We start from the raw sequence: 144179 nt of genomic DNA on the forward strand, positions 1-144179 counted from the left end.
AACTGCAGCTGGCGAACACGCTTGGTGTATAGGCGTCGCAGGGCAACATATTACAAAATGCTTTATTATGACAAAACGCACGATTATTTTAGTGTTCTGAGTGTTTTGGTGGATAAACTAGCTTTGTTTCAGAGGACTTATGCGTTGTAGGGTTCGAACGTATAAGGGCTGCAGGTCCGCACATGATGGTGGCGAGAATGCTTAATTCTCATTTTGGGTGTGGGATTGATGTGGTTGGGGTCCCTAATCCGCGACTTCATTGGCTCTCGCTGCTGCCTGTGCTCTGTCGAGGAATTGCTCCTGGTCCCTGAGGTTTGAGGCTCCAAACGGCAAACGCGCCCTTTCACCACCAGGGTAGAAACTGCTGACTCAAAACTAGTGTGTGGTGCATGAATTTGTTAATGTTGCAGACATTATGTTTCCGATGTTCCATTCTATCCTTATTTTCTTTTTTGATCATCCTCCTGTACAGAAAGTCAAAATGCTTGTAATGCCATGTTAGTCTGTCAGTAACCAGTCTCTTTTGATGTTACTTCCCATTGACTTGTCCTAAAACGACTTCTTGACGAAACTTTGTTATGAAATTTTTGTTTTATGTATATTGTTAAAGAGGGCCGGGGCTCTTGAAGGAAGGAAGGAAGGAAGGAAGGAAGGAAGGAAGGAAGGAAGGAAGGAAGGAAGGAAGGAAGGAAGGAAGGAAGGAAGGAAGGAAGGAAGGAAGGAAGGAAGGAAGGAAGGAAGGAAGGAAGGAAGGAAGGAAGGAAGGAAGGAAGGAAGGAAGGAAGGAAGGAAGGAAGGAAGGAAGGAAGGAAGGAATAACACAGCTGCCGCCAGGACTTACCCACAGGATCGAAAGTCCTTTACAGCGTAAGCTGTATCTCTCACGGTTTATGAGGGGTCTCCTGAGACCAACTTAAGTGAGGCCACTCAAGCCTGTCAGGCGCGAGAGGGAAGTGCTAGCCTCTCAGTGGCTTTTGAAGCCTGCAGCGCAAGCTGTTTATTGCTTCGGCTACGCCAGTGGTCCACCTCTCGGGGTGTTCGTACCGCAATCGGTCTGGGTAATACCGCCTTGCATGCCGACGAAATCGCGACCGGGTGCGAGTGGCTTGAGGGGTCGCGAAGCGTCTCGGTGCGCGCCTTCTTGGACGCCGTCTCCTGGCCCTTGTGGTCGAGGTCGGACAGTGGGGTAGAGCCGCTTGCGAAGAGGCGCCGCAGTCATTGGCGGTGCGGTTTTTTGGACCAGCTGTTGTGGTCCGGAGAAGGGTGGCAGTCGGTAGCACTGGGGGCCTGTGGCTTTGAATCCGTAGACTGAGCCCGCAGGCCTTGCGGCCTTGGCAAGCCATGCCAAGCTGCGGCCGCTTGCGGCTTTGCAGAGTGCGCTGTGAACGCTGCATGCCGAAAACCGACGCCGAAAACGGCTTGCGGGAAAATGAGCAATGCCGCCCCCTGCGTTCACTGCCTGGCTGCGGACAACCATGAGACGGCTGTACCGAGGTCTTCTACCACTCCAGATTTCTCTGCCGCAAATGACAATAAGTTCTTGCCGATTAATGGGCTAAGACTCTCAGCTTAGCGCTTCCTATTTCTTCTTACTGTTTACTTGAGCTCCGAAATGAAACGCTGCATATGCACACTCGTAAACGGCGACGTCATCCGGAAACTGTCCCTGAAGCGTCTCTCGTCCTCCACGGTTGCCTCGCGGCGTTGTTCGGCGTTCCCGAAGCAGTGACACGGCGCGGGACGCCGAAGCGACCATAATATGGGCGAGCGAAATCACGACCGGAGCCGCGCTCATTCGTTCCGCACGCCGCCGCATGCAGGGCGGAAAGGAAGGGAAAGTGTGCCACGGTCCTGGCATTCCCGCTCTTTTGCCCCTCCGCACTTTCGCCGACCGCGACGAGAAGGCGGGCGCGGATCCTCAGCGGGCGCGAATCCTCCTCTCCCTGGACGCAGAGAGGCTTAAGAGAGAGAGAGAGAGCTTGGCAGCCTTCCACGCAGCGCCGACGCCGCCACGTCGCTAAAAGTGACGGCAGTAGTTCCCCCCCCCCCCCCCCCCGCACACACACACACACACACACCCGCCACCCCCTTGTGCGTCCAAGCTGCCGCGGTTGTCGTAATCGACCTTGGCAAGACAGGCGAAGGGAGGCGAGGTCTGCGAATCGCCGTTGGTCCCGCCGCCGTCTGCACACCGTGCGTATGTACGCGCAGAACAACATGCCGATCGCGCGAATTCTGCGTATACCGCACACGTGTCTGATCGGCAGTTGGAGGACCGTGTACGCGAAACTGAGGACGCACGACAGGCGGTGGAATGTGCACTGCCAGACGGGCATTTCGAAAGAGGGAATTTCGGCGTCGTTGGGCTTGAAGAGTTCGATATCAGACTCGAGTGAACCAATCCTCTCTGTGTGTGGTACATGGGGAATGAAGAAGTTCGACTTGACACCGCTACAGCTTTTCAAGGTCGCCAGCATGCGCGGAAAAACCAGTAGTCGTGCAAGACAACAATGTCCTAATGAGCAATATCACAAACTACAGCTGATGATATATAGACTTTGCATTTCCTTAATTCTTTTTTCCTTTCTTTCTGGTCCTTATCTTCTTGTGTATATGTTCAATTATTCATATTTGAAATATCAGCGCCTACAAGCCCAAAATACGCATGAAATAGCGCGCAGCATCAGCGCCAATAATAGAACATATGCGCTCGTGCAGTGTGCTCTTCCTTCCGGGTTTACTCTTGTACGCTCTGATTTTTTCAGATATGAATCTTTACCAAAATGATTAAGTCGCAGTCCTTCTTCATGTAGTTCAATTATCGGACAGAACCACGCTTAAAATTTAAGTACAGAGGCAAAGCGGCTGAGAACGTTTCAAAAGCCTCTAGTAACACGAAAAACGCAGTATGCGACATCCCAAGCGTGCCCCTAAGGCACTGCATGGGAGATGGCATAACCAGGCATGCATATTTGGACTCCGGAACTGCATCCAAGTGACCTTTCCGATGCGACCATGAGACACATAGGTCATGTGCATCACAGAAGAGAAGAGACACAACACCACATTCGAGGAAGGAACATTTATCGGCTGGCAGTTTTTTTACCACATTTTCTTCATTTTGCTCGCTTCTTCCAATCGCTGTATGAAAGTCTATCTGGTAGTGAGGAAACTTAAATATCTGAAATCTGCATACTAAAGGACCAGGAACAAGGAATAAAAACAAAAAAGCAAGTAACTAAGACCGGTGCAATCATTTCTCTTTTATTATTTCCTCTTTGCGAGGCGCGATGAGGAAAATAAGTGACAGCTGTACCTTCCTACTGAAAACGTAGGGCCCAGACGCAACAAGGAAGCGGAGCGTCAGTGCGGTGGCGTCACGGAGCCGCTGTGTCAACGTGCGTTAGAGGGAACGTCACGAGCTTAGCCGCCCCAGTTTTAGCTCCGCGAAAAAATATGACGTAGCCCAATCGTCACGTTCTGTGTGGTGCGTAGAACTGCGTCGCTGTGTACAAGATTCCCGCTGGGATAGTACTCGTGTTCGATGCTCGTGCTTAAAGAAGTATAGACACCTAATTTTGGTGGCATGTTTTCTTCTCTACAACGATGCGGAAGACACTACTATGCATGACTCACCGTTTCTTATTCGCCTGCGACCGCTAAATCATTTATAATAGTAGTCGTCCGACTTGCATTATCGGTTACGGTTTCAACAGCCGAACGATGGCTGTGACGTCAAAGTGTGGTTTTATCTCACGTGAGGCATGGAAAAACGTCGATATAATAGCTGCCTCATCGTCTTAATTCACTAAAGTGCTGAAGCCAGCCTTCCTCCAGAGCCAGAATAACAACGAATGTAGAAGCACCGATAACACTGCAGTTTCTTCATGCTTCGCGTGACCTATAAAAACACTTTGACGCCACAGTCCTCGTTCGGCTGTTGAGACCGAAACCAAAAGAGCACGAGAAATAAATTCGATTATAAGTTATTTAGCGGTATTAGGACAATACCAGGTGCTAATTCATGTATAACACTGCATTACGCACCATTGCAAACAAGGAAACACGTAACTAAAGGTTAGATGTTTATACTCCTTTAAGCGAAAAAGCTTTTGGATGATGTGCCGGTCGGTCTGGAGTGGCTTCTGAGAGCCAGGTTTCCCTTCCCGAGTTCTTCATGTACACCACCTGCCATCTGCCACGTTTAGCTGGCGGAGGCTTCACACAGACGAACCTCCCCTACTGACGTCACTTCCGTTCTGGTGATGTCACGCCCCTTCAGACAATGGGATTTCACAGCTCTAATGACGTCATTGATGATGTCACTGCCTGCATACGACCCCTGTTGCCCTCGAGAGTGACGATGCTGGTCGCCAGGTTTTCGCTCCAGCGTCTACATTATCGCATAAAAGAAATGCCGCTTCGGAAGAATGTTGTGGAAGATCAGCCGCTTTAATCGTCTCTTCGACAAGCACAGAGCTGCCGGTCGGTCCACTTGAGGGGACTGCGGCTACTCCTGTCCACTATTGAGGGAGTCAACAGACAGTTTTAGCTGGGCGTTCGCAAAACCTTCCCGTATGCTACGACCGCACGTTACGGCGCATTGTCGCCCATCCTGGCAACGAGTTTTAGTTGAACGTGGCAAGCGCTGCGCCCGAGAAGCGTTGCACACAGTTGCGCCATCTAGTTACAGAAAGTCAAAGCGCCTCATCAGTGTGCCGAGGTAACCTTTTCTGCATTAATAGCGCCAATAATGAGCGCATTCAAAGCCTGGCTATTTAAAATACAAAAATTCAATTAAATTATTTGAAATGAAAACGCCGAGACAAAGTGTCGTTGCTATGACGACACTATACGCCGTAAATAGTTAGGCTTAATAGCGAGACAATCGCAAACTGGCACCCAAAAAAAAATTACATTCTCACTTTCATCATTTCTCAGAAGAGAAAATGCGCCGAATTAAAGCGAATGCTGCAATTTAGAGAGAGCTATCGCGTCATATAATGTAGATCCGACGTATGACTGCGGCCTATTGTGCTCCAATTAAGGGCGACAGTGTAAGGCCAGCGACGATCCGCTCGGGTCAGCAACACTCGTCCACGGCGCTGGCTACTTCACTAGGGCTTACAGCGCGCTGTATATCTACTAGTTTTTTCGAACTGTGAGCATGATGGAAAATTGAAGAGGACACGAAGCGTCGCCTTAAGAGTATAACCCGATAGCCTAATGAGTTAATTCTCGCATATACGGAAGGTCATTCTCTAGATGACATTCATAAATCCCTGGGAATTTTCATACCACTCCTGGAGCAGTGGTGCAGTGGTTAAGCGATGCGCCACCACCCTCCGATGGAAGGGGCTCCCAGCGATGGTCCTTGTGCGGCCCAGGTTGCTCTGTCCGAGCGACCAGTCATTAATGTAAATGCCACCTGCCATGGCAGGCAGCTTGCTCACTCTCCGGCAGGCATGTTTGGATGACGCCGCAAGGTCACGTGACCTAGGTTGCCCACCTGCCTTCTAGGTTGCTCTCTGAGCACCAACTGCCAGAGTTATGCTCGTGATTTTTCGATCACAACGTCGACACCGGATTTTCCGGGTAACGGCGCCTTTAACACTGTCGCGGTGTAAAGCAGTGGGACATCAGTGGAGTGCAACCGCCTCCTCGACGGGAACACAGCTGCCGTTCGTTCATCTTGACGGGACTGCGCCCTGCTTGCGCCCCATTATGGGGAGACAATGTAGAACCAAGGACGACGCGCTTAAGCCCCCACCGCTGCAGAAGCGAAGATGGCATGCCGTCATCCATCCCACCAGCTGTAGAGAATGTGTTTTGACGGGAACCCTGAGGATGTTCCCATAAGCAACACCCAACGTACCGAAAACACCCGCAAGAATCCGCACCTACCGCCTCATCTGAAGCGAGCGCAATGCCTCGAGACAGTCGGCCACCATCCTGGATCTTCTTCGATTCTGATTAAAAATCAGGAACCCAGACCCTACAAGTAACATACCGAGAAATTGTGGACAAAGCATTTTTCAAGCGGGTATACTTTATGAATGCAATTTTTTCATATATTGTATGATTTCACAATAGTAATCAATACATCCGCAGATCTCTTTTCCGCAGGCTTGCATTTTTTCATATTAACGTATTTGTTCCCTTCAAAAACGATCCCCATTGGTTTTCTTAATGCAGTCTTAACTGCTCGATGCGAGCGATGGAAAAAACTCAAAAAAGAAATATTTTGCTACGCATCGGAAGGGACCATTGCCTTCAATATTTTCATAACACTATACCTTAGAATGCTAAATTTTTAAAATCCAGTCCAAGAATCCTTGACTTCGTTAGACGAAGATCGGCAAATAAAGAAGTACTATACAGTAATTTGGATACACTCTGAGCTGACTGTATATAGATCCTAACAAATACATGCTTTTTTCTAGGTACGCGCTGCCTCGGTTGTTATTACGGTAGTCTAGAAGCCTCCTGAAAGTACACAGGAAGTCATGAAGTTTTATTTGCGCTCTTTTTGTTGTTGTGTCGACTTTCATTATTGCACGGCCTGTAGCTTGCAAGGCTGAGAAAATGTTGGAAAGTGGAGACGCAGTATATGCAGGGGTCCCTAAACACTCTTTATCGCGTACAGCAGTAGTTCTAAATAATCTAGGGGAGAGGGGTGGAAGGCTGCTATAATCCTAAGCACTCTTCTCTGTTCTCTTCATCTTGCGTGGACAATTGGTCGCACATTATCGGAGGTTGCAGTCTAGTACTGGATTACACAGAAACAACTGAATGGTTTTTAACCTCGATATTAATGTTGTGAACATTTACATATGATAAAATTATAAATTATTGTTTTCTGACGAAAGAAAACGGCTCAGCAACTCTCTCGCGTGGACACCTCAACCACACCGCGGAAGAAGGAAGGAAGGTGGGGATGAAAGAAGAAAGAGTGAAAGAGGGTGCCGTAGCCGATAGCTCCGGAATCATTTCTGGGGATGCTTAACGTGCACTGGCACAGCACACGGGCGCCGTTTACGTTTCGCCTCCATCGAAACGCGACCGCCGGTTTCGAACCCGGGTACTCCGGCTCAGTGGCCGAGCGCGCTAACCACTGGGCCACCGCGCCGGGTGCATATGCTAACCAAAGGTGCAGCCTAACATTCAGTGCTACGCACCGTGCGCCGGGCGGCAATTGCCTGCGGGAGCTGAACGCGCAATGATCGCGTTTGAGAGGAGCACCAATGGAGCACGCGGGTGCAGAAAGAGGCAGGCATGCGCAGTATCGAAGATACAGGTGTCCTCGACACAATCTTTCGATGCATTTTGTGTATCGGTACCAGGTATCGCTTGCCAAAGAATGAAAGTATCGGAGTATCGGTATCGAAAAAAAGACATTTCAGTGTAGTGTGTAATTTAACGATACTCGATACTAAAAAAAAGTAATAAAGCAGTGTGCCGCATATTTTGAGGCGGCTGTGAGCCAGAATTTGAGCTGGCGGCGCTCGCTCAGCCGGTAGAGCCCCGAAAAAGGTGAAGAATTTAGGAGACCATGTCAATGCAGTTGGCCCGGTAAGTCGTCTTTCTTGATATATATTCGTTGTTTGGTAGACAAATGAAATACATGTCGCACTTCTGCAACCTCGGTGACAGAAGGGATATAGAGACAGGCTCATCGTTACGGTAGACAAGTCACCCCTTAAAGGATATTTCAAGTTGCGGTAGTTGCTAGTTGCTAGGGTAATGGACCTTAATGTTAGCAAGTGCAAATTCATGCGTGTGTCTCGAGTGACTACTAACTTGCCCTCTTATCACCTTAACGGACTCTGTACACTCTTATAAATACCTCGGTGTTCACATTATTAATGACCTTACCTGGACTGTTCATGTCACACATGTCGTTAACAACGCCAACAAAACACTTGGATACCTTCGTCGTAACTTTGCTAAAGCACCGTCATCGCTGAAGCTTTTGCTGTACAGAACACTAGTTTTACCTAAACTCGAATACGCAGCATCGATATGGAATCCTTATCACCAGAACTTAACGCACTCACTTGAGATGGTACAAAATACAGCTGCTCGATTCATTCTCTCTAAGTACAACAGAACTGTAAGCATAACCAGCATGAAATCTAGTTACGGTCTGCCATCCCTTGCGTCCCGTCGTCGAGCACTTCGTCTTCGCCTTTTTCATAAACTTTTTCACCATTCTTACCTGCGCGAAGAACTTATTTCACTCCCACAGTACGTGTCATCACGCATGGATCACGCCCACAAGGTTGGAATACCATTCTGCAGAACGAAAACCTACTTTCATTCCTTTTTACCCCGGTCATCCGACGAGTGGAATCACCTTCCCGCACCACTGGCACTAATCGATGATCATCGTTTATTTCAAGATGCATTAGCTAACACTGTATAACTAGCAACCTTCTGTAATATTGTGCTCATATTTCTATGTTTTGTTTCATTCTATAACCACTCCCCTCTATAATGCCGTATGGCCCTGAGGTAATTTCAAATAAATAAATAAATAAATAAATAAATAAAAAAATAAATAAATAAATAAATAAATAAATAAATAAATAAATAAATAAATAAATAAATAAATAAATAAATAAATAAATAAATAAATAAATTGAAGACTTTCCCTTTAATGCTGAGGAGCTAACAGAACGTTTGCTGTTAACTTTGTCCGCCCGCGGCGGCTGCGTTTTTATGGAGGAAAAACGCTAAGGCGCCCGTGTGCTGTGCGATGTCAGTGCACTTTAAAGATCCCCAGGTGGTCGAAATTATTCCGGAGCCCTCCACTACGGACCTATTTGTTCCTCTCTTCTTTCACTCGCTCCTTTATCCCTTCCCTTACGGCGCGGTTCAGGTGTCCAACGATATATGAGACAGATACTGCGCCATTTCCTTTCCACCAAAAACCAATTATTATTATTAAACTTTGTAAGCACGATAAATGGTTTATGGTTTATGGGGGTCTAGCGTCCCAAAGCGACTCAGGCTATTGGGACGACGTAGAGAAGGGCTAAAGAAATTTCGATCACCTGAGGCTCTGTAAAAACGTGTACTTACATCGCGCAGCACACGGGCCTCTATAATTTCGCCTCCATCGAAATGTGACCGCAGCGGACGGTATCGAACCCACGTCTTTCGGGTCAGCAGCCGAGCGCCGTAACCACTGAGCCACCGCGGCGGCTGTAAGCACGATAAAGGTCATGTACTCTTCCACACGCTAGTCAATGTGGTCATCAGCATGGGCAGCGTCAAATGCATCAGCTGACGCATTCCTTTCATTTAGAGGAACAAAGATACAACAAGCCGCAGTTGTGTCCTTTAAGTCACTTCAGTCTTTTTACTGCACCTCCAGGCTCCTCGATCGAGTCGATGTGACTATGCTTCACTTTTTTACATTGATAAAAATTGAAGGACATTTAAGATCTGCCTGAAGTATATGACGCGACAGCGTGATGGGTCCCTTCAGCGGCCCGGGGTTCTCTTTTCATATCACTTCGCAGACAGGGACACATTTGTTTATTTTGTTTATTTATGTGTTTATTTTATCATTTTTGAATTTTATTCATCACAATGCCTGTCATTAAACAAGTCGAACGAAAGTTTAAAGTTGGAGCGGACACTTATCCTCCGCCCTTAGGGTATAACGCGACAGCGTTAGTGGTTCCCTATATGAGGAATTGGTCATTCTCATAGATCCCTGCGAGTCCTCATCCCATTCATGGTGCAATGGTGCAGCGGTTAAACGATGCTCCACTGCCCTGCGATGGCAGGTGCCGCCACCGCGGCGCTTGTGCGACCCAGGTTGCCCTTGCCGAGCATCCTCTCACGACCAATCACTAATTTAACTGTCACCTGACATGGTGGTCAGTTTGCTCACGATCCGCTGGATAGGTTGTAATAGCGCAACGAGGTCATGTGACCTACATGTGGCCCACCTATATTGCTTTCCCGGTGGTTTTTCGGTCACAACGCCGATGACGACACCGGATCTTCTACTGAACGGGAGCCTTAATGCTATTGCGTTAAAAATCCATGATGTGATGGATGAAGTGCAGAGACTGCAATGGTGAAATTGTATTGCTGTTTCACAACTGAAAACGTTTGGAATGTTCAATGCCAGCTAAGAGGGCCGTATTTTTATAAATGACCACCTGGCCTGCATTGCTTTTTGTTCCGATGTTTTTGAAGGCAATAAAGAAAAAAAAAGTCATTCAATGGTCGAGGGGTGGCGCGCCCTGCTCATTACTCAAGGGACAGCGGTTCGAGTCCCATTTCGACCGTTTTTCTTTTCAGCACTATTGATTTTCTTTCTTCAGAGGGACTACGTAATGTAGGTGTTAGGACGACACTACTCTGCAAAGCATTGAGAAATGCTGTAGCGCACGTCATAATTGTACTGCGGAAACATTGTGGGGCGTTCAAATTACCCGCGCGAGGTCACGTGGTTGTGTCGTCAGGACCATCTCGACGAATTCTGATTTTCTTGACACGCCAGCACCAACTACGGTGGTGTATCCGCTGAACTGGACCCTTATAACGCTGTCGCGTTAAGTGCAACCATCATAAAATACAACGGCAACGTGCTCGTGTGCTCCTGTGTACAGACGCTCTTTCGTTCGCTTCGCTTAAAGCGCGGCTGCATCGCGAGGCTATTTCGGGCCGACGGTTTGAGAAAATGCTGCTACTTACTACCACCAAGTAAAAAATCGCCTAAACAATAGAGATTAGCAAGTTATGATGTGCCTAATATATGCTTTTAGCCCTTTTATTCTTCATTGTTTTCCTTCTAGCCTTTAACGCAGAACGTTCAACTTGAAACATCTGGTAAACATAGTGGCGTGTAAATAACTGTTCGGCTTCCCCAAGCGCATGCAGCTTGCATCTTTTAGTACGGGGGAAAAGCGTAGACAAACGGTTAATGTAGCTGTAACGAACGAAGAGCATAAGAAAGAGTCAGAAAGAGTATGTAGTCAACTGCTCACAGACCGGTTCGCATGAAGGTGACAAAATAGAATTAAAAAAAAAGAATTTTGCTAGACTACTAGCTTATACGGAAGTGATCACTTCAACGTCAGCATGGTCTCATTCCAATGCTAATGTTTTAACGAAACCAGGTTCGCCGAAAGTATAGCTTAAAGCAATTGGAGGAAACCGTGCGGCTGGATTCATTTCAACCCTTTCAAAAAATAGAGTGCGCTATAGCAACAACACTAGAAATTGCAGAAAGCACGGAGAAATTTCTTACCTTTGTAAATCATATTACAAGCTTTATTAGTATTAAATATTTCAGCGGTGCATCGAAGTAGCGACGATACAGTATCGAGTATCTGTATCGGAAATCAAATTTAGTTGGATATCTTAAATCGGCATTGGAAACAAACATATTGAGGGCATCGTGTATCGGTATCGAAGATAATTTTGTTTTTCGTTTTTAAAGTATCGTGCCCAGCCTTGAAAAGGTGACTGACCTGATTCATCAGTGCGGCAGCTCTGAGTTCGTAACGTTACGAATGCTATATTAAGTGAACGTTAGCGCGTGCTGCACCATCATGCTTGTCACCTGTAATATAATGAACTACTGCTCGGGAAAAAAAATTTCTTCGCACGCAGTTTGTTCTGCCTTTCTCTCCATCCATACAGGTGCCAGCTAATTCGGAACAGGTATCGGAAAAGCAATAAATGCGAAATAGTTAACTCTCTCTGGTCATTGCTGAAATAGCAGGAACGAGAGAACGCAGTGAGACGGCCGATTCTTTCTTGGCGCCCACGGAAGCAATTTGCAGCGGCGAAGTAACAATAAGGAAAACCCGCCCGGCGAGGCAGATATCACGGACGGACCCCCATAGCGTCATGAAAAGCCCATTTACATCATAGGATCACGCATGTGGTCGCCCAGCGGCAAATAACGTTGAAGTGGCGAGTCGGAGGGCCCCTCATCCACAGCCTATAGCGTATGCGGGACGGAAGGTGTACAACCCCACGAGTAGGGCTCCTCGCCGGTGAAAATGAAGAGGGAAGTTTCCGGGCAGTACGCGGATCAACACCGACCACGGGTGACGCGGCTTGCGCGAGGCAAAACCCCGAGGCCTACGTCTCAGCAGCGATTTCCCAGAGTGCGCGTGAACCGTATCAGGAATTAAAGGTACGCGATTATGTATATGTATGCCATATTTGCGTGTGGAGCCCTGCATGCTGCTGCTGCTGTTGGTGACAGGAAGAATGAAATGGAAAGTGCACGGGCCTGCCTACTGGCTCAAGCCGAGCCACAATCGCTGCCACGTGCCGAAAGTAGGAGAGTTAAAAAGATAGCAGGAGCAAATATGTAAAGAGAAGACGCGCGCTAGTATGCCCAGGGCCGATCCCGGAGCCAGTGCAGTACCGGACCGACCCGTGCCGGAGTGCTTCAAGCACTCCGCACGCGCAGAGGCAGTGTCGTACGTGTGGAGCGAGAAGCTTACACTCATGCTTTCCGCTGTACACCCACTGTATGTGCATGTTCCTCGCCACAGAACCGAGCAGCAGGACATAATTAAAATAGGCCATCAAGTTGTTCAAAGACATTTTATTTGAATCTACCCCGATTTGATATCGGTTAGTTTACCTGTTGCATGCACTGAGTTCTCACCATGTAGCAGCTGATAGATAGATAGATAAAGAGGAGGAGGGAAAGGCAGGGATGTTAACCAGAAAGGGGTTCCGGTTGGCTACCGTGCACTAGGGAAGAGGGATTAGGGGACTAAAAGGAGGAAGCTGCAGTTCCGTGTAGAATTGGGCGCAACAGCTAGGAAGGAAAACATTTTTGTTTTGTTTGTTTTTTTCCCAACCGAACCGCTCCTTTCTGCATTCCTTGTCTTCTTATCGCCAAGCGGCAATCAACATGTAAATTTGCTTCCATAGAAGACCGACTAACAGCTGTATTACAGCACCGGCGTTCGCTAAGTGTGGCACCCTTTCAACACCGTCTTCGTTCCATCCATGCTGTGCCTATAGTGTAGCTTTTGACGAAAGAAGCCCTAGACGCTAAAGAGAACTGGCACGTTTCCTTTCAATACGTACTCCTGTACAGGACACTCGTAAATGGATGAGCCAGCCATTCGACTATTGCGGTCAAGCTAAGAAAAAAAAAAGGAACACCTCAACGTCCATCCCTTCGCGCTGAGCTCAAGGGCAGTAGACCGGAACACAGGAGAAGACAAGCGGGGCCACACATGGGCGCAGGAAGGAGGCTGAGGGAGGAAATCTAGCGCAAGACCATTTTTGCGCCGCGCGTGGAAGTTCACAATCGACAATTTACCTCGAGAAAGTGACACACTCGCACAGAGCAGCGCCATACATCGGCCTGGCTCTGGCAGGCTCACAGACAGACAGCTCGGCGGGCACGCATAGTAGATGCTCATTCGCCGATTCTTCCCAAGGTTCGGCAGGGGGAGGAGGAGAGCGCACATCCATAGACGAACGCCGAACAGTGCGCTGCCGCGAAAAGGGCGCCGAGGCCGTTCCTTCGGCGGCGGAGAAAGCCTTGACACACAAGCCAGGCTCGGACCGCAAACACGGAGCATTACGTCGCGCCGCCTCTCGGAAGCCGCAGAGGGAACCGTGGCGAGCGTGACATTGCCCGTGCTCCAATGCGCAATGAACCTTGAGTCACTTCGAGCGTCGTCTCTTTTGTGTAATGCCTCGCTGGCCTCGCGGCGCGGCGCGCTTTTTCCGAGACTATATACGCCGACTATCTCCCTTGCACGAGAACGGTCTCACCTATTCACGCCGCTTTCGGTGGTGGCGGTGGCAAAACACAAGGCGCCGACCCTGACCCAAACACGTTTATAGAAAGGGGATTGGCCAATCGCTGCAACAGCTCAAGCAGGGCCTTTCGCTGCTGCAGGTGAGCCGCGGAGACTGTCGATCTGCGAACGCCGATTCTCGCAAGTCCTCGCGGGGTGCGGAAGACAAGGCGATGACGTCACCCGTAAAGCTGATGGTAGTGCGAAGAGTCGGCACTGTCTCCTGCGACATGGGAGTGAGGACAGTCTTTGGAAGTTCCGTTTGGGAACAGGCTGCGGTGGCGAGCCATGAACTGCGTCTCCAAATCACACTTCCCCTCCCATATCCTGCTCTATATCTTTTCCCTCTGACTGCATCTTCTGTGCACCACGGCTCCGATGAGTTGTCGGTGCAAGGTTAACGTTGACCGGTGCATAATTTCAAGCTGCATAAACGCAGCTAACATTCGGTCGCTCCGCTGCTCGTGGTTTCAGAATCACAGAGGGTAATATAAGTTTAATGACGCGTGAAGGGAGCGAGGACAACGCCATTGTAGGCGGGGCGAAGCAAATCGGGCTGCTAGGCCGAAGGCGAGGAAGCACCGTGAGGTGAAGATGGTGAAAACTGATGACAATGAGAGGGAGACGAATGCGAGTAATCACGGTTATAAAGTGGAAAGAAAAGGAAAATAAGAGAGCGTGTTCGGTTATTTAAATGCACCCTAATAGCGTAGCTAGCATCCCTTACTAAGATTTATTTAGAGAGAATATAGACTGTCAATAGACTTTTGTAGATAAAGTCTTTAGACTGTCTATGGACAAATGCTAGAGAATCATCTATAGGCAATACAAATCCTATAGAAAGGCTATTGACAATCTATGGATTTATGGCCGTACACTTTTAGTAGACTTTTATCTATAGACAGTCTATAGATTATGAATAGACAAAAAGGAATATCTATATGAAGGCAATAGAGTCTATAAGAAGTCTATAGACTATACATAGACCATTTTTATAAGGGATTACACTATAGGCTGACTTTGCTGGGACCGGCCCAGCTGTGTGAAAGCGCCGTTCTTAAAACTGGTGGCCCCTTTGATTTATGAATGCCTCCGCGATGCATCCACAGACTTGGGGATGCTGTACGTTGAACGTGATCACTGTCAGGATGCTGGTACAGACTTTGAAGATCTGAAGCAGACACCACAGCTTGTGCAGTGTTCATGCAACGAGAGAAAACTGGTTGGACCTTTTATAAATTTATTAATGACTTACGCCTAATCAACGTCAGTCTTTGAAACTTTAGGAAAGGTTGCAAACGAACTAAAGAATTTTAACAAAGTGTTTTAAACCCATCAAAACATAATAGGAGTAAGCCGCCAAGTTACATATACTATATGCGCCGCGTTGTACAGGGCTGTGGTAGCGCCCCAAAGTCTTATCCAGCGGTTGGTTTCCATTATCAAAGCGTCACGCTCATATTTCAGTACTGGAGCATTGCGTTTCTGCTACGAGATCTTGACAATTGAAATTACCGCTTCTCACAACTCAGGGGCGAAATGAGATGTTCAGACAGCCTTCGGTAAGTCAAGCGGGAGTTTGGAAATGGAAGGCAACATGTAGGTTTTACGGCTTGCTTCATGTATGACATCAGTGCGGCAGTTGCGACAGCGTCGATGAACAAAATCAAGGTACAACTTCCTATGTGCAGTTTAATAATGTAGCGAGAACTTTATCTGCGCTCCTGCTAATAATTGAGCAGGGAGTTGGGTGCTCCGTGCAATAAAGTTCATAGTGGAAAACCACGATGCCGTGAGGGCAAAGAAATTTATAGCCCAACCAAAGTTGCTATGAAATGCATGTGAACTAATCCAAGCAAGCGACAGAAGAATATCCCAGGTACCCTATAGCTAAATGCAACCAAGCTTTGAAAAAATACATACTATACTTGCCTGGTGAAACCAACTGAGATCTGTTGAGAGTCGCCTAGCCTAGTCTGCATTATTTGTTCGTTCTCGAAAATGTATTAATTAGTTATTTTTTATTAGCTAGCTTTTAAAATGTTTTCTTCAGGAACAATGTGTCATTACAACTGTTGCAGATCGTCCTAAAAAATAGCTTAAAAATCTGAAAAAAAAAACTTTCTGCAGAAGCATGCCCCCAGTCCAACACACACACACACAAAAACGTCCACGTGTCAACGGTACCGTTATAACGTTCCGAGACATGTCTCAGAGAACAAAATCCGCTTTTTTTCTGCAGTGCTCTCCCCGATTAGACTTTGTGTTCGCACCAGGGCAGCGATGTGAGCCAGCAGCTGGTCACGTGATAGCTTTTTTTTGAAGGCCAGCAAAGCTACGTAATTCGTACCTTAACAAAAACAGAGCTGTTATAGCTGTTTTTTGAGACGATCTACAACTTCTGTGTAGCTTGCGTGGGCCATTGCGATCTCGTCACGGTATCGACCAAATTCGTCTTACACAGAAAGAGTGTCGCATAAAATTTGAAGGCGGAACTTCCCATCGACTTTTTCCCCTATTTTCGTACCAGTGCAGCAAGCCTATGTTAAAGATTCAAAATTAATTTATTTGCAAGCAGTATCAGGTAAGAAGTCCGAGGTGTAGAGTATCCGAGCAGAATAAAGAACGAACAAAGGAAGAACAAAGTAAAATAAACTAACAACGAAGAGCGCGGAACACTTTAACGAGTTGGTCCTCTCAGCCATCGAAGCGAAAATCAAGTGCTGTATAGTATTCAGTCTCCCTCATCTAAAATATTTTTGTTTTCCTGCTCTATTTCCAGTTGTCTTGTTCGCGTTTCATTTTCTGCTGATATCACACTGATTTTTCGCATACTCGCAGGGCTCGCAATTTTTCCATTGCTGTGCAAGACCATTAGGGTGTAACTTTCAGATCCCACGTTTGTTAACAAGAGCTGAAATAAACCCAACGCTCAAAGTCGAGAAAATACTTTCGATGCCACACATTAGGCTATTTTTTTTCCCGATAGCGATCCACGCAACTCGGCAGCTTGAGCTTAAATTTTATTCCAAGCAAGGCGGTCGTGGATATCGCTTACCGACCAGAAAACACTGCGTCTGTACTAAGGCAAGAGCAGCAAAGGTAACATTACCGCTGCTTCGTTTATGGCGAGACATAAACTTCCTCATTATGGCAGTAGCAGTCAGCATTTCAAAACTGACTTTAGATGCGGCCCTTCTGGCAAATAATAGTTCTGGAGAAAATTCTGAATTCTGGTGCTCGAATGGGGTAGATACGAGACCTGGCGCACTGTGTATTCGTAAAGACTAAAAAAAAAAAAAAGCAATAGGTATATACCTACTGTGAGTGTATGTGTGTGTGCCTCCTTGTTCTTGTCCTGCGTCCGTTTCGCTGGTTCCAGCATTGCGTATATACCTAAGAAAGCGAAATACTAAACAGGCACACCTTGCCAGATTACTCTCTGAGAAAACCCATCTTCCGTGTAAATTTCTCAAGGAGCATGCGAGAAAATGAATTGGCTCAACGAAGTCGAATTCAACTGTTCTTTTTTTATTCTCAAGCTATTTCGATTAATTGCCTAATTGGCTCTGGCAAGGAATCTTCGAATTTCGACGAATTTACATTTTGTTTTTCGGTTCACGAATATATATATATTTGGTGACACGAGTAATTAATGAATTCCTGAAATATGATGGCACTTCCCTGCCTTCCTTCAAACGTTGCTGAATGGTTTGTCGCGTGCGTCGTCTTCCAGGAGCGTAGCCATATGATTTTATTATTTATTTATTTATTTATTTATTTATTTATTTATTTATTTATTTATTTATTTATTTATTTATTTATTTATTTATTGCATTACCCACAGCACCTGTTTGGCATTGCCCTAGGGGGAATCGCAGGAAGCAGAGATGCGATGCGTCTGATTCCTTGTATAGTATTTCACGAATTGGTACTGGTGAGCGGGAAACTGAGCGGAAAAGCTTGCCGCTTATGTATATGGAACAGTCCGCATTTCAATTATAAGGGCTTTTGCTCAATGTTCCACTTCCACTCCGCATTCCATCTTCTTGTCCCCCTCGCTCCGTTGCCAAGAGTTTTACTATAAACTGGTGCACATAGGGCATGATATGCTGTACTTAACTGGTGGCAACAGATCACACACAAAAAAAGAAACTTTAAAAAGAACAGAAAGGTTGCCAGAACGTTAGTCGAAGTCCGCAAAGGGCAACTAAAGTGTATAAAGAGCCGTCGTGTCAAGCCGGGCAAATCTAAGTACAAACGCGCCATTCACCCAGCAGCAGAATGGGGAGGGCTACTAACGACCCGCGAAAGCAAGACAAATAAAAAAAAAAGAACGATCCAGATCCGTCTCGGAACCCCTTTCCGTCATCAGCGCAGCATGCATGGGCTCAGTTCATAAGCCAGAGAGTAATCCCTAATTATTCTAACAAATGCTGACAGTGTTAAGTTCCTTTATTAACCCTGTCAACTTTCCTTAACAAATCGCGGTCGCATATGTTTCACGACTGCTTTTTTTTATTTCGCTTTTTACTTATTTGGGCCTTCATCGGCACAGCTGAAGGAGGAAATGTGATCGTGGGGTAAGAAAAAATGCGCGCAATGCTGAGAATAATAGCGTGACCCAAATTTCTGCAATAATGTTTTTCTTTTACGCCTTGCTACTCGTAATAAGCAAAAATAGTTTAAAATTACGAAACCAATTTAGAATTATTTTCATTATTAGGGAGAATAATTTAACGAGAAAATGCTTTGTCCGTTGCCCAACTGGCGTCCTTGCCTCTTTGCGGTTTAAATATGATTATAAGTAAACATTACCAGTGAGCCTAAGAGGTGATTTTTTTTTTTTTAATTTGCACCATTCAGTTTGGCTTTAAGTGAGATCAAGCAGAAAAAAAGAGAACCGAACCAGACATCCCGAGCAATAACTGAAGAGCTTTTGAAATTGCATTATCGAACTTTCTTAGTTTGAAAGTTCACAAGTGTGTCAGGCAGAGAAAATTCTTGTAAGCGCTAAATTTTGGCGCGAAAAGCACAATAGCAAGTTTAGCCCAAGTAGTAGGGAATTAGGTCACAAACAATTACTGACTTTTATGCAGTAAGATTTTTGCCCCAAGCTTCAACATGATGAAGGAAGATGAACACAAGAATTATGAATCTTCATTTCATATCTACATGCGAACGGAACTTGCTCTATTATTTCCCGAATTTTGAATTTCGAATGCTTATTAGCATTTGTAGCCTGACCCCAGATCACACAGCTTAGAGGCCGATGCATAGGAGAAGAGCCTGCCACGCACGTTGCCTGAAGCGAACAAAGCTGGCTCTTTCGTCTCACCGATGGTGTCCGCGATACAACACCGTCGTCAACTGCGAGATTCGGCAGGCCTGCGACAGCGGAGCGAAGCCCGTCAACCCGCAACGCCTTCAGCGATACGCGACCGCGTGAACGTGACAGGGCATGATTGAAGAGAGCGCGTCAGCGCTCAGCATGACGCCTTCGCCCGAGGAGATCCCGCACTGACCCGCGTGACGCTCCCGAAATCCGCCGCCTCACCTGAGGGGAGCCGACAGGGCCCGGCGCGCGGCGGCGAAAGAAGCCCCGTGATGGATACTGCACTCTGGCTGTGGGCACCGATTTGTCAGCCGTCATTAAGCGCTCGCGAACAAACCCATCGGGCGGCGGCCGCCAGCGTCCGCGTCGCGAAGAGCGCGCGCGCGCGCGCGAGCGCATCACCAGCGGCGGGCGCACGCAGGCGCGCGCGCGTCCGAAGGGGAGACGCGGAGCGCCCGCGCGCGCCGGTGGGCGGGGCCGCGGCCCGGAGGCGGGGCGCCATTGGTCGCCTGCCCCCCACGTGACGCAACCGGCGTGGGGGACCCTATTCCGTTATCAATCGCGCGAAATGCGTGCTCGGCGTGGCCTCGGGAAACGCGCGCGCGGCGTCCAAGGGAGCAGCGCGGCGCTGCCGGCAGTCGACGTCGAGTGAAGCGGTAAAGCGGGCTTTGCGCAGCATGCCGTGAGCGGTGCGCCGCGAGTTTTTCGGGGGCCGCCCGCCGCCGCCATGGAAGAGGAGACGGGCTTCATCAACAGCCAGCCGTCCATGGCGGAGTTCATGACAGCCCTTCCGCACGTCAACGAAAGCTTCCACAACGGGCGCGCACCCACCGCCGTGCCGCCGCCTCCGCCGGCCATGTGCCAGAGCCCGCTGGGCGGCTCGCCCGGCGGCACCAAGATGCCGCTCGGCGTCCCGGAGTACCCCTGGATGAAGGAGAAGAAGACGACGCGCAAGCAGCACCAAGGTGAGAGCCGCCGCCAGCCACGTGCGCGACGCGTAAACAAAGCGCTCGCCGCCATCCATCAGGGCGCCGCCGTGCCTCGAGGCGCCATCAATCATCGAGCCGCGATCGGCGGCCGCGGCGCGCGCCAGGCGGGCTCTCATCCGCGGTCGCTCATCACTGCCGACCTGGGGCCCTGATTCACGTCTGAATCGCGCCGGTCGGCTGCGCCGTTCTCACGCTGCCGGAAGCCGCGCGCGAGATCCGAGTGAGCGCAGGCCGCGTGCGCTGTCGTCACAAACGTGTCCACGTTTTCGCTGCTGGTTCGTTGTAGGGGGATCAGTTTGGCCTTCAATCGGCTCACCATGCCATTCGATCTCCCCGAATTGCGATGACTTGGACTTAAACAACATGACACCGAAGCACTGAACCGTCGCCCCGCGTGACAGTTGTGAAGGTAGGCTTTGCACATTTTCGGATTGATACGCCCAGGTGTGTGTTAATGGCACTGAGAAAACTAAAGCGCCGTGCTAGCAGTTGTAGCTGCCGCGCCGTAATCGCGACCGCCGGTTGCTATGCGTGCACGAGACCTTGGTACTGGTGTACGTCTTCGATATGTGCCAACAGCGGCACAGCCTCCCCGTATACTTTACCGTGAGCTGATGGTGACCCCCCCATCACTGAAAAGTTTCGCAATTCAACCACATCCGCAAAGAAAAGAAGGCTCGCGAAAATTACTATCACCTCCTCACTTCATATAGCCTCTTGACGGATTGCTTCGCTGGAACGCAGTGTTCATGTGCTGACGAGTACTTGTAAGATATAGCTTTAGTTGTTAGAGCCGAGTTATGCGGATCCACAATCTGAGCGTGGTGCATCCAGAAAGCCTAACATCATTGAAATCGAACCACACTGGCACTGTATACACTATTATGCGAATAGGGCATTATCAACAGCGAATGGGCAGTGAGTTGAACAGCGTGCTTATTCAAGAATTCCGCAATATTCTGTTCGTTTATAAATTCGGCAGGGACAGAACTAGTTAGTAACAAACACAGCACTAAAATCCACTGCATGATTCTGGCTAACGCTGGTTGAACACTGCGGTGACAATGCTGCGGCTTTTCTACATAAACGCACTCAGGCATCTTTCTCTATCTTCCTACACAGTTTGTCCGGTTTCAAGCAGTTGCAGTGGATATGTGAAAAAGGGTCATTCATGTGTTGCAATGCCGGCCCTCACTGAATTAATTAGCCCAATTTTTCCTTTCCTGCATTTTGTTAATTTGTGGCAGCTACGGTAAATGCGTGTAATTTGGAGCAACTTTTACGAGCACGAAAATTGAAAGCAATGCGGCGCGAATTTCATCACCGGCTTTCTACCTGAGGCTCAAGTTAATGGGGGGAAAAAATCGTTCTGTATGGAGACATTACGTGATAATTTGATGTTTGTGTATAGATTCTTCAGTGTGGTATTCCCGTATCGTTATTCGATAAGTGTCCGAAATAACTACCCATGAATACCTAATGCATGTCCTGAACGCGTCGAATGCCCCCTGCATTTATTCGCTGCGGGATTTACTGCAGAGTATTGGAGTACTCTATCGATTATTCCCGCAAGGTTCTCAGCTTACATGCTTTTTAAGCGTACGAATACCTGGGAGCAGAGCAGCCCGCTGAAATGAACAACAGTAAAGTTCTGTTTGGTGATAATAATAATAATAATTGGTTTTGGGAGGAAGGAAATGGCGCAGTATCTGTCTCATATATCGTTGGACACCTGAACCGCGCCGTAAGGGAAGGGTAAAGGAAGGAGTGAAAGAAGAAAGGAAGAGAGAGGTGCCGTAGTGGAGGGCTCCGGAATAATTTCGACCACCTGGGGATCTTTAACGTGCACTGACATCGCACAGCACACGGGCGCCTTAGCGTTTTTCCTCCATAAAAACGCAGCCGCCGCGGTCGGGTTCGAACCCGGGAACTCCGGATCAGTAGTCGAGCGCCCTAACCACTGAATGAACCAAATACGTTTTACAGGCGAGTACTTCACTTGACCGACACAAGCACTAAATATGTACAAGGGTCTGAATAGTACGTGGGATGCCTAACATATCAAGGTACAAATACAGTCATGCGGGAAAATGTCGCACTTTTATGCCAAGAGAGCCGTAAGGTGAACGATTTAGCAAAGAGCCATTAGATCTTGGGCATGCATATTTAGTTGAGGATTGGTTGCAAATTGGTTTGAACTAATTTGTAAGCTAAATTTTGCCCTCATAAGTGTTACGTTTAAAAGCAGGGTTTGTTTAATTCCATCATATATATAACCTATCTGTATGCTTTCTTTACTGCCCTCATTGAAAGTCAGTTAACCTGCAACCGGTAGTTCGCATTCCTGGTTCCAGTTCTTCGCTTGCATAATTGAGAAACGGCGCGCGACACGCTACTTGATGCACGCCAAATCTGCATGAAACCTGCCCTTCAATTTATTTTTTGGGCACTGGAAAGCAAACCGCGCGAGACATAAGTGAGGTTGCTGTGAAAGGCGCTAATTGGAATTGTTTTGCTCAGGTTTTTTGTTGCACTCCGAGCAATTTTCCCCCAAGCTCATAAACGGTAGGTTGCGAACATGTGCTTGTTATAAAAAGAGATGCGCTGGGGTGACAGGCATTGACCGGCGTTTCGTTTGACTCTATAATATGATTATATTTATCAGTTAGACACCCCAGCTGTTACAACTGTTATAAAAAGCGGCTATGAAGTACCGCCATTTATTAACAATATAGAGCCCGAACTGTGGCAGCGCATGCGCTTCTTGTTTAAAACATGCGCTATAGATAAAGTCGAAACAATACATATCGAACGCAAAAACAACAGCAGCATACCGATAACAATTGGCGAAGCGATCAGTATCGCGGTGAATCTCCTCTCAAGAGAAGTAGAAAGTAACAAGCCGAGCACTGGAATCCACTGCATAATTCTTGCTAACGTGCACATGGATCAAAGCTGACCGATATCTGAGAACGAAGCCGTTTTCGTGGTTTTCTCCCTTCCTGCGTCATCAGCGTCGCATACATGAAACCTGCACCTCAGAGCTGCCTTAAACTAACTACACGTTAGCTGTTACCGTTCACTAAAATGGTCAAAAGGCCGCGGTACACTTTAGGCACTGTTTAGAAGCATGGCAAAATCACTTACTATACGTTGGCACGATGTGAGGAGCCAACGCAGAGTGTAGACCGAGTGTTGCACGTTGTTTTTGTTTGTTGTCTGTGCATGCAGTGACATATTAAGACACGATAAAATGCTAAGGATTGACAGAGACTTCCTTGCGACGCATTTAAACAATTGGTTAGGCACACCTCTGTAACCGGTTCGGGTGTTCTCGAGGAACATGATGCATACTCAATTCAGAGTGCTAAAGTGTCACTAGGGACATGCAACAGACTGCCCGTCGTCTTTTAGGAGCCAGAGTGGACGCCAAGAAAGAGTAAAAGTAATCAGGGTTAATTAGAAAATTTGCTACTGAGAAGGGCCGCGCCTGGTGCAAGGGGTAATTAGAGGTCAGCAGGAGAGGCTCCTTTCCTGCATTGTGCTTAACTCGGTTGGTGATGAGCTTGACGACGACGGTGACCAGCCGCTCGTGCTTTACAAGTGCGCAAGGAAACTTATAAGTTAAATATACGGAGTCGACAACCGAGTGATTGCGTTAGGCTTTGTTCCAAGAAGGTTGTCAGGCGCCACCTAGTTACGTCTCCAATACGTCATGGGCCTTAGTTTTGAGAGCGACGCGTCACTTATTAAACCCCTTATAGTATTATAAAATTCTTTGGCGCACAAATGTTAGCAGTTTAAACTTCAATTTGCGTTCGGCCTTTTTCCTGCAACCTTGGTCTAACCGCCCGTGCAAATCACTTTGTGTTTTACCTAGGACGTATCAGCAATCGGCACTGCCATTCGTTTTTACGGTTTCGAGATAAACTACACCCTAACTGCCCACTTGTCTGACAGTAATAAAATGTGAACGTGGGATGTTAGCGCATTAACTGTGCGCCGGTATTTTACGCGTTCCTCCTATACGCCCGCACAGGAATGTGGAGTTTTCGGGAAACGTTGTACAGTATTTTTTCTTCAGAACAGATTCACGTCTTTGATTCTTCGTTTGAGAGCAATGTACTTTGAGCTGTTATTTTCTTTACAGTTAAAAGTCATGCTATACATACATAGGTGATCTATATGCTTCTATGATGCAAGAGCTTGGCCGGTACCACAGAACATACAAGTACCTGGTTCCACTTAAGTCTTCCACCGGCGCTTCGAACAATTTCTTCCGACGAAATGCAATGAAGCCAATTTAAGCTGCGCGGCGTTACCATACTTTTCGCATCGGGGTGTTCTCTTTGCATTCAAGGGATCGGAAGCAAGGAAGCTTTCCTCCATGCACCTTTGTTAGACTCTCCCATCCCGCGTCGCACCAATATAGACGCCACCTTCCTGACACCGTTGGCCAGAAGACAACCGGATGCTTCGGGCCCTTTTGGATAACATAGGCTCCGCTCGATGACACGTGGCCACTTCGGCACGGGCGACGGGGTAGGTGCCTGGAGCAAGTTTGGAACTGAAGCCTCAACACAACGAGCATGGTTTTTCTGTGGGGTCACTTCGGCTGCGCTTCTGAAAGGAGGCGCACAAACCGGAAGAATGCCCTGCCCGGTCGGTCGCAGGATAGGAACTGGGCACTCGAGTGCTCTTTCGAAGAAAGCGCGTCGTGCGCTTACCGTGGACAGCTGAGTTTCTCTAAATTTAACCTGATCGGCGACAGTGGGCGCATTTACCGGCTCGCCACAGCGTCGACACAAGTGACGTGGCAATGTTCGTGAAGAAGTGGGGATAGGTGTATCAGCAACACACTTCGGGTGGTTTCACGTGATCTTGGTGTGCTGGGCTGTATTTAGGCACGTGCTCACTCCAATATTGAAGCTGCCGATGTCTGAGGTCCACAGGCACAACGTCCCACCCGGTCCCTCAAAAACTCTAGGCCCACCCTGCATGGCCCCTTCAACACCTTGCTCACGTGTGGGGTCGTTAAAAAGCAATCAACGTTGCTTGCGTGCTGTTTATTTTCATGCATAGTGCTCGTACAGTCAGGCCCGAATGAAACGCGGACACTCATAGTACCGTACTTTTCCATTTTGCCGCGAGATACTTCTTTGACAACGGGCTTATGAATATATACATCGGCAGACATTTTGCTCTTAAGCATGAATCAGGCTAGTTCTGCACTGCATCTGGAAATGCACACGAAATATATTTTGTTTTGATGACTGGCGCTGTTCGCGTTTCATTCCGGCCCGGCTACGTATAGCTTGCGACACTTGGAGATGTGACAGTAGCCTTCTTACTTCCCCTTTCGTTTTTTTATTATTTTGCCCAAGAAGGCGAACCACGTAGTACCGGATATCCTTGTCGCATACAGCTATGTAGGGCCACAGACTCAAAAGTATTTCTCGAGTCGGATGAGGAAACGAGCGTGTTTTCCCACTTTCAAAAGCAGGCACTCTGATCACCGCATGCATGGGCCTGAAAGCCAGATAAAGAAAAAAAAAGGTCAAATGCTATTTACACAAAAAGAAATAGAGAGCGAAGGCAGCAAGGCAACTGCACGAGGAAACTTCGTCTGTATACTTCGTCGACATTTAGATTTGGAACAAAAAGGCGAAGAACTCTCGTAGTTTACGAGTCGTCTTTCAATGACTGTACAAATTGTAATGAATTGAAGGAAGTATCCGTCTTTACCGTGTTCTTTTTTTTTTTTTGCAAAACTCGCTCCTAGTCATTCTTCTAGATATCCAGAAGTGTTTAATAATGGTGGCATAATACGAGGTTGAAGTTGGTTGCTTGTGCGGAATGCCTTGGTGCCATTGAGCGCAGAAACATAAAATGACGTTTCATATCGTTAGGTAAAGGTTTTAAAAGTGGCTACCGCGAGAGAGGAAAAATGAATGTTCGCACGCACGCACCGGGCACAATTAAGGCATATGCTTCGAAATGGGCAGCCCGTATTCGTGCGCAGTTTCATTAGGGGTGGCTCCAGATCCTTGTTTTTAACGTACCTCTTCCCCTCTTTTGTTGTCTACATTGTTTTTCCTAGGAATGAAGGAGAATACACGGGTTTTAAGTGTGTAAGCAAGACTTTTGTTTAACGTAAATAGCAAAAATAATTACGGACACACTTAGCGCGAGACACGCCACCTCTGCTGCCTAGTAAGCACGCTTCGAGTGCTAAGCTACTATTTCACGTCGGCTTACTGGGAAGACAGCGTAAAATTTAAGTTGCTTCGCCTATTGTTACATGCTAGTCTTCTTTGCGTAAAGCAGCTAGTGGCGCCATGAACTGCGCGGCAGCGTGTATGATCATGTCAAAGGCGAGACTGTCGACAACCGGCTTGAGTTAGTTTCTTCTATAAAACTAAGTTGTCTGCGTATCTTTCATAAGTACGATATGCCAATCAGTCGCAATTACAGCAGGGCAGCCATTGACTTTGACAAGCAACATGAAACTACGCGACTACAAAACTGCAGGCGACATTCACGAGCTTAAGTAGGTTGGTGGCAGATTGCAGATGACTACTATAGTTCGCTATATCGACTTTGGCGGGCTATACGCACCCACGTACGATTATAGCCGCAGTTGCAGGGGCAGGGGAAGTTTTGTTACTGTTGCGTTCAGCGCTTTTAAGCGTCGTGTGTTCTCGACATCTCATGAGCTGCTTGTCACACAGCACCCAAATCTTGAATCTTGTACATCTCATCTCTCCAATCACTGCAGGCGTGCCACGCGTAAAAAGAGGTTATACCTTGCCCTGATTTTGCGCGCTACGTGAGAAACGATATATCTGTGCTGTTAGCTACCTGCTATTTTACAGTACAGTTGAAACTCGTTATAACGAATTTGAAGCCGCCGATTAGTTTCGTGTTGACCGATCTTCCAAAGGGAGTCGTCATTTCTTTGTTATATCCATTACTTCGTTATAAACCGTTTTGTTATAACGAGGTTCGACGGTAGTTGTTATGGATAAAGAAAGACGAACTAATTACAGTCAAGATATGAAAGTTTAACATACCTAATGCATGCTGGCTGCGGCCCTCATTACGCAGACCTTCGCCAAGACGCCCCTTCGTGAGCCGGGTCGCGGAGTCTTGCACGTGCGTTAGACTCTCTAGTGGTTTTGGGTGCCCTATTCAGCGCAGGGCAGACGCGCCGACGCCTTCGTCAGTCTTGTTCCTCGTGCACGTGCTACGGCCGATGGTATTTTACATTCGAAAATAGACTTTTAGAACAGTGGAGACTTACTAGCATGGACGTATAACGGCTTACCGTGACGCTTTCTGCGCACGCGTTGTGGCTTGGGTGGAGCCAGGCGTGGCCACTGCGCATGCGCAGTTGGTGTCCGGGGAGCCGGTGTATGTCGGCGCAAAGCTGAAAGCCTCCATAATGACAGTGCACAAAGAACACAACCGTGCGTTTAGAGTGGAAGCAACGAATGGGTCTGAAACATTCAGAGGTTTCTCGCGTATTGAGCACATATACCAAGTGTTCCACCTAACATGGCTTGCAGTTTTCAAAAATTAGGCCTTTTGAGTTAGAAGAGCGCTTCTTACGATATAGCATTTTGAATGGTGGAGCGAATGAGGTTACAGCTAAGACGTGCTAACTATTGTTCGATGGTAAATTAATATTGCGTAGTTCACTTCTTAACTATTACTGTTAGTCATCTTATTTACTGAAAGGCATGTAGGCCACAATATTATACATACCAGCTTTTACAGTTTTGAAAACGCAGTTACGCTCGGCGTTGTGGCAAAACAAATTTTGCCTACATCGCCCCAAAATTGATGCGCTTTCGAAAAGCTTGCAGGCAAAGTAACCGCGGTACTCGTAACTCGTCGGAACAGCCAGAATTTGTTGGGCCACAGCGCAGAGGGCAACTGAGTTTTCGAAATTCTAAACTAAAAACTAATATGGGTATAGCTTAAGGCGGGCTACACGCCTCTCAGTAAACAAGGAGAAAAACAGCAATAGTTCAGGAGTGAGCTGTTCAATATTAGTTAACCAGCCTACTAGTTAGTACGTCCTAGCTCAAAAGGCCAATGTTTAAAAATTTCGGAACATCCTAGGTGAAACACCGTGTGTACTTTGTTCAATAAAAAAGCAAAACGCTGCATAACGCTCTAGATCCCCTTGTAATGAACGCCGTCTGAGGACGTGTGTATATTGGTTTTCGACGCTTAAAGAGTCTGCCATTTCCTTAGGAGCATGATTACACTGAATAGGTAGCTATCAGCTTCAATAAGCTCTTTTCCCTTTATGTCAACATCACTGATGCTGAGTTCGTGCAGCGCCATAAAAACTGTTGGTTTTCTATATTTGTTATCGGATAACTTATGTCAGCAAAAACATGTATGCTGACACCTGCTTCTGTGAAAGGTTATATTTAGCACAGGCATACAACGAATTTCATGTTAAACCGCGTGTTCTAAATCAGTTGCCGTTATATTATCCTGTAAGTTTAATCTAAGCTAAAAAATAAACAATGATACAAGTGTAAGAAAAAAACTGACGAGAGCATTGCATAGAAAGAGCCGATTTAAATCTACTCACTCATGGGGAAGCAGCAGCTGCACCGCGGAATCCATGCTGCTACCTGTACAGAGTATGCTTTCTGAACATACTAATTAGAAGCAAGTGTGCTAAGGCATATTGCTCAAGTAAACGCAAATGGCAAAGAACACTATCTGCGTGATTTGTTGCTTTCATTGTGAGAGTTTAACGATACAGGGTCGTGACTGGTCATGTCATGTGCACGTGTATGCGATGGCATCTACTATGGAAGTCTCTAATGCGATGGCGTTCGTTGCATAATTGTAGATACAAGTGCATAAATCAAGGACACTTCGAGTCTCCGCATTCAAGGTTTGAAGGCACACTTGTTAAAGGACTTATTTCAACTGATTAGCCGCGAGTGACCAGCGCTGCCCACCTGCGCAGCATTGAGCCCGCGCCTGCACCCTTGCTGTAGTATTGTTCTCTCAACTGCTTTAGACATTTGGTTCAAGGTTATAGCTCGTTCCTTGCTGCAGGTGAAAATGACATGCGTTTCCATTCACATTTTCTTACTGGTGTCCAGACTTCACGCTAGAGGAAGAAAGCATGTCCTCGTTCGCGCACTTGGCGTTTTAAGCTGCACCCGTAACTCGTCCGATCAGAGGCTGCAGTGTGTCCTGTCTCAGACGCGATAAAAGATTATTATCCGTAAAGAAAGGAACTCAGTGAGTTCACTTTTCTATGAATAATACAGGTTCCGATAGGTATATTAACAGGGTGGATGTACTCCTAAAAATCAGTTAAACAAAACGAGCATAATCATAAGCTTGTAATCACTTACGTGATTACATGATCATGGAAAATTTCAGAATGACAGCCAATGCAAAATAACTCGAGCACACATTAGGCTTGAAATTTAGTGAAATGTAAGATGGAGAAGAACAAGGGTGACGGTGTGGCACTTGATTACTATAGTTGGCGGACTTAGAAAGATTATCTAATCCTTCCCAACTTAATCTAGCTTCCCCTCAGGTCTTGGTGGCGTGTTCGAGAGAGGCTGACTCTGTGGACAGCAGGCGAACCTATACACACGCGCATATACGTACAACGGCCATGGCTGGTCAACTTGCTCGGTTTGGACGCAAGCGCGGAAATGTGACATTAAACGAGCAAACGAAATAAAATTTGCTTCATCAAACCTTTCACTTCGCAGTGTGCAGCCCACATAATGCATTAAAAAGAAACAAACGCACACACACATGCACACGCATGCGCACAAGCCTTTAGGTACAATCTCTTGTTTGCTTTTCCTGTGTGTGTGTGTGTGTGTGTGCTTAAGAAGCAGAGACGCCAGATTTTTTGTGTATTTTTGCTTTCGAATGATGCGTAAGGCATAATATGGATCACTGCATGAGATTCACCTACGTTCAGTAAATATTTTATAATTTAATTTCTCCTCCTATGCAGTTTCGATCTCGGTTTCAGAAGCCGACCGATGGTTGCGACGTCACAAGTAAATGTGAGATCACGTGAGGCACACAAAAGCTGCAACAGATGTCTGTTCACTCACTATCATTCCGACTTCCAGAGCAGTGTAGCGTGTGATCTGGAGTGAATTAAAACGACAAAGCAGCGAGAGTATTGAAACTTTTGCATGCCTCACTTGTGAAATCGCAACCATCATTCGGCTACTGAAACGGAAACTGCAGAAAACGGGACCTACAGAAAAGAAATCCAACTGTAAATTATTTTTTGAGCGCTGGCGAATTCCACGGGGTGATGCATGTTTACTAATGTCATGCGCATCATTCTAAAGCAGAAAACACAGCGAAAGATCTGGTATAGTATCTTATGGTATGGTATGGTATGTTATGGTATGGTATGGTATGGTATGGTATGGTATGGTATGGTATGGTATGGTATGGTATGGTATGGTGTTCAACGTCCCAAAGCGACATGACAGAGGCTTTGAGGGACGCCGTAGGGCAGCACTGATTGATTTAGACTAACTGAGGTTCTTTAACGTGCACTGAGACCGCACAGTATGTGGGCGCCTTGCGTTTCGTCTCCATGGATACTTGGCCGCCGCAGCCGGGATCGAACCCACGTCCTCGGGATTAGCAGCCGAGCGCCCTAATCCCTAAACCACCGCGGCGAGGACCTTTAAAGTGTATGCACCCATTTCGAAGTACAAAAAGTTGTAATTAGTGTTGCAGCTCCGTTCACATTTTCGTTTTAGACTTGTGTGTTTCAGTATCGCTTAAGCCACGTGAGATGTATAGCTAGAAACGAAAACTGTAGGCGCTAACATTACAACGTCATTGCCACCGAACCCTGGGGTTCCTGAAATCAAAACACACACCCGTGACCTACAATTTCACCAAGTAAATGATAGTTTTGGCAGCAATATGACATTAGGGTTTATGAAATTAACCACTAACGCGAATATCATGATATATAGAAGCCAGTTTCGTTCCTTGATCAATGTACTTGATAAATGTACTTTGCCTAATATCGCATGAAAAATAAGACAAAAAGTGTTTGTTAGTTTCACTCTGAGCTCGTGCAAATAATAAGAACCAAAGTGACATTTTAGTCACTTCTGTTTCTAGTCATGGGTCGACGAATTTTCTAATGTACGCGTATTCTTTCTAGAGGTTTAGGAGAAATGTATGGGGGGCAGGAGAAATCGCTAAAAAAGTGCTTCCCTTGAAACAATACGGCTCAAAATAATAGGGCAACTTCAAAGTTCTTTCACGGCGAGTCCTGTGTGACGCAATACTGAAGTGGAGTGTAGTGTGAAGAAACGGTCTAGCACGACCCCTGTCATCGTCGTCCAGTTGGGTCTCGTGTCTACACTCATCCATTCAAGAGATCCTTGTCATCCGTCAGCAAAACCCGAGGGGAAGTTGCGACGCCAAGCTCCAGTTACTCGCAGCAATGACGTTACGCCCGCTGACGCTGGCGGCCTTTGTAGGCGTAGCCTTCGATTCCAACAACAGCGAGCGAGCCGTGATGGATCTTGAGGACGAAGACACTCTTATCTGGCATTGTGCGCGCAACGCGGACATTGAATATCAGTCGTGGGCCGGAGGGAAGTAAAACAGCAAGCTTTCTTTTTGACGAATGGAGTCTCCTGTTACCGCTATGAAAGCTTAGCGCTTAACACTGGCAGCCCCTGCCGAGAGGTCGCTGCTCAAAAGTAGGGTGGCTTTTGTCAGAGCGGCTGTTGGCGCTGAGATAACGCAGCTATAGGAGCTGCGCGTTTCAGGCGTATATACGCAGAATCGCCTGTTGCCGGATATGCAGCCGCGTGCGCAGTCTTCACTTCAAACAAAAGGAGGCGACCAAGAAAACTCATATTTTCTAGCGCTTAGTGAACACAAGGAACAAGAACACAAATACACAGGACGTACGTCCTGTGTATTTGTGTTCTTGTTCCTTGTGTTCACTAAGCGCTAGAAAATATGAGTTCGAACAATATCCAATTAGCCCAAGTTTCTGCCTTACTAAAGACCAAGAAAAGCTGAACACGTCGTGTTGGATTCAAATTCTCTGTTTTGCTTTTTGATCTCTTATCATATCGCTGTCCTTGAGTATAGATTTTCTGTTCTTGGTGGTAGCTTGATAATTGACGTATAAATTGAAATTGCAAAATTGAGAACGAAACTTGACGTTGACAGTTTTTTTTTTTTAATTTCGAGTGCTGACTTGGGAAGCCAAAAAAATGGAATCATTGAACAAAGTGAATTAGTGTTTTGCAAGATTGTCGCGTTCATCACTGATAATGGTTGTTGGAGAGCGGGTCGAAACTATAGGTGCTCCTTTGGCAAGAAGTGCTTTAACTTTGCTGCTTACTTCAAAAACCGCACTGTGCATGCCCGCACACCAAATATTTCGATACGCATATAGAAGTAAGAAGACGCAACACTAGGCCACACTAACAGCTTGCTTTTTATCTCAGTATTCCAGAAGGCCTTGCGACCCTCATGTTCGTTGATAAGAGTATATTTTACGCCCTGTATTACTCGTTTTTTTCAGAAAAAAAAGCATTAGTTGCACTGCGCATACATGCTATGGCAGTGTCGGTTTATTAGTATCGACATTTTTCTCTTTTTGCTCAAATTATTCAAATTACATTTTGCGCAATACCCCCGTTTTGCCGCGGCAATCATACCAATCCCGCTAATTTCTGACGCGGATATTACAAACCCTTTATGCGCTTCTGCAGGAGGGCACTCCCGGGACCCGCCAAGGGTCTGGACGGAACCGAGGAGTGCCACCATAGACGGCTCCAAACCGGCTCCTTCTTAAATCCCGCCATACTAAAAACACGTGGATCCTACATTCACGGGCCGGTGCAAATCCTGCGGGCAGTATGATGAACTATATACCACATGATGTGGGCCTGCCAGTACAATACACATACAGCCGTTATAATTCAGCCAACTAGGGAGGGCTGGGAGGCGGCCCTGTCCAGCTCGGACCTGGTGGCCCAGTGGGCCCTGGTCCAGAGAGCACGTGCAGCGGCAGTGGCCAATGGCGTCTCGGAATAGGGACTACCTCCCAGCGCAACGACCATCCCCGCCTCCCTTTCCCAAATCAGTACAGTGCTATAATAATAATAATTGGTTTTTGGGGGGGAAAGGAAATGGCGCAGTATCTGTCTCATATATCGTTGGACACCTGAACCGCGTCGTAATGGAAGGAATAAAGGAGGGAGCTAGAGAAGAAAGGAAGAAGGAGGTGCCGTAGTGGATGGAGGGCTCCGGAATAATTTCGACCACCTGGGGATCTTTAACGTGCACTGACATCGCACAGCACACGGGCGCCTTAGCGTTTTTCCTCCATAAAAACGCTACAGTGCTATAACGAATGTTTTCTCCTTCTCCTTCATTTTGCGCCCGTTTCTTCTATTCATTATTTGTTAGTGAGAACAGCCCTAAACAATTTCGCAAACACAGGGAATCTTGGCCTTGTGCTACCTAGAAAACGGTCAGCTGAACGCGTGAAACAACCGCGGAAACGTTTTTCGCGCTTTATACGCAGTTGCCATAAGTTCTACCGGAAGATGTCTTAAGGTCACACTGTCGTTCGAAAACTGAACAACTGTCTTCCTCTCTCGCCGCAGGAAACATCCTAGCCTCGCGCACCATTGTTTCCAGAAACACTTTAGAGTCGGGCGCGTTTATTCGCCGCAGGCTCCGTCTTTAGCTGGGCGCAAATGTTTTATGAAGTACAGCGATATCACCTGGTGGTTACTGACCGTGTCTCTGTCAGAATGGAGAACGGAGCGCGTCCGCGCGCTGCTGCCTTGATATATACCTAAGCGGCGTGTCGCATGGAGACTCCTGGCGACCATGCAACTCACCACGCATCCTTGCAGCTCTTGAATGCATGTCTCAAATAGAATAAAAAACGAAAATAAACAGCTAAAATAAGAAACCACGACAACGCGCAGGAATTACCGTCCGTGGACTGGCCCCTTTAATTTTTGCATGGGTCCGCCGCCGGTGGCGCCACGTTGCAGATATTTATTTGACTTCAGCATCGGCACCAAGGGGCTCAAAACTAAACTATAATGCACAAGTTATGAAATTTGCACGGAGGATATTTAGCGAAACGAGGGAAATATAAACGCACATCACTAAACAAGGGGGTAACAGCAACAGGGGGGGGGGGGGGGGGGTCATTAAAGAACGACGCGCAATTAGTTGGCGTGTACTTTCACGAGAAATGGACTGCAGTCATACTCAACTAAAGCGATGACGGGACTGGTAGCTCCCTTTTTACTGCGATTGATCGATTGGAAAACAATGCTATTGGGGCTGAATCATTACTAAATGATATAACAATTATACAATGCTCAGAGGTGTAGCCAGAATTCAGTTTGCTATTGTTTGTCAGCAAACCGTCACTGCGCTGAAGATTGCGTGATGTCCGCCGCATTGCTTTGCAACCTTTACGCAATACAACTCTTATGTTGCCGAATTGAAGTTGCAATGCATAGCTAACTTCGGGTAATATTGTGCAGGAGGAATCTCAACGCCTAATTGTCTTAATGCCGATAATACAGGTATAAGCATGGAACGCTCAATGTTCATGCACGTGTGTGCGCATGTTCATGCACGTGTGTACAGGGCAGTCGGACGTTCCCGAGACAGGCATGGCCGAACTAACCAAGACGAAATTTTATCGGCTCAGATCGTTCATGAAACAGTTCAGATTACACCGCTTCGCGTCGATTGTCGAGTTCATTCGTAACGTACTTCCCTTTTTTAAATTTAGCGCTTCGCCCTTGCGGCAGTTTGAGCATGACTTTTCCGTTATTGCGGCACTTTTCGATCATTGTGTTCCAAAACGATGACGTGATTTCGCGGTTCGACTGCGGGACAGCATTCGTTAGCGCTCTCAGTGATCTCCTCTTTCTCTCTTTATATTTCTGGGCTTCTTTGAGACACACCCAAGACTCATCTGCTCACTAACTTGGCAACATTGCCTTCCAAGAAGAACTGCTTTCGTCCCCATATTCACGTTCGGACAATGTCTGCACTCGCGGTTCATTCAATTGCATGCCGCTTCTTAGGGCGTCTCCACTGATTGCGTTCACATATGTATAGGCAGTAATGAACGGAGTGTCTCAGTGCAACTGGCGGTTCCATGGTTCTATTCCTTGGTGTCCTTGGACCTTGGTGCCCGCGTGTATATGTGTATGAGGCAGACATAGATATTTGGGACAAAAAAAAATGAAGGGTGCCCCTGTGTATATCGGCCCTTACATTAGTAGTGTACCACGATGGGACGCTGAGGACATGATAAAGACGCATCTCATACTTAAGAGAGGTCCCCATCTCTTTATCTGTTACGTGAACACATCACTAATGCTTCAGTGCCACTAATTATAGCCTGCACCAACGGTATGATATTGCAAATTACGTTCGGCATCAGCATGTGGGTGCTGTTTCATTCGAATTTAATTAACGAGAAGCCGATCAAAACTACCTATGTCTCAAACTGCTTCCACGGAACTACATGAAGTAGCGCGCGTCGGCCAGCACTTTATTCCTAGGCATCCTTACAACTTGATGTATTACGATAGCTTTTCGTGTGGTTGATATTAGACCAAAAGCCATCAAAACGCCGTTCTGCTCGTGTATGCGCAATGGCAAGGTAACCGATCATATGTGAGTGCTGAAGTTGGATTAACAGGTACGTTGGCCGCTGTGCTTGAAAACTGGATTGATTAATTGGCGATGCCTGGTGGAAAAATCGAGCGGCGACGCATATACTCTGTGAATCACAGCGCGCTCAGATCCTCGTGCTTTGCTTTACGCACTGGATTTAACGCTGCGGCGCAGTATCTACAGCGGCCAGCCAAGGAGTGCGAGGTCTCTGGTTCGACACGCCGTCTTGGTCGCCTATCGACGGCCGTTAGTGTGAGGCCGGAGGTTGTACTGAGGCTGTGGTGCAATTTAAAGAACACCAGAGATTAGAAATTAATCCAGAGCCCTCGACTACTTTGCGACTCCGTCGGCTTTCGCCGCGAAAAAAATAGTCGTTAATATTTATTTTAATGCCGGTTGCTCTACTTCAGCTCTGAGGCACGGAGTGACCTTTGATATTAAGTGACTGCTGGCTTCTTTGTCAATTTTGTCCAAGCATTGCGACCGGCTCACAGGTGAAGCATAAAAATGGAAAAATCTCCCCTAACCTCCCTTTGTCTTTGAATTTAAAACTTTGTAACCGTTCTCTGTCGCTCTGAATGTCCCAACTTATTTCTGCAGGATAACGTGCGTGAAAAAAAAAAAAAGAAACAAGCATTGATGATGATTTCCTGCAAGTGGCACAAGGGTGTGTATTTTGTCCTGCACTATAGGTAATGTCTAAGAGCCATTTTTCCGTGCACTTTTTACAAACTTATGAGAAGCCGAACATCCTGTTAGGAAAAAGCTTGTACCAACTGGAAAGCCTGTGAGCGGCCGACTGCACTGGGGATCGAACCCCGCACGTCCCGCATACGAGGTGAATGCTCAACTATATTGTCTACCATCGTGGTAAAAAGTGGAAACATTAAATCATCAGAGATCTAACCTCTCTTCTATTTACTTGTAAGAAAAAGCTCGCAACGCGGGCAAACCTTATCTACAGCGTGTTTGCGGCTCCTTTCGTCCGCGCCGCACGGTAGTGCCATCTTTCTGTTGCTAGCGGAAGGCAGACTGAAAACTACAAGCGTTTTTCTTGACTTGAATGCGCTCATACTTTCCGAAATCCTTGAGCAACGTGCTTCGATTCTTCTTCCTCTTCTTCTGTTGTTGCCAGGAAAAATGAAAAGGAAAGTGCACAGGCCTGCCCACTGGCTCAAGCTGAGCCACAATCGCTACCACGAGCAGATAGTAAGAGAGTTTAAAGATATATGAATATGATAGAAAGATAGGATAGAAAAGACGCCCGCTATAATGCCCCAGGCGGATCCCGGTGGCAGTGCAATACCGGGCCAACCGGTGGCGGAAGTGAAGCAACCTTCAAGAACTCCGCCACATTTCCAAAAATATGTTGGGTTCAAATCGGACCCGGATCAGATATTCTATAACCGAAAACGGCCCGCGGGGCTTCGAACCCATGCTTCGATTCTCTCGCCATGGGCAGCTTGCTGTATGAAGACATAGTATTAGGCCCGTAGTATTAGGTATAGTATTACACACGATAGCTCCAAAATTGCTCGTGCACGCGTGAGCCCACTTGTCCTCTAGGAAATAAGCGCGTGCGTGGCGTCAGCTTATGTAGTGCACACGTATCGAGAACGCGCCCGAAAAGGAACAGCCCAGTTCCCGGCTCGCAAATCTATGCTCTTATATACCGTACACTCGATGATTCACCCTCCCAAGCGTTTCGTCTTCTTCCGACTTCGAACGCGCGCCTCCAGCACCGTGTTGTTTCAGTGCAGCGCGCGCCTGCACTGTTTCACCCCGCGACGATTGCTGTTATTACGGCATATGCGCGTGCGCCGCTCATTACAGGCGCACGCGCGGACAACAAACCTTTGTCTTGTCGACCGCTCGCCGCGCGCGCTGACTAAGAAAGAACAAAAAGTCGTGTTTGCCGACCACACCGCGAGCACACTGCCGCCGCCGTCCGAGGAGTTCCCGGATGCGCGTCTAGCCGGCCGGCCGACCGCGCAGATGGGTCGCGGCCGGGCCCAGGACGGCGGCGACGTCGTCCTTCTGGGCGTTCCCGAGCACCGGACTGTAAACTAATGCGCCCCGCTACGCAAACATGCGAACTATCGATTTCAAGGTAAAAGCCTCGCCTCTGCGGCGCCTCATATATGCGAAGTCCGGCCGAGACGCTGGTGCTGGCTCCGTACGCGTTTCCTTGTTTCGTTGTTCGCCTCACGCGCGCGTGTGTGTGCCTCATTCCTTTTAGTTGGCATTTTTCCTCAGAGCTAGAAAGGTTTTGTTTAAAGTATTTACTTGGCATTCCCTCCTTTCTCCGCCGACGGTGTCCTTCTGAGGGCGTAGTTTCCCGTCATTACGGCCTGGTGGCGGTTGCGGTTGCATAAGCACAAGAACGCGCGACGCCTTTGTTTGAGTTGCGATGGCGGCGCCGTTGTCGCAATCGTGAAAAAACCAGTCGTGCTGCTGCGTCCGCCGCCAACATGGATTGGAGGACCGTCGCCACGCTGCGCTGGAAGTCAGCGGAGTAGGGGCCCTCTGTTTTTCACTTGATCGAATGTGGCAGGGCGACTTGCGTCTTGCCGTGAGACAGATCAACTAATAACAGATGGTGCGAACACTTTTATAGGTTAATTGGTTTTAGTATGGGGTATTTTTAGTGCTTTACTGCATCATTTCGATCCGAATAATATTCGTCACTCAGGTAACATGTCAGTGTTAAGGGAAAGCCGGCAACAGTATTTCTGCCTACGCTCACTCATTCAATCAGCTCGCTCACTCCACTAACTCACACCACTCACTCTACTCACTCGTTCAATCCACTCACTCACTCCGCTTGTTCTACTCACTTATTCAGCGCGCTCGCTCACTCCACTTACTCCACTCACTCACTCCACTTACTTACTCTACTCTTTCATTCAAACCACACACTTACTCCACTTATTATACTCACTCATTCAATCCACTCGCTCACTCACTCCACTCACTCATTCATTCAATTTGCTCACTCACTCCGCTTATTATACTCATATTCAGTGCGCTCGCTCACTCCGCTTACTCCACTCGCTCGCTCCACTTACTCTACTCACTCATTCACTCCACTCACTCACTCACTCCACTTACTTACTCTACTCACACACTCCACTTATTCTACTCACTCGCTTCCTCACTCTACTCTCTCATTTTATCCACTTACTCACTCAACTTAATCACTCTGCTCCCTCATTCAATTAGCTCACACACTTCACTCACTCCACTGACTATACTCACTCATTCAATCCACTCGCTCCCCTCACTCACTCCCTTAGTCCCTTTGCTCACTCACTCGCTGCATTCACTCCACTTACTCCACTCACTCACCCCACGCATTGTACATAAGGGGCTCAGATCTGCCATTTGTGCACTATTCTTGCTATACGGCAATCGCGCCAAACACGCCGCCTGTCCTGCTAACGCATACACCGCGCTGTTCATTGGTTCTGAGCCGACGGAGGGATGTTGCGACGTCACTGCGCACGCTGCCTCCGCGTTGCCAGTCGTCGAAATGTCGTCACACGGGAGTTGACGACGTCGTCGAGTTTGCCGTTACTGACGTCTGTAGTGACGACAGCGGAAAGCCCGGAAGCCCCTTTCACTTGACCCTCTAGATTATCACGCACGACGTGGTGGTCGAATAAATGTATTATTACTAAACTTCCCTCATTCATCTATCCCCGTGAAAAAGAACCCTGGTTCCGATAGGAGGACCGCCACATAATAGTACACGATAAATGGTCAAATAATGGAGGCATAATGGTACACGGCAAAACGCCACCGTCGACCGAAAGTGCTCGGTAAAAAATGACAGAAATGAAGCACGCACTAATGCTATCCTACCTTGAACGTCGCCCAGAAACTCTATATGGCCGGGGTCAGGCTTTCTACTAGTTCGCTTTGCGTGCGGCTCTTGTCCGTGCTGGCTAAGTAAAAGAAGAAAACTTTAAAACAGCAGACGGACAATTCACACTTCCAAACTGGCAAGCGCGAAGTGTTTTCCGTGTTTTGAGTGCACCGCCGAAAACATGCATAATCAGAACGCTAATTTTTACTCTCCAATTTGCAAGGCAATTAACTGCGGGGGGTGTCAGTGACCGCCAGCCAGGTAGGAGCATAATCAAATATATGCGTTTTTTTCCTGTTTGTCCTCAACCTCCTGCTGGCTGTAATTTATTACCCGTCGTGTAATAAGTCGTGAGCACGCTTTTAAATTGTCTTACAGTGTAGGCTGCTCAAGCCGTTTGCAGGGCCGTCATATACATGAGGGAAGCCAGCACGTGGAGGGGAATATGTTCTCCGTTGCGAAGAAAATTGTTTAGATCTATTCGTGCTTTGCGAGTTACGAAGGGGTCAACATTTCTGTTTTCTTTTCATCAATCTTTTTCGCGGCTTCACTGATTCTCTGACTGAGAAGAACTTACGGTTTTCCAAAACTATGCAAATCGCTCGAAAGCACGTAATGGTATGACAACGCACGCAGGATGTACGTGTCCCGCACAACGTTAGCCAAGTGTTAAAGAAACTATATAAATAAGTTAATCTGCATTTGAAATTAGACTAAAATGATATATTTCCTATAGCTGTCTACAGCGAGAAAGAGTACTTTTTCGCTCCATATAGGTGAATTAACTAGGAATAATATCGTTTAAGCAAATACATGATCAGTTTTATTCATACCACTAAGTGACCACCGCACAAAACCCCTGATGGCACAGGTTCTTTTAATTTGGGCTTATTATCGACTTTATATATGAAATTGATTTAAGCGAAGTACGCGAAGTCCCTGGTGGTGAAGAAGATGACTCCACTAGCGTGCACTGATAGCGGCTGCTATTGCGAGAATAAAAGTGTGTTTCGTTTATATCGAGGGAAATACTTTCTTCAGTAGAGGTGCCCTTACTTCAACTGCGTCATTCGTGTCGTCTTTTGACACCTTAAAACTAAACTTTAGAAGCATTTTGGAGGAAATGAAGCAGGGAGTGGCAGATGAAAGGGGATAATCCCTTCCCTCTATGGTCAGGGATAGTCCCCTCTCCATTGTGGCGCGCTCTGCATTATTACGCTAGCAAGCTCATGGGAATCGCACGTCGCCATTGGGTGGAGGGGGGTCCTTTGACGGTGAAAAGCCGCTGCGTTCTTGAGTTGTATCCGACTATAGTATACTGTAATATTCCCTGTTTCATATATAACGGCTTTGCCCTTGGAGAGGCGCCGTAGTGGAAAGCTACGGATTAAGTTACACCATCTGGTGCATTTTTGATGCGCACCTAGATCGGAGTCCACCGAGCTATTTTCGCATTTAGACTCCGTCGAAATGTGGCTAAAGGGCATTAAAGCGTACAGAATAATTTTGAATTTTTCTCATGCTAAACCCGAAGCAGTGGTTATGAGGCACGTCTTCTGAGGCAACTTCGGGTTAATTTTGACAGGCTAAGGTTTTTTTTAACCCCAAAACGAAATAATGAGAGCACTGCGAACTAAATCTGAGTACACGAGAGATTTTGCGCTTGGCATCAAATTATGTGACGTCAAACAATCCTTGACTCTACACAAATGTAAAAATTCTGTTTACAGTACTAACCCAGCCGTACATCAGCACTTGCTCCTACGGGCACCTTGAAGAAGGACGCGTAACATCTGAGGGAAAGGGAGTATTATTTGTGAGATGCAGCGGGCGATGACGCGGGCGTGCAGTGTAATGAGGCAAAAAAAAAAAAAAACAGGAAGGAGCAACCAGCCTAAACTGTCAATTATTGTCGCGAGCGTGGAGTTTCTAAAACAGATACCTGTAACTTGCGCGCTCTTTCTGCAGATTTTCTCTTCTTTCGATTTGCGCTGTACCTTTCGCACTATCTCTGTGCTTTTCCTCCTCCTGTTTTTCAGCGACCAGACGTGCGAGGACAGTGCTGTCGGCGTTGCTCTCTTTCCTCGCGCGTCAGCAACGTTCGTCCTGCGTGGTGCCTATCGCAAAGGATGGCCGTACTAATGTAAATACTGCCACTCCGCTCGGCGCATGCATCCTTGCTACCCGACGGTGCCCACCCCTCCCGACACGAGCTAGCACATGCGCTGGCGGAGCGGCTCTCAGAGAGCGCCAGGCATCGGGGCGTCGCCAGAGCAGACCCGCATACGTCCGCCTACGCGGCCGCCAAGAACCCGTTCGTGGAAAAGGCGCAGAGGACGGCGACGGAGCGGCGCCGCTGCAGCCACCTTTTTCTCCTTCTTGCTGCGCTCTTCTTTCTTTTCCTTTATTTCCGCCCTGCGCCGCCACGCAGTCCTCCGTTCTGCAGGAGCGAAAGACAAAAATCGTACGCGAAGCGAAAGAAATGAAATCCGAATAGTAGAGGAAGCGGTGACGGCGGCTCGACTGCATGTCGCGAGATTCCGCGAGTTGCGCTGTGCTCACGAATGTCAGCAGTCCCAAGTGGCGAAGAAGCGTTGGCGCAAAGCATGCAAGCAACGCGATGTACTCGCTTGTAGCTCTAGCTTTTGAGGTTTCACGTGATTGGCGGACTGCGCACGACACCATTGTTGTGAATGCTTGAAAGTCAGATGGGGTGTCACCTTTACCTGCAGTATTCCACGAGCGCCTCAAAATAAGCCCTGTTGCAGGGCTTTTTGAATGAGCAAGGCTGCAGACATGCCTGCCGAAGGGCGCTAAGTGTAACCTGGTTTCTCGTGAAAATTAAAACAAGAAATAACGCCATGCTTCGCTTGACGATGGAAGTAATACGGAGAAATAAAGCTGGCTTGATTTTACCGTCACTCGTGCCATGGGAGATTCAGGAACCTTTGACGTATTCATTTAGGATTCCACATAGCGCTGCTTAACTGCCCCTTTACTGCTGCAGAACACAAACGCGAGACGGCGGCCCGGTTTGTCATTGCTTTTAACATGTTCATACAGAACGCTTCAGCTATCCAAATTTCCGGGAAATATGTGAAAGGGTCCCAAGAGAGCACCGCCACTTTAACGCTCCCTCCGACCGCTATCTCTCATGTATGCTGTGCGCATGCGCTGTAGTTCCCAGCAAACATCGCGCTAAAAATGACCTTTCTTATTGTCTGTATTGCAACTGAGAGTCTATATGCAATCGCTGGACGACAGTGTACCTTCGCAAAACGTATTTCGCTTGCGCACTGTATACTTGGAAACTGATCCCTCTCCGTTTCTAAACGCGACGGCAGTCCATAGAAAGTCTATCGATTCCCTATGGATATAGGACTTATAGACTGCCTGCGGTCTGTCCACTTATGGCCTTACAGCCGCTGAAGACTTCTGTGAACTGTATATCTGTCAGCAACTGTAGACAGTTCGTAGGCAATCTATCGGCTCACGCCTGTTATATCATCGGTAGAAACTTTCTATGCACAATCTAACAACAACTTTCTATACAGGCTGTCTTCACACAGTGCACTGAGCGCACTTTCTCCTACACGTTATCTTAGGCATGCCTCCTTCCAAACAGTTCATAAACCGTTTTTGCAAGGTATACTCGACTACTCCACGTAAACCTTCTATACCAGCGTATTAACGTGGTGTTTACAGCAGTATGACTGCACATGCTTGTGATCTGCCACAAACGTGGATCACAGCATTCCGACATGCATGTACTTTTGTTGTCATTATATGGTGCTGTGTTCATCATGGTATTCAGCCAGACGAAATTTTTTATTTGCGAAACCTCCTTCATTGACCTTCCAGACGTATAGCGTCGCAGTTTCACAGCATACTTGTCAAATACCGATTCACTTGTTGAGCGTGAACGTTAAAGCTGCACCACCGTCGTTGAATGGTATACCAGGTGCCGCAGGCCACCTTCTATCCTACCCCTATGCAACCTAAGCGTGAACGTATCAGAAATGCATGCATGCCAGTAGGCTAGTCTTCAAAGTTGTTTCCGTCGCTCCAATTAACATGTTATCATTCTAGTTTGACATTCTGGACGGAGACTCATGCCGCGCTTTCAATCAACGTTTACAAAATGAATGAATGAATGAATGAATGAATGAATGAATGAATGAATGAATGAATGAATGAATGAATGAATCGAGAAGGGAAAATAAGATAGTAAAATCAGGTTAGAAACCGGCCGATTGGTTTCCCTTCAGCGAGTCACAGAGACAGAGGCGAAAAGTGGCAGAGACAACAGCGTTGTTGACGTAACACTGCAGATTTGCGAGCTTTCGCACAAGATGGACTCAGCGACACTGAGATACACCTTCAAGGCATACACCGCCTTCAGCAATTGCACCGAGAAATATATTTCAGACAGACGAGCACAGGGTGATGGACGCTTGTTATGCGCGAAGTATATGCATGCAGTATTGTGAGTAGGCGCAATCCGGAAAGCACTTAATGCAGCGGAAACGGCCTCTAATGGCAGGCCTGAGAAAGCTTTTAAACAGCCATATATCGCTTCCTGCTAAGCCTTCAGCGCGTTTGTCAGCACGAGGTGTTCGCAGTCTCAAGTGCGTTTACGTACGGAGGATGTGTTTTCCTTAGCGCGACATCTGTGTCAGTTAGGTGTCGACGCTGTAACCTCTCTGCCCCGACGGTCTGCACCCGGATATTACTCCTCTCACTCCGTGGCTGTCCCCGTGCGTGTGTACACACCATAGCGTAACCGTCGCCCGGAGTAGCCGCGCCGCTCCGCGCCATGCCGTTGCGCGCACGGAAGCGGCCGCGGGGACGCCAAGATTGAAGTGGCGGCGCGGGTGAAGATTAATGAACCCGAGGGGGCCGACAGCCGTCCCCAAACACACGCATGTCTCCTCTTCTATCTCGTCATAGTGCATTAATCAGCTGGGCGCTCAGCGGGGGCACCTGATGCCCCCCCCCCCCCCCCCCCCGCCTCTGCCTCGCCTGCCTCTGTGCGTGTGTGTGTAGTGTGTGTGTGTGTGTACACTCGTATTTAGCGCGATGCCGGCCGTGTCAAGCGCCCGTCGCGCCCCCGACACCCGTTTGTACACGCACGGTGCAAATTCTGCGCGATAATGAAATTATCACTGCCCAACTCTGCGAAAAAGGAAAGAAAACTAGAAGGCCGGCAACCCTGAATATCTTTCGTATACGTATCTCGAGTGGGATAGCATCGCATGCTATTGCGAATTGATTGCGTAAAGTGTGGAGGAGGTTGAGCACCCTGTTTAGCGATGGGCTGACTTGCTGCGCAAGTGGCTGCAGGTTCAGATAATTACGCGTGACTAAAAGCGTATTCGAGAGATAACCGGCACCTTGACAGACAATTATAGAGGGACTGCTTCACGTCCTATATTCCGCGTGCTTCTTTGGTATTGGTATGTGGGCTTTAAGATCCTTAAAGCTGCTCGTAGGTTTCGAGAGAATAATTTCGATTACCTGCGGTTCTTTAAACTGCACTGACATCGCACAGCACACGGCAGCTTTTGAATTTCGCTCCATTGAAGCGCGGCCGTCGTGGCCGAGATTCGATCCCAAGTCTTTATGCTCATCAGCTCAAGATTGCGTAGTTTCTGCTGATGCTGAGCACTATACCAAATGCAAAGTTGTCAGAATTATGCATCTGTATTTTGCATTCGCCGTAGAAAACGAGCCACCTTGGCGTTTGAACGACGTTGAAAGAGAAATAGATGCAGACTTGAATGCTGTGTGTATTTTAGCTTACATAACGGAAAAAAGTTGCAGATGGGTGCCGGTTGCATATAGGTGCCTGTTGCAGATGGGCGAAACGTGCCGCGACACGCGCAAACGGAACAGTCGATTATTCTAAAAATCGACCTCGAAAGGTTTAGTAATTCACAAGTGCTATGCGGTCTTTAGTAACTCAAATTAAGCAGAACTCTCAACATATTCACTTTACTATGCTTGCGGCATACTCAGTTGAGCGCAGACATATATTTTACGAAACTGGCCGAATTTTACGGTGACAAATCAGCATCAAAAAGGTTTCTAGACTTCGGGGAGGTCAAGGTAGCGTGAAAAATTATAAACGCCACATCATCCTGTGGTCGAACATCAAGTAGTGCATGGAGGTCGCACTCCTATGCATGACGTCACGCTTAGAGGCAGCAACCGCCTTGTGCGGGAGCCATCGATGTGCAAGGCTAGCGAGCGTAAACCGGCTGCTTAGTTTTGCACACTAACATTACGAGAACAAAAGCGTCGATGATTAGTGTGCCGTTCTCGTCATGTTACTCTTCTTGTCTATTTTTGATCTCTTTACCTTACTTTCAAGTTCAATCACCTGTACAGGAAAATTGTTGGTCCAGTATTTAGGAGAATCCCCGCAAGGTGCAGTAGATTTGTAATAAGGGAATAATTACTCAATAGCATCCACGCCAACACAGCCATACGTCTACAGTGACAAGCAATACAGCTTTCAAAGAAATGTCGGAGTTAAAGAAAAATTTGCGGTCGTCAGGGGTTCGAACCCGGGACCACCGCCTGCCCGGGCGCGTTCGTCCTGGACTGGCGGTAGTCCCGGGCTCCAGACCAGGACGAATTTTTCTTCAGTTACGAGGTTTCTGCGAAAGCTGCTTTCCTTTCTAGCCATGTGGCTGCGCTTGGGTGGATGCTAGTGAGTAATATCCTTTATGACAGGAAAATTTTGTCACAACAACCTCGAGGCTCATTCTGATTGTTACGTCAATACCATGTAGGACACGCCCAGTCTCAAAACTACGTAAATGATTCGACTTTTGCTGCTTCATAATCGCATAGTTGGGCATGACGTCTTTTCGCTAAGATCGACCGACTCGCGCAAGCAGCACACGCGCGCGTTCGTTCCGACCGGCAGTTCTTAAGGTAAGGGGATAAAGGAAAAGTAACCTAAAGGCGGGCCCATTTCTTGGCACGCCGGCAACCAACCTCAAACCGTCCTCTTGCCAGCGAGCCTCCTTGAGCGCGCGCGACTGGTTTGACTTGAAATGGCAGAGAAACGCACGAGAGAAAGAGAGACAGAGGAAGATGCGGGGGCCGAGAGAAATGTAACCCAGCACACGCACACACACAACATGTCTTGCCGTTTCGTTTTGTGGTTTTGCTGCAGTTATTTCTTTATTTCAGTTGTTTTCGTGTTATTCGACCACGTTTCCAGCTCTTCGCGTCAAAAGTGCGGCGCGCCTCCGCCGCTTCGTCCACCCTCGCTAGCTAGGCTCGGGAGGGGGGCGTCATATTCTTTCTCCGCCCGCGTCCCCCCCTCCCCCCCTTGCCACAAGCCGTCGTCCGTGTAGTCGCCGTGCCGCTGCTCTCTCTCCCGCCGACCGACAGCCGACGTGGCTTCTGCTCGCAAGGCCGGGCTGCTGAGAGTCTCCCGTGTCCTCGGCATCGTGCGCCAGCTCTTTTCCCGAGACGCCGTCGGGCGGCTGGCTTTTCAGGGTGGAGGAACTGAGGTCTTCTTTCATTGGAGCAGAGACCGCGTGTCCGTCTCGGAACAGGAGGGGAGGCAAGGCAGGGCGTGGGCGACTGGAAGAGAGAAGAGAGTAAAACACAAGAAAGAAACTAGCTGCGCTAGTCGTTTAACGCAGACACAAGAGGGATAGACAGAGGCGCACGTTGGCGAGACAAAGGCATTGGATAAAAAAGAGAGAAAACCGGAAAAAAAAAGAAGCAAACCCGATGTATTATTGCGTCTACGGGTCCCAATGGAAGCTAACCTCAAGGAGAAAGCCTTAAGCCTTATTTCTCTGTTTGTAAATTTTTGGTCTGTTGCCTGTCGTTGCTGTTGTTGCCAGAGCCAAGCCGAAACGGTCTCGATGCTTGAGAAATAAAGATGGCTAGAGGGTGTGCGCTCAGATGTAGACGACCGTGCTCAAAACTGCGTGGCGAAGGTCTTGTCTTTTACCTTGCTTTTTTGTTTTCCAGTTAAAGCACACTCTCTTGTCGCCTCCGAAAACACACCATGTATCACTGCGCGCTTACATCACCGCAACTCCATAACTTTCTCGGGAACTATGCACAAACGTGCAGCAGTTTTTCTTTTTTTTTTTTGCTGCGAGCGAGAAAACAAAAGAAGGGGAAGAATGATGTGGTATGTGTTGCCTTGTACCAGAAAAAACAAAACAATTTAGTAGGCGTGCAAGTAAACTTTTCCTTTAATTTACGAAAAAACTAACACCCCGCATTCTTGAAATGTGTCAAACTAGCACGCGTTTTAGTTCCCTCTTGGACGTCAGTTTTGGCGGCTTCCTTTAGGATCAGGCTAATGCCGGATGGATAAGGAGATGTCCACAAAGTAGTTCCGTTGCACCTACATGATGCGCGTGAAGAAAAGTCTTACTGCGTAGCTACGTCGCCTGAGCACCAGAACGCGAAGAAGAAAGTGAAAAGCCGGCGAGAATCCTTCCTCGGCAGAAATAAGGCAAGGCGATCTGCGGCTATCGCAACCCAACGGCGGCCCATCGTGATACAAGAGGCTAGTTTCGCCTCGGCGCATCACGGATTCGTGCCGTAACAGCTGCTGGCAGCAGCAGCAACCACGTGGACGTGCCTGTTATGAAGACCTATCGTAGGAAGGCATCTATCTTTTCGCCCTTTCCCCCTCGGAACGTGAACGCCGCTCGGGCGAGGAGGAGGCGACAGACGATCTGGCACAGCGCAGCCGGGAAGAGACGCTTTTCCACGAAGGCCGACCCCCCGGTCCCCGTCCCGACATCCGATAGCGCTCGAGCAAGCCGACGCTCTGTAGACAAGTCTTTGGGACTCGCACTGCGGTGGATTCGGTTGCGCCTTGCCTCGAGCTCGTATCATGTGGTGGATATGTGGGCGCGTAGCTAGCGCTCCCGCCGTTCCCAGAAAGAGCGCGGTCTTGCCACCAAAGTCGCGAGCATGGGGGGTTACTACTATACGACAGAGTACTCTCAGCACCCGCGACGCCACAGGGTACTCGTTGTTTAACATATTCCGATGCGTGGAGACGTCGTGTTGGTTGCCGGGCTTGACGACCGCCACGAGTCCCGCGACGATTCCGATCCACTCAAGATGGCCGCATGCAGGAACGTTTCCTTTGAATACTGCAGGTCGGCACAGATTTCTCTCTCTGGAGCATCCGCGTTCTCCTGTGTGGTCGAGTTGCTCTTGGCGGCTTGCTTTGGAGACAGGATTCACGGAAGCGTGCTTTGCTTAAGCGTGCTTTTCGATTAGTAGAAACTGGGCTTTGGAATCTCATTGGCTGTCTTCGGCGGCAGCGGCGCTGGCCGACTAGCCATTCGCGGCGCGTGCTCCTATTTAACATACATTTAGTGAATCTTGGTCTCCAGTTATGCTTTGGCCGGTGGTGTCATGTAGTATACAGTGGGACGTCGTTATTTCTCAGTCTGATAAAAACGCAGCGAAGTTCTTTCTAGCGCCAAATTCGCTACACCGAAATAATTAATTCAACGAATGAAAATATGCGCACCAAAGCATGCCCCGAGCTAAGCGACACGCGTGCGGTGACAAACGTGCACATTACTTGCTATTCCTTGATTTATATAAGCAGCTAGCGTGTTCTCCGAAACTGTTAGCCTGAAAGAGCACAAAACTGCTGAATAATAAAGCACACCTCATAGAATCAACCAGTATTTGTGACGAATGTTGGCATGTTGAATCGGTATATTGTTGGCACGTTGGCATGTTGAATCGCTCGCGAATCTGCTACAGCGGTAGGAGATTCTCATCCGCTGCTGCGAAAACGATCGTGTTCGATATAACACAGTCCAAGCAATGAAAAGTGAAGAGTGATGTGAGCTTGCAGACGCGGGCGTTTGGCGTAGGTACTACGGCATTTGCAAAACACAGGAGTGTTATGAAATAGTGCTGAAAGCAATAAGGCTTGGAAAGGGGCTATAGTTTCTGCGTTTTAACATTAACGATACAAACAGACAGGGCGCATCGCGTTGTCGTTCCGTATTCATCTCATTCTTGCCCCGTCGATCACTAGTTCTGAAGTTAGCGCGCACTCCTGAAAATCAGTACTGCCAACACCATATAGCGCAATGCGCTTGCGATGCTTGTTCAACTGTTTTCAAACAGGGTTTCCCACGTGTACAGCCGCGGTCATAATATTGAGCGCAGAGCACGCTTCGGCGGGCAAACTATTCCCACGCCTTACCTATAGCCAAAAATTAGGTGACACTTTACGCCTGCGTTAGAAAGTGATGCTGGTGCGGCTCCATATAAACCCCTGAAACATTTATTTGTGTTCGATGCAACAAGTTAGGAAAGTTCAGACATTCGAGCGTATTCCATATTATTCTGGCTGCGCCTGTACGTTTACATTAATTGCATTTTTATGTTTGGAGTATCTCATTCTGTGCCTTAATTCACAGCCGCGTAGTGTGTTCAATACTGATCCATTCTTCGACTACTATACGTTACTGGACGCTTGTTACGTTACTCTATTCCCTTTTAGAAAGCATGAAATATTAGTGACAGGTCAATGTATGCGCGTTTTCTTTTTGGCGGGCTTAAATTTGGCGTTTTGTGCCGGGACTAGGATCTATTTTTCCCTATTGATGCTAACACGTGTGGAATCTTGCAGGCGCCCTTCACATCCTCATTTACCGCTCTTATACTGATGAGTCTTCATGCGTTCTCTCGTATAGAGCTTATTCACGTGACTTCAACTGCGCGGCGCGCCTATGCAGGCAACCAAGGCGCGTAGCAATAGCCGCGGTTATATGGCATAACATGGCAGCGACAGCAGCGACAGAGTCGCAGCGGCCGCTGCGATAAGGCACACTCTACATGGGAGGGCATCGAAGCTTTGGCGATGGTGGCACCGCCTTGTGTCGCAGCTGGGAATTAGGCCGCTGCGGCACGTCCCTTTCCGCTTCCGACGTCTGCGTTTTGCGGTTTCTAGGTGACTTCGAAGTCGACGGCCCTGCGCAACTCCTGCGAACTACGGCCGCTTTGTTCCGAAACGCCGCTACGGGCTTACAAGTGCTTCTATTTTCTGAGCCGTGATCGTGTAGTCCGGCAAATCCGATAATGACCCCCACCCCAAGGCGTGACCGAAGGCATCTTTGTCAATGCCCTTTGACACACCTATTATACACCTATTACACACCCCGCTTCACTTTGTGCAGTGATCTTTCGGGTCCGCGAGCACCCCACCTCAGTTGGAGCTTTTCGAAGGGCCAGATTAGCAAGGTGTGACCATAAAAATAAAAAAAAAGCATGAGAACCGGGGGGTGAGGGGGGGGGGGGGGGGGGGGGTTACAGAGTTTCCACGCGGGGGCCTCCTGCCGCCCTCCAAATCTGATGTGCTGAAGATAGGCTTTTCGTGTTAGATGAGCACTTTTTTTGACATAGCATTATCAGCGGTTTAACTCATCAAAATACAGCTAAGAGGCGCTAATTAGTAGGCTGGTTACTTAATAATAAATAGTTAACTTTTAGTGGTGAGGCTCTTTTTGTTATTCATTTAAAACGCCTCAAACTATATCGTGTCCTGTTAGTCTGCTCATTTACTGAAACGCGTGTAGCCCACCGTAAGTAATATACACATAATTTCTAGAATTTCGAGAACGCTGTTACCCTTGGCGCTGTGGGCCAATAAATATTGGTTATTTCTACGAGTTACGTACAGTGGAGGGGTTGCTTTGCCTGCAAGCTTTCCGAAAGCGCATGTATTTTTTTTTTTTTTTTGGGGGGGGGGATGTGGGCGAAATTTGTTTGGCCATGCCGGCTAGCTATCTAACTGCTTTTTCAAAATTCTAAAAACTGATACGGATATTACATACGGTGCGCTGAGGGCTTCACAACAAATATGGACACTAACAGTATGGTTTATGATTTTATTGGTGTTTAACGCCCAAAAGTGACTCAGGCTATGAGGGACGCCGTAGTGAAGGGCTCCGGAAATTTCGACCACCTGGGATTCTTTAACGAGCACTGACATCGCACAGTACACGGGCCTCTAGAATTTCGCCTCCATCGAAATTCGACCACAGCGGCCGGGATCGAAGCAGCGTCTTCCGGGTCAGCAGCCAAGCGCCATAACTACTTTGCCACCGCGGCGGTGGAGACTAACAGTAGTACTTAAAAAGTAAACTATTCAGACTTAGTTAACCAGTCTACTAGTTAGCACGTCTTAACTGTATTCTAGTGCACTACACCGCGGACAACGCTATGCCGAAAAGAGCGCTCTTCTAGCTCAAAAAAACGGTTTTAAATAATTGCAGAACATCTTAGGTGAAACATACAGTATATGCCCGCTTTCGCCTCGCCTTATTCTTACCTCTTTATTACAACAACAGCTTTCCTACTCTTCCCGACTTTATACTTGCTTGAGTAGCTAACACCTCTTCCACATGCGAATTGACCCTTGTTTACCTTTCCTATTATTTTATCTTCATGCATATTTTCTTTTGTCTGACTGCCGCTTATCACCAACTCTGTCACACATACGGGCAGCTCAAATATATTTTATAATTGCGTCATTTTGTTCACAAGTGCACAACGCGCAGCCAAGACGCATAACACGCGTCTTCTATATGCAGTGTGTCTCGGAGGTGAAGGCTGTCAGTCGAAACCTTTGAAGGCGAGACCAGCGGCCTTCGAGAAACTTGCGTTCACTGCGCCATCTAGATAACTAAAAGAATAAGAAAAAACCGAAGCAGCTCTTTGAGAACATTTTATTACTGTAAAAAAAAATTAAGGCTTTTCTTCTTTTTTTTTCAAGACAAGCGTTCATTTCACTCAAAATTTGGTAAGCCTAAGATTTCAATAGCAGAAGCGTGGGCCCGTTGTATAAGATGAAAATAATGTGCATCTACTGGCCAAAGAAGCTTTCAGCTTTATATCTTAGCTGGCTGCATTGAAACGACTAACTGGAAATAAATTGCCGAGATAAATGTGTGCGCAAGACTCTGGTTCAGCTCCCAAACTTCAACCCGGTGTTGAATGTTCAGTGGCTAGCTGTTCTACATGTGAGTAGACCATACAGCTTTGCTGCAGATCCTTTCACGTTCCGCTCATTTGGCGAAATGAGCCGTAATACAGGGATGACACTAGGGAAAAATACACGTCGTTCTCTATCGCACACATCTATAAACACGCCGCCTCCCTTCCCGTGACGCATATCCTACCAAGTCCGCTTCCGAAACATTCGCGACAAATACATAAACACACTCTGCGAGTCAACACCTCTCGGCCCCCTCCCTGCATTGTTTATTTTCGTTCGCTTCCGGAACTTTCATAACACTGCCAACTAAGTTGAGGAAGCCCAAGCCATGCGTGCGAAGCAGGTGACGAAAGGCGACGCGCGCATGGCGGTGGCGCGTACGTAGTACATGCGGCCAGATCACCGTAAATCTCCCGAGCTGACAGCACGGCCCGCTCAGAGGCGCCTGCGACCGTCCTCGGAGTCGCATTCTTGCCTTGGAGCCCAACAGCTGAAGAATGAAGCGGCCGGGTTATTTATATATGAGAGGCCAGAGATGGCTCGGGCGCGGCGGGAATGTTATCTGTGCCTTGCGACGCCGAGAAACGCAGATATAATCCATGTTTTCTTGCCTCCTGGCCATGTGAAGTGGCGAAGGCGACGAGGGATGTTTGTGGCGGCATGCCCTGGCCCGTCTTAGTTCGGAATGCGTTTGCAGTCAGCGTACACTGCCGAACGCTGCAGCTGTATTAGACTTCCCAGATTATGTATGCGCGATTTAAAAGCGCTCTGCGAACATGCTTGGGTTCGACTAGAAGAAAATAAGTCGAAAGAGCGCTTTGAAGACGGTTCAAAAGCATACACAGTGTATATATAGGTCTATAGAATGGCATGGCGAGTATCACGATACAGCATAATGATAAAAAGTTTTGTCATTCTTTACTTTCGTGTTCATCTAAAATTTTCTAACGCTCATCGTATGTCACCCGCATGTGAATGGTTTTACGGAGAAGTTTGATGAAAAAAATCGATTAGCCCCTCACTGCAAGATCAGTCACTGCAGTACAGGGTCTTCAGAACAGGGACATGAATGATTGTTTCCGATGCGCTGGATCGTTGTGATTAAATACATCGTCCAGCGTAGCCTACACTGGTAACAACGAAGTACGCAGACTCCGAGGCAAAGTTTCTTGCATAACTGGCAAATATATTCCGTCAGAGAGTAAGCCCTGGCGGGAACCCGGCGAACAGCTTCTTCGAGGAACAGGTGCTTAGCCTCACTTTCTTATGGATATAGCGGTCACATGCGGCGATCATACAGTCTGCCAAAATATTGTGGCTGCAGTAAATCGTGGCCTTTTTTTTTCTGTTTACACTCCTTGCATGCATCGAAGCCCCAGAATCGTATGCATAAACATTCAAAACATCTCAAGATCAATAAAAAAACTCACACGCGGCATTCCGATTCTCGAAATAAAACGCTGTATGCGACGTTGATGTGCAGGGACCTTCTTTTCTCATTTTTGCGACGATCTTTTTATACATTTCTAATTTCAGCTCTGATTAAGATGCATCGCGACTCAGGCATGGAGGCAGATTTTGTTACTGGTAGTTGGAAGTTTCCGGCTCAAAATGCTCTGCGCTAACCTTCAGCCCAGTGATGACGGGTTTTGTTAAAGGGGTCATGACACCATTTTTCAAACTCAAGCTGTTTATTGCTAGTAGTTCGCTATACACGTCTCGGAACAACTGGACAAAATGTGAGCTCACTTGGAGCAGCGAGTCATTTGTAATTGAATTTTTAAAAGTGCCCCTGAACAGTGTGGCAGTCAGGCACTACTGCTTGCTCGCGAATGAAAGTTTGAGGGGCTTTAGACTGAACGACTCAACTGTGCACAGTGAGCACAGGGGAGTGGACTGTTCGTTGTTCATTAGTTGTTCAAGATACGGGTGTGGAGGGGGCAAGTTGGAGAGGAGATGCTGAGGAGCCCCACACCCCACGCCAGGAGGACAAAGGCCTGTGTCCTTCCCTTTTCTGTCTAGCTTCTACCTGGTCTCGGCGACTTCACCACATTAGGAGCCTTGATTATATGAACCCGACAGCGGCGGGTCGAATCAGAGGAGCGAGTTGAGCAAGGTCAACCCAACTCGACGACTGTTTGTTTACATGAACTCGATACTAGCGAGTCAAATCTCGCGGCGCGCCCTGCGAGGCACGACTCTCCGATCCTAGTCGGCGGCGTTTACATGAACACAGTAACCGGTTTTCGACCCGCCAACTTGGCTCAACCCGGCCCTGTTGGGCTCACGTAAACGCCACTTCCAGGTGGAGGGGCTTAGAGCCGATAACTTTAAATTGCAATTTCTGGTCTAAGTGCGCGCCTAGAGCCCCACGTCTTCTTTAAATACTCATAATAACGTTGCGGTTAGTAGCTGCAGCGAAAAACCACGATTTGTTGGTAGACCATGTCATGACTCTAACTCTTCCACAAGAGTACATCTCCTAGTTATTTGGTCGCGAAAACGGAATCGAAGTCTTATCTATGAATCATACTAATCTAAAAAAATAACGAATAAAATGTGTCATGCTTCTTTTGGTGCGCACTACGTGTTGAAAGGCCCAGTATTCTTGGACATCACTTTTAAATGTGGGGCAACTGAGGAATATTGTAAGGTATATACGTCCTGAAAATATTGAAAGTTATGGTCCATTCTTCCGATGCCTAACAAGATCTTCATTTCGAGATTTGTCCATCGCTCGCATCGAGCAGGTAAGACTGCCGTATACAGGCAACCAGTGGGAACGTTTTTGAGTGCAGCAAAAACGTTAATAGCAAAAAAATGCAGGCCTGCCAGAAGGAAGATGTGCGGTTATATGGATCGTTATAGCGGAATCTTACGGTATGTGAAAAAATTGCGGCAATAAATAATTTCCTGCCGAAAAATGCGCTTGTCAAGAACTCCTGGATATACGCTAAATATTTAGCAACAGCTCCGAGCCGTACCGTGTAAAACCTTTTGGTTTTCGCGGTTCCTCAGGGGTTTCACTGCATGCATATGCCTAACTGCGAACTACGTGTCTTGGAAGACTAAAGCGAGGCTCTGCTAAATCATCAAACATGTCTGTCAGCATTCACGGCGTTGTGACGCGTCTTGCGCACAGAATGTTGTAGACGCGCCGCTGACGCAGGAAACGAAAGAATAAAGCAGACAGGTGGAAAAAGAAGAAACAAACGGGGGAGAGAGGGGGGAGGGGAGGAAGAAGAAAATAAAGCCAAGGCTGAGGGAAGAAAAACGAGCAGCGAAAGAGAAAAAAACGAGTTCCCGCGGGAGACTTGCCATGGGAACAAGACGCTTCTTGCAGTGCAAGCAGGTACACACCGAAGCCTGAAGCCTTCGCTCTGTTCTTGGCCAGCGGAGCGTCAGAGCAGGTAGACTAGACGCTCGCAAGCGAGGGGACAGCCACAAGAGCGGAAGGGGAGAGATGACAAAGAATACAGCTGTCAGGGTCTTGCTGATTCGCGTTGTATACGCGATGCACTGCCGCTGCTTTTGTAGTGCAAGGCCTTTGAGCCAGGTTGAAGAGGATTTAAATAAGCCCGTGCAAGCCTACCGAACTAACGGGACAGACGGCTTGCACTTGACGTCACTATAACGCATTTTTGCCGTATCTATATATTTAAGAAATCCTCGCTGGCCAGCATTGGATCAGCCAGTTCATTAAAGTTTTGCGGTTGTTGTTGCTCGTTTATTTTTCTTGTAGTTTGTACTTCTTCTCTTTTGCGCATTTTAAAGCGAAAGCTTTACTACGCCAGCCAGCGAGCCATTTCTGCTCGTCACGCACTTCAGCCGTATGCCGTGTGCCGTGGCCGACAAACGACCTTGAGCCGCTGTTGCCTAGCAACGCCGCAGCCGCGCTCCAACAGATGGCGCCGCTGCCGTCGCCGCTCGCTCCACCAGATGTGCTCCGCTGGGGTAGGAGAGGGGGTGTCGCCTCGCGGGGGGGGGGGGGGGGGGGGTATATATATGCGCTTCGCCTGAGTAATGTAGTCATGGGGAGCGCGAAAGAGACGCAACAACGACAGAACGAAGCGAGGAAGAGACAACGCGCTCAAGAGACGCCAGAACAAACACGCCGCACGACTCGAGAAGCGTTGTAACGAAGATGCGACTAGAAGAAGTCGTGCCATGTCCCGGAGTGACTCTTCAACTGCGGAAGAGACCAGTTTGAGTTCATCTCTCTTGATGCAGTGCGTCGTCTTCTGACGCGTCAGTCTTCTCCATAAGGTGTTTAACTACAGTTCACGGCTATGGACCGCCAGTCTTGGAGCTGAAGGTTGGTTGACCAGTGCCGCGCGGGCCCTTACCTGATCAACAGTTCATGGTGCTTCTGCTTCTGAGCGTTGGCTCAGCTGCCGCTGCCTGCGAATGCATTTTCCGTGCTTGCTGTCTGACAAGTTGAGTCGCCAGCAACAAATGCGCTCTGCTAACGGAGTAGGAATCCACCATCAATTTAGGGCTTGTCCGTCTACCTTAATTGCCGGAGTATAAACCTCAGTTATGATTAGGACTGCGCCCAAAGCAGCTGTGCACGGAATTCGACCGGGCCGAATATAGCCCTGCGCTCGCGCCTAGCCAGCAGATATCGCTGCCTCGCGAAAGTCGCCCCCCCCCCCCCCCCCCCCAACTCGTCTCCCTCGGGGCCCGGAATGCGCGAAAGGTGCCGGCACAAGGGACTCGCATTGTAAGCGAAGCACTGCGCCTACCTACCTGTGCGCTGTCGTGCGCATGACAGGCAACCGGAGAGGCCGCGGGTGGGAGTAAAAGGAAGAAAAAAAATAAACAAAAACAAAAGTAGCGGCAAACATAACACGAAGCGGTGGGATCACACGCACACCGGCGGATCTCTCAAAACAAACTTGGCACAGTGCGGGGCGGCTTCGCTCAGCGTTTATTCTGGGATGGGACGCGCAAGCGACGCGATGGGGGGCTAGCTGCCCCCTTACCCGCTGCCATTGCTTGGCGAAAACAATAACGGCCAGAAAAGTGACTTTGAGATGAAAACCATGCCACTGGCAACGCCGTGTTTATGCAGAAATCGGGTCTCGTATTTGTTTCGGACGTGAAAATGCGCTCTCGAGAGTCGACACGCGGCACTTTCAGATCTGGTTTCGTTCTCTATATACTATATACTCTTCACACCTGAGCAAAACCAAGGTTTGTCCGCGTTAATGAAGATATATTTCTAAGGCCTCGGTTTAACCAATCAGCCTCAGAAAAGAAAGAAATTCAGTCGCATGTCCAACAGGTCCTTCCGTGCATCATTCCTCCATGATTCGTGCAACTTGTCTCTGTGGCTACAGAAAAACACAACGACGTCGTTTGGCGCACGTTTAGTTTGATGCGTACGCAGGAGAATACATATTTTAGTCGAAATTAAAAATAATGTCATGGGAAGCGCGAGAAGCATTGAGGGGGTGGGGTGGGGGGAACTCTAACAGTTTTGAAATTACACGAAATACAGTGGTTGGAATGAAGGGAGCTTGTAAATGATGTGTGTGAATTTTTTCTGTATTCTGTCTGTAAAGGTAGCCGAAATCTTCTCTGCATCTTTCAGTTTTCATACATGTACGAGATGGTTTCACTTCAAACGCACTTGTGTCAGCTTGCTGCCTCAAACTCCGTTAGTCTGCCAATGTAAAGTTTTGCTTCGTTTGGTTTATGGGATTTAACGTCCCAAAACGAATCAGGCTATGAGAAACGCCGTAGTGGAGGGCTCCGGGTAATTTCGAACCCGGGATTTTTTAACGTGCACTGACATTCTGCAGTCAATGTAGAGTTTAGACGGATGAATGCGTGCAAAGAACATTCCCTTTTTAAAAGGTAACGGCAGACGCCATCTTGCTCAGCATTTTTGTCTCCAATTATTTCGACCCCTAAAAATTACTATCCTGAAGGCCACTTTTTTTTTTCTATGCAAATTCCTATGACTTTTGGTCAGTTTAAGTTTTTAATGCTTACCTTCTATCCTCAGTTCTCCGGGCCCTGTTTTTAGGAAACTGATCTTGCAACCGTTTTTTTTTTGTACTGATGTCTACCGCGGATGCACTCACGTGCATTGTAATACACCGCCTAATGGCCACGCTAAGAATTTTGGGCTAAGTAGGGGAGGATCACAAGGGGAAAATCAAGTTAAAGGAAGTTTAAATGTTGGGCCCGTCTGCCCAACTGCAACTTTACACCTGCTTTGCCTCAGGCTCTGCAAAGCAATGTGCACAGCAAATCAACAGGACTCACTTCATTATACGGACGTGTTAACAACCAATTCTTTCGATTAAGTTGAGCATAGCCAAATACTTTTGCAAGTTCGGATTTCCTTCACAAGATCGCAGAAGAATGCTATCTGATTGGAACGAGAACAGCTCGTCGTATACATATATATACTGTTGGTGGCCTTCGTCACGTGGTAGCAGAAGTAAAGCGAAGCCCGCTTCCTGCTGCTCCAGAAGAGGGATAACACGGGCTGGTTGGTGCATGTTGACGGCTGGTGCATGTTGGTTGTACGTACACGATGAGTGCTGCTGCTTGCTCGCCTATCAGTCAGCCCTGAAGAAAAGAGCGAGTTGGCCTCGAGACGTTGAGCTCGAAAATTATTGGCTGGTGTAAGCATTTCACAGCTCCTGAATACTGTCTGGTTCCGCCGAGTAGAGGGACCAGAATCTTTTGGACAGTTACTGTCCAAAAACACTCTTCGCCTTCGCCAGCCGTGACGTCAGGAGTCGAGGCCCGCGGGCGGAGCAGAATGAGATTTGCGGTCGTACATTTTTTTAATGCATGACATGGAGAATCAAGAATACATGCATGGGGGAAAAATTTTCCAAAGGCGGATCTATTTTTTCTTTCGCGAGACTTTCACCTTTTTCTATTTAGATTTGTTATTGTCATAAACAACTTTGCCATCTATCCTGTTCATAAAGCTTTTGAGCAGAATGCGGCAGGGAGATGGCTCCACAGCTTCTCATCTACTTGCAGGACTGTTGCGGTATCATGAAAAATGTGCAACAGGACACCACGAAGCCTACAGAATGTCGTCTTCGCCTTTTCTTCGCGGAGAGGAACTTCAGCTGTTCGCTCAGGAAATGGACGGCATGATTCTTGTCCCCTGACTGTGTTGTGCTTAGCTGACCTTGCAGAAAATGGTTGCTGTCTCAAATCTCGACATGCTGGATCCAAGTCTTGTCTCTGGCGTCTTTAGGTGGAGAAAGGTAATAAAAAAATACCTTTCACTTGTGCACCGTCTTTAACAACGTGCAACGCCAGCAGGTGGTGGATCAAGTCCCGACTGCGCCTCCCAGAATTACATGTGAGCCCGAAAGTGGGTCGCAGCGAAGCGAGGGGAGACTCGGGGCCTTGTGGGAGGAGCGGTGGACAACCGTAGAAGCAAGCACGTGTAAGCGCGTAGTGGCGTTTACGAACATCGGACGTAGTTCGCAGGAGCCACAGTGACACGTTTAGCATAGGGTGACGCTATCGGTTAGGGGCATAGCGGGGGGCCAGTCCGCAGGCGCAGGACAATAACGCCCCTCCCTCCGGTTACAGTCCTGCGTCTGGACTTCGAAAAGCCACCGAGAGACGCCGGAAGCGGAAGGGGACGAGCCGCTGCGGCAAGACGGCGCCGCCGTCACGAAGAGATGTTCGGCACGTGCAGTCCGGATCACTGGCATCTGAAACAGCACCCCTTGCTTTAAATTATACGGTCACACGCACACAGCATATCGCGTCTAAACTTCTTACGCCGAGAACCGCGCGACCAGAGAGGAACCATGCGGATTAAGAGACGCAAGCTAACTGATCAGATTTCGAAGCAGAAATGCAGTGCTAGCCGCGAAGCTGGTCCGTCGCCTAACTTGTCCCGCTCGTCGACCGCTGCCTTTCTCCTTCACCCCGGTCTGATTGCAATAGCCTTGTGCAAACTTACGCAGCTTCCTTTCTTCTGTCTTACTGCTCAGCCAGCCGCACCACAATCTATCAGCATGCCGCGAATTGCATTCAAAAACATGCAAGCGTGGCACACCGAATGCGGACGGTCCACCGCCTTTTGCCTATAGATCACTGCTGACGCCAGCGCCGCCGCATCTCCGTAGCGTCACGTCAGCGAGATCCCTGCATGCTATACAGCGGCCATGTTGACGAATCGCTTGGCAGCCGCACGCTTCAAGACGCGGATAAACTAAGGTGTTTCGTGCTGCGACTGACTTCTTCGCGCTTTTTGCGTGAAAGCTCCTTCGCTTCCGAACGCACAGTCCTATCACGATAACATCGGCCTCTCGCGAATTGAAGCAGCGAAGAACGCAGGCGTCAGCCTGTTTGCGGGCATTACACCGCAACATTATCAGCTACATTGCGGCCCGCTCGTGAAAGCTTGTCAGCTACCCAGTTCGAGGAAGACAAGTTCCTACTTCAGACGTGAGCGTAAAACTTATTTACTAATTTAAGCTCTTTGAGTTAAATGAACTAATCTCGAGGAGTGAAAGTAGCGCCAGTAAAAATGTTTATTGATTTTTAAATTTTTTTTTTCGCTGCTAAAGCACAGTTCACAGAAACGTTGATTTCTGCTGTCAGCTGCGGCGGCATGAAGAGCAGCCCACGGCTAGGGTGCCTCCGTACGGGACATCGAGGCACCCTATATGTATACGCACTGCTCGTTCCGTGTCCCCGCTGCGTCGGCCTTCGCATGCTGTTTCTTGGTCTTAGCTCGCCACGTTTCGCTGTGTACAGTACACTCACTGTACACTGGCGTCTTGCGAAATCTTCACGCCTGGCGCTGCATACCCTAGGAGAAGCGACGGGGTTTTGTCTCCTCGAGCTACTTGGGTGGTCACAATTTCAAAGCAAAGCGTTCAGGTTAATCACTGACGCTTTGCTCGTTTCGCCACTATCACATATTCTACTGTCGAAATTGCGAATTTGCCTGTTATGAAGTGCGCACCACATACTCGACGGCAGCGGTTCTGGCTGTCGAAGTTGGCGCGTTTAGTGAGAGCCACACGCAAGCTCCGTCGCTGTGTTCAGCACTCCTTCGTTCGATCGCACAGGGGGAAGTTTGTGTCCGTCGGGTGTTCCCTATCGCGGCTACTGCTGCGCTTGGACCGCCGAAATATCACGATTCGAAATGCATATTGCGGGAGCTGGTGGCTCACAAACATGACGGAGGAATATATCCCAGGATTCCCGTCACCGACGTCAGACTTTATGCACACTGTTTCATACATAGCAGGAGAAGGAGGACGAAGAAGAGGAAAGGAAGGGAGGTTAACCGGAAGAATAATCGGTTTGCTACATAGCAGGAAACGCTGCCAAAGCTAGGGCGCCTCTTCGCGCAGGCTATGTCCGCGCCCAAAAAACATTTCGTCGTGACAAATCGTCAGTGCTGTGGCTGCACCTCCTGGACTTCGTTTTATCTCGAGATACAATTTCGTTCTGCTGCTCATTGAGACTTCGAGAAGCAAGAATTACATGTGGCGATATGATACGTGGTTGGTAGGGCGAATCCCTCTTACTCAGTCCGCGCCCAAAAAGCTCTTCACCCTCGGTGAAGATTATACCCAGAGGGCCCGAACTCTAGTTGAGCGCCTCAATGCTTCGACCGTGATATTCAATGATACCACTTCGTTTTATACCGCTCTTTGTTTTCGCCCAAGCGCTCACCACAGTTTCGAAAAGAACGAATGATATACGTGGCGAGGCAACAAGGTTTCGCACTACTTCCACAGCCACTCAGCGTTGCCTGATATGTGCTAAACGGAGTATAGTTAATTAAAAAAATTGCGAATGCGTTCAAGAAAAGCTTTCGTCAAAGTTAAAGAAATATTGGCTGAAATCCCACCAACAGTTAACGCGCACGTGGTTGCTTTGCGCACTGCAAGAACCAAAATTAAAGCAGGCCATTCTTACTCTGGAATGCGGTATGGGAACGCGTAGTTCTCTCGTCGCCCTCTCGAGGTCTCGGAATGGCAGGCAGCCACGTGGTCTTCAGCTCTTGAGGAATTTAAAAACGGGCAAATTTGGGCCGATTTCGCAGTGGCCGCAACATCCAGGCACACAGCACGTTATACATGTTCGCGCTACTGCCTAAGCACGGCGACTGCACACACGTGTTCAGCACTTGTAGCACCGCGAAAAACAAGCACCTGTAGGGAACTGCTCCGCCGTGCCAGCAGCATTCTGTGAAAAGTCAGGACAGAGGTGGAAAGGTCGCGGCGTGGGTCTCTTGCGTGACGGGGGACTGACGTCAGCAGACGAGCACTGCAAATTCGTCGAGATGGCGCTGGCCTCGTCCCGTCGTCTTCAGGACTATGTATTCTGCTGCGAAATCACACTTGCGCTTCGGTCCTCCAGCCTTGAGAAAGCAGAAGCACGTGTCTCCTTCACGCTCCTTCCTAGCCTTGGTTGCGGAGTCACAGATACCTCACCATGAGTATAAAGGTTTCAAGCGTAGCGATGTACTAGCCTGACACCTCTTGCGCATGCGCAGTGCAGCCGCGGTGTTCGGTAAACTGGTATAGGCCTCGTGCGCTGGTATGAAAGCGCCGCCAAAGGTAAAATCTTGCACTTTCCTTCTGTTCCGCCGCGTGCGAATCGAAGGACGCGTTCAGACTGCAAAGGGCAACGCGCCTGTCCAGAACGCCCTAACTGCGCGCTCTGTCTGAGCCACTCTGCCCAACGACGCGCGCGACATCTAGCGATAATGTCTGGTTGGAGACAAGCCGGGTGGGAGCATGGGTGACCAAACTGATATCGTCGCCCGTCCTTTCGCGGCACGCTGCCTGCTTTCGTCTTTTGAACCGCTGCCTGCTCATCTCTGAGTTCACATGCTGCCTTGAGCAATGACTTGCACATTTCGGCGCTAACGGAAGGCCACAAAGCACTGGACGCAAACTTGAGGCGAGTGCTCGCAATAACCATGCAGTGCAGGAGTGGGAATCTGCGCGCTGAGATGTAGCTCGCCAGGAATTCCGCACACGAAAAAAAAAAGACAGAAAAAGAAGCCAAGCATCATGCGCATAGCCGGTTAGTTTTCGTTTCGCAGTCGGCAGCGCAGACGGCGCTTCTGAGGGTAAAAGGAGTCCAAGCCGCAACGGCCAGAATGCCGCTAAAAAGACGGGCAATTCTGTCAGTTTAATTGGCCGCACATGCTCACACACAGCTCGTCTCGAACCAGGCGTTATCGCTAGATGTCGCGAGCGTAGTCCAGGCAAGCGTTTTGTCCTGTGTAGTATTTTGAGTTATGAGACGATTTCAAACCGTAAATAAGTCTCATATAGAGGCAGCGATTCAGAGCTTGATCAAGGTATGGAAACCGTTGAGCGCGTCTACGGCATTTGAGGTTAGTAATTGCCAGCTCCGCTAGGCCTTCGGATATAATCAGAAATGCGGGGCCGAGACGAAGAGATATAGCTTGACTCGTTATTGCTTATTTTGCGTCTGCTATCACCTGCTAGCGCTCTTCGCTATTTTCTAGGCTAACAGGGCCTGCACACGCTATATGCAACGCAACGCTTGCAAGTCAAGGAAGCCGTTGACGACGGTCGATGTTTAGGAGCGGGCATTGTATAACGTACGCATATCAACGGTGGCGTGAAAAAGACGCTACAAAGTAAGAAGTTTCACGCACTTCGTACCTTCGTCTTTTCTTCATCGTTTGCTCATTGCGTCTTTAGCGCTGTTACATGCCAAAGTGATTGGTTTAGAGTGGTTGCCTACTTTGCACGCAGTAGCGATCTTGTCCAGCACGTTCTGTCTCATTATCTGAGGACTTCCATAGAAATTTATTAGATACCACTTTTGGAAGTTTCCGGCAATACTATTGGGCTGTTGTACAGAATGCGTAGAAGGCACCTTAGCACTCACGGCCGCACCGTCGTGCGCCATGGCAGACACTATTATATATATATATATATATATATATATATATATATATATATATATATATATATATATATATATATATATATATATATATATATATATATATATATATATATATATATATATATATATATATATATATATATATATATATATATATATATATATATATATATATATATATATATATATATATATATATATATATATATATATATATATATATATATATATATATATATATATATATATATATATACGGCGCGACGAGAACACACGCTTTTTGCGGCTGCTCCCGCAGAGGGCGCCGTCTGTACACTTGCAACACCAGCGCACTTCTGCCCATACCTATATACGCTAATACATCTACACAATGCTAAAGTATCTACTCTTTAATAGAATGGTGTTGCCGTCGGGTAAGCATTATAGCATTATAGCCACTGGTGAACGAAGCGCAATGTCATTTTCTTTTGCTATCTAGGCTTCTTACGGTTGAGGCATTAATAACTTCTTAACTTTTTGCGAGATGAAGCAGGCAGTTTGCACAAAGTACTTAGATATCTTTCAAAAACAAACATTTTCTCCTTCACTGACTGAGAACTTTCCTTTGAAGTACAGTGTACACGTCTTTCCAAAACTCCAATTTGAATTGCAGCTTAAGGAAACAACTCCATATAGGTTTTGGTCTTAAATATATGGGATTTAAAGTCCCAAGGCGACTTAGGCTATGAGGGACGCTGTAGTGGAGGACTGTGGCTAATTTCGACCATCTGGGGTTCATTCCCTTGCACTGACATCGCAGACTACACGGGCCTCTAGCGCTTCGCTGGATCGAACCCGCGTCTTCCTGGTCAGCAGCCGAGTCAGTAGCGCTTTTTCCTGCGTGCCTTTCTCGTGAATTCTACGTTGCCGAACTGTTTCCCACGAGGATGCAAGTTAAAAAGAAAACAGCAGTTGGCAACCACTGGTGTTTTGTTTTCGCAACAATGTGGTGTTGGCAACAACAACAGCTGGCTCCTACAGCCCGGTGTGCTGCTCTACTAATTAAATGCATCAGCAGTATAAAGGAAATCGAGATCATTTGAATGCTTGACTGCACTAATATTCGGGCGCTCATAGTTTTATGTTGTGATTAGTTTTTCGTTTAGGTAACAAGAAACGCGTCAAGAAGAATATTTGCCTGCCGCGGAGTGTGACGGTCACGTGAGCTTCACTGTTGACTCAAGTTGTGTTCTACTTCCATATTATGTTGTTCTCAAAAACTCCTGGCTTCATCCACTGGCCAATGTTAACATTATCCAGGTTGTCGTGTGTTACGTGGACAGCGAAGAGGGCGCTATCGTGGGACGGGCGAAGGGGGGGGGGGGGGGGTTTAACAGCGCTAGCTGTATTAACTTTGTTCTCATCTTCCGGGTGATCGGTGTGATCCCCTCCGCATGGCGTGCTCCCTCGATCCCGTGACCACTCCACGCACGCAGCCCGTCTTGCCTCCGCAAACGGCGACGTGGCACATCACTTGTGTTTCGCGAGGGGGCACGGATGCTGCGGAGGTCTATTCATAGTCTCTATGACTGTCTATTGAAAAACAAATTCTACGAAAAGTGTATGGCAATAAATCTATAGATTATCTGCACACTGTTGATAGGATTTGTGTTGTCTATTGGCTAGCCTATAGAACTTGTCTATTGGCAGTCAATGTACATCTATAAACAGTGTAAAGAAATTTTGGAAGGAGGGACGCCGCTCAAAGAACGCTCTGCGATACAAGATCCTCCATTTCGTGCTCAAACATTTCTCAGACCACATATACCACTCACTGTAACCCTCCCATAACATAAACACAATCGTCGAACCACTATGTGGGGCGCTATCATTGCGTCAATCATATCGTGAACCATTAAAACTTGTCATTTATCACAACCTAGGATAAGCCTGGCAATGTATTTAGTATTGTTTCGCTACATTCTGTTACTCTTCAGCGTCCTTTGGTTTTCGGGCTCTCCGTTGCTTTTCTTTTTTTTTCCTGTGGCTTCCGGCCTCCGTAGGTCGTCATATCCATCTCCGTGAACACGTTGTTTTTGTTGCCTCAAAAACGATGGCACATGGACTGACAACTGTCGCCTTCTCTCACTTCTTCTTCACCGCCCACTTGCGCTTTGCTGTAAAAAGTCGGAGCCCGCAGCAGATCGCCGCTACACACACCCAGTATATTTACTGTATAGATTGCGAGAAACGTGTCTAACTCACCGTCACCGCGTTGCGCGTGGTCTCAAATGACTACAAATTACTAGCATCAGCACAGGGGCGATAGCCCCGTGGTTAGTGCGTCCGATAACCAGCCTGGCCTAACAGGGGAGGCACTGGCTTCGATTGGTCTGGGAGGCGAGTGTCCTTAAGACTGTTTTCTTTTCGCCGCGTACTTGACCGTCCCGCAACCGTTTACTAAGTGCGCGAGATTGCACAAGTTACGTTTAAGGAGCATATCAGAGTACCTATAATGCATGGAGAAAAAGAAAAGAGTAGCAGAGTCTTAGCGTAGTTAAACCTAGTAGACGTGCGAAAGCATGTGTTTAGCCTAGTTGGCTCATGGTAGTGCTTTGCTGAGTCGTAGCATGTCTCGGCATGTCGTCGCCAGTTCGATAGTAGTATTAGTTGACGAAGACGACCTGCAGTGCACAGCGCGAGAGTGCTTCGCAGTTTAGCGCGAGGCATGATCGCCTGCGGCGTTAGCATATTGCTCTCGTGCACAGGCCAGCTTAGCTTATCGCGCCGCCGTGGGTTGTAAATCCAGTCGTGGTAATATTTATTCTGTTTGTTCAAGGTCAGGCTTCAGCGATGAAACGGCTTTTGCGGTTTTAGTCGTCAAGTAGAGCTTTCGCTCTAAAACGGATACTCTTGAGTGGCCTGCTTTCGGTAGGACTCACGTAATGCTATACTTTCACAGCGCCTCAGCTTATCACTAAAAAGCAATTTTTGCCAGATCCACGCCGAAATGCTATTGCATTAAGTGCAAATGAGTTTCAACCGGAGCAACTTCGGCACAACTTTCAAAGTAGCGAACATTTTGGGAAGCACTACAGAATGGATTCTGGGTCCAATTGTGTCATTAAATGGCAGCCCAGGTGTTATTTAAGAATATTACTATACTCAAGTATTGCAATATATGATGATGCCTGTAGGTACAGTGTGGCAATTTTTTTTTCGCTAAGAATAATAATGATGGCGTAATTGCCTAATAACGTTCAGGATCCTTCTTATAGCTCCGGAGAAATGCGGAGAAGCTCAGGGATGCCTTCGCTCGAATGCATGCTGTACGTTGTCGGATGACGGCAAACAACGCAAGACGGACTTTGCCATTGTTGGAGTTGGCTTTATTCCTTCAAATCAAGCGTTTTCGCGCTGGAAATGTTCCGCCGCCATACATAACGTTATTAGGCATCCCCACCCGGTCGTTGTGCCTTACGGAGAAGCCTAAAAGCTCCAACAGTGAGCGAATGTTTTCCAAACATCAAACTCGAGTTTGCATGAAAGGTATGGATAGAAGTACGCTTTTTTTTCCTAATTCAGGCGAACGAATTCAGCTGCATCATTTTTAACGATCATGGTTTGCTGTTTCACAGCTTTTCAATTACAAACAACGCAGTTTAAAAACAGAGCTATATATTCCTATACATCCGTAACCGTCGAAGACTGTTGCTATACTGGTGTCGATACAGAATACTTTTCTTGACCACAGATGTTCTTTTTTTCTGCATGCGTCTATCCGACAGTAAAGCCAATTTCTGTAGGCCGTGCTGAAAACACGGAGAAGAAAGGGCAGTTTTAGTGAGACGTTTTCTCATTTTACGCACATTTTGCGCTCCAAATTATCAGCACAATATTCCGTCTCATGTATCACAGCTTTAGTAGCACTATTCATGATGTAACGCAAGAATCCCCCCACCCCCCCACCCTCACCGTTTTAGTATCTCTTGAAGGGAAGTCCGAGTACGAAAAGGCCGAAGGCATAACAAAAATGGAAGCAAAAATAATATAAACTCCGTATAGCACTTTCTGACTGCGAACATCAAATATTTGAAGTTATTTTAGAACGCTGCAGACATGTATTATCCTGCTGGTTGGCTCCTCTTTAGACGGCAACGGGAAGCGTCTCTCCTTCAGTCTCTTTTCGCCTGGAACCGAGAACCCGTCTCCAATACAGCGCCGAGTATAAAGCGGAGTGGCAAAAGGCGAAAGGCCGCACCGCCATCTTTTGAGTATGGACGGGACTAATCACGGCTGGACTGGCCCTTGCAGCCGGCGACCCTAATTTCTTTGGGCACCTTAGTGTTCATCACGCAGGGCTCCTTTCACAAAGCATGCTGTATAAAACGTCTCTATCGCAAGCGGTTGGCTACTTATCACTACGTACAGACAACTCCTGGCACTTGCTGTAATCATGTATACACTGCGCTACACCTTTCATCCATACACGAGAAATGCCTCTTTTCTATCCTCCTTGCTTGCAAATGTCAAACTTTCTAACCGGCCGCATGGCAAAACTGCCAGTCTGTCAAAACCTAGCTATATAATAGTCATGCTGTCCACATGCATAACAGGTGCTATTTTCCTTGACTTGAGCGTCGACCACTTTTCAGTACTGCTAATATTGGACTTCTTCGACGATTTAAGAGGAATACAAATGGCAATGCAAATATATGTGTAACGAGTAAAACGCTGCTATTAGCGTACTGCTAGCGCGTGCGTGCTGTGGCCGCCTAATATTACTGCTCCTCAGAAGGACAGCCTTATGGTGTGCTAAAACTCTCAAATGTTGATCTCTGTTTTCCGTGAACACATAAAAAACTTCAACACAGTTGGCAGTGTGTGAATTTCTCACCTTGCTTCCTCTTGCATGTTTTGCTGGTAATCGAAACAGTTCATTTTAGCTACCTTTAGCGCACATATGCACTGAATTTACGCATAATGTGCGAATCTGAAATCATATCACTTGGTGTTTTATAATAGATCTAAGTTTTCTATTTAAAAATTCGGGTCACGTCTGATCATTCAGCCATGTACATATTATATCTACGTATTAACCACATGTGTCATGTCATGTAGCGCACTTTCAGCTTACTTAACTGAGACTTTCTTCCTGTTTTGAAGTAAACGAAAGGGCAGGAGATGTGGTGCGACCGTGGTGAAAACTAAGGTAAATGCCGTTAAACAAAACATTTTCACGTTAAAATGTGTGAAGATGCTATCAGCGGAAGATGTTGCTCTTGCTCGAAATATTCACTCACAAGCTTCTCAAGTATTTTTGTAAGTGGGTGTGGAGAAATTGAACAGCTCTTCCCTTAACCTTCATGCTGCACATGCGTCGAAAATCGGGCGCGAGAAAGTCACTGCACAATTTAGGCTAGTGAATGTTTTATATCCTTCTTTCCATCTTGCAATTAATTTTTCGCGCAGTTTCTCGAAGAGAAAAAAAAAAACTCAATTCGCTTGCTTGCTGCAGCGGCGTCTGTGCAGGGTGCAGCGCACTGTTAATCTTATTTTGGGCGGGACTGAATGCACGATCTTTAACGCATGTCGCACGAATCCCTGGGGACGACTGAAGCAAAAATACCGATGCCTGTCGCTCCTCTTTGCAGGGTTTGCGTCTGCGAAGTCGAGGAATAGCGATCTCATGCAGAAGACAGGGGTTCCTAGAAATGGTCAGTACCAGCCTCTTTACTATAAACACCACATTTACACTCTCACTCACACGCATGCTCTTATTGTTGCCAATTACTCGGCTCCTCATCACCTATAGGCATCCGACGCGCTCTCAGCCCGACAGGAACAGCGCACAAGTCATGTTTCTTCTAAGCAACTCGGCGAGGCCATTTGTCAGTTTAACGCCTTCTCGTCGAGCCATCACACTGCCGCGCACCTCGAAAGCTAAAAACCGACGTCACGCGATTAGCCGCAGCTGCAGCCAGTCTCTAGGTATTTATCGCTCTCCCGTCACGGCCAAGAGCTGCTCGATTTCTCTGACACGCACACACACGCACGCACAGCGCGCGCTGCGGCAAATACATCTCCGCGCCTCTTTTACTAAAAACAAACCTCGCGGGCGCCGCTCAAAAGAAGGGTCCCTCTTTCTTGAAGGGTGAAGAGCGGCCCGAGCAAAACTCGAGGCGTCGCGGAGACGCATTATAAGTAACGGCTTCGCGAAGAGTCATTTCTCCGTGATTTGTTTGGGAGACACGGTGCCCCGAACGGGCAGCAGCAGCAGCAGCTGCTACGCGCATCGTGCCACCGGCGCGATGGCGAGTGAGAGCGCGCGCCTTGTCCGACGACACCACCGGCACGACATGATTAGTCCCAACACGAGGCGGCAACAAATGATTCCGTTAGGCCCGCAGCAGGGGCCAAGGAAGGCGGCAGAGGCAGCTGCCAGGAACAGATCGCAGGAGACTTCTCCCTCCAAGAACAAAGAAACGGAAGATGGCGTCGTTTCGGGGGAGGGGGAACAGCAGGAAGGGCCACTAACGGCGCGTCTCTCTAAACGGACAGTAACAAAACACACGTCGAAAGAGGAGAGGCGATGGGGACCAGGACGAGGCATCCACATGTCACAGCGTTCTGTTGGAAAGACGGACGAAGGTTTCCTCTTCCTTTCCTTCCCTGCAACGCTTCAATGTCGCGAGGCGGATGCCCTCTTTCTTTTGCGCTAGGCGCTTGTGTACCGACGTCCTCTTGCCTGCCCCCCCCCCCCCCCCTTCCCCTTCAAAATATGCGACAGGCGAAGCCGATGGAAGCGAAGAAGACAACGCGGCTGACGCCGGAGACCGTCTTCCTAATTTTAGAACTCACCCCGAGGCTCTCCCTCCCCATCACCACGGCAGCCTCGGGTCGACTGCAGGGTGGGATTTAAGGGCGGGGGGTGGAGGAGAGAGGTATAAGGCCTGGAGAAAAGCCGCGCCCGTGCCGTCTGCTGCACCACGCTTACGTGTTGCGGGAGCGCTCTCCGGAATAAACACACACGCTCGCAACGTCCCAAACTCCCGGGCGGTCGCACGTCAAGGGCCGAGCTTGTGCGCGCGCCAGCAAGAACGATAGCCGTCAACCGCTCGCACGGCGCAGGAGCCGCGGCATAACGGCGACACTGGCGGCCGCGACGCACGCAGGCAGGGCAGTTGCCGTAACGCCGCCCGCGGGATGCCAGCGGCAGCGTGCGAACCCGCTCGCGCGTTATTCAAGGTGTCAGCCGCAAGCCGCGACTTTAGGCGCGCGCGACGCGCGGGCGCTCTCATCAATTGGCGACGGGACGACGTTCTGTTTACGGCCGACCCATTCCGCTCCGCTCGGCGCGTAATAGGCGCGCAGAGCGGGGAGCTGCTGCGGAGGCAGCGCGCGCGCCTGCGGCCGAACGAGACAGACGGGCCGCCGCCAACGCCGCTGCCGACACCTGAGCGCCGGTTTGCACGAGGTGTTTTACACCCCCCCCCCCCCCCCCTTTTCCCTTCCCCGCCTTTCGCTTCTCCTTACTACTAAGCACCTAGTTGCTGAGCCCCGCAACGTCTGCGTTCAAGTGCGCCCCTCGAGTTCGCGCCTGTGTATATACACGCAAGAGCTCTCACTGTCTATACTTTGCGGTATTCGTCGAAGCGCCGTAAAGTCTCCTTCGTCTGCAGTGCCGTTCTCGGCTGAGCCTGCAGGTTGTCGATCGCGAGACCGAATTTCTTGGCGTACGCGGAATACTGAGAAACAGCGGCGCGGGCGCCTTAGTTGGGTCGAGCAGCTGTTTTCTAATACGGTCGATGAGGTGATCGCGCGCAAGGCGCGCTGCTCTTTGCGGGGCAGACCCGCGTGCTCTTAAAGTTCGGTTGCGTATACAGAGTTTTGCCTAAACCTCCCCCCTCATTGCCCTGTTGCGCTGGGCTGCTCTACGACCTGTTCATTATTGTTCGGGTACCGGAGGGGAGGTCTTTGCTGGAGTGCTTCACCTGAAGAAAGCTCCCGTTAGTGATTAGGTAACGAGGGACGACCTGCGCCCGCTTTATCCGTGCCTTCGGTTAATGAGAGCTCATTGAGAAACGTCGCTGATTCCGTGCGGGCCATTCCGAGCTGACCTTTTTAATTCGCAGCACAACAGCGAGCAATTATTTTGTTCTTATTTCGAGATAGCGCGGAACATAGAGGCCGGATGAGCACACTGAAACAAAAGTTATATCAGGATACGCAAATATAATGTCTTAAAAACACTACAAACAACAACGTGAAAACTATTGGCAATGCCTGGGCCTGAAAAGAAGGCTAGAAAGTAAAAAGCTGGACCATCTTGTCGGCAACAAAACTGCTATACATATAGGAACAGCGAATCCAGAAACGGACCTTTTACTTGCAGCTCAAAGTTAAGGCTCCCGTCTGCAGAAATTCCGGCGTCGTCTGCGTTGTGATAGAAAAATGGGACGAGATAGGGTCCACGTGGCCACCCTGCCTCTAGGTGGCAAGTGTCTAGGTCATGTGGCCTTGTGAAGTCTTCAGAACCGGCCCACAGGATTGCGATGAAACTGCCCACCGTGGCTGGCACTTCAATTAATGATTGGTCGCGAGATGTTGCTCGAGAAGACCGACTTGGGTCGCACAAACCCCACCGGTGGCAGCACCTGCCATCGCAGGACAGTGGCGCATCGCTTAACCGCTGCGCCATCGCATGCGCCAGCAGCGGTATGAGGACTAATCAGCGACCTATGAATGCAAAATCTAGAATGACCAATTCCGCATATATGGGCATTAACCCATTACGCTGTCGCGTCATTAAGGCGGAGCTTAAGTGTTCCCTCCAGTCTTTATTTAGTCACGTAGTACAGCCTTTGCCAAAAGCGTAGAAACCAAGCGGTTTGCTTCTAGCCCTGTAGTGGGGTTGTTGTACCATTCGCGGAAATCCGAACTATCGGAGGGGTGAGGTCAAAAGTTGCACTTATATTCAAAAAATTCGAGACGCTGCCGATGCGTAACGAAGCACACAGCACGACATAGAAGCAAACCTTTTGGTGCTTTACTTTTGACAATGGCTTTATACGTTTGGATTGTTACAGTCGCGTCTGTTTTTTTTTCTCGTTTATATTGTTAATAGTTCACATTTTTATCTCATAAACACTAAGGTAGAGCATCTTGTAAACCTGCAGGCAACTAGCGAGTAACAGGAAATGCTGGAACAAAACGGCAGCATGTGAGAAATTGGTAGCACGCAGGAACGATACACGCTTAAAGGGATCAAAACGAGGCTGTTTCAAAGGGGGAAATGTCGGAACTGATTAAGTGAAGTAAAGTGCTATAGCGCAAGGTGTTTGGTTAAAACGACGTTGCTTCAAAAGAAAAAATATGGAAACTAATTAAGTGAAGTGCTGGTGCAAGCTGTTCGGTTATAGACTTATAGTGCACGTTATTATAGGACGGAATGAAAGCCACCGATGTGACCGAAACTCTCATCGCTTGGTTTCCGGCTTCGAAAATATCACATGCATTTCACATGTCGAGTGTGGCACGCACAGATTTGCGCGTCAGTGCTTCTATGCGAGCGGCACCAGCGACGCAGAATGCCCGAGCGGCCAAGGGCTGCTTGATCTACGCTCCAGGACTGTGAAAGGGGAAAAAAATATCATAACACAATTGGACGTATGTGCTCGCATCGAAAGAGCAAGGATCATCGTCGCGTCAGCACCACCAGACAGGTTACGTCCACTTACAGTCCCCTCCAATTAATAATCTCCAATTAATAATTGTCATGCTGACCTCCTTCGCAGTCGACATGTGCATATCTTCTCCTAGGGAGCGCGAAATTGAGGGCCACAAAATGAAAATGTTTTGTCGCGGCCGCGTCATGCCACAAAATTTCGTGATTCCCACTCCTGAGCTGATTTCACCGACCTCCGGCCGACGTTTGCTTTTGCTTAGAATCCATTCTGTTATCCTAGTAGGCCATCTATTATCTGCTCTCCGCACTACATGCATCGCATGTGTCCTTGGTTTACTCATCATTCTGGAGAGTATGTCAGCAATTATAGTTTCTTCTCTAACTACTTCCTGTACTTTTTTTTTTGTCTGTCGTGGTGATCTGTGCTGTTTTCGTTTCTATTAGCCGCTACGTTGTTTTCGATTTATTTCAAGAGCTGTTTACTCTCAAAGCAAGTAAAAAAAAAATGTTATAGACTATGCCATCTTTGCAAAACACTGGGCGCATAAACACAACTAACAGTTTCACAATCAAGCGCGCATTACACGCTTGTAAAGGCGAAATAATTTCGCGCTAACGCAACGCACGTGTCGCGAAAACCGAGGAGCCGCTATCCGTCGCGACCCCTTCACGAATTCATTTAGCGCGGCTGCTTCCCAAATTAAGACGCCCTGCGGGGGAGGATACACGCTGCAAACTGCCGCGTAGAGAAGGAGAGAGAGAGAGAGTCATGACACGTGGGCCCGTTTATTTATTTGGTTATTTGCTCCCAACTCGATGACGACCCCAGTAAGGCTTCACAGTTTAGCCAAAAACCCATGTGCGCGGAAACGTGCAGTTGATTACTGTCGCCTCGCTACGAGCTCACGCTCGCGTCTATCTGCGCCGCAAATGCACACAGGCGGTCGTCACCAGCGACCCGAGAAGTGAAGGCATACTGCGCGGTGAAGACGCGACCGACAGGAGCTTTCTGCCGTTCCCCGGAAACATCCGCCGCTGCGAGGGATGCCTCGTGAAGCGCAGCACGCCCGCAGGCGCCTTCTCCGCAAACCCAAAATACCCGTCGAGCGCCCGCGGCAAAGTCAGCATCCTCTCCCACCCTTCCACCCTCCTCCAGCAGACACACGGCGTTCGCCGTTCACACAAGGCGTCGACGACGAGACACGCGATGCGAACCCCCGAAGCATTCCTCGCCACGGGGCGGGTGTTGCGGCGTACGCTGCGAGCGACCCCTCCCGGCCTCTACCCGCAACCCCATTACGTTAATGGCGGGGGTCATTGAAGGAGCGTTGTCTCCCCACTGTTCCACGCCGTCGTCGCAGAGCCCAGGTCTGCTGCAGGCTGCGTATCGACCTTGTGTATGCATACATGTGCTGCTTGCTCCTCGGGCAGCGGCGGCGGAACCGGCCGGGCGCGTATCAACACGCCGTCGAAGCCGAAGCCACCACCGTGCCGCCGCCCCGTTGCTTTGTTTCCTGCCTTTTCCGCGGCGCCCGCGCAGACGTTCGCTCTGGCACCGTCTCCCCCTCAGTGGGAGTTCCAAGACGACGAGAACGGCGTGGTATTCGGAATGACTCATTAAACCTGTCGTGCCCTCCGAAAAATGATGAATTCGAGAGTTGCAAACGAGCGCCACCGCGCGACCACTGCGCGCACCAGCCACGTGCAAACCATTTGTGTTTCCACAGCGGTTGCTGCGCTCGCCGCGTGGCCGCGTGCATAGACACGTACTTGGTATAGGCTCAGCTATGCGGCATCCCCTGTGTGTGGCGGCTTGGTGGTCGTTTGGCCATCCTGGCAGACCTTGGGTGCGGAGAAAGAGACGTCTTCGCCCTTCCATTGTGGAGAATCGAATCGGCGACAAGGATCGTTTTCTCTGGAACCGCGGGGTGCTGATGAGCCTGGTGCTCTGTCTTGGTTGTCAGTGGTGTCCGAAAGTTCCACAGCGGGTTCGCATGAGCATGCACGGGACAAAGACCTGGTAGCTGCGTGCCTCTGCTTGCTCCAGGTGGCCATTACGGACAGGAAATGTGAATTTGACTTTAGTTGGAGAAAAGTATTGCTGAAGTGAATATTTCTGCTTCTGAAGGGACTGTGAACGAGGTAACAAAGAAGCGCAAAAAAAAAGAGCTAACGCCTGTGAGTTACTCTTTGCATGCTAAAAACTCGCGTTTGTTACCAGTATAGTATCTTAAGCGAGCGGAAACTAGTCGCCGGCATCTCTCTTTAAAAAACGGTCGTGTGTGCATGCAGCCTGCAGTGCTTCTCCAAATTCCGAATGAAAGCGTGGTGTTCTGGACAACCCGACCAAAATCATGCATGGAGTGATTTAAGCTTCAGTCAATTGTACATAAGGAATAAAAACGTATGCTTGCGGTTTTGTTAAAGATGTACCAGCGGTACGGCTTGCGCTAGTTTGCTGGAGTATGGCTCGAAGGCGTCGCATCATTTCCGATGAAAACAATGATTGCAGTTTCAATGTTTGCATGTTTATTTCGAAGCTGGCGGAGAAACATTGTCAGTGCTGATGTGATCATTTCCATTTTGCTCACTCGCCCGAAGGCTTCATGGATAGGAGCCAGGCACGCAGCAAGGAATTTTTACCGGGACGAACTCATGCTAATTTCTAGCATCAAGCAGAAAAGGGGCAGGCGGGCTTGCCTTTCCCCGATTTCCGACCTTTAGATACGTGCCTTATAGTAGCCATGAGAACAGTTGTATGCGTTTGAAACATTCTTGAAAATCTTGCACAGCAGCCACAGATGAAAGAAGGAATTTTTTCTCCTCCGATGCACACACCTTTGTGGTGCATAGACACCGTTATTACCCCACTTTTCAGTCAGGTTGCGGGGCGCTAGATTGCACAGACTGTTATATTTCCCGAATTAGTTAACACAGATGCAATTGGCCTCATTTTTCATGATCTTTGTGGTTCAACTTCTGAATGTACGGTGAATAACAGTTGATACAGCCATATGCAGCCGCTGCTGCACCTACCTGAATGTGATCTTGAATAAACACTTATCACTGTTTCATAACATGTGTTTTTAGAATTGCAGACAAACTTTTATGAGAGGCATTATCAGTGTACTGGGACAGAAGGGTATTACATACACACCTGAAAGAAAACTAAAAATACAAACCTCACTTCGCTCGGGTTCACAAACTTCACCTCACATCACCGCGCATTGCTAGAGGAAAATTTCTGTAAGCACATACGTAAATTTTTCTTCTAACGGGTTCAAAAAACCATTCGCGCACGCGCCCATGCAACGCGCGGCAGAAAATGAAATGCCACAACACTGCAGCATGAAGGGCGTGAAATCCCGTGCTCAAAACCAAGCACCAAAGCGTGCGCTGTCTCGTGACTTGCAAGCTAAGCAGCTTCTCAAATTTAAAAAGAAAGGGTGCCCCAAAAAATAATCACGCAGCATGCACACGCACCGACAAGAACACCACTCGAGCTTATTCGGCATGCACGTGGGAGCAAGTACACAGGCAACAAGTACACAATACGCTCGCCTTCGACAGCGCTCGAGGTGTACGCAGGGCGCTCTCGCGAGTATCCCTGTCGTCGCACCACCGCTTTCCACTCTTCGTTCGAAGCCGCGAAAGTGAGAAACACGCAACACTGAGCAGAGAGATCAGCGGCGGCTCTCTCCTCCTTAGCGGAATGACGCGCTTGTGACGGCGCTTGCTTCTGTAGCTCGGTGCTGTAATGCCGCGCCGGTGTACACGCTGCTTCCCTGCAGCACGCGCACCTATTAAGCGCCAGCGGGATTTAGCGGAGGGGGGCTTAAATCGCGCAAACGCAATTTGCAAGTTAAGCAGATGCGCCCTCCCGCCGTCGCCTGGGCTTCACTCGCCCTCTCTGTTACCCACCACCGGAGACTCGCACGAGTTGTTGCGCGCTTCGTGCGTTAAGGCCGCGCGCACTCCTCCGTGTTTCTGGTCTTTCTTCGACTTTCCTTCGTGCGCTGTCTATGGGCGGGAGTTGGATTACGCCGTGAGGAAGAAAGCACAAGACAGTGACTAGAGTCTTGAGCAGGAAAAAGCTGTGACAACGAAGGGATACTTAGCGCGCGGCAAGCTTTCAAAAGCGCATTAATATGATGTGGCGATTTTATTTTTATGCAGTAGTATTACAAGTCTCACGGAGCCAAAATGTGTCGTCGGTGATGAAATTCACGTTAGTGGCTGGATTAAAGTGATGTCACCAGACCGGACATGACGTCACCAGACAGGAAGTGGCGCCACTTCCGGTAAATGCATCAACAGAGCCTGATGCTGTCACACTGCCAGTACATAATGTAATTAGGTGTTAGTTATATTGAGTTAAATGGCGCAAAAGGAACTCAGGCTATGATGCGCCGCAATTAGGTGTCCCTGTGAGTATTTAAAAATCGGATTGTGACAGATGTGCAGAAACAAAGCGAAATGAGTGAAAAATGAAACAGTGTGAAAAAGATGTTAAAACTTATCTGAAGATGACTTTTCAGGCCTGGAATAAGATCATGTTTGCCCAGTTCGGACAACACCTTAAGGGCAACGTGAGAACGGCAATCATCGCAGTGGCATGCTTACCTTCTCCACAACGACATCCCGATCTTGTCATTGCTCCAAGTATGTATGCAATTGTGAGAAGGATAATCTCTCGCTGTAGTTTTTTTTTTTGTCATGTCAGGTAAGCATTTAGCGTTATCGTGAATCGAATTGTGAATCTTCAAGAAAGAAGGAAAAGGGAAGCGAAAAGAAAACAGCACAAACAAACTACAGGCGTTTAACGAACTACAATCGGTATCGGATTTCTTTTGCCAACAAATGAACCTGACACGGCATTGATCACTTCCGCGGGGGAAAGAAAAGTGTTCTTACGAGAGTGCTTGCGAATATTGAGTGCCGCAGTACCTCTCGACGTCTTTCTCAACTTTAGCAAAGCAATTCTTGTATCCTCCTGGGAGTTTGAGCGGCTCATTTTCTTCTCCGAAGCCCGGCTTGTACTACAAGGTATGGTACGCTACTTTCGAGGCGCGTTCCTTCATACTTATATGCTTGCGTTCACGTGTTCACAGCGTCTTCCATGCAACCAGCCGCGGATAATAGCGTATAAACGGTAGTAGGGAAGTTCCATGACGTACCGCCGTGAGGCGATGCGTTCCGAACTAAAGTACCTTAGCATTCGAGCCGGCCAAGCTCGAAGCGCAATACCCTTGCTTAACTGCGCGCGGACAGCGCCGGTCGAACCAGCGTTGGCCAACACGCGAAGGCTGTGGGGATGCCGGGGAAAGACGAAGCGCTGCTGCCGGGAACAGCCGCGTATGCGGGGAAAGCACGTCGTTCGTGGCTCGCGGGTGCCCGCTGTCTGCGCTGACCGTGGCGGGGAAACGCCGGCCAACTCGCGCGGACCATTCGCATTGCAGAAACCGCCAGTCCCTCGGGTCGCCATGCTCCATTTGAGACGGGTCACATCGGGTGCTTCTCCCTCGCGGTCCGCCGGCCACTTGCGCGGGTACTGTACAACTACATAGCGTTGAAGTTGGTCGTAGAAAGACGAAGTCGAACGCGTATATAATGGCGCCGCGAGTACGGAACAATTATACCCGGTGCGCGGTTGCCGCGGTCTTTTCGCTAACAGACTCGCCTGACAGAAGCGAGCGGTAGTAACGAAGTATCAGCGGCAGCTCTCGAGTTGGAGGTCGCGTGCAGTGGGAATTGTGTTCCGAGGAGGCGAATAAATGGGAGGGAAAAGGAGAAGTGTGGAAGTTGTTTTCTGTACTCGAAGGCAGGACCTCAACGTGCTGACGGCAAAGACGGAACGTAACCGTCGAAATTGTTGGAGAAGAAAAAAACAGCTCATTACATTTTACTTTGCAGTGCATAAATTATGCTCAGGGACTCGCAATGCTTTCAGGCTCGTTAAAATGCACAGCTCAGAGGTTCGGGTTCTGCCCGTGAGTGAATATTTACCTATGAGAGGAGGCTCTGTTAGAGATGTGAAGCTCTGACTGGTCGTAACAATCCAAACCTGAAATGATCGGGCGTGACGCGGCAGGCCATCATTTTTTTTTTAAAGCGCGGTGAAATACGCGGGAAATGGGACTGGTGAACTGCGAAAAGGTCAAACAGCTGTAGAATTCTGTTGTTCAGATGTGTTTTCCACAAATATATCTGATGTATCTAGTACTGGTAGATTTATCGGTTTGCAGATAGTGTCGAATTTAACTTCACTTCAATTTTAAACTAGGTGCCCGCTAATCTCACTGAAAGGCTCTTTATAAACAATTATTTCGACACGGGTACTTAATTGTTGTTTTGCTAGCAAAGCAAGTCATTGATTTTTACCTTCCAGCGGAAATGCTGGTCTCTGAGCATTGACGTAAGGCAGTAATCCGGATTAACTTCAGAGATGAATCTTTATCAGTCACTCTTCCGCGTAGCAGTGTGTTATCTTTACGTTGTCAAAGTAGCCAGCCATAACAAAATAAGGAGTTAACATTCATCGTCTTTTCCGCATGTTCACTATCTCTCGCACTGTCTTCGCGCTCCATTTCTTCAATTCTGGGACCACGGTGGTTCTTCCACCGTGGCTAGGACTGACGACGACGCCAATGTAATCCCGGGACCTGAGATCTCGGAGCCGCCATTCCATCCGCACTGTATTCCAACTTGTCTGCTGCGCATTTGACGTGCATCCCTCCATCGGTTACGTGTTTTTCTCGTCGCTCTAACTAGCTACAAGCACCAGTCCGCCCTTCCATCACCGGCTTTCCAGCTTGCCTTTGCATATGGCGTCATCTCGTGGCAGCGGCGCGAACTGTAGAAGCGAGTCTTGCCTCAGCGTTCTTTCTAAATGGCGCGTTCATAACTGAAACCTGTCTTAAACGGCTATACATCTGCATTTTGTTTGCGCGTTTGCTTATTTCAAATGATGCATTGACATTAATTTACGCGAATATGACCGTGATATTTGCCCACGACCGCTAAATAACTTATAATTGAATTTCTTGATGCTCTTTCTGTTTGGATTTAATCAACCGAGCGATGGCTGTGACGTGTAGTTGGTTGGTGTTTAGGTCACGTAAGGCACAAAAAAAAACGCCCTATAACTGTTAATAAGCCGTTTGTTGTCATTCCAGCTCTTGAAACTTGCTGGTTTAAGTGTTGGTGAATTAAAACTACGTCTCAATTTTTATACTGCAGTTTTTTTCGTGGCTCACGGGACCTAAACTCCAACTACACGTCACAGCCATCGCTCGGTTGATAAAACCGAAACACCATGAGAGAAGAAATCCAATTATAATTCTTTTTTTTTTAGTGGCCGTTGGCGAATACCACGCGGTGTTCAATGAACTCTAATGTTTAAAGCATCATCTAGAAGAAGAAAACAAGAAACTTAAATTAGGTGTCTATAGTCCTTTAACAGACATGGATATCCACCTCGCCGCACTGGGGGAAGTGCTTCCAAAGCATCTTAATTGGATTGCCGTGGTGACATATCCGATATGCGTCGTTTTGAGAAGAAACGAAAGCTGACTGCGTAGTCTGAGGTGCATGCTTCATATGTTTCAGCTTATTCAATTACAATGCTTGAACTTTAAGGCTTTCTCATTCAGTTGCGTCGATTACTTAATGTATTCACGGGATGGTCGCTTGCGTCGCAATTACTGAGCAAAAGAGGAGATATAAAGAGAGTCTAGTGCGCAAAAAAGAGCATCCTGCATCTATAAAGTTTGAGTCTGTCTCATATTGTGAAACTTTGAGAGATATAGAACACGCGAGTGGGTTGACTTGCACAGATAGTGACAGTTTTTCCGAGTAGCAAAACCAGTGTGACTAATTGAGGGTGTAAAGTGCGACGGGCAGCTTTTTGTCTCCTATTGTCAACTTACACGCATAAATTTATTTGAAAGAGGAAGTCGCCGGTTGGGTAGAGGCATGGCCCCTCTCCATGCACAGCGTGGCTCGAGGGCCTCGCTTGCCGGCGGTGGCGGACGATAGGCGCGCGCGGCGAGAATGTCGCCTTGAATGCGCTTTGCCTCGGCGGCCAGCTCCTCAAAATCTCGGAACCGGCCTCCGCGCAGGTATGCCGAAAAAGTCGGATGTGCCTGCCTGATAGTCCTTTCCACACGTTCCTCGTTCGAGGCTCTGGGCTCGGCGATTGAGAAAAGGTCCTCCATCGCACGTACGTACTCCAGGAGTGACTCATCCGGAGCCTGTGTACGGAGCTCCAACTCTCGCCGCATCCTACGCTCATAGTCAGCGGGCAGGAATTCGCGCAAGAATGCTGCACGGAACTCCTCGAGAGTCGCTGCCCGGTGGCCGGAAAGCCGATGCCACCTAGCTGCGGTGTCAGTCAGTGCTGCGGGGATGATGTGTGCAAGCACAACCTGATCAGTGAGACCCATAGCTCTCTGGTAATGGGTGAGGGACTCAAGGAAATCCCGGGCACTGAGGAGGTCATCATACCCGCGGTATGTTGGCATGGGCAACTTGACCGCGGGGTGAGACACCTTCGGCGCGGCCAAAAGCGTCTCATACGCCCCTGACAGCGACTGAATCATCTGGGCAGCACTTCTTAGCAGCGCCTGCGCCCCGGCCTCAGAGGAGGCTTGGGCGGGCTGCACGAACGCAGGAGGCAAGGCGCCCAGTTCGATGAGCGGCGCGGTTTCCACAGGGAGCCGGGCCAGCGCCTCACCGTTCCCAGAGCAGAATTGACTGCTCGCGGGGCACGGCTGCTGCTGTGCAGGACGGCCGGTTGCGGCAGCGTCGCACGCACCGCTTTCGCACTGGGTGCAAAGCACGCACAGCGGAGGCATGTGATTGACGGGTGCACCGCAGGGTGCTCCCGATACAGCTCCAATGGGAGCTGCGTGATCGACGTTGGGGGTTGTAGCGCCGTATGCCCCAATGGGGGCCGCGGCCAACCACGGTGTTTGGCTATTTGAAGAAACAGCCGCCAACGGATCAAAGGACGCTTCGACTCCTAAGGGAGCCGACACGTAGCTGCCGAGTGCCCCGATGGGGGTGGCAGACATGGTGCGCAAGCGTGATCGTCAAGGCGACCTGCTCGGCAAATGTGCTATCAAAGGCTAAGAGCCAGTGACTTAGCACGTTGGGCGCCAGTTGTGGGTTTCTCAGTAGGCACAGGCCACTACCCACCGCGGGTTCGAGCTTCGCGCGAGCCAAGGGCCCCGATCAGCCGTCACCACACGCACCCTGGGGCACCGCTGCGGCGGCGTTCAACCTCTGAAGAGAGGAGAGCGGCTCGCCGCAAGAAACAGGCCTCCAAGTTCACGAAGGAGACGTTTATTGACGCCGTCCTCCAGCGGTACATACACACACTCAACAGTCACCCCGTCCCGGGGCGCGCTCAGAGCAAGGCTCCGGTGCGCGCTCGGGGCAACAAGAGAAATGCGCGCCGCTAGCACGCCGCTGCAGGAGATTGTCCCCGCGGCAGTGCTGTGATCTCTCTCGTGTCGGCCGATGGGCCGTTTGCGAGAGAGAGTGGGCAGTCAACGCAAGGTGCGCCTGTCAGAGGTCGTTGGACCCCTGGACAGGCTCGAGCCGCGGCGGATCAAGGACCCACGCTGGCGAGCTCGAGTATGAACTGGTCCGAACGGCAGAGGCCGGCCCGGACGAACAGTAACGTACGCACCTTACGCTGTCTCGGAGGGGTCTCTTCTCTCTGGGCCCCGCTCGGAAGGTCGCGCGACCACCCCAAACGGGTCCCGAATTCCCGCCAAAAGTCACCAATGGGCGGAGCTGCGGCCGAATGACAGCGATTAGCCACCAGCCGTCTCTCCGCCGCCCGGGGCGGGAGAAAGGGAAAGAGGGCGACGCGGGATGCCGCGCAGACGCCACGGCGGGAATCTAGCAGGCTTCCCACAAAGGGCAAGTGTATAGGTTTTCGAAATCGACGAGCTTAAACGGGTCGAATGAGTGAAACTTGCAGGTAAAGCGTGCCGAGCCTTTTTGGGAAATGGTGACGTAGTCACCGATTAAAATCGCGACTGTCTTCAAGCTTCTCCGCAGCGCACAGTGCCAAGTTTGGTGGGGGATGGAGGGAGAAGGGGGTGATGACGCCATCGAAAGTACCAGTATATCTCCAACGCATAAACGCTAGCTTGGAAAGAAAAAAAAACAATGCCACCGAAGCCAAAGCTCGCCCAACGTTGTTTGGCAGCATTCAACACGGCACAGCAGGGTTGTGGCTTACGGCAGCGATAATTTGAAATATTGGAGAGTTATGGCATAGCGCGATCCGCGACCCGCTACCGTGATCCACTTCCGCGAAGCGCCACTGCGCATGCGCAGATCGCCCTGGGGACCCCAGATGGCGCCACGTGCCCGTCAGCGGCGTGCGCGCCAGCCTCGTCGGGACCAATCAGCGTGTACCCCGCGGTGCCCCACGGTAGTGGATCGCGGATCGCATAAAAACGCAGCCGCCGCGGTCGAGTTCCCGGGTTCGAACCCGACCGCGGCGGCTGCGTTTTTATGGAGGAAAAACGCTAAGGCGCCCGTGTGCTGTGTGATGTCAGTGCACGTTAAAGATCCCCAGGTGGTCGAAATTATTCCGGAGCCCTCCACTACGGCACCTCTCTCTTACTTTCTTCTTTCACTCCCTCCTTTATCCCTTCCCGTACGGCGCGGTTCAGGTGTCCAACGATATATGAGACAGATACTGCGTCATTTCCGTTTCCCCAAAACCAATATTATTATTATTATTAGATCGCGCTATGCCTTGACGTTACACCCAACTTTTCCGCACTGCTTTGTTGCTGTGAGGAGAAGCGCAAAATTCAACTGTTGACTACGTCTCTATTTTAAATGCTAGCGTAAAACCACCTGGCATGCTTTTACCTACAGCTTGTATAAATTTGAAACCTTGAATATCGCCGAATTCTCAAAAAGTAGTGCTGTTGCCCCTTAACGGAACACGCCGTTCGTAAGTGCGGTGTCTTGAAAAACAAAATAAGAGCTCGTATAAAACATTTCTTTGCTGCTTAAGCAAATTACGAGAAAAACATTGCGCCTCACAATCCCCTTCTTCCTCTTCACTTCCCCTCGTCTTTCTGGGGTTTTGCAACAAAAGCGAAAGTCGGCGCAAACAGAGTCGCAGTAAAATGAAGGGTTGTGTCCCACGCGGGCAAGAAAGAAGAACGGAAGGAGATCGGAGAAAAATATACGGGGAGTCGTTTCATACTATTCACGCTCTTTAGCCTCGAAAGCGGACAGAGGGGCGGAAAGAGAGGGAAGCTTGGAGGACCGAGCTTAAAGACAATTGCTGGGTTTCCACGAAGGAGTGGAAAGAGAGAGAGAGGTGGGGGGGGGGGGTCGTTCGCTGCCGCGGCCGCAAACGAGGAACCCAGTGGGGAAGAAGTAGTGCCCTCGGAAGGCGGACATCCCTCCAAGGGGATGCCCAGACGAGGGACGCACAAAAGCGGTCCTCCAGATTCCGGCCCCGGCGTCGTCTCCTCGGAAGGAAGGGCGCGCCTGCGGAACAGGAAGTGCTACAAGGAAGCTTCCTCTCCATCTCTCACAAGAAGTACCCCCTCCACCTCTCTCCCCACTTCTCTTCCTCCCCCTTCGGAAAAGCGTGTGCTAAGGCCTGCCCTTTGGAAAGGAAGCTGCGCTCCTACTATTTTCCTCGTGCAACGTGTCTGCCGTCTTCTTGCTCGGGACGCTTTCCCTTCTTTCTCCTCGTCCTCCCCAAAGCTAGGCCTCGCTATATCAGCTGTGCGCCCCTCCCTCTCTCCCTCCTGCTTCCCTCGCCATCCCTTCTCCCCAATCCTTCCCTCCGCATCCCTCGACCGCTCCTTTCCTTGAAGAAGCGCGGCGAGGATCAATCAATCACGCCGCGCCGGGCACTGGGCAAAAAACAAGGGCGCAAAAATATCTCGTCGCTGAGTGCTTCTGCTCGGCAGCTGGGCTTATAATGCAGAAAAAAAAAAGAGTAAGGAAAGGGGGGGGGAGCGTTACGAAATCCAGAGAGGACAAGGGGCACACTGTAATGTACTGTCGATGAAGGGGAGGGGGAGAGCGCCGTTTTGTAAACAGTGGAGAGGACAATGGTACAACTGCACGGTGAACGGCGCAAAAACGTTTGCTGCAGGGACGCGATGGTGACTACTTTATTTTTATACTCTCCGCCTATTAGCTCATTTGTCCCCATTCCCCAGAGGGGACTAGGTGAGCGGCACCAGCATCTGCTAATCTCTGTTGCTTTCTTCCGCTCTATTCTCTGCGTATCTCTTCTCTCGTAGGTGGTAATGGCAATGAACTGCAATGACAGCATAACGGTAGTGCGCCAAGGTCGCATGAGAGGTAAATCTGATCCGACCTTAATGAAGGAATGAGCCAATTTACTTAAATTCGGGTTGCAAGAAAGCTGTATACACAAATATGTAGAACACCAATGTTAATTGCGCCCTTTATGAGACGAAGGACTGCATGTGGCAGTGCACGGTGAACATTGTAAACAGATGGTGGAACCAGCGAAACTGACGCAGGACAAGAGCAAGGAGGCAGCGGTGGTGCATTATAATGCACATATAATGCACCATCTATGCATTATGAACCAACTAGCCGAGCAGTTTACTCTACTGAACATTATAAACAAATGCCCCTGGGGACGCCCCGAGCAGCGTCGTCGTCCTTCCAATTTGGTGCACTGCGACACTTTCGCCTATACAAGCCAGTGTCGTCTTTAACAGAAATGTGACCTCGTGGCGTTCACGTTTATGTTACATGACAAGAGACTTCCAGTGCCCTGAAATCTGCGATTCAAAAGGCGCGAGTTTCCTAACTTCGCAATACCTGCCAGACTAGCCAAGTGGCGATTAGCACTACTCGCCTTCAAGCATCGAAGAGCAGATAGTTCGTTGCCTATCTAGTACATTTTCGAAGCCTCCTTGTACACAGCAACAGATGTGCTATCCGTTTTGTAGTTCTTCCCGTCTCAGTACGCTAGGTTTTAGCAGTTATGCAGTCGCCACAGAGGAAGAGGGGAAAAGGCAGGCACGCTAGCGGCACTGAGTTAGGCAATGCAAACCCCAAGTAACTACGATGACGACAAGAAATACCAACACGTTTATTCCGCAGTTTTGGGCCGCATACAAATTGGTGCATCCCTATCGAGCGGGGCCTTGTAAATCTGCCGTATATTCCGAGCCCGCTCCAGGAGAGGGTCAGCGCGGCGTTCCGCCGGCGAGCACGCGGAAAAAAAGGGGAAAAGGGGGGGAAGAAAAGCTTACTCCAACTTTTGATGGAACACCGGATGGGTGGGTGACAGTCGAGTAGTTTGTCACGAACATGCACCGAGCGACCGACCGGCGAGCGATAAAAGGGAAAATAGAACTCCACCAGGCAAAAGGGATGACGCCAAGGAAGCGGTCGGGAAAATAAACTAGGGAGGGAACAGCGCAAGACCGGAGCAAAGGGGCCGCCGCCGCTGCTGGTGTTCCTGCGAAAGGGAGGAAGGAGACGGGGAGGACTGGGGAAGCGCTGGCAAGATAGGGAAGCGCGCGCTGTGCCGAGAAGCGTGCCACACGGGGGCGGCCTGCTTGGCCGGGCTTGGCTACGCTGGGCTGGGCTGGGCTGGTTGGCTGCCGGGCTGCCGCCGGAGACTTCCCGAAAATGACGGCACGCGGGGAGATCCTGCAGCCGAGGGAAGAAAAAAGGGGAGGAGAAGGCGAACTCATAACAGGCATCGAAGGGGAAGAAGAAGAAGTGCGGTTACGCGACCCTTCGCGGCAGCGAGTGAAACCACCAGCGAGAAGGGAGCGATGCGACGCGACGAATCACGGGGGAAAAAGAGGGAAGGAAAAAGAAAGAGAAGCGCTAACCGCGCATGCCTGCACCGCTCACTTTTCACTAGAAATAAGGGGAAAAAGTTGGCCGTCCCCTATCTGCCGGCCTGCACCACTCTCCCCAACCTCCCGTTTTTCCTCCTCCGTGTGGAATATTCTTTGAACCTGCACACCGATGCTGGGCCTTCTTCTCCGCTTTCACTTTTCTTCCTGCTTCTGTTGCTTTGTTATCGCCTCTCTGACTCGCTCTTTCTTTATTTCTCGCTCATTCGCCTCCCCTGTAGCGCGGCACCGGGCTTTACGGTGACACGCCCCTGCCGACAATATATATAGGCGTGCTGATCTATTAAACTGTAACGATGGGTTGGCGCTACTCCGGCGGCTGCCGGAAGCGTGACAGCAACGGGAGCAGCAACAGCGGAGTTGCGCACCCCGCGATAAGGCCACTTGCCTGCCTGCTTGCTGCTGTTGCTGCTGTTGCTGCTGCTTGGTTCGTGCTGCTGCTGCTCGCCTTTCTCTCCTGTTGTGCACGGATTGTACGCATTTGTCGGATGCTTGTTTGCTTGGAACGTGCGAGAGCTTCGCTGGTTTTGGTCTCAGGGAAAGCAGGACGGTGTGCGCGGCTGTCGCATCGTCTATCGTGACCGAGAAGCCGTAGGCGTGGCCCCTTTGCGCTGCCTAAACTGAGCGGTGACAAACGCGCTCCTGTCTCACGCTCGCCGCGATGGAGTGTGACGCTCTGCAGCTCAAACTTTCCAGTTCGGGTTAGCAGGCCCAAGCGTTATTCGTTGACGAACGCAGATAGCGGGTTCTCTCTGGAGAACTGAGCCCTTCTTTCCTAGAAAAAAACAAGGCTCATTACTAAGCAGCGTGTTAGAATGGTATTGGCCTGGTGACGTATCACCTTTTAAGGATATTTTACCGTGCTTTGTTGCTTATATCACTCATTACAATATTTTTGAATGAAAACTCAATCGCAAAGCACCGTAGGGATAGTTGATTGTTTTGCCGTATGTTTAATTTTACGCCTATAGGGCTCATCATGAGCTGCATTTATACTATGATGCCTGTACAAAGCGCGTGATTGTGATTTTCTCGTTTCTTCGGAGTTCTGAGGTTGTAGCTATGGCGGTAGGTGCACTTTATTTATGAGAGTATATATATACATATATATAGTGTGAGTGGTGCATGTTGCATTATATACAAGTATATAGAATATTTCTATACACAACTGGCTAGAAAGTTTGGTACAATTCCAGCACAAAGCGACAGACGCCCCTTAAAGCAGGCCCTCCTACCAATGGCGTCTGGCTGGTGTAACAACGTCGCGGCCCATTGCCTTACAGTTGCTATCGTGGTACCACAGGTCGCCGCTGCTCGTGCGCATCAGCCAAACGCCGCAACCACTACGCCTTCGAGGTTGCGATTTTTAAGCTCTTGCAAGGCTTGGAAGAAAGAGAAGCGTAACTGATTGCTTCCAACTATTGTCACCCACTTGCTTCACGTTGTTGTGTCTTCGTCAGTCCAGTTTTCCTCATGTCATACATCCGAAGGCATGCTGATCAGCAGCGCTGTTTAGAATAGCGGCAGACGGGGGCTCCTATCATAGTGGAAGTGCATTGTAAAGCGTGGTGTATATGTTTAGAATTACCCAACTTTCCGACATGAAAGGAGCTCGTGCTACTACAGTCGGATACAACTCAAGAGCGAAGCGACAGGCGCCCCTCAAAGGAGACCCTTCAGCCAATGGCGTCGACCGATTTTCATGACACCGCGGTTAATCCGATTAAGCCGTGATTACACCTCCTTCATCTGCCACCCTCCGCGATTTCACGCTAGCCGCTCCAGGGGATTCAGTCAAGGGGGAGAATCGGTCGACGCCATTGGCTGGAGGGGCTCCTTTGAGGGGCATCCGCCACGTCGTTCTTGAGTTGTATCCATGTATCCGACTATAGTGACACCATAAGTGCCAGATTAGTCGAGGCTTCACATTGAGAACTGAGAGAATTGTAAAGAATATGTGTGACAAAATAAGATTGGTGTCTATCGCGAACGTAACGGAATAAACGTCGTGAGTGCTAGGCGCGGGCCCAACCAGGAACACAATAGATGCCCCCGTGACATGGTGTTGGCTTCACCTTAATGCGATAGTGTGTGTGGTGAAATTAGCTTTTAAGGGGCAAAAGAAATGTGAGGTACAATAATGACTTGTATTAACGTGAACACTGTATCGCGTGTCTCTCTGTACAGACAGCGCAGCCTAGCGTGCGCTGTCAGGTATGTCAAACGTGGAACTTGCGCGGCTTGTGCCGTGGGGAGAGCTCGTGCTCTCCCCGCCGTCTCTTCTTTTATTGCTTCGTTTCTCAATGTAACCTGCATGCGTTCGCTGTCTGCTACACGTGGGGATAACTGCTAAAAAAAAGAAAAGGCGTGCTCCCATATGCGTTGCTTGCGCGCATGCCCAGCAACAAGAATTTTATAGTGCTACCTAACTTTCAGACTTGCGCGTTTTTTTTTATTTCATAAAGATTTACAAGCAGCCGAGAAAGCCAATGTTACTTTCCCTTTGACACTACGCTACGTGAAGCCGATTTCGCCGTGCGTTGCCGGTTGACCTTCAAGTGATCCAGAAGTCATGTGGCTAAAGGCCTTATCATTTGTGGTCCACGATGGTGTCGCACCACTTGACCTTTGACCTTGGCCTTTGACCCTTCGATTCGCTGGAAGAGGGCGGTAGAAAAGGCCGCAGCGTTCATTGGGTGACCAACCTCTGGCGATCAACCATTAATTTAATTAACAGCCACCTGCCAGGGTCGCAGGATGGGCGCGCTGCCTACCCAGTTCGCGGAGCGTACTCAATGTTACAGATGCCAAGCCGCGTCTACTTGCCCGATACACCACAGCTTTCGGTCTCTAACCAGGTTCAGCAGTAGTTTTAACCGCAACTATATATTTTTTTCATTTCCCGCTCCTCTCAGTTACAAAATACGTGTCTGAGGTTTCGCCATTATTTTTCTATAGAAAAACGTGTTGCCTCGGCGGCTTGCAAGCGTCGTCAGATTACTGCTCTCGGCGCGCATACCTAGGTGGCCAGGCGGTCCATCAGTGTACTTTGTGATCAGTTATCCCCGTGTGTTGTCAACAGCGCGCGTAGTAGGCGGCACCAGGGCACTGGCTGGGAGTGCATCCGCTCTTCTAGCAGCCGTAGTGGCACGACTGTCGACTCGTGGCGTCAGTTCCAGTGCACACTACGCTACGCTCTATGAGAGCGATACGCATTCCCAAGTTCGCGGTGATAAATCTCACGGCTGTATATAGCATTGGAGTGGGAGATTAGCAGAACGATAAAATTGCAGTGGATTGCGTTCTGCTCTCACTTCCAGATTATTAGCAACACCTTTACTGATAATCCTTAATAATAAAGGGCATAACCATTGTATCCTGCCTGTACTTGCCTGTAGGAGGCTAACAAAAAGCCTGGAAATGCGGCTAGGGATGGGGAAAAAATGATGATTAATGATGGTTGAGGATGACAATCTGACTATGAATGCGGCGATCAAACAAAAGAAAAATAATAGCTGCAGCAGCAGGACACGGAAAGAAAGCAGCGTGCGTTAAATACCTAAGAAAATTTTGGGGGTAAATTGATCGAGTTCCTAACTCATGTAAATTTCAGTGGGTATATCATCATCATCATCATCCTCACTACGTCCTCTGGAGGAAAAATCACATCCCTCAAGTTAACCTTGTCTTGTGCCAGTAGAGGCCACCTTATACCAGCACGCTTCTTAATCTCATCCGCCCTCCTGACTTTCTACTGCCCCTTGCTACGCTTGAGTTCTCTTGGAATCAAATCCGTTACACTTAATGACAGGCGGTAATCTTGCCTTCGCATTAGTTTCCCTGCGCTTGCCCCCCCCCCCCCCCCTTTTTTTTTATTTCGACTAGGATATCGTGAACCAGCGTTTGTACTCTCGCCTACTCTGCTCTCTTCCCGTTGTGGGTATATAAAGTCGCTAATAGACACATGAAAAAATTTAAAAATGAGATGTGGGTAGCGGAATGTTTCCAACACACGCTTGGGTGTGATTCCTGTCCACTGCCTTGAGCGTATGACTGCAACGTGCGTCGGATTCCCAAGAAACCGCGGGTAAAGGTTCTACAACAGCGCTTTACTTGGATAGTATCGATATTATTAGTTTGTCTAGATTTTCTTTATTGTTTTATTCAACCACGACGCATCTTAACGCCACTAAATATTTCGGCACGGTCCGAACACTCCGCAGCAGTATTCCCACCAACTCCGGATACTGATTCCGCTAATTTCGTCATTGGAAGCATACTTTATGCCCCGTACTGTCTTCAATAATTGGCTCACTGCATTGAGTACTACTTTCAAAACCCCGTACACAATACGCAGTACATACGCAGATCCGGTTCATTCACGATGGGCAACGCCGACGGGCCGCATTCCGCTAGTAAACAACACCTCATCCACGACACCGCGCTGTCGCAGAGCAAGCGCGAGTGACTTGTAACGCTCGTTCACCGCCCGCGAATGGACCGGAAAATAAGGAAAAATCCGCATTGCTTGTCACGCCGTCTCTCAGATGAGCGAGAATGTCGGTGCGCGACAACAGAGCGAAGCCTTGTCGCGCTTATGGAGCGAGAGTCGGCGCGGCTTCGAAGTGCGGGCACTCATTTACAGCCGTTTCCATTTGTTTCGGCGGAGGAGACGCGGGGGCGGCGCGGCGTTCGGACTCCTCCGTCTCGCGAGGATGGGGAGCAGGGGGGTGAAGGAGACGAGGAGGGAGAAAGCGACGAGCCTCGCCGCAGCCCGCGAAGCTATTCCTATTCATCCCGGCGGCTCTTCCCTAACGTTTCACGTCACGGCTTCACGTCATGTTCGCTAAAAAGTCCCATTTTTAATCCTCTTAGCGAGCGAGCGAGGAGCAGAAGCAGCAGCAGCAGCGGCGCCAACGTGTGCGGCGGCGGTGCTCGGGGCGAATGTGTTCGCCCGCGTGCGTGTGTGTGCCTATCGGCAGGACTGCCTCGTTATCTTGCGCCACATTCCGTTTCTCTCGCTTTATTTCATCCCCCCCCACCCAACCCGCCTTGCCCGCGCAGGCGGCGTAGATTTGTTTTTCTGCTTTCCAAGCTGAGTAAAGTAGCTGCTGCAGAGCCGAGGGATATGCCTGCCCCTGTTTCCTCGTTTATTTTTCCGACGCGAGAGAGCGCGCGCCTCTGTCGATACTTTCAACGCCTATACCCGTTCATTTATTTCTTCTTTTTCTTTTCTCTCATTATTTTTTTTTCCCGGCGGCGATAGTGCACGGGGCGCCGTCCGTCGACGCCGCTTCTTCACCCTTCGCCGTGACGCCGGCTCCTTCGCCGCGCGCGTAAGATCTTTTAATGCGCCGTCGAGGCCTCTTTTCTGGGCGAACATCTGTTTGCCTTCGGCTCTCTCTCTGCAGGGCCTGGTCTAGGCGGCGCACCGGCCCGATGTTCGGGGAGGGAGTTTCGCTCGGGAGATTTCTGTCACGCGAATGCAAATATTCACCTTATCTCCTTCCGAGGCGTGTCAAAAAGACGGTAATGAAGTGTCCCCCCTCCGTCTTCCTCCCGCTTTCATCTTCTCAGCCTCGTCGTCTCCCGGATTTGGCAGCTGTTTCTGATTTTTCTTTCTTGACGGGGTCTCGGAAAAAATTTGTTTCCACCGAATTTTTCGTCGTTGTCGTCGCTCTAGCGATTTTTGTTCTCGTTTGGCGTCGCTGGTGCTCCTGAGTGTGGCGGGTTCGCCGACACCTCCGTCGCGGGCGCAGTCGTTACAGGTGCTCCCTCCGACAGCGTCTTGAGTCACGTGTCCCTGTGAGCACGGACTCCTGCGCTGTCGTCTAAGCTGAAACTCACTGTTGCTGTCTCTAAGCTCACGGGCAAAATACACTATGCTGTGGTGAATGCGTGAACGATGTAGCTGTGCACACAGGTTAATGTAGCAATGCTCTTCGTGAAAGGTGGTCAACATATCATGTTTGGCTTCGAACTAGAGCTCACGGACACATGCGTTAAGAAAATTATTATTCTTCTGAGTGCAGTTACAATTATCACGAATAAAATTGAAAAAAAAGATGACAAAATCACAACTGGTTAAAGCATAGAAAGACTTGTAAAGCTTAGGGGGCATGACTTAGCTGTTTCAGGCACCGTAAAGGTTTTTTAGTCCTTCTTTCTGCCAAGCTAGAAACAACGAATAACTTTGGCAGGGTTCATCGCTACTATTGGCAGGGTTTTGCTGAAACGGGTAATGGCCTCCCGCACTAAAAGTAATATCCATACGAGCCACCACCACGACGTTGCGTTAAGAAAAGCTGATAAGTCTCCGGCGCGGTTTTTGAAGCATCAGCGAAAGCATGTTCCTGTCAGGAGCAAACTGACGTCCTGAAGGGCGTATAATGACTCCACCGTAGAGAAACACGAGGCAGCCAGGAGGGTATCTAAAGAGAAAACGCTGAAAAATAGAAGCAGTGAAAACAGAGATTCTGCCATGACAGCGGACAAGGACTACGTTCCCGAGACAACATTCCTGGCGAAAGAAGAAACAGGGGATTGACGCGCTCGAAAGCGAAGCAAGGAGCGGGCAGAGAGGAGGAGACGCGATCTCAGAATAGACAGCGCCGACGGGTGTCAAAAATTTCTTCGCGCCGATCACTTGGCAAGTTCGTGTTCGCTTTTGCAAGACGGGACACGGCTTCTGGGAAGAAGAGACCGCCTTCGAACTGACGCTTCGTGGAAGGTAGCTCTCAAGGAGGCTGGCACGGCGCCGTATTTTGAGACGAACAGCAAATACGTAACAACAAAAATAGTTTCATTTTGGCTAAGTTCTTACTCAAACCGGGTTTTCGTTCTTTATTTTGCACATCGGAGTACGAATGATAGCAAAAGTGTTGCATTCGCACGATCTAAGAAGGTAGAGCCCGGTATAAAGTCGAAGTTAAAAAAAAAATTGAATCATCTTGGGGTATCAAGGTTTTCGTGTCTGGGCATAAACAGTGCATGATATACTGCGGTATTTATTTACTTCCTCGCAATCCTTGGAGCCTTCTGATGGAAAATTGCGTGAGGGGTGCACAGAAAGGTTAGAAAAAAAAAAGCATAGAATTCGTTCCCAGATAGGGCAATGCAAAATTTTCCAAAAACGAAAGAAGAGATAACGATACGAGTAAGCTGTGCCGTAGTAATTTGCATAGCTGTGAACGTAGGTAACATTTAAATGCGTAACGCGGATCCACATAATAATCATCAGAACGTCGGTGGAACGGCGCTTTGGATACACGTATATAGAACATTGTTCTCCATAGAACGTTCAAAATTTTAGTGCAACGCTGTTTCACATACTCCGCCAATTTACATCTGGAACCCGGTTCTAATTATTTGATTGTAACTTTCTTTGAAAGTTCTACTTCGGTTCTAGTTAGTGGCAGGAATTAACGGGAAACTCGACTAAGAATGTAATAGTAGCTTCATAATATTATTTTCAACAAGAACACTCAATGACATGATGGCATGGCGTTATGCACATTAACAGGATTCTGCTGCAATCACAATTTCGTATCCGTACAAAAATCAAAACGTATATTGACGTCCTTGTTTGAAACTTACCGCATGACAAGTGCTGGTATGTTGCACGCAAGAACATTTCAAAGCTTGACAGAAAGTGGGAGAGCAGATCAATTAGGGGCATCGAACATTCCGAAAATACAACGGAAACTGATATCTTTATGCTGGCATACGGATATGCGAAGCTTGTACCTGTTGTCGTGCTGCCATTTACAGCACGGTGTGAAGGTCGACAAAACACAAAAATGAACGGTAAATGTCAAGATAGTGCGGTGTACCGAACATTAGAGAGTTATAGCATAGCGCTATCCGCTACCGTGATCCGCTACCGCGGGGCACCGCTGGGTACACGCTGATTGGTCCTGACGCGGCTGGCGCGCACGCAGCTGACGGGCACGTGGTGCCATCTGGCGCCCCCAGGGCGATCTGCGCATGCGCAGTGGCGCCTCGCGGAAGCGGAACACGGTAGCGGTTCGCGCTATGCTACAACTCTCGATTAGGACCTGGATAACGGTCTTTTCGAGGTCAATCTATGCAATTTCCACTACAATGATGATGCTAAGCGTACGTCTCAGCGTGAAACACTTGCGAATCTAAGGAAGAGAGCAGCTTTGGTCTTAATCGTCTGTGCTTCACTCTAGGCACGAATTTCCCTATATGGCAGTAAAAGGGAGCAAGCTGTCAGTGAACAGGGCCGACATTGTGTGTATACGATATAACTCTCGATATGCGCGCGGTTTATCTGTGGTCCATTCTCGCTCGATTCCTAGTTTTTGCCATAATATTCCCCTCTGCCAGTGCCTGGCAGGCAACCGTACGTATGTCTGGTTATTTTTCCCGTCTTAAATATCCCGATTTCCCTTTATCCACCTAGTACATTTTTGTAATGGGTAAAAAATCGGCGTTGTTTGTTATCTCTTGCTTTTCAGAAGACGGTGACTGGATTCCTGCAAAGGGGATTTTTAATACCTCGGTGTTCCCACCCTTTACCGCGTAGTCTTGCTTGGGAGGAGGCGGCTCCGTGCGCCTGGTTCGTGCAGGCGCGGCTCTGACCTCTTCACTACGTCATCGGTGGCGTGACAAACTTTTGCCAGCGACTGACAAGTACCCAGCCTCGGCTTCTGTGCGAAAATGCTTCCTAGGGGAGGTGGGCCTGAGAATGTGATTTCATATGGAAAGTGGACCATGGACCATCGTTACACCGGCAATCTTTGCGACTATCTGAACAAAACTTGTGTCCATTTCTTCTTCCAACTTCCTTCTATATTCCATTCCCCCTTCCTCACTGTGCCTTATTGCACACTTCTTGAAAAACAAGACAAAAACAACGTCCTTCTAGTCTTGCGACTGCGTATACCTTGTAGTATTTCTATTCATTCTGGATATTTCTTTCATGCAGTGCTGGCCCCAGAGACGAATTGTATGGGGTTGAGGGCGCTAGCGGGGAATGGTTTTTTGAAGAACATAAAAGGTAAACACATACCCAACAGAAGCTTAACTTATTAGTTGTCATTGTTCCAAAACACTTGCCTCTAGCAATATGACCAGGACCTTTGCGAACTAATTAATCGAAACGACGCGTCATGCGGGCCATTGTAGACATCGGATGTCTACTAAAGCCCGCATCGCGCGTCGTTTTAATGCAGTTGTTCGTCAAGGTCCTGACCATATTGTTTCTTATTGCTTTTAATTTTTGCGAGTCGACAAGAGACAACATATAAGCCCTTGTTCGCGATGCGGCTATCCCTGTCAATATTTCAGCTGTCAACAAATTCATTGCTATTCAATTACAGACGCTACTCAACGATGAATTATCTCTCACGGTTATGCATTTGAATCATAAGAACCTTGCCAATGTAACGAAAGCGAAACTGACAGAAAATGAAGTTAAAAATTTCGCTACATGTGGATATCTGTGGTAGTTTCGGGTCCATTTCTCTATTTTGTCCTATTGTGACCACTGCACTTAGCTGGAATAGTTTCTCCTCTCTATTTCGTGCAAAAAAATAAAGGCCTTTTCTTCCCTGCGCTTCTCTAAGAACGTATCTAAGTGATTCGCCAAGAAATGATGTACAACCTTCAACTATCTTTTTGCCGGATAGGGCAGTCAATGTCTAGAAACCCGAAGCTGAAAACCGGCAAGTCAGCGGCAAATTCGGAAACGGTGATTGCTGCATTGATACAGAAACCCTACAAATTATCGTCCCCACTCCTGCGTCGCACTTACACGACGACATGAACCAAGTGAAGGTTCTGTACTGAAAAAAAAAAGAGGTAGAAAATTCGGGCCCGCGACCAAGAGTTCGAGCCGGTGGCTTTAAAGCAAACACTGCCTGCTCCCAGAAATACAGAAAAGCCGATGAAAGACGGCGGGAGTGAAGAATAACTCAACCGAAAAAACAGCACGAGACGCAAGAAAAGATGATGTCCTCCTCCGTGGCGCCGCCGGTGCTGCGGAGTGACAGCCCGGCTGACGTGTCCTCGTCCGCAGAGGGAGGGCCACCACCACTGGCGCGGCGAGTCCGCTGTCCTCGCTGGCCCCGCAGCAAGCTGCGGCCCGAAAAGTGCCGGTGGCCGCGTTCGTCGAAGTCGGCAGCGTCGCCGGCTGAAGAAGGGTGACGCGATCGGCCGTCCAGCACGCACACACGCACAGACGCACACGGTGGCCAATTCGTTGAAGGATGCGGGCTGGATGGAGGGGTGTGCGGCTGCCAGCGCAAGAGAGCGGGACGCCGGCACCCAGTTCTCTCCCCCCTCTGTCCGTGCTCTGGCCCGGGCGCATCCGAGCAGCCGGGGAGGCCCCGGGCCCTGACTTTGATGGAGATGGATGAAACCGGCCGCGCGGCTGTCAGGGCCGCGGCCCGCGCCGCGAGGCGCTGACAGTGCCAGCACCGCCCGCGTCGCGTGAGTCTGACACGGAAATCTGAGGCGCCGCCGTCGCCGTACTCTGCAGCGTGCGCCGCCCGCTGTCCTGCCACCCGGAAACAGGTGGAAGGAGAGGCGACCCTTCCTCGGCGGCCTGCCGCGTGGTCGGAGCATGTGCGCGTGCGCGCGGTTACGCGTGGCTACGCACCGACGTAAACGCGTGGCCGTCGCGTTCGGCGCCACTGCGACCGGGCGACGAACTCTTCTGTTCACCGTCCGAGTCTGACCTCTGATAGAAGATGCCGCTGACTGCTGGAGACAGTTTAGCGACGGATTTAGTGTACGGGGTGTTATTGTCGGGTGGGCGAGGGCTGCCAGACAATCGCGGTCAACCGGTCACGGAAATTTCTGCACGGCTTGGTCACTGCGCTAATCTCATCGGCTCGGTTATGTAAGCGCAAGCGCGAGATTGGCCTGCACAGGGCGCCGAAAAGGTCTGACGGCTGAAAAATCCACTTTCTTTCGTTCCTTTGAATGACCGTATCTTGCCACATACACTGAAGTACGTACTACGAAGTCCCACGTTTAAAGACCCCATTTTCACTTCGTTGCTTTGTTAGTGGACGACTGAGTGAATTGATATACTAACCTCAGAAAAATATAGAGTAAAAATTTGTTATAACTGCTGTAACTGATTACCACGTTAGAAAAACAAACCAAAAGGGCAGAGGTCAAGCTAAAAATTTGGACAAGAATGAGGATCCTATCGCCGCCAGCGACTGAACTTCATGATCTTCGGCTTCGTCGTGCCTATTTGGCGGGACGTGACCAGGAACCTTTGTATGCACAGCACACAGAACAGACGGAGCACCGTCATATTGAACTGTAGTGCAGCTTTGCTCGTCATGTGCAAACTATGAGAAAAGAAGGATGTTTTGAAATAAATGTTTCATCAAAATGTTTGATTTGCTTGAAGCATCATGTTTATGAGGAGTCCTGTGAAGCAGGAGAAGCGATGGCATAGCGGCCTGCTGCTATGAACGCTTAATTGGCGTTCACTTCAGGTGCACTAAAAAAATATGAAAAATATTTTTTTCCGTCGCGAAGGGTTATTGGTTATTTATTGGTTATTTATATTAATTTTTCACATCTTATCGAAGTGTGGCCAGAGCGACCAGGGTTGAACCCACATGCTCGCGCTCAGCATTATAACACCGAACCGCTGGACCACCGCAGCTATGGTCGGATACAATTCAAGGAAAAATCGGCTTTCCCCCTTCAGAAGACCATCTTCTATCCAGTGGCGTCGGCCTATTCTCATGACCCTGCTAACGTGAAAATTCAGGGGTAGCACATGAAAAGGGATAGTTCCCTCTCTGCATTGTAGGGGCAGTCTCCCTCCCTGTATTGTCACGCCAAACCCCTGCATTGTCACGCTACCCACGCGAGCAGGTTCATGAGAATCGGCTCACGCCATTGGCTGTAGATGGCCCTTCGACGAGGAAAAAGCCGCTTTTTTCTTGACTTGTATCTGACTATAGAAGGTACCCCTGTAGTCGGCGCTTTCCTCACTTGCTAAGAGAAGCGGGAAAATGAGCACGCAGGATTTCGTCACTACCCCTTCCTTGCAGCACAGATACATAAGTTGCGTCTTGACGGGTAATAGCAGAGGACATCTATCTGGACGATAAAATTTTCAGAAGTGATGGATGTCATCTCCCGTTTTCTTCTGCAAAAGCGGTGCAGCTTTGACGTCGTTAGCGATCATCAAGCGGTGCTAAGATGACTGCGTGTTAAGTTTCCATCGCGCTTGAATAATGAAGCAGTAAATGTCTGTATAATTATGAACAAAGATTATAACCTTCTTCTTCTCCATCGTCTTTTTGTTTTCGTTCTTATTCGTTTCTTTTGCGAGCGTGCGAGCGAAAAGAAATTGGCTAAAGGTAGACTCAGAGGGGAAATATGTCGTTGGTTGCACTAAACGAAGATTTCAACTGTTTTACTGTACACACGTATTATACTGCCATTCGAAATAAGCTTCGTTTTGTTAGGCAGAACCACGTCACTTTAATTTGCGTTGCTGTAACAGTCTGGCCAAATAGCATTTTCAACCCAAGCGATTGTACCTACGCTAAAATTAACCAACATTTCTACAAAGACAACAAATTTCGGCACGATCACACATCTGATGCGAGGATTTTGCGAAAGCACTTGGATTTGTCCACGATTATTAATTTGATGATTTTGCTCTAATGAATGATTTCGCTCTAAGCCGGGGCTTCACACACGCGACAGGATTTTTCTCGTGGGGGGGGGGGGGGGGGGGGGGGAGGGGTGGCGAGGTTGGGGGGAATGCTGAGTCAAGGGTGGCGGTGGGTGGGACGGCAGTAGGTTAGAGGTAGGGGTAGAGAGGTGGCTTGGGGGAGGGGGGGGGGGTGCTTCTGGAGGGCAGCTTTCACCGTCGCTTTTTCGTTTACGCGACTGCTGTGCGAGCTTCTAATGGGTGGATGTCTTGTGGAGGGTGGTGGTAGGTGGATGGTGGATGGTAGATGGTGGTGGCTGACGCTTCTGGAGCGTACAGTTGGATGGATGTGTCGTGGATAGCGCCTCTAGAGAGTGACGATGGATGCGCATTGGTTGGGGAGGTGGAATTGGTAGGTAGGGAGCCCCGTAGCTAGCGTGTGCGGTGTGGTGATGGCTGAGGTGTGGGATGTGGTGCTTCTGGAGAGCGGAGGCTACACGCAGATGCCACTATTTTCACACTGCGACACGATTATTGCTTCCCCGGTAAAAGAAGTACGGCATGATGCGCGGATAGAACGGAGGTTCCTGAATTACATCTTGATAAAATGTTCACCTGGTAGCATTTCTTTACGGCGTGTTGTTTGATTGCTGTCTTTTTTTTTACATGCCGCAGCAACATTGCGTACCATGAGGAGCGTCGTTTAATGAGGAGCGTCGTTAAAAGGCACGGGTTTAATAAATTTCAATGACTTTATATTACTTGAAGCGCACCAAAGTGCTAGTATACACGGACGTTTTTGAATTTCGCCTCCACCGAAATGCAGCCGTCGTGCCCGGGATGTTTACAACTTGACCCTAAATGTTTTTTTTCTGTGAAACTGGGAAACATTGCAGCCTTTCTCGCAGTTTAACACACAACCACGAATGAGTTCTTATTTGTTGACAATGTATGCTATAGTGGAAGCTACGACTGTGAGGGGCTAAAACCACGCTTGCGGTTCGCCGTTCGCCGCGTTCACTGGTTCGCCGTTTTCACGCGTTCGCGAGGCAATAACCACAGAGTTTTGGGAGCCGTAGTCGTGTTCTCGTGGCTTTCACTCCACTCTATGCAAACTGGAAAGTTGCTGTGGGGAATGAAACGCGCTTGCTGCTCAGTCGCCCGATCGCCCTCCTTGAAATAGAGACGTCGAAGGTCCAATATTCGACTCGACGATCTGTGTGTGGTTCCATTATGCTTCACAGCCTAACTACCGGGCCCCGGTTGTTTATAGTGACATTGAGCGAAAGCTTCGTCGAATACTTGTTGCTGCAACCACAGGTTTTTGCCGCTTGAAAATAGAAGGAAATCAGCAGAAAATGTGATTACGCGTTTTAATTACGCGTTTTACGCGTTTCAATATGATCACGCCTTAACGTCGACCGTGGGCAAATCGAAGAGCGAAGGCCGGAAACGTATGCGAGAAGTTGAAAGATCCAATGCGTTCCGACACGAACACAGCTCACGGTGGCAGAGCTTAAAAGAAGAAAAGACAGAGCTGCAATGTGGGGCACGTCGTACGCGCGGGCGTTGTCGTCGTCGGTTCGTGCCAGGTTCCAGCTCGGAGCTTGTCACTCACACGTGTATAATGCTCGCGGCGGCCGTGACGTGCTTTCCCTTTCCCTTTTTCCTTCCGGTCTTGCCGCCAAGAGTCCGAACAAGAAGGGGCGCACAACAGAAACGTCTCTCCGCGCTTTCGGAAACTGCCGCGAAGTCAACTCGGCGTCTCCTTGCCACGTGTATGTTTTCGATTTTTTTTTTCTTGGGTTCGTTGTCTAGTCTCGGCTGCGAGCTGACAACGCACATGCAGGAGAGAGGCAGAGACAGTTTTCCGACAGCTGCAGACCCGACGCATGTGTTGCTGCAGCCAGCTTTTTCGCTCGAATTAGCTGTCTTGTGTCATCATAAGCCGGAGTACTCAAGATGCAAAGTGTAAGACAGGCATTTATTTTTTTTTTTCACCTGTCACCAACTACACGACAACGGCGAGCTCAAGCTGTAACACGAAGACTCCTTGTTGTGATGAAGGTTCACAATTTTCCTAAAGAACTTGATATTTTGCTACAAAAAATATGACACACATTCGCCTGCCTGCGTTTACGTCGAGGAAGGCAGAAACAGCCTTGAATAGTTATGTGCCACGGGAAAAAAATAAGAAAAGGGCATTCTTCTCAGCTTATAACGTGAGAGAGAGAGAGAAAAACGTTTATTGAAATCTCAATGAGATTAGCGGTGGGCCGTCGTCTTCATCGTCGACGTCTGGCCTCTTCGCAAGGTAGGGTCCCTATTCCAGGTCTCCGCTGAGTCTTGCTGCTTCGCATGCGTGCTGCACAAGGGCCCTTTGGGCTGTGAGCTCGCTGCTGGTGAAAAAAAAATCCTCAAAACAAGACCCCTCCAAGAAACTAGAGGATCACACGCTGCATATTCATTTTTTTTACTTTGGGGGCTGCTTTGGCGTCAAGGTATCGAAATAAAGTATCATATATATGACCCGCGTTTTTGGTATATAAAACCAAACGCTTGAAAAACAAGCAAAGCAAACATAAACATAATAATCACCTTCAAGGCCGCGTCGTCTCTGCTCGCTCTGGTTTCTTTTGTACAGAGAGTGCCTGCAAGCAGACAGTCCAAGAGGAACGCACAACGATGAGCAACACGTGTATTCTTTTTATGTGCGTGTCTGTGAGATGTCTTTTTTCGTTTTCCCCTTCTGCAGCTCCTTCAAAATGCTGCACCTTAAACTAGGTTTCGTAATGTTGCTTTTTCCGCACAAAGACCAACATTGCAGTGAAGCGTGATTTAAAGGCACTAAAGAGAAAAAAAAATGCGTGGAGCTTGTGCACGCAGATCTACCATTTCTACTTTGTGTGTTGCCTTTGCGGCAAGAAGGGTAACATTGTAGTGAAGCATGACTTTAAAAATTTGCAGAGAACCCTATGCAGAAAGAGGCTTCTACTTAGTTATCCTCCATTAATTCGGCATTATGCGCACTTTTTCATAAATGAGGATAAGTTCGAATACATAAAACACTCAGGACGTAGTATCAGAGGTAAGATTAATTTACTCTGGCAAAACTACGCTTGTTGGCGCCGTCAGCCCTGTAATGCTTTGTGGACGTTTAGCAGGCGCGAAAGATTGCACTAAAATCATAGTTTTAGGCTGCACAAGCGAAAGGAGCAGCAACGAACACATGTTTTCTTATTTTCTTTTGTTGTTTCTAATGCCAATACATCTGATAGCGAGCTTGCGACACCCACCGTCAAGCCCTCCCGATTCCCGTCAGATCATGCCGCCGCGCTAAAGAAAAAAAATAAAGCGAGCTCTCCGCCCGACCCGGCCGAGAAAGTCAATTTCACGGCGCTGACTCAGACGTGTCATCCCTAGCCCGGGCTTCTTCGCCTATTTCGCAACGCCAGTGGCCTCTCCCACTGGCCCTTCCCCGCGCTCTTGGGGCCTGCCTTTCCGTCCAGGCAGGCTCCCTTTCGACGGCCACCGCGCGAGACAGCAGCGTCAGTCTCCACGGCTGTCGCCATAGCTGAAGGAAGGGCGGCCACCCAGTCATACGCATTTTTGTTCCGCCACGCATTCTTTCTCTTGCCACCCGCCGCGCAGAAAGGGAGAGGGTGGGAGAGGGGGACGCAGGCAAGACTGCAATGCCAGCAGCGGCTGCAAAAGGAGCGAGCAGTCAGCCAACTGCCGCAGCAGCACCAGAACCGGCTAACTCTGAACGCGGGCGCGCGCGCGCGCGCTCGTACGCGGCCCCTGGCTCGTATCTGACTGGGTACTAGAAATCGTTACTTTCATTATGGACCGAAGTCAGTCGGCCGTGAGCGCGGTCGGAGTCAGAGCCCGGCGGCCCTCCTTCGCCTCGAGAGCTGAAGGCACGAGCAGCAGCGCGCGTCCCGTCGTCCGCTCTTCTTATTCTTCTACTTTGCTTCCGCGAGCTCTGACTGGCAGGCCTGCCCCGCCGCTTGCGCCGCCGAAGGGGAAAGACGACGGCCGCCTACTACTATCGCCGCTCAAACCCGAGGCCTCTCCCTTTTCCTCCTCCCCTTTGCCAGCGAGCGACCGAGTCCGCGCGCGTACGCGAAACAAAAGACGTGAGAGGAGCGCGCCAAAAGACAGAAAGCCCCGGGGCGGCGTCGGGCGCAGAGAAAAGAAGGGGAGGCATTTAATTTGCTTTCGATCCAAGAAAAAGGGGCTGCCCGGCCCCCCTGCCGCCGCACAACGGCGCGGACTCCGGCGGCAGCAGCAGCCGCGGAGACGGCGGCGGCAGCGGCTTCAAACTACCGAGACGCGTTAGCAGGTTCACGCTCCACGAAACTTCTCCCCCGCGTTGTCCCCCTCCCCTACCCTGCACGCCTCGCTGTTCTCCTTTTATTGCCCCTCTCTGTCTCTCTCCACCGTGTTTTATTTTTTTTTTCAAGTTTTCATCTCTTATTTCTTATCCGCGGCCCGAAAACCTTTTATTCCGCAGTTTGATCTTTTGGCTGTCGCTTGCCGTTTCCTTTTGATGCCGCGGTACAAGGGCGCGGACACGGGTTCCCTTCGGATGCTTACGCCCACCGATCATTGGGTTGCGATCCCTGAACGCCGCTGGCTTCCTTTCTTGCGTGTCCGCCGTTCACGCCGTAAAGCTCGTCTTTCCCCTCCGCGTTGATAGTGAAGACGACAAAGAGAATAAGGGGAGGCACGCACAAATTCGTGCGCTCAAACTTCTGTCGCGCGTTGATATTTTTTTTTTTGTAGATGCGTCTCAGTGAAAACGTAATATTTACCCTCCAGTTCTTTTTTTCTATTCTTTCTGTCTCCTTCTCACTGAAATCGACGTGAAGCGTCACGTCGAGCGTAAGAAGCGTCGGATGGAGGCACACAGGGAGATGCTACAACGACGCGTCTTCTCGCCTGCGAAGACGCAAAGCCGATACGCCTGTGCCAAAAGAAAAAAAAGAGAGTAAACAAATCGCAAAGGAAGCTAAGAGATTACTTCTCGAAGCACTAACAAGTGGTGGCAATCGTTCGCTTGGGAACGGGGTAAAAATACCGGACGCGTAAGTAGTTGCAGAGAAATTGCGCTCGAGATGATGAGGGCGATTACGGAGCGAAGCAAAAACGCAACAAAAATAAAGAAACAAAAAAAGATGGGAGCATGGACAGCGAAGTGCAAGTGCTGTCGTCGCAGGCCCTTGAATCTCGCGATGAACTAAGAAACTGCTTAATGCGAGCAATGCCGTAAATGAAGAGGAAAAAGACCAGAACAGCGTAAAGTCTAAATGGTCGCAAGGAAACACAGGATTTAAGGAATCAAACCCCCGTAAGAAGAAAGAAGACGTAAAGCAGCGAGCTAGTAAGATAGGCAGAGTGATACAAGAGAAAGCAAGGAAAAAAAATAATGAGTGAATTGGTGGGAGGATCCTCTTCGAGACAAATCGCGAGAATTGCACGGGCAATAACGAGAGGCTTTTTTGGCGAGGCGCGCGCGACTGGGCAGTTGTTAGAAGGAGTAGGTGTGTATCAGGAGTGAGAGAGTCAAGTGTGAGGTCGTGCATAAGCGTAGCGAGGGATCCGTTCCTTTCTCCCCTCCATCTCTCCCGCGCCGATCCCTGCTTCGCCCGCGTCTCGGGAGCGCCGGAAACTTTCTAATGAAAACGATAATTAGCTCGATTCACTGATCTCGAAAATGAAAGTTCGGCACGCTCAGCCGCCGTCCGCTCGCGCGGGTGCCTTGAGCAATCGGCTTAGAAGCAAAGTCAAATAATCCTCCGAGGACGAAGACATAGTGCGCCAGAGTGAGATAGAGAGAAGGGAAGAGAAGGAAAAAAAAGCGCGGGAAAAAAGAAAAAGAAAACATATAGAGCGGTGAAGAAACACGAAGGTGAAATTAAAGAGGAAGAACTGAAGCGAGGCATGAATGAATAAGAGAAGCAAAACGATGTCATGGTTGTTTCGCTACTCACGCAGTAATTTTAGATAGAGAAAGGGAGAGGGTTTTAGTCGTCGCCGTCGGTGCGTTTGTTCGCGCATGCGTATATATGCGTGCATGCGTGCCTCTCGAGTTCTTCACTCAACCCTGCCGGCGCTGAGCTCTCGACTTGACTCTTCTTTTTTCACTTTTCCTTACGTTCTTTTTTTTTTTCTTACACTATCCAGCATTCGCAGTTCGTCTTTCCAGCGTTTTAATTCCCGTTCTCCCACTTTTCTTTCAGACTTTTTTTTTTTTCGGTGGACCCGGACTCACTTCGTTCGGACGAGAAACGGGTTCGCATAGCGCGCGCTTTAGTTTTATGTGCACATTTGAAATAAGTCAGATACGCTGATCCGCGCTCCATGGATGCACAGCAGACACACAGACACACACATACACAGAGATGGTTGGGACCCGGCATCGACGTTCTACTGGTCCTTTTAATTTTTGGTGTAAGCTCCTAGCCACCCCCCCCCCCCCCCCCCTCCTTTTCTTTTCACTTCTAGCTCCCTCCCTGCTGGCCTCTCTCTCCTGTTCTTCTATTTTTTTTAAGCCTGTCGTCTCGGGAGGATCGTTACGTCGTTAGGGAACTCAACGTCGTGTGAATGCAAATAGGGCTGAAGCTGCCTGAAACAAAAACAGCCAATGAGCTCGAAACGTAGGCCGGCCTGGTTTCTTTCTTTCTTCTTCCTTCACGCAGTGCTTGTTGCGCTTGTTTTCTCTACTCTTTCTCTTCGCACTTTTTTTCTTTTCTCTCGCTCTTTCACCTCTCGCTCCTTCATCCCTGGTTTCCCCACACCAACGGCAGCTACAGCGGCAGCAAGAGCAAAAAAAAAAAAAAAGGCAGAAGCAGCTCTCAGCCGCTTCATTCTTTTTGAGCGCGCATTTGAAGAGCCGGTGAGAAGCTACAGCCGAAGAGTATTTCTGCGTGCATCAGGAATTTGCGCGGAAAGCGCGGCGCGCATAATTTGCATGCAGGTTTTCTTTCATTTCTGCGCTCATTTTTCTTCCTCTTTCTCTGTTTCATTGCAGCTGGCCAAGGAAAAAGAGAAAAAGAAGAGCTATGCCCCCGTGTTCGATATCTCTGTTAACTTTTTAAACACATCCGGCGCCCTTCGCGTTGGCCGCCGGGGAATGAGCTTCACGTGGCCCCCCAGGTGTACTTTCAGCTTTGCCGAGGTTTCTGACTCCCGTGCTTTATGTTTGCTGCTATTTTCCACTACGCAGCAGCCTCACTGCGTGCCTCGAATAAGGACGCCAAGCGACACCAGCTGGGTCGAAAATCGCTTCCCAACCGTGTAGCGTTGCGGTGCTCTTACTTTGAGGTTTTGAGAGTTTTCGAAACTCTTTCTCTCACTTTTTTTTTCGTCTCTCCCACTGTGGAAGCTCTGATCGTGTTCTCTTTCTGTAGGCGCTCACCTCCCGTGCATGTCCAATTCGACCACGCGTTAATTCTTCCGCTCGCGAGTTTTAAAAGGTTCCCATCTATAAAGCTAATACAAAAGGTAAAGCGAAGTGTGGAGTGAGCTCCGCTGCAGCTCTTGCCGCGCAGCTGTTGCTCAGTTCTAACGTGTTCGTTGTAAATGACGATATTAATCTAAACGCTGCAGGAGGATCGCGAAGAGAAAAAGAAAAAAATACGCTCGCCCAGCTAGTAGGTTCTGTTGTTGGAGTGGTAGAAACTTTTCTATCCAATTTGTTTAAGTTGTGAAGTTCTTTTCACGGTTTTTGAAGTTGGCAAGTTAATAAGCTTGTTCGCGTTTAGATATCACGCAGAGTCGAATATATTACCAGCGCTGATCTCGAAAAAAAAACATGACCAATAAATAACCTAAATCTACTGAACATCCATAGCTGTCAGCATGGTGATTGCAACATTTTAAAGGAACAGGCTAACATTGGCGCACCTTGCACTCCACAAACAGTGATGGTGGTGTTCACCTGCGGCTCACTCACTCATTATTCTTTGTTGTTGCCCTTTGTGCGCAGAGAACGGAGAAAACGGAATGCCGCGACGTCTGCGCACCGCCTACACCAACACGCAACTTCTGGAGCTGGAAAAGGAGTTCCACTTCAACAAGTACCTGTGTCGGCCTCGGCGGATCGAGATCGCCGCGTCGCTCGACCTCACCGAGCGTCAAGTCAAGGTGTGGTTCCAGAACCGGAGGATGAAGCACAAGCGGCAGACGATGATGAGCAAGCAGGACGACAAGGGCAACGGCGACGGGGCCTCCGAGGGCGAGGCGCCCGACGGCCCCGCCGTCGCCGACCGGCTGCCCCAGGGCGCGCCCCCGGGCGCCAGTCCGTCGCAGGGCGCCGAGGACGGCGGCCGGGAGGGCTGCTGCCCGCCGGCCAGGGCCGCCGCTTCTTCGCCGTCGGGCTCCGAGCCGGACTCGGACTCCAAGGGCCACCTCCACCCGGCGCTGGGGCTGGCGTCGCCGGCCCGCTCGGACAAGACCCCGACGCCCGGCGCCGTCAAGGAGGGCGGCTTCGGCGGCGAGCGGCCCAGCCCGCTGGGTGGCCGCGCCGCGAGCCCCGCCGCCCGCGCCGCCAAGGCTGCCCTGTGCGCCCTGGACGCGGCCAGCCCTTCGGCCGCCACTTATCCTTGTCCCAGCGCGCGTGTGGCTTCTTCTCCGAAGTGCCAGTTGCCGCCGCAGTTGTACGGGAACCACTACGGCCAGCAGGAACGCCCCGTGGCCATTGCCGCTGCCCAGCAGCCCTACAGCGCCTCGGCGCCCCAGCACCGCGGAAGCCAGCCGGGCGCGTACTGCGCGGCTGCCTACCGCTCGCCGCCCGCCGCCAGCCCCGCGGTCGGACCGCAGCCGGCCAGCAACGGCTACGTGGCCGTGCTGCCCCACGGCTACAAGGCGGGGCCCATGTACTACCACCACCAGGGAACAGGAGGCGCCGCGGCGCAGGCGTGCGGCTACGCGCCCGCGGCCGTAGCCACCGCCTCGGCCACACACGTGAGCATGATCGGCGCCTCCCTGGACGCCCACCAGCAGATGCACCACGCTCAGAGCCAGCAGCCGTCGCCGCAGCAGCACCATGCACAGCAACACCAGCAGCATCAGCAACAGCACCAGCAACAGCAGCACCAACAGCAGCACCACCAGCAATGCCAGGCACAGCACCAGTCGACGCAAGCACAGACTAGCACCCAGCGGCCGAACAATCAGCAGTCTCCGGAGCAAAGGCCGTACATGTACGCGATGGAAGGCATGAACCACGCCGCGGCGTCGGCACAAGGATACGCGAGCGAGTACAGGGACGCGAGCCAGGAGTACGGGCGCGGCTACGCGGCCCCTTCGTACAACAGCGAGGCCGAGAGCATCGAGGAAGGCCAGTACAGTGCGGCCAGCGACAACAACGGCTACTCGTACAGCTACCGCGCGTCCGACTGCTACTCGACCGACGAGGCCAGCAACATGGTGGCCTCGCCGAGCGGTGACTCCGGCATGTACTACGACATCGCCTGCAACGGAAGTTCCTCGAATCCCGCAACTAACCGGACTCCGGAGTACGCGTCTACTGCGAAGCAGCAGCAGCAGCCTCAGCAGCAACAGCCGTACCAGCAGGCGACGGGCAACTACTACGAGATGCAGAATGGCACCGCCACGAGCGCGGCGACCGCCTACAACCCATCCCCGGAGCACTACAATGGCCAGAGCTCCTCCGACACCGACCTCAACTTCAACAACTTCTACTACGGTGGTGATTCCAACGGCTACTCCGGACCGGGCTCGTGTGGATCCAACGAGTTCAGCTTCCTCACGAACATTGCAAACGAGTACACTGCTCCCGAGTACTACCAGCTGAGCTGACTGCAAGACACTGAGTGAGGCAAACATTCGACCCTGTGCGCCGGCGTGACCGCTCCCTTGCCGTCTTGACGAAAGCAAATAATGAGGGGGGGAGTCATGAACAGGGACAACAGTAATGGCGGGGCGACCGTTGCATGCGAAAGAGGTGCGTGGTTCCGACATGGCGAACTCCTGTCTTTGATGATGCCGGAGCCAGACAAGAATGCGCGTTGCAGGTCCCCACAGCTATAATACGCACTTGACTTGGCTCTGAGAAAGGCTTCTCCTGTCATTTGATAGAAGCAAGCCTCGGCGCGTTGCGCTGACTGCGCAGGAGGCGGTGATATGCACAGCACATGTTGTATCTAGACCCTGTATACGTATACGCGCCGCAAGCTGGCGCGTCAGGATTCGCCGGCGTTCGGGAATGAGACGGTTGAACACGTACACCTATAGACGAAACGCAGCCATGCTGTAACCCTATCTCGAAGCATCTTCGTTTATTCCTGCAATGAGTGCAATAATAATAATAATAATGATGATAATAATAATAATAATAACGCGGCTGATCATAAACATTGCCATGCGAACAGAAACACACTCAAAAGCCCTGTTCACACGCATATAAGCCTGCTGTGATTTTTGAATGTCCTTGTTTTGTAAAGCTGTACATATAATTTAAGAGGCGCTGTGCAATTTTCACGAAATGCGAAGCTGAATCTTACGCACAGACTTGCTCTCGGCTGCTTCTTGGCGTATATACTGTGAGCTTGCATATTCAGGTTCACACTATATAGGGCGCCTTTTTCCTCAAACATTTACCTACCGCGTCCTCCCCTTCTTGTCCCTTGCACTTCGACACCGATGCAAAAATGGCCATCCGAAAGTGTTAAGGGCCAAACTAAAAAGAACGAGAGTCTCTCCGCAAACTTCGACGTTCTTTGTTACTTTACGCTGTCTTCAATTTTCATTTGAAATGTCACAAACTCCTTCCGCATCTCTCGGACACCGCACTTTGTTCTTCTGTATAGCGTGTATTCTGTACAAAATATTGTTGTCTATCGTGTCCACATTATGTGTTAAGAAAGTTAGGCTGTACATATTGTTATCAGAAGTGGCACCATACGATGGTATGTGTTTTCCAGTCTATATGCGACCGCCATGGTTCACTGCGAAAATTCTCAGCAACTGCAAAGAAAAAAGTTAGCTTAACGTAACTCAATATGCGTGTCGCGTTAGGATAAGCAAGCAAGAAAAATCGCGATGACGTCATTTTATTGAGCAAGTGAAGCATGCTTTGTTTTTGGCCCCACTTCGACTCACCAAACTTACGTGAACATTCTGTACACTTCGAGTAAATGTTCCTTGGTGTTCCCACAGGAGTAAATGTTGTATTTCTGAATGTGGCGCATGTGGAAGCATGTATGAGAAGCGCATGTTGGCTGGATCACAATTAAAATTCTCCTCGTCCCTGGAAAACGGCTGGTGTCAATCTTTATTATGTACGAGCCTCCAAGGTTCAGTTTTATGCCCCTTAAAGAAAATGCCCTCCAGCCAACGGCGTCGACCGGTTTTCGTGAGGCAAAGGCTAGGCAAGAAAAGGAAGAAGGACCCTGTTCAGGTTAGGGGTGGGAAGGGGTCAGGGGGGGGGGGGGGGGGAGTTGAAAACAAGGAGGGGGGTCGCTAGGGCTGAGGACAAAAGCCACTTTCCTGCTCAGCCTGTGCTACAGAGCTAGACGACGTCTTTGGCTGGACGGGCCTTCTTTGAGAGGCCTTCACCGCTGCATTCTTGAGTTGTAACTGACTACATATAGCATGGGTTCACACATTACCAAGTCGGTACAGGGCTGCTAGAATTCAAACTCTTCGAAAAGCAAACGGCGACCGGTAAAAACTCACAAGTTTGTTCTACAGCGTAACACAACGTGAACTGAATGTACCCCAAAAATAGCGTATCAGATAAAACTCCTATGGTAAAAACTCACAAGTTTGTTCTACAGCGTAACACAACGTGAACTGAATGTACCCCAAAAATAGCGTATCAGATAAAACTCCTATGCAGTGGAGCTCCGCCCACATTCAGGAGCACCGAACAGAATTCTTCCGGGCTAAAAATAGACTATTGTTAAAGCTTTTCTTGTAACCTAAACAAGAAGCTAATCTCACGATGAAATGATATGCTAAAGAATTTTCATGCCTCTGAATACAGTCGAACATTAAAAAGATGATTTTCTTCACTCTTGTGATTGTCCAGCAAAGTAACACAGGACGCCGCGGACCCTGGTCCGCTGTTTCGAACTGCTTATTTAAAAAAAAAAAGATATTTTAAAGTTGTGGTCGACTATCGTACACGCCTATAGAGCACGTTGTACGGTGCCGCTTCCTCTCTGTGTGGTACAGGGCGACGGGTAATCATGTAGCGGGGACTAGAGATTGCCTAGGGGACATACTGCTAAAATCGTCCGCTTTATGATGCAGGCTAGATGAAAGCAACGGACAGGTGGCCCAAATTACCAAGTGGGCTGAACTTACAGGTCCGAAAATCGTCGCCCCCTTCGTTCGTAACTTTCATGCTGTAGCCGCCGCCGCCGCAAAAAAAAAAAAAAAATTAAAACATCATCTCACCCCCTTCCACTTCATCCACCTCCTGCCACCTTCCCACCCCAGAAAAAATATGTTGCATCTTTAATTAAAATGTTAAAGACATTAAAAGCTTTTATAGGGTAAACGCATCAAAGTAATCATCGAGGGTAAATCCAGCCGGAAGCTTCTTTTTGCTCAGCTATTCATTTTACAAAGGTTAGAAAACTACCACCGGCCGATCTCTCTATTACTACGAAACAAGAGATAGTGCCCCCCCCCCCCCCTAGAAATTCGGTGTCTGATGAAGTGAAGTCTCCAGCCCCAGCGAGGAGCCGCCACCCACCAACTGCATTCTCCCGAAGAACCAGCCACCTTGCCACCCAACTGTACCCTTTAGAAGCGACAGACGCAAGATGAATAGGTGGAGTAGCAGGAGGAAGGTAGACGAGTGGTGGCGCTTGTGGAGAATGGAGGGAATGGGGGATGCAACACACACAGCGCCCACAGGGGATCGCAGCGAATTGAGGCAACTTCCGGACACCTGCCCAATTCTGGCCACGGTTACACGAAAGCCCAGGGAGTGTCCCTTGCAACGTCTCTCGCCGTGAAAGCAATGGCGAAATAATTCAAAGACATGATACGAAAGCCACGTGCACACCAGAAGCACCAGCCGCCTCCCCACCCTAGCTATTGGACTGCTCACCACCACCTGCGACCCACCTCTGCCCACCTTTACCGTCCGGAAAAATTCTGTCTCGTGTGTTAAGCCTCGGCTTAGAGTGAAAGTATCAAAGTAATCATCCAGAATAAACCCAATTTCTATCGCGGAATTGTCGCATGAGATGTCTGATCGTCCGGGAGCGTTTTATTTTTTTTGCATGCCGCTTAATTAGGGGTACGGTTAGGTTAATCATGTACTGCCAGCGTCACCGCAGCGGCTGCGTATATTTCGCTGCCGCTAGCACTCCCTGCTGGTACTAAGGTACGGCATTGAGGTGCATGCTAAATAGAGAGTTATCGCATATCGTTACCGTGTTTACGTTGCCGTTTAACCTGTTACCGGACGCCGGACTTTCCGGTTGGCGCGGCGCACACCAGAAGACGTTTTAGCGTACCGTCTCTCCCGTATCAAGTTACCGTAAGGCTGAAACGAGTGATGATGATGGCAGACGCCCTGCTTTTAATGATAAAAAAAATACGGATGCATTGCAATCATATCTATGAAGTGAAATGCTACACTTTAATAATCTTTTTCTCTGCATATAAAGACGTACCGACTACACTTCAGCTAACAGCCCACTCAGCGGCTTTTCAAATGTGCCCGTGAAGCTAGACACCTTTGCCTACCCTGGCCAGTACACAATTTCACTACGTAGTCCTCAGTAAGCTTGCATACGCAGCGCGCGTTGCATTGTGAGCGCTGTAAAAAACCGCAACTACGACACTTGTTTACCGTGCCGCATCGTGGCTGCTTTATGTGTTTGGATGTAAACACAGTGGCGCCATCGATAGTGACAGTAAGTTAAAGCGCGCTAACTCCGGGCTGGAGAAAAATTTTTATTTTCTGCAATTACTGATATAGTAAGGGAATTACCAGGCCTTTTTTTCCAAGAAAAAAGATCATGAAAATATAGAAAAATGTTAAATCGGGCACAAAACAGAACAGCTGCAGTGTAGTCGTTGGTATTTGGCTATGTACACGACATATAGCTAGGCTTAACTGCTCAAAAATTGGCAAATTATCGAAAAAACATGGCCTAGTTGTTACTCAAACCTCGACGTATGAGTGAGAGTCTGTAAATTAAAAGCAAATGCTGTCATTTATAGCGAGAAATTGCGCACAAGAACGCGTCGGCGGTGCTGTATTTGGTCCGAAGCGGCCGTGCAGTGCGCCGCCATGTTTGTTTACGAGCGAACGCTAACTCTCCGCAACGCTAACAGAGATTCCGTAAAGTGCTAGCGGACCGGTAAGTGCCGGCGCATGCGCAGACGTCGCTTGCCGGGCCCGGTAAACGGTAACGTAAACACGGTAACGATATGCTATAACTTTCTAATGTTTTCGAACGCGTTTTTACGGCACGTGGCGGCGCATGGACAGTTGGGCTGCCGGGTACTCCGGTAACGGTAACACGGTGCAGGGTATGCTAAATGTCTTTATTCAATCTTAGGGTGGCGGTGAAAAACTAAAGGTGATTCCACACCACGCTTTCTTACTGGTGCACTGCTACAACACTGTCCCCGAAAGTAGGTACGTACGCATGCACTTTGTACATTATTGTTTACAATGGTGTTTACGTGTACAGTAAACACGACGCTGAAATGAAGCCTTCAGGCTTACTTTATCTTCGCTATTGCGAACTACACCTCTTTTTATTTTTTTTTACTAAATAGCGATACTTATTCTTCGTAGATGACAAGTTGCTTTCAACAGTTTTTTATTGTAAATTTCTCAGTTGAATCAGTACTGTTGCTCTAGTGCAGTTTCCATGTTTTTATTAAATATAAAATAGCGAGTACGTTATAAAACCTCACTCGTGTTGTATTCAGATGTGTTATGCAGCTGATTATAGCGCAGTTATTGGGGATTAACAAAGTAAACTTTCTTGGGCTCTAGTTACGAATCGCCGCCTAGAAGACGTCTATCAACTTTTCGCGACAGCCTTTAGTGTTGTTTGAAGAAAATTGCACGTATTACTCTTCATACACGGATCAATGCTTGTTTCCTGTAATTAATTACAACGGTGGTAATTTAGTTGTAGAAGAAGTTATCAATTTTATCTCTATTTTGCACCTGCCAAACAAGATAAAAGCTCCAAAAAATGCCACAACATTGTTTAACATTTTCCGCGATTAGTTTTGTTTATTTATTCTTTTGTTTTCGTCAAGGCGCCGTGCGTTGTTATGACGCACCCGGATAGCAAGAAGCATGCTTGTAACCCCGCTGTTGACACTTGTGGCTATGAACATCGCTTAGATGGCGGGCCCACGTTTCTCATAAAGCCCATTAAAGAAACAAAAATGTGACGCGGATACAGACACGGTCAAAACTCTTTATAACGAAAGTGTTTAAAACGTGACAATGGATACAACGAATGAATGGCTATTCCCCTTAGAAGCTCCCACAGAACACTATGTATTTCATAACTCGTTTTGTTTTTACGAAGTAAAATTTTCTTACAAAGGTTTATACGAACCCGAAGCGAACCCCACTGGCATTTCGCGCGGAACGCAGGACGATGCGTCGGCTTCAGCGCGAACATTTAACGCCGGGGCACTCAACTTCGCCCAGACTTGGCTATGCTGCGCCTCGAGAGTTGCTGACGTCATCATACGAGTTCCCACATTCTCCAACGTCCCCTCTGTATACGGCCCTATGCGAGCGCGCGGTGTAATTCAGCTGCCATGCATGTGCAGTACACTACAACCTTGTCGTGGCGTAGTCGCATGGTTTGACCATTTCCCAGCGCGTTTAGTGTGCTTAACGTTATCGACGTCCCGTTGGTTTCACAAGGTCAAGATAAGTGACAGCGGTAAAAAAAAAACGAAAGCGCAAAACATTTCCGGGCGACAGATTGCGGCCATAATCAAATCAGCCGTATAAAGTACGAAAATGTGTTATACAGCAGACGTGCACGCTCTGTGCACGCTGTCAACAAGCCTCGGCTGAAAAGAAGCGTTCACTATAGCGCTGTCGCCTGTGGTGTGAAACTAGGAAGTTGAGAGTCTTTGCCTTCAATGCATGCGAGACCCATTTTCAAATTCTTTTTCGTTAGCCTTCGGTCCGGCGTCAACATATCCACAATGCAATGCTGTCACACAGTGAAATGTTGCGGCCAGAGTGCTCGTGGTCATGCGGGAAAGCTACCCAAAACGTGTACTGGCGCCATAATCGCCGCCGCGTGGCCTCATTCACAGGAGCCCGTATCAGCCTTAACGTCTACAAAACTCGGCTAAAAATTCTAAATACGTCTCTCTTTGTCCTGGTTTAGTTTTGTGGGTTTTAACGCCCCAAAGCTACTCAGGCTATGAGGCACACCGTAGTGGAGGGATCCGGATAATATTGACCACCTGGGATTCTTTAATGTGCACTGCTATCGCACAGTGCACGGGTCGCTAGCATTTCGCCTCCATAAAAATGCGACCGCCAGGGCCAGGGCCGAACCCGCGTTTTTCGGGTCAGCAGCCGAGCGCCATAACCACTGAGCCACCACGGCGGCCTGTATTTAACCTGTATAGGAATATTAATGGGATAGTACTAAAAGCTTCATCGGAAAAAGGCTCGACGGCGTCCGACGTCGTCTGCCATAAAATTCGCTAATTGGTCGACGTGGTTTGGGATGTAATGGAACCACGTCATATGGCCGAGTTGGCAGGTACACTGGCAGTTGGCAGGTGCGCTTGGTTCTGCAGACGTCCATCGGCAGCTCCGCGTATCAGGCTGCAATGGAGCCAAAATCAACGTCGAGGGTGCGACCGCCTATAAGTATGTCGCTGAAGACTCGAGTATCGGCGGCAGCAAAGGCCCAGCGTATGCAGCGAGCAGTGTATGACGGAGGAAGAGAAGCAGGCCGAGCAGACTTCAGACTGTAATTCTATCACATTCTAAACATATAATGGGATAAAGTGTTCCCTAGATTTTGGAGTGAAAGCTCTACTTCGGCGACCAAAGGTGCAAAACCCGGGTCTTCGCTGAAGCCTTGACCGCGACCTTGATCTTGAATAAATAATAAATATTGCCGAGACCTAGATTCTAACCCGCGGCGGTGCGAACACATCAGCTTCGCTGGCCACTGCACGAGAGCACTAGGATATCCCCGCAGCCGATCACGCCTTGTGTTAAACTGCAACACACTCTCGCGCTGTGCATTGCACGTCGTCGCCTTCATCAACTTTTATCCTGCGGCTCGAACAGATCAGATCATGTCAGGTTAACCTTGATCAGAACTTAACCTGAGTCTAATATCGTCGCCAGATGTGCTGACGACCCAGTAAAAGCAAAACAATCAATCAGCCATTCAGGCTAAGCACATGCTTTCATACCTCTTCTATGGATGATGGGTTGAACCATGATGGGTTCGGTTATAGAATATCTGATACGGGTCCCATTTGAACCCAACATATTTTTGGAAATGTGGCGCAGTGCTTGAAGGTTGCTTCACTTCCGCCACCGGTTGGCCCGGTATTGCACTGCCTCCGGGATCGGCCTGGGTCATTATACTGCGTGTCTATTCTATCCTGTCTTTCTATCCCATCTTTCAACTCTCCTACTATCTGCACGTGGTAGCGATTGTAGCTCGGCTTGAGCCAGTGGGCAGGCCCGTGCACTTTCCTTTTCATTTTTCCTGGCAACAACAGAAGAAGTACCTCTACTCGGTTGAACTATACGTTAAAACCCAACCATTTTTCTCCCACGGCCTGTTTTCTATACACGTTGAACTCTTTATGGGCCACAGAAAAACGGCTGCACGTTGGGGAGTGTGACATATTCGGTTCGTTTATATTTGGCCACGGCAGGGGCGCTCGGTGCGCTAAACGATGCACCTGTTAAAGGCGACCTCTACATGCAGTGGTGGCGTAACAAACGCTAGCTAGACAGTTTACATGGTAGTGCGTGTAAGACCATTTTTATGCGACAGTTGCTGAGGAGGTAACCTACGGCTCCAACGAAGCAACAGCGATAACGAAGTGATCACGAGGCCCTTTGTTTTCGTTATATCAAGGTTCAACTGTAATAGATAACTTTTTAAAAAGTCGAGATATGAATATTTTATTTGATATACCACAGCTTTTCGAAGATGGAAGACATCGCAACCAGGAACTCTACCGGCACTCGCGCATCATTTATTTTTCGGAGCTCCTATAGGGATGACCGGAGCCAATTGGTTGGCTGTGCCTTATAAACTGCGCAAGAGATAACACTCGGAGTTTCGCAAAACAAAATTTCGTGTATACATTTCATGCTAGGTCGGGTTGTAACGAAAGGAACCGCACGGTAACTATCATTCAAGATGGACACCTAGACTACGCGGTACAGTATCGAGGGGGCAAAAGGGACGCCTAGCCGACATCTTGTGGGACCACCCGCAATCTACATCCCTTATCACGATCAGCACTTTTACCTCCTGTAGGTAAAGCGCCCGATCGACTAAGCCAAGCACCGGAAACTGTCGGCGCAGCTGTCAAGCCTCCAGTGACTCTACATTTATCCGCCCAAGTGCAGCACAAGTGACAATATGTCTTGCTGCAATGGATGACACTTTTCCTATTTAAAACAAAAGTGTCCCGACAAGGGTTCACAGCCGTATTAAAGCCCTCCGGTCTCTCATGTTGTCTTTGCTAAAAACATTCTCGCTACCAAATTGCGCAGCTTACCTTCCTCGTAATTTAGGTCTTGTAAGTGGCCTCACCAGCGTCAGTATTCGGGCTGGCGTGTACGGGGTGAATCGCGAAGCCACATCGGGGTATCGCTTCTCGGCCTTTTGGCTAAGATCATGTGTACGTATCTGTTCTTATCAGCTTAATATCTGATAGGGGTTCCCTACTGGGCCCCAGGATATTAGTTTTATTTTTGAGCATTGGTGCTGTGCAGGAGCTTGCTCCACCGGTACCATGGGTTGCTCCGGCATTGCACTACTGCCGGGTGCGGCCCTGTCCCCTGGGGGACGCATTTTAAGCCGAAAAACAGATTCTGTTCAGTGGTTTTAAATGGAAGTCATGAGCACGCAATACCTAAATACCAAATTCTATATCATATTATCCTGCTACAGGAATAAACATACAAGCTCTGCGTTGTGTACATACAGTGCTGCATACAAACGCGTACATTACAACCACGCGAGAGTGCGGACAAGGGCGCGTGCCGTAGACGCATGCTCGAACCCTGACCCGTCACGGTGGTTCAGTAGCCAAGGCGCTCGTCTACAGGGCTTGAGTACCCGGGTTCGAACCCTACCGCAGCGGTCGCGTTTCGAGACAAGCGAAACGCAAAGGCGCCCGTGTGCTGTGCGATGTCAGCGCACGTTAGAGATCTCCAGGTGGTCGAAATCATTCCTGAGCCCTTCACTACGGCACCTCTTTCTTCTCTCAGTCCTTCCTTTATCCCTTCCCTTACGGCGCGATTCGGGTGTGCACAGAGATACGTGAGACATTTACTGTGCCATTTCCTTTCCTCAAAACCAATTTCCATTTTATTAATAAAATACGCAGAATAACAGTATGCCGCCTTTCCATGAAATACTACTAACAGAGGAAATTCCTTTTGTTTTATTGCAGATTTATTGCAAACGTGCCTGGCCCTCACTTTCGCCGCTTCTTTTTAAGAGCGTTATCTCTTACTACTTACGTTTTTCAAGGACGCTTCTGTCTGCCATGGAGGTCAAATTGACCAAAACAGTAACCACGTGGCACACACTATATCACATAGCAACAGCTCGCGCGTAGCGCTTCAATCAATACCTATACTTTCGATCCGTATTATATGTGCTAGTATAGCGGCTATCGCAGTGGGGGCCACCCGTTTGACGCTGGTGGCAAATCACTTGGCATGTTCCTGCGGATAAAATTACTGATCAAGATGAAGCCTAAAAATGTATGAGATTTGCAACGACGATCTTTCCGCGCCCAAACCGTGCATTTCGAGGACCTTCAGACGGCCATAGTAGAACTTTCTGACGGGCTAGTTGGTGCATTTCAATTGAATAGCGTGCGCTAACAGGACGAACACAGGAAACTTGGAAAAGTCGAAAGAAGCGCAACTTCCAACTTTAATAGCAGTAAAAAGATGGCAGACGCTCTTTTATAGCTGCTGGGGTGTGAGAGTGTACGATATGATTAACAGAGGCAAACAACTTCAGCAAAAAAAAAAGACCATTGCGTAACATGGCTCATCATGCAGTCCAAAAGGCGGGATGTAACAACAGGTTACCAAAGAGTGATAACGGTTGATATGATGTATGACAACATGGGCAGAGAAAATGTAAGGAACAACACGATGAAAACTAAAGGATAAAACTTAAAAACACACATAAAGCGGCTTGTAAAAGGCGCCTAAAAACAGTAAAAAAGAACAACATAGGTGGTGGTGGTAGTGGTTTTATTAAAAATAATAGTAAAAAGGAAGGAAAAGATTTTTGCTAGCCCCGGCATCTGCCATCGATACTGAAGCACCTGAGCTGGGGCAGCGGAAATAAAGGACAGCAGGCAGAATGGAGAAATGAAATGAAAGAGGTGAGGGGACAGGAATAGAGGACAGGGGGAGAAGTAATATGTACAAACTATTTACACAATAAGTAATATGTCCAGTTTGTGCGCGTGATTAGTTCAGTTTAGAGGAATTAAATCACACACGCGCACAGAACTGTGTAGGTTACAACTGGAGTGGGGCGTCCAGTTATTAATCGTTCAAGGTAGAACTCGCGGAGCGTTCGGTCACTGCGTGTAACTACCTGACGGAGAACAGACGGGACGTCAAGCCCGTGTGTTCGAGGAATGCACAGAGGCTCACCAAAGTTCGCTCACGAGTGCGCGCACTGCCCTGCGGCCACAATAGCGTCTTGATGGAGTCTGGTAGTATGCCCTGCGCCCTATAGGCCGCGAGCATATCGCGACGAGCATCGGCGAACGCGGAGCAGCGAAGGAGCAGATGTTCTAGTGTTTCCACTGCACCGCATCCGTCACACACATCACTCATCGCGATTCCGTGCCGCACCCGTCGTTCCCCGGGCCACACGCAGCCAATGCGCGCGCGGAGGATCATTGCACGTTGCGACCGTGTAAGTGCGCGACAGCCGGTGACACTGTCGATGCGCTCACCTCCCGCGATGCGTGGGTCGGGGTGCTGCTTTCGGAGATGGTCGTGAATGGCCGCACGCACGTCCTCCAGCGCAAGGGGCAGATCGCTGGCAGGTAGTTGGTGTGCAGCGGTCGCGAGGTCGTCAGCTTCTTCGTTGCCGGCGATGCCGCAGTGACCGGGAATACAGAGTAAAAAGTATACTACTAAAAACATAAGAGAAGAACCTAGAAGAAACCATCTAAAAAGAAAGAATAGTTCCTTCCTGGAAAGAAGAATAGAAGGCATGCTAACGCACTTCTCTTTTCTTTGGTCATTGTAAAAGGCCTCAATGATTTCTCTTTCAGTCTTGTCCGGTGCCTTGGCTAGGAACCTTGTTTCATGGAACTTGGGCGGCAATCTTTACATTGGCTAAAGTGTATAGGAAGGTTACCTCCCGTCTTACTATCCAAGGTCACATTGTGCTTTCGGGCACGCTCATTAAAACATTTTCCTGTTTGCCGCACGTAAACTCTGCCGCACGTCAAAGGGATCTCGTAAACCACATTGGTAGTACACTCTGTGAATTTTTTTTTATGTTTGATGTGGCACGACTTCTTCTGTTGCAGAAGAATGGTGAGTTGGGTAAGTTGGATGTAGTTAATTTTGGCGGTAAAATTCAGCGCGAACGGATGAAGGACACAGAAAAGGGGACAAAACAAGCGCTGTCTCGCAACTAGGATCTATTAAGAAGGAACGCAAAAATATATACATATACAGAAAAACGACATAGGTGCGATAGGTACGAAGTACACAGATAGCGACGAGGGCACTATCACCTCCAACGTTGAAAAACCCGAATGCACTGCGTCACAGATCAAACAAAAAAAGGTGCTACATCAAGAGGCATCTAAAAAACCTATCTCACTATCACATAACGCGACCGAGGGGGTGCTGACACAGACACCCTTTTTCTTTTCGATGAAATATGCCTCCATTATCTCTCTAGTGCGCTGGTCGCGATGCCGGTACAACACGGTGTTTTTTTTTTAATCAGCTTTGCACACCTCTTTATTTTTCTTGGTGCACTCTGCGCAGTGTTGAGCGTTCTTTTTTTTTTGGTCTGTGACGCAGTGCATTCGAGTTTTTGAACGTTGGAGGTGATAGTGTCCTCGTCGCTATCTGTGTACTTCGTACCTATCGCACCTATGTCGTTTTTCTGTATATGTACATATTTTTGCGTTCCCTCTTAAGAAATCCTAGTTGCGAGACAGCGGTTGTTTTGTCCCCTTCTCTGTGTCCTTCGTCCGTTCGCGCTAAATTTTACCGCCAAAATGCACGACTTCTTAACTGGCTTACTGGAATCCATAAGGCATTGTTTTGCCAGCTTGCAGGGAGCTGAAGAAACCAGCTGCAGCCCGTGTCTGGAAGCAACTTTTTTCAAATTGTGCGAAAAACCATGCAGGTAGGGTACGGACTGCAAAGGCTTCTTTTGAAACTCTCGTTTGTCACCTTGTTTCGTCTCCTGGGACTGCTCCATATTTCCTGTGTTCGTCCTGTTAGCGCACGCTATTCAATTCAGACGGTCATTACGGCTGAACTGTTTGTCGCAGGTGGTTCCGTTCCATATGGTGTCAAACTATTCGTCGTGTTGTGATGCACAAGTTTATAAAATTTATGAACTGATATAACGAGAAAATATATCAAATATAGCGAAGGTGGCTGTGAATCACAATAGTAGGGCAAAATTCATGAGGTAGATGGCGTTGCTAGTGTCTTAATGAAACATCCGGGCTTCTCCACGTTTGCTAAGAACACCAATGTAAGCACTTGAAACTTACATGGGACCGGCAAAGAACTCGCGGACGCTTTGTGGACGCGTTACATTGGCGACACTTCAATACCACTTTGTCCAACCACCTACCAAACCCGACACTTGATGCCCCAATAACAATAGCCGAGGTGCAAGCCGCAGGCCGTGAATCGCAGCGCAACACCGCTCCTGGAGCGGATAAAATCACAATCGCTATTCTTCGTAACCTCAGTCATGCGCATATCAAAGCCATCACTGACTACTTCAATGATGAACTCTGGGAGAAGAGCATTGTACCTCGGGATTGGCGTCATGCCGAAATTATCACCATTCCCAAGCCCGGCAAGCGGCCGTCACTTGATGTCCTCCGGCCCATCTCCCTAACATTATGTTTAGGAAAACTCTATGAACGGGTCATCCACACCCGCCTCCAAAATTATATTGAAAACAGTGATCTCTTCCCCCCTACTATGGTTGGGTTCAGGCCAGGGCTTTCGGCCCAAGACGCCTTCCTGCTCCTGCGAGAAGAAGTGCTTACCAACATCCCCAGAGGTCAAGGACATCTAATTCTGGCCTTAGACTTAAAGGGCGCATTCGACAACATATCCCACGAGGCAATCCTTCAAGATATAAATGACCTTAACGGCGGAGAAAAGGTCTTTGCTTACGTGCGTGCGTTTCTCACGGGCCGCACGGCTACGATAGGCACCGGACAGACCCGCGCCGACGTGAAAGGTATGCCACACAAAGGCGCACCTCAGGGAGCTATTATTTCTCTCCTGCTTTTCAACATTGCTTTGCTCAGGCTATCGCGTGCACTAAAAGCACTTACATATGTCGGCTTTACCATATACGCGGATGATATAACTATATGGGCCACAAAGGATTCTCTGGGCCAAAAAGAAACCACCCTACAATCAGCAGCCCAGATCGTCGAGGACTTCGCCTCGCAAAGCGGCCTCCACTGCGCCCCGGAGAAATCAGAGGTCATACGAGTACATGGCCCGAGATATGTCTCTCCACCATCAACCTCCCAATCGAGGGTCAAGCCATCAGGGAAGTTAACCTAATCCGCATTCTTGGTCTTTGGATACAGAGCAACCTCTGTGTTACCCACACAATCCAGACTCTCAACACCACCGCAAACCAGATAGCTCGCATGATCAGCCGCAATACCAAGCATCGCCAAGGAATGTGAGAAGAAGACACTCTTCGGTTGGTGCAAGCACTGGTGCTTTGCCGAATCACATACGGACTACCCTTTCACACGCCAACAAAGGGAGAGGAGCAGCAAGTGCACACAATCATAAGAGGGGTATACAAGACGTCCCTTAACCATCCTAAAGAAACCTCGACGGAGCGTCTGACCGCACTAGGAGATTCAACACCTTTGCGGAACTAACAGAAGCCACCCGTGCACTTCAAACACTAAGACTTCAGACCACCCCAAGCTGGACGAGATATCCTATGTCGAATAGGCATAGTTGCGGACATCCGCGCACTAGATGCTCAATCCTCTCTAGAAAAACAGTACCAGAAATACATCAGCTTGGCCCCGATACCGAAACATATGCTTAAAGACATTCACACAGGCAGACAACGAGCGCCGTTATCCTACCTACGCCGACGCCTAGGCAATTCTCCGAACGTGGTTTATGTTGACGCCGCAACATACCGGGACCATGACAAATACGCAGCGGCAGCAGTGGGCCACCGCTTCTCCACTCTATTCACTGCTTCTGGAAGAGCCAAAACACCAGCGGCCGCGGAGACAACCGCCGTGGCCATTGTCATTAGGCATTACGAGTCCCAAGGCCAAAGCGCTCATGTGATAACAGACTCGCAACACGCGTGTGGAAATTTCCTGAGAGGCCGTGTTCCCAAGCACGTCAGTCGGCTCATGGGCACTACACCTCTCACCAGGCACTACCAAATCACCTGGACCCCAGGCCACGAGGGACTGTAGGGAAATGAGAGGGCACATGCTCTAGCTCGAGGCATCATCACCCGAGCGGGGCCACAAATTGTGCTCGCTTTTACCCCTCTACCTTCGAGGTATAACGAACGCCTCGAGTTTAAGCGCCTTCAAAGGAGACACTTTCCTCCACCTCATAGGAAATTAGACACCCCAGATGCCGTCTCTTGGCGGAAGATACAGACGAACACAATTTCAAACCTCAACAGACTACATCTCATACACCCAACATAATACTCCGACACCTGTCCCGGGTGCCAGGACCGCCCTACACTCTTCCACATTTCGTGGGGACGTGGGGCCAAACCAAACACTCTACAGACAGAAAACACGTCTTTTGAGCGGTGGTAGGCGCTGCTGACCAGTGATAACCTGGAGGACCAACGGGCCCTCATACAACAGGTACGCAGGGCAGCTCAAGCCAGTAGAGCCCTGGAATAAGGGCCCCACCCATAAGCTCGTCCAACTCCCCTTCACTTTAATAAAATTTTTCCTCCTCCTCCTTTCCTCCTTGAAGCTTCTGTAGCTAACACTCCCGAGTCGAACGCTGAGACAGTGTTGCCGGAGAGAGAGAAGTCCTTTAATGAAAAAAAAAAAACAGAGAATTGAGCCGGCGTTCGAAAATAGCTGTCATACTACTCTGCGTGAGGAAGGGAATTTCGGAGATAAAGGCGCAAGGAGAGCGGTGCGGAAAAGGTAAAATAAATCAATTAAAAAGGGGAGAATATAAAATGCAGCCATTTAATATGCGTACTATGTGCATCGGGGAGTAATGGTGTTACATATGAAATGATGAAGTGCATAGTCCGACAAATGGGCTAGCAAAGCTCACTGCGTGAAGAATGTATGACGATAACATGTAAGGTGAAATTATAGCGTTTAATATGTCCAATGTCCTGTAAATATGCAAATAAAAGTTTATTGCATTTCTCTGTTGCCTAGCGCAGACTAAGGGACCTTAAACACTGTCCATTGTCCACTGAGGAGAGCTTTTCCATGCAATGTTCATAGTACGCACGGCCGTCAGCATACGCAGGGCACTCAAGTAGGATGTGCTCCACACTTTCAATCAGGCCGCAGTTGTCACAAAGCGGACTGTTCATTTTATTTTATTTATTTATTTATTTATTTATTTATTTATTTATTTATTTATACAAACTGCTAATCCCATTTGGGATTGCTGCAGGAGGGCAAAATAGGGTTAGTAATAACAGTACAAAAAATACATCATTTTGGTGAAGATCGTAAAATAGACAACTAATAGTAAGGGTAAAGCAAAGACACTGGAATTAACTATGGAAATACAACCAAAAATACAACAACGCAGAATAACAATACAACGAACTGTATCATAACCATATCGAAATTTGACCGAAACGGTGTCGCAAGCAGTTGGCAAATACAGCGTTCAAGTGAAGTAGATGATAAAAGTGTTTCCTGAGGGCGAGGAATTATAGGTGAGAGTCTTGATCTGAGATGTGGGTAGACTGAGTACAGAAATTAGTACCGATGTGTCGGCAAGCACCAGAGCCGATACGCTTCTTAGGTAGCAAATCTTTTAGCCATTTGGGACGCATCAGATTTCGTGAAGAAGGTCCAAATGTGTCTCAGACGTTGGTGGCCTTCACGGGCCGTTTCATCTGCTTTTTCATTGGCCAGAATGCCACAGTGTACTGGCATCCACTGAAATGTTATGCAGTGGCCTGCGGCAATAGCCGAATGATGTAGATACCCGATGTCAGGGGAAACGAGCTGATAATTGGTTTTCTTCAGCAGGTTGGACCGGATATTCAGAGATGTTTTGGAGTCGCTGAAGATAACCCATCGGCCGTGAGTTCGGCGCAGGATATAGGAAACAGCTTCTATAATGCTGTGAAGCTCAGCTGTCGTGCAGGACGTCTTCCGCTGCAGCCGGTAAAAAAGGACATGGCTTGTTGAGGGCACATAAAGGCCACAGGAAGAGGTTTCTTGGTTTCTTGAGTAGTTGACCAGTCGGGGAAGATGTGGGTGTGTTGCGTACATTGCTCGGCTAAGTAGGCAAGAGTAGCTTGTAAAAGCGCTGCCTGTGGCACGCAGTTCATTGCATTCACACCTGGAATAAACTTCTTCACCTTTAGAGACGAAAGCGACCAGGGGGGGGGGGGGGGGAAGGAAAGAGGTAGTAGTTTCTGTGGCTGATTAATAGTGGTGACGGGTAGAAGCTGCACAGCTTGGCTGAAGCCACAGTTGCAATGAGTTAGGTGGACATGATTTAGGAGGTGCTTCTTTTCTTGGACGACATGGCGGAGGTGGGTACGCATAGCTTCCTGGGCGGCAATCATATCCAGCGGGAGATAGCCTGCTTGCGCCACTGTTCCTGATGCAGACGAAGCTTTTGGGAGGCTAAGGCATATCCGCAATCAACTGTTCCAAGCGGCCTCGAGAATCTTCTTCCTTGTTGGAGATAATGTTTGAAGCACCGGTAGACAATAGCGCAAGATTCCTTAAAAGCAAGCTTTTTCAACCAGAACCTTTGAACAGCTGTTGCTGCCCCAACGTGTTCCCGCCATGAACATGAAAATTTGCGATGCTGCACTGATCCTCTCACGAAGTTTTTTGATCTGAGGTGACCACGAGAGATTGCCGTCTATCACAACACCTAGGAATCGCTGTGATCGTATATAAGGTAGTGGCCGTCCACCTAGGAGGAGCGGATATCTCGTCATCGTTTTTCTTGCAAAAGTCATGGCAACCCTTTTTTTCAGGCGAGAGACGAAGACCTTGGGGCGGCCAGGCACATCAAGATGTGCAGTAACGCTCTCCGAAGACGTTGCTGGAAAGTGTTGCGGGAACGTGACGCGTTCCAGATACAGCTGTCATCTGCCTAAATCGTTACGGCACTCCTCGCGGATGGTTTCTTGTTATGTGTATAAGGGTAATGTTGAACCGGACAGGGCTGGGCACCACTCCTTGAGGTACGGCCCTCCTCACTGCATGATAGGGCGTTTGGCCATTTGGAGTGCCCATGGAAATTTTTCGTTCTTTTAAATAATGTCGAATCCATTTGTACAGATTTTCCCCAAGGCCAAGACTCGCCAAGGCCGCGAGAATTGGATGGTGAAAAACAGAGTCAAAAGCAGCCTTGACGGCAAGGAAAGCGGCTATCGCGATGTACTCAGCATGAAGGAACTCTTAAAGTTGTGAGACGAGGGCGATGACATTATCAGTCGCAGACCTACTTTGGCGGAACCCGTTCATTTCTTGGGGATACTCGTTGCGGCTTTCGAGGAACCAAGTGATATGTTTGCAGATCATTCGCTCAATAAGCTTACCTATGTAGCTCATTAGTGCAATGGGCCGGAAGGATGCGTAGCTTGTTGGCTGCTTAGAAGGATTCAAAACAGGCACAATTTTGGCCAGTTTCCATTCTGTGGGGACCTCACTAGTCACCCAGGAAGAATTGTAATATTCCAAGAGTCAAAGACGGGAGTTGTTGGGTAGCTTTGGGATTGCGTCATAGGTTACTTTATCAGGACCAGGAAACGTGCGTCTGTTTGGTTCCGCGATAGCTGTGGCTAGCTCTTCAATTGTGGAAGGCAGGTCCAACGCTGGCACTGCTGCCTGTAGGATGCCTGACTGAACATCTGCGGAGAGTGTCGAAGGCGCTGACGCCGCCGACATTAGTCTGCAGTATTCTTCTGAGACTTCTTTCCGGGATTTTCTTTCATGCAGAGTGAGTGCAGCGAAGAGTTGAAGCTGTTGGAGTGGCGTACGCATACCTCTATGTATGCGTACGCATACCGCCAAATTTTGGCTATTGGTTGGCGCACATTCAACGTGGAACAAAAGTCACGCCATCTTTGCCGACTGAGTTTATCCAGATAGCGCCAAATGTGACGTTGTGCCCCTCGGCAGGCACGAAGGTCTTCAATGTTTTTGGTGTTCAAGGCTTTCCTTACAGCCCACCTGCGAACAGCGCACAGCCTTTGGAATACCTCATAATTGGAAGGTTGCCTATCATTCTTAGCTGTAATTCTTGTACTTTCTTTCAGGAAATGAGCCATTGTCAAAACAATTACTCATTCCTGGTTGCGGTAGTTATTCCTCTGCTTGCAGCGTCCTTGAAGGCATCCCAGTCTGTAGACTTTATAAGGAATTTCTTTGCCGCCGTTTGAGCGCGGACAGCTGATATGAGGACTGGGTAATGGCCACTTCCTCGTGTTACGCTGCCATCATTGAGCGGCTCAACTGAATGTGTTGAGGGAAGTTCTGCAAGCTTGGCTCCTCGGGCACATGTATGTGAGCTGCCCCAATTTAATTATGAGCATAGAAGTCTCCGTACATAATATGCGGAGAGGGCGTCCTTGCTACCAGGTTTTCAAGCCTCGGAGCGTCGAATGGCTTGCTAGCTCAAGATATACTCCGAAGAGAGTGTACACTTGTCTTCCAATTGGCGTTACCACGCACAGCTTTTCGTTGTCACTGTGAGGCGGAACATGAACCAAGGAGGCCGGGATATTCTTGCGAAAGCCTGTTAGCAATCTGCTGTCGTCATGTGGTCGCTGTGGATGGTGAAAGTGGTATCCGAGCAGTCGAAAATTTTCCTCGACGCACGATTCAGAGATGACTATGGAAGGGAAGTGATACGCTCGCAAGAGCTGCCGGAAATCGGAAGTTTCGAGCGTAAACCACGAGCGTTCTGCTGAAAAATGGTGCATGTGCGAAAAATGTTGTGGATGGTCAGCAGCGGTAAAGCTGTCGCTGTTGAAGCCATGATTATTGCTGTCTGTTATTATGCAACTGCGGAGCGTAGTAGGCCGACACCAACGGCTCCACTGCAAGTACAGCTTCTACTTATGGGAGACCTCGTGACGAGGAGCTGGCGCGGGCAAGACCTTTTATGGCTGAAAATAGCATCGGAATCAGTAGGCATGTGATGTCTGGTTCAGTGGTTCCGTTTTGCAGCCTTTCGCTGATCGTCATGCCAGGTTGCGGTGCCCTAGGCTGAGAGCGAGAATTTCCGTTTGTCAGGGCTTGTGTCGAACGCTCCGACAGCTTTGAAGGAAGCAGGGAGCCGGCGGGCTTGTCACGTTTCTTTTCTGCTGCTGGTGCATATGTGCTTCCAGCTCCCTTGTCTTGTTGCGTTGATGCATCTTGGTTAAGGTCTGGCGTATTCGTGAAAACCATCTCAGGGTTCGGCGATGGTCTATATCGCTTTGGCGGTTTCCCCTGAACTTGCTCCGTAGTGCGTGCAAGTGTAGCAGCTTTCTTTTTAATGCACCCTCCCCATGAAGCAGGGTGCGGGTCACTGCAGTCCGCGCACTTCGGTTGCGATCTCGATGCGCATTCCTTGTGCGAATGGAGGCCAGCACAGACTTTGCAGCGAACAGGCCCTTGTTGCAAATGGGTTGCAAGCCCCAAGGGTAGCGTTGGCCTGGCGGCCTGGGGCAAAGCTGGAAACATCCGAAGGTCCCGGCAAAGGATGAGTCGACTGGCAACAGAACAACTTGTTTATTCTGGCATCGCAAAAGAGCAGCCGGTCAGGGCGACCACGTTACTCGAAGGAAGAAATCGAAGTCTCTTTGGCGTCCGGGGCAGCTGCTTTTTATACCCTCGGAGTCGAGGGCAAGAAGGAACGGCTGGGGATGAGTCGCACGAGACGGCGACGCACGGACATGTTGAGACGTGAAGTGACGCGTCCGCCGGGCCGGCGCCGGTCAGACCTCCTCGCCTCCCAGTTGGGGAGCTCCTCTCCCCGGCTGCCGCGCTTTGACAAGCGTGGGCACCAACATGCACACACACACACGCACACACGACGACACGTGGCATTGAAACCTGCCTGGACGCGCTTGGCGGGAGGCGTTACGGCAGCACTGAACGGGCCCAAAATGACCGCCACTTTGAACGAAGCCCCGGCGTCCGTTGCATCCGCGCCGGCTATACCGCGCGTCGTAGGCGAAACGTAACAGACCGCCCCGCCGGGAGAAGGAGATCCCGATGGTCAGGGGACTGCATCCGCTGTCCAGAGGGATGTCGCTCGATGATGCTCGTAATCGAAATCGGTCGTCCCTCGGCGTTGCATGAGCGCAGCGCACAGAGAAGGCCTCGTTCTCAGGTTCAGGATCACATAGGACACTGCAAAGTCACTTCGGGAGAGTTGCCATTTTTGTGCTCGTTCCCAGCAAGCGTTAGAACTACGCCAAAACGCAACCGCTCAGTCAGCAAGCACGAGACAACCCTCACTAAGCTATGCCAGGCTCTTTCCCCTTTTATGCTACTGCCTAGTTCCTTACAGTAGTCAAGCAGCACTCAGAACGCGTCCACAAATTGGAAAATTGCACTAGAAAGCACATAATCACTTTGAAACACTAAACAAACGCAATATGTTAAAAATCCTGCCTCAGGAAGAAAACATCAGTAACAAACAACTTTGAGGCGGATTCCTACGTTAGGGGCTTCGACTTAAGCCATCGGCGTTACCGTTGAGACTCCCCTTTTTGTAACGCACCTCAAAGGAATATTGTTGCAAAGCGAGGCTCCAGCGCAGGAGGCGGCCATTTTTGGGCGAGATGGTCTGCAGCCATTGGAGAGGGCAGTGATCCGTCTCAATGATAAACCTCGAGCCGGCTAGGTAGCATGACAATTTCTGAACGGCCCACACGAGACACGCACACTCTTTCTCGGTGGCGCTGTACGCCTGCTCACGACAGGTCAGCTTACGACTAGCATACAGGACGGGGTGTTCCACTTCTCCATTTTCCCGTTGGCACAGTACAACGCCCATGCCTCGCTCACTAGCATCGCACTGAACAACGAACCCTTTTGTGTAGTCTGGCGATCGTAGCACAGGCTGGCTTGTTAGGGCGCTCTTTAGGGCGCTAAAAGCTTTTTCCTTTGTCTCGCTCCAGACGACTGTTTGGGGCTCTGTTTTTCTTAGAGCATCCGTCAGGGGAGCCGCGATATCGGAGTACCTGGGGATGTACCTCTGATAGTAGCCGGCGACACCTAAGAACGACCGAATATCGGTCTTCGTGCGCGTTTGCGGGAAGCTTCGCACAGCGGCCACCTTTATTTCAGAGGGGTGGCGACGACCCTGTCCAATCACGTGACCGAGGTAGACAACCTCGGCCTGTGCTAATTGGCACTTGGGAGCCTTGACTGTCAAGCCCGCTTCGCGCAGGCGGGTTAGCACTGCCCGCAAGTGTGCCATATGCTCAGACCAGGATGCGGAGAATATCGCTACGTCGTCTAAATACGGTAAAGCGAATTCTTCCTGTCCCCGCAACACTTTGTCCATGAGGCTTGAAAAGCAGTATGGCGCGTTCTTCAAACCAAAACTCAAAACTTTAGGACGGAATGTTCCCATTGGTGAAATGAACGCCGCATACCTACTAGCCTCCTGTAAGTGGAACCTGCCAATAACCCCTGACAAGATCTAGGGTGGAAATAAACTGAGCGCTACTAACTTTCTCAAGGCGCTCCTCGATGTTAGGGATCGGATAAATTTGATCCTTAGTGATGGAATTAAGCCTGCGGTAGTCGACACAACGACGAGATTCCTTGCCCGGTACCTCAACTAAAATCAAAGGGGAGGTATAATCACTCTCACCCGCCTCAATAACACCGAGCTGTAGCATTTTCTTTAGCTCAGCCTCCATAATATCGCGCTGGCGGGCTGACACCCGGTACGCCTTGGATCGTACTGGCTCTGGGGAGGTAAGTTCTATATCATGAGTAAGGACAGAAGTCCTACCAGGCCTCTCAGAGAACTGCCCTTGAAACTCTTGTAAGAGTTGGTGTAGCTCGGTTTTCTGCTCAGGCGACAGCGGTGCTTTAATGATTAAGTCACTAATGACCTGATCAGTGTCTTCCCTGTTCGTCACTGAGCCTAGTCCCGGAAGCTCGACCGGAAGCTCTTCTAACTTGCCCGTGTCGGGCATTTCCTCTCCAGTACCTGGTGCCCTCAACGCTACAGGCTCAGTTTTATTCAGTTCGAACGTGCTCTGAATATCAGCTTGCTGCGCCTCCGACCCTTTTTCATTGTTCGACAACGTCGGCCCCGAAACTACCGCCTTTGTCAGGTAGTTACACGCAGTGACCGAACGCTCCGCGAGTTCTACCTTGAACGATTAATAACTGGACGCCCCACTCCAGTTGTAACCTACACAGTGCTGTGCGCGTGTGTGATTTAATTCCTCTAAACTGAACTAATCACGCGCACAACCTGGACACATTACTTATTGTGTAAATAGTTTGTACATATTACTTCTCCCCCTGTCCTCTATTCCTGTCCCCTCACCTCTTTCATTTCATTTCTTCATTCTGCCTGCTGTCCTTTATTTCCGCTGCCCCAGCTCAGGTGCTTCAGTATCGATGGCAGATGCCGGGGCTAGCAAAAATCTTTTCTTTCCTTTTTACTATTATTTTTAATAAAACCACTACCACCACCAGCGAGCTCCCGAACTCTCGATCTGGTTAAGGCCTGAACGCTAGCCTCACCAAACAAAAGCCCCTTCTCGCGCAGGAGGTGATCGGACCTGTTTGAAAATAGGTACGGGTACTGGGGGGGGGGGGCAGCATAGATGACACTACGGCCTCCGTCTCAAGTGCTCCGAAAGGTCCTTCAATAAGCACTTTTGCTACGGGCAGACACACGCTATGAGCTTCCACGGCTTGCTTGATCCATGCGCACTCGCCCGTGAACATATCGGGTTCTACGTAAGAGGGGTGAACTACATTCATTGTAGCTGCGGAATCACGAAGCACTCGGCACTCTTTCCCGTTCACGAGGAAGTCTCGCATGTAAGGCTCGAGAAGCTTCATGTTCTCGTCAGTGCTACATAATGACAAACATACGACTTTTCTTTTTGTTTCTGGACACTGCGCCGAAAAGTGACCCGGCTTCTGGCACGTATAACACACGCGCGCTTGCCTCGTCTCGAACCGCTTTCTGCGTTCGGCTTCGGCTGCCGCCGTCTCCTTACGTTCGGTCGGACTGCTTTCACTCGCATCCGCACTACGTGTGTCCCCCCTTGCTCTCATGGGTGTGAACTTCGGCCTCTCAGACTCGGAGCCAAATTCACTCTTTTGACCGTCCTTAGCTCCGCGAGCCCGACGCGTCACAAACTCCTCGGCTAGCTCGGCGGCTTTAGCCACTGTACTAACGTCTGGCCTATCCAAGACCCAGTACCGCACGTTCTCAGGTAACCGACTATAAAACTGTTCTAGCCCGAAACACTGCAGAATTTTCTCGTGGTCACCAAACGCTTTCTCTTCTTTGAGCCACTCCTGCATGTTTGACATAAGCCTGTAGGCAAACTCTGTATATGACTCGCTTCTGCCTTTTTCATTTTCCCGAAACTTCCGACGGAACGCCTCCGCTGACAGCCTCTACTTTTTTAGCAGACTCGATTTTACTTGGTCGAAATCCTCTGCCTCCTCTCTCTTCAAGCGAGTGACTACGTCGGCCGCCTCGCCGGGTAACAAAGTGAGCAAGCGCTGTGGCCACGTTTCCCGAGAGAACCCCTGCTTCTCGCACGTTCGCTCAAAGTTAACCAGGAACAAACCAATGTCCTCTCCAAGCTTAAACGGCCGCATCAGGTCAGTCATTTTGAAGGATACCCGTTCTCCTGCACCGTGTGCCTGACTTCCATTACGAGCTTGTTCCATCTCTACCTCGAGACGCTTCATTTCCAAAGCGTGTTGACGGTCGCGCTCTTCTTTCTCTTTTTGCTCTTTACGTTCGCGCTCCTCTTTTTGCTCTTTACGTTCGCGCTCGTCTTTCTCTTTTTGTTCTTTACGTTCGCGCTCGTCTTTCTCTTTTTCTTTTTGTTCTTTACGTTCGCGCTCGTCTTCCTCAGCCTCCAACTCAAGAATAGCCCTTAGCAGTTCTGGTTTTCTGAGTTTGTCTGAGACATCCAGACCCAACTCTCTTGCAATCTCCAGCAATTTCGGTTTGCGCAACGACTTCAAATCCATGGCTGCTCCGAATGCTGCTTTCTCTACTGCCTACTATTGTCTTGCCAGCCGCCGCGGTGGCTGAGTGGTTACGGTGCTCGGCTGCCGGCCCGAAAGACGCGGGTTCGATCCCGGCCACGGCGGTCGAATTTCGATGGAGGCGAAATTCTAGAGGCCCGTGTACTGTGCGATGTCAGTGCGCGTTAAAGAACCCTAGGTGGACGAAATTTCCGGAGCCCTTCACTACGGCGTCTCTCATAGCCTGAGTCGCTTTGGGACGTTAAACCCCCATAAACCAAACCAAACTATTGTCTTGCCGCAAACTAACCCGGCAGCAACGACAACCAGAATTACCAGCTCTGTTTCTGACACTAACAAAAGCCTGGCAAAACTCAGAAGAAGAAAGTCCCGCACTCACCAAACCTCGCAGCCAAGAATTCAGCGCAGTCGTTCCGCTGCAGGCAACCAGTCATCACACAGGGCTCGTTGCACTGCTCCCGGATGGTCGTTGTGCTGCTCAGCATACAGTTGACCGCATATCTTCCTTGCTGGCCTCCGTTGTCGGGATCTCACCGCTGGCAACCAGTTGTTGCAAATGGGTTGCAAGCCCCAAGGGTAGCGTTGGCCTGGCGGCCTGGGGCAAAGCTGGAAACATCCGAAGGTCCCGGCAAAGGATGAGTCGACTGGCAACAGAACAACTTGTTTATTCTGGCATCGCAAAAGAACAGCCGGTCAGGGCGACCACGTTACTCGAAGGAAGAAATCGAAGTCTCTTTGGCGTCCGGGGCAGCTGCTTTTTATACCCTCGGAGTCGAGGGCAAGAAGGAACGGCTGGAGATGAGTCGCACGAAACGGCGACGCACGGACATATTGAGACGTGAAGTGACGCGTCCGCCGGGCCGGCGCCGGTCAGACCTCCTCGCCTCCCAGTTGGGGAGCTCCTCTCCCCGGCTGCCGCGCTTTGACAAGCGTGGGCACCAACATGCACACACACACACGCACACACGACGACACGTGGCATTGAAACCTGCCTGGGCGCGCTTGGCGGGAGGCGTTACGGCAGCACTGAACGGGCCCAAAATGACCGCCACTTTGAACGAAGCCCCGGCGTCCGTTGCATCCGCGCCGGCTATACCGCGCGTCGTAGGCGAATCGTAACACCCTGCGCAAACCCTCGAGATAAGGCCATGCCTCTGACATTTGTATACAGCATTGTGTTGCTTCCCCAACATATTCAGTTACAGGGTAACCGCAGAATCCAGGTGCTACTCTTTCAGGCAATAGTGAGTCCTTGGCGAATTCCAAGATAGCTTTTCTACGACGTACCTCTCAGATCTTGCCACCGTCCTCAGGAACGTGAGCGGTGAGCCTCCTTACTGAGATGACGATTTGGGCGCGAAGGTACTCTTGTAGGTCTTCGTTTGAGCACGTGATTGGAACATCTTGAATTTTTCCATAATTAGCCATGAAAGTAAAAAATGCGGACCTCCAAAGTTATTCCAGCCAGTTTAGTAACGGCGAGAAGGCGATTGGCGGCGTTTAGTGTTGAAACTCTAACCATGAGGCTTCCATCCTTGTTAATTCGATGGCTGAGAACTTTTTCTTCAGCCGACGTTACAACCGCCGACGCTACGACGTTGGGGTTCACTTTTCATAAGCTTCCTCCTTCCGTGGTAGGCCTGAAGACTGCAGGAACACCAGCAGCTCTTTTTTTCCTTATAGGATATAACCGTGAAGAATTCCCGGTCCATTTCCTCTGCATTACCGCCCAAGGGCTCGCAGGTGGCTTGATCTTCCCGCAGTCCCTTGTTTGCTGGGCCTTGGTCTGCGGCCGGAGCTACAGTGGCCACCGGAGCAGCGGCTGCCACTGCTCCCATGAGTGCAGCATGGAGCGCAGCCAGCGGAGACTTTCCCGGCCGGGGCGGGTACGGCGCCGAGCGCTCAGAGGATCGCTTGACGTGCTTCTCCCGGTGAGCGGGGAGCCCCATGTCGTCGCACGACGAATACACAAACCACAAAAGATATAAGAGTACTCACACTGAAAGGAAATTTTGAAAATTTCTGAAGGAACTGGGCTCAGATAATTGGTTTAATTGGTTTTTTGGGGGGAAAGGAAGCGGCGCAGTATCTGTCGCATATATCCTCGAACACCTGAACCGCGCCGTAAGGAACGGGATAAAGAAGGGAGTGAAAGAAGAAAGGAAGAGGTGCCGTAGTGGAGGGCTCCGGAATAATTTCGACCACCTGGGGATCTTTAACGTGCACTGACATCGCACAGCGCACGGGCGCCTTATCGTTTCGCCTCCATCTAAACGCGGCCGCCGCGGTCGGGTTCGAACCCGGGAACTCCGGATCAGTACCCGAGCGCCCTAACCACTGAGCCACCGCGGCGGGTGGGCTCAGATAGCCGGTCCGCTAATCTTCGTATTCCTTGCCCCTGTTGGCGGAGAATTTTTTCCGTTCGTAGTGCAATCGACTGTAACGGCCTTTCCCACGACGTAGCTGCCATACCCTGGCAGTCAAGCTTTCTTAAGTTTTATTAATCTCTCTAATGATTTCATGTGGCGATCATAATCGTACAATATTTTTACTTCAACTCCCTATGTCAGCCCCCAAGGTAATGATTCTAATAAAGAGAAGCGAATTATTACACTGGGTGGATACGTACACACGCGGCTGAGTAGCGATGTAGACGAGCCGGACCGTGAGTTGTGCATTTTGTGCACACTTCCGAACACGACTCAACACTGCTTGACTTTCGTGCCCTGTACTCAGAAGTATGCTAATCTCACAACATGTCTACAAACTCACACAGCTCGATATACGGTGCTGTGTATTCCATAAATGGACTGAGCTGACACATAATGCCACCATGATTGAGAAGCTACTGCGTTCCAACAAACACACCTGACATACCAAAATCAGATGAGCTCCTCTTAAAACCCCATGGCAAATGCTTAATGGAAGGAACAAGCTTGCCTACCTGAAAACAAGAAACGTATTTGAGTTAGGACCTCGTAAACACAATGATCCCTGATACCTTTCGCACAAATGCTGTCTCTGACTGCTTTTATTATGATTGTTATTTTCAGTGTTAAATAGCAAACGGAATTTGTGTCGTAAGCAAAGCGCTCGAATACGCATCCCGCGTTCCGAGCAGTGCAGTGCTCCAAGCTAAACATTTCATCCACAAATACTAAACTGTAAAAGCGATGCTCACGAAAGGAGAGAAGGAGCAAAATATGTACTTCGCGATCGTATGATTTCATTCGTGCGCGCACGCAAAGCCATTAAGTATATGCCCCGCTCCAATTCTATAAGGACGGCCTGCGCATACCCCGAAATCACGCGCAATGCTGGAACCATTATGCTGCCTGCAAAGCGTTTTACTCCGTTTTGAGACGCCTGTACAGATTGCCCTTCGTCTCCAGCGCGACGCGTTTCTCCAAACATGTCAGCGTACAGATCCATTAGGACGCCAACGCGTATGCAAAAAAGTGCGCCCAATAGAAAAAAAAAAACACATTGCGATGCATCGCATCCCATGATTCGTCAAACGGCCCCGGCAATACTCGAACGACGTTTTGAGCGGTGCTTTTGGACAAAACCTTTTCTGCTCGGCCGAGTCCGTATACTTTATTCACGTGCACAGCGCCTGGCTCGGGAAGACGTATCCCCTTGCGTGTGCCTCGTGGCTGGCTAAACAAGAACGCACCGGCTTACAAGCAGTAAGAACCATTCAGCCAGCGAGAATGCTACCTTAATGTTCTGCGCGAGACCCTTATTTATGTGGGGACGGCATATTTTTTTAGACCGGTTCAAAATCATAACCGTGTCTCTCGAGCGTCTTTTCAAGACACCGCGGAGACCGTCGCGGGGTAAAAAAAAAACGGCCTCGATGGTGAACGTAAAGGCCATTTTATGCATCAGTGGTTCTGAACCAATGCTTACAGGACTGTTGAAGTGATGACAAAGGCACAAAAAAAATGGGCCCAAAGCAGGGTCCAAATGCAATTTATGCACAGAGGATTTGTACCGCGCATTGTGCTTTCCTGAAAGAAACTTCACCACGACGCCGTGACATATACAATGCGCACAACAGCCACACCTATACAAGGGGAATCCGTTTCGCTGGATGATTTAAACATTAGAAAATAAAAATTAAAACGAAATGAAAGCGATGGTCTACCTCATTCGACAGCACGTTCTTAAAAAAAAAAAAGTCCCAAAACGCAGTAAATGCAGCAGTTACTATCACTGCTTCTTGCTACCTTTTTTACTATAAATTTTCTGCCCTCTTCAAAGTAGTTAGAAAAAGTCAGACCTTACTACTTGGCGGTTGTAAAACTTAATTTTCTTAAAAACAAAAAGGTGAGGGGTTATGGTGGCTAGTTAGTAGCTGGTTAGTAATCACTTCTTCAATACTAAGGAAAATGGTCGCAGAAGGTAACTGACAAAGACTTGTGTGAAAAAAAAAATTCTTTTGTAAGTAAACATTTCTGCAGTGTCACGCGGTTAGGTAGACTAACCTGTTGTTTTTGCAATTGAAAGTTCGCAATTAAGGACGGCATCTTAGCTCAACTGGCAAGAGCCATCAGCACGCAACTGATAGTCAAGTTTACGGAGTACATAAGACCGAGGAAGAATTACTCGCTTGATCTAGTGGACAGGCCCGTGCACTTTCCTTTTCATTCTTCCTGACAGCAACAGCAAGAATTACTCGTGCACGCCGAACGAACATGTCACGCTTCTGTGACCATTTCTGATTTGCAGTTTTCTTGCATTCAGAACCTTTGTGTATGTGGTAGGGTTGTCTGATGCTAGTGCCTCGCATGATTTGTACGCGTGATTCCCGTAATGTGCAAGCATGTGATTTACGGTCAGAACACTCCCGGCAGCTCTCACTAGTGTCGGGCACTGATCACATTTAACAAAAAGCTTTTTATTTTGTCATGTACACAAATTAAACAAGTCACGCCAACGCATCGTACTCAGAACCTAGAAATAGTTACATCCCATTTTATTAAACATAATAAACATAAATAAACAGCACTTCTAACTCTCTTCGCAAGCTTCTTGGGGTGTACTAACTTCCACTAGTTTCACTTTTACTACCTCCAGTCACTACTAAGGTAGTGCTTCGTGCGACAAGTATCTGATTAGTTACTTAGTGAATTCTCCGACCTTTCTCTTTCTTAAAGCGCAGCCAAACTAAATAATGCGGGCAGGGATAACAAAAGGGGAACACAAAAGCTCTACATGAGGTTTACAAGGACGTACCCATCTATAGTCACGTAAAAGAGGAGTTGACGCACGAAAAGAGACCGGCGATGGAAGGGAAAGTGCGGGAAAACAAAGAAATGGGGAGGGATGTGATCCGGTTAATATAATAATAATTGGTTTTGGGGGGAAAGGAAATGGCGCAGTATCTGTCTCATATATCGTTGGACACCTGAACCGCGCCGTAAGGGAAGGGATAAAGGAGGGAGTGAAAGAAGAAAGGAAGAGAGAGGTGCCGTAGTGGAGGGCTCCGGAATAATTTCGACCACCTGGGGATCTTTAACGGGCACTGACATCGCACAGCACACGGGCGCCTTAGCGTTTTTCCTCCATAAAAACGCAGCCGCCGCGGTCGGCTTCGAACACGGGGACTCCGGATCGAACCCGACCGCGGCGGCTACGTTTTAAAGCTGCACTTTGGGGACGAAAAGGTGAAAGGGGAGGTACAGAATAAACATTTTGTACCTACCCTGTAAGAGCACATAAACATTGTATTTTACGGGGTTATGAGTGGCCAAACACGCACATTAACCTAAAGAACCACAGGATGTGCTGTGATTGCACTGAAGGGTCCGACCTCCACGCCATGGACAGTGTGTGCTGTACGCTTTGTGAACACGGGTAATTGGCCAAATATTGTAAATGTATTGGCAAAGGCTGGTCCTATAATGGACCAGTGTGAAACTATCCATTTCCAATATAGGGCCAATCACCTGTGCTGCTTAGGATGTTTGGTCACTAAAGACTGGCGGCGTTACAGCAGACTGTTGGATGTTTAATCGCTCTAGCAGCCTCTAATCTGGCGTAGGTGCGGTTGACTTCACACTCAGTCGCATGCAGTGCAGGAAAAGAGGCCAGGTGGCAAAATTCACCGAATAACTTTAACCAAGACATTTCTGACACCTCGCAAACGGCACCTTCACTGTTAAATCTGAGCCAAAAAATGTCACAATCGCGTGTCGCTTCGCACCAGTAACATTTGCTGCGCCATATACCGACTCCAGTCGCTCTGTACAGCGTCCAGCCTAACTGACGGCAAATTGTCAATAAAGTTGCACTTTCGCCTTAAAAATATTAATGCTCGTATAGTGGAGGTACGATCGGAATGCCAGGGAGACAATACATAAAAATACTATAACTGAAAAGCGACTACGCAAACTTTACTGTCTCCCCAGCTCCCCCCGTTTTTTTTTGTGACAATTTTCTCTGAAAAAAAAAAATTTGGCTTTTAATGTCATAGATTTTTTATTTGATTTATGGAAGTTTAACGCCCCAAAGCGACTCAGGCTATGAGGGACACTTGGATTTTTCATCATTTGTGTGGGAAAGCGCGGCTAACTAGCTGTACCAAGAGCTGACTGCAGCGACTGTATATTATTTGCATCTAGCCTGTTTACATTTGCGCCACTATGTACGACTTGCGTCAAATGAAATGCGATCACAGCTATGCAAACCCGGACGTAAGAAAACAAAAAAAAATAAATCTGGAGTAACGGGGGTACAGTACCCTTAAAGAGCTGCCATTTCAGATGAAAAGCGATAATCATCGTGCTTGTATTTATTTCACCGAACTAAAATTTTATTTCGAGGTTTCTGTTCCAACTCTGTCGCTGGCAGCTCATTGGACGACGATAGTCAAGCCTGAAGATTACGAGTACACAAGCATGTCATAACGTACAGTAGTCGCACGGTTAAACCTAACAAAATTATTTGATACGTCGTTGCTGTAAAGGACAGCTTAGAATAAAGGCGAAGACTCTATCACGCACTCACCTGTGAGCCGTGGCTCCCAATACTATCGATCATTTCCTAATTACGTTCGAGGCCAAGTAGACTCCACCCAAAGGGAGCGTTGGAATCGAACTCCGAGATTCCCTGAAAAACAAGAAGAAACACACAGGAAAAAAACTCGTACAGATGCAAAGAGAAAAAAAAATTGCTTAAAACGACCACAAAAACCCGTGAAAACTCGAGATTAGTTTTATCTGTGCAAGCAAACGAGGAACGCCGCTGGGATTGAAAAGCGCTGCGACAAACAAAAGGCCGTGACGAGCAAATGAAAAGTGTATATCGTTTTAAAAAATAAACAAGTAGAAATCCTCCTCCTCTTAAAATGAAATCGAGTGCGCGAACGGAGAGCAACACGAGAGAGTCGAAAGAATCCTCGGTTATCTTAGCCGCACCGACCTTTCACCGAGCGAGTTTACATGTTCTTTATTATACGGCGCTCACTTTCGAAGAAGGGATGGAGAGAAGAATAAAAAAAAGAACGAGGACAACTAAAGAGCCAATGACGTCCTTCCCCGTACATCGACCCTTTCTTTATTTCTTTTTTTTTCGTTCTAATTGAAAGTAAGCAGAGGCCTTTGTACAATTTAGGTTCCGTTTGCTTATTTTTAACGAACGACACTTCTTTAGCGCCTTGAAATCGTTCCCGCATACGCACGCGGCCTGACACCGAGTATTCGGCGGTAAAAATTAAAAATCCTTTACTCCTGAGGCATCATCAAGCACTAAACAGTCTCCACAGACCCGTCCTGTGCTCGTCTTTAGCCGTTCGCTCTTGTATCGCTCTTTCAGCTTGTTTTTCTACAACACCCCACTGATCTCTGTTTTTTTTTAGTTTTTTTTTTTCATCCACCCTCAGCCCCAGGGAACGTTTTCAGCTTTTCTTGCGCCTCAAGCCCGCGTGAGTCGGTTGCTCCTCCCGGTTTGCACATCGGATCACCTCCTCCTCCTCCTCCCCTTTTCCCCATTCCTCTCCCTATTTCACGTCCTCTCTATTTGTTTCCTCGACCCGAGCACGGCTGAGAAGGGGGAAGAAAGGAAGGAAGGGTCATGCTATGAGTTCGGAAACCTTCCCTTTTCCTCAACCTGCAGGCTGTTTGGGTCTTTTTTTTTACTTTTATTATCATTTTTCACCGTCTCTTAATTTTTCTTTGGCGCATTTTTCTATAACACGCTCAATTCTCCTTCAGCTTGCCGCCCATGTTTTCATTTCAGGGACACACACATTTACCAGAAAAAAAAACGAAAATCTCTCAACAGAAAAAGTAAGAATGAATGAAAGCAGCAGAGAAAGCGTATATGGAGAGCGAGAGCGAATCT

At 49.0% G+C, this 144179-nt stretch overlaps 1 protein-coding gene and 1 non-coding gene across 3 annotated transcripts; both read left to right on the forward strand.

The window, feature by feature from the left end:
* The first annotated feature begins 19706 nt into the window (after positions 1-19706).
* pb (homeobox proposcipedia) lies at positions 19707-112187 on the forward strand. Of its 2 annotated transcripts, XM_077627561.1 has the most exons (3): positions 19707-20108; positions 70306-70368; positions 108904-112187. In XM_077627561.1, exons 1-3 carry the CDS (start codon positions 19871-19873, stop codon positions 110736-110738), a joined length of 2136 nt encoding a protein of 711 aa, XP_077483687.1. In that variant the 5' UTR covers positions 19707-19870; the 3' UTR covers positions 110739-112187. The 2 variants fall into 2 exon arrangements, with proteins under 2 accessions (XP_077483687.1, XP_077483688.1); XM_077627562.1 differs by lacking the exon at positions 70306-70368.
* Positions 112188-119763: 7576 nt separating this feature from the next.
* LOC144095736 (U2 spliceosomal RNA) lies at positions 119764-119956 on the forward strand. Its single transcript, XR_013306758.1, has one exon. It is a non-coding gene; the product is annotated as a U2 spliceosomal RNA (small nuclear RNA).
* Positions 119957-144179: the final 24223 nt, after the last annotated feature.

This window comes from Amblyomma americanum, chromosome 6, assembly GCF_052857255.1.
Source record: "Amblyomma americanum isolate KBUSLIRL-KWMA chromosome 6, ASM5285725v1, whole genome shotgun sequence".
In the NCBI taxonomy this organism is placed as follows: domain Eukaryota; kingdom Metazoa; phylum Arthropoda; class Arachnida; order Ixodida; family Ixodidae; genus Amblyomma; species Amblyomma americanum.

Excerpts from the sequence above, each read along its gene's own strand:
- pb (XM_077627561.1), top strand. The coding sequence starts at position 19,871 with ATGGAAGAGGAGACGGGCTTCATCAACAGCCAGCCGTCCATGGCGGAG. Across the intron at positions 20,109-70,305 it reads GACGCGCAAGCAGCACCAAG|GGTTTGCGTCTGCGAAGTCG; the intron begins GTGAGAGCCGCC and ends TCCTCTTTGCAG. Across the intron at positions 70,369-108,903 it reads GACAGGGGTTCCTAGAAATG|AGAACGGAGAAAACGGAATG; the intron begins GTCAGTACCAGC and ends CTTTGTGCGCAG.